We start from the raw sequence: 140745 nt of genomic DNA, 5'->3' as shown, positions 1-140745 counted from the left end.
TAAGACGTGGTCCCTTTATACGGAGTGATAATGATAGCGGCTCCCTGATGTGCGGAAATTATATTCAATATAAGAATGACTGCGTGAGCAGGCGGTAATGGCCCGAAATTCCGCAGGAGCGGGATCGATAAAACAGTCCCGCGTAGGGCTTTAATACAAAAACGCACACAATGAATGGCGACTGTAGAAAGCAAAAGCCAAATCCCAGACATTTTGGGCGATTTAGAAATCCTGGCCAGACGCATGTTTTAGGTCCAAAAAGAGGACATGTCCAGTGAAAAGAGGATGTATGTTCACCCTAACTACAGAAAAATCAAGCAAGCTAGTATGCATAGGGCATGACGTGCTGGCAAAATAACACTTTAGCGGACCGGAGTGAATAATATGGAATTCTTTCCAAAAAAGTTGTTGCACAAAATAAATTCAAGTACGTTTAAGGACCTGTATCTTATGTATGTTTATTTTCAAAAATTTTTCAGGGCCTTGAAATAGTGTTTTCAGATTAACAAACTTTCAAGGATTTTAAGGACCCGTGGGAACCCTGAGTTTATTTATAATATTTTATAATATTATTTATACGTTTTGTGAAAATCTGTAATGGAAACGCACTTAGTGACACTGGTGACAAGAATTAATCCTATGGTATCTCAAATTTTGATATCATAAAACCTTATTTAAAGGTCGAGATATATATTGTTACAATGAAATAAAATTACTCATATCGCGATATAAGAGTTTGGTCATATCGCCCACCCCTAATTTTAAGTGCCATATACATGACACATTATTCTCAAAAGCACTGGTCAGATTATAGTCTGAGAATTGACATTTTGGAGCCTTGGGTTTCTTTGGGAATTTCCTAGGTGGTTTTAGAGTAATGGTTTCAGATTTATGAGTAAATTAAGGTCTTTGGTCAACATTACATGAAGAGACATAAAATACACACATTCTTAACTCTATGTGAATTTTGAATTCACTGTATGCTTTAAAAATGTAAGCTGATAAGTTATCAGATACATACGACAGCAGTTGTCCAATGAATTATAGGTCAGTTAACAAGCACATAAACTCACATCCTGTACTTTGGTACTTCACACAAAAAGTGGGAAATAGTTGGGCTTTTTTAAAAAAAAAACCACCAGTGTTGTCATTGTTAACTAAAACTATTAAAATAGTTCAACTCAGTACTTGAAATAAAGCTGAAATTAAATGCAATATATATTTTAGAAGAATTTTTTTGAAAAAATGTAAATGTTGCCTTGCCAACTAACTAAATAGAGTATGTTTAAGTACTAAAATTATTAAATCTAAAACAAAAATAAAATAAAGCTAAATAGAAATGAAAACAACACATAACAAAATTACTAAAACTGAAATTAAGTTGAAAACTAAAAATACAAAAATAAAAGCCATTTCAAAATATAACTAATAAATACTTTGATAGTATATAAATAATGCAAAATAACACTGTTCAACATATGATATTCTTCTAAGACAGTGTATTGTGAGAAGTCATCTAAAATGACTCCCATAGATTCACTTTTTTATTTCCATTTCTTAATGTATTTCTTGCAATTCTCGAATACATGGATTGCTAATATGGATTTTATTCATAGTGCCAACTTGGTATTACTGCCAACTTATTGCCCTCTGCCAGCAAGCAGAAGAAGGAAGTGAGTTTATGCGGTTTGACGAATGATGTGTCACGTGGAATTAGGCACACAGATGTCTTGGTAGCATTTTTAAAGCAGTGGTTTCAAAATACACATTCAAGAATTGATAATGTGGAATTTATGTTGCCTAACAGCAAATCTGTTGAAGTGTTTTCAACCACATGTTATTTTACTAAAAACTAAAAGTGGCCTTTCTGAAACCCAACAGAAAACTCCATAGGGAACTCATGGTGAATTAGTCTTCCATTCTGGCCTACAGATTGACCTCACGTGAGAACAGCTCTGTAACGTGCCGTGATACTCTATAAAGTACTAAAAGCATAGAACTCTAAAATAAGATTGTTTATTACATAAAGGACAAATTATCTGTCCTTAACATCCTGACCCATATTTAACTAGGTCATATGAGTGCTGTGACAGCTCTGGCTCATGGTCGGCATTACATAATTTCCTGCTCCTCTGATGGAATGCTAAATCTGTGGCATCTGGATGAGCAAACGAGACCCGTGAGGTCCTTACCGAGGGCTCATGGATCTGCAGTAGACTGGCCTGCTGACTCGCTCGCCCTCTGTCTGGACGACAGTGTGCTTGTGCTGCAGATGGGCCACTGCCTGCAGGTAAGAGAAGTGGATTCTGGGAAGGTGCTGTACGTGGAAAAGGACTCTCTGGATGTTCCTGTGGTCACAACTGCCTGCAATGGACGGTTGCTGGTGGTTTTTTATGATGGAAGTCACCTGGTTAAGGTGAGACCTCAGACAGTCCGTTCTTCCTATTTGTACTGTACACTGTAAAAAATAATAATAATCCTGTTAAATTGAAAGTAAAAAGGCATATTCTTAAACAAACTGAATCAAAATCCAAAAAAATACCAAAATCAGCTTTTCGATTTACAGTTTACTGATAATAACCGTAATAATGAAGGTTGTATAGAAGGTAGTAAGCCACATGGTAAATCAAAGTACATAATTAGGCCCATATGATTTTGGCGTTGTGGAAAACAGAATCCAGTCATAAAAATGGAATTAACTGTATAATGCAGAATGTCACAGAATTTGTCAAATTTTGGAGGAATAAATCAAAAGTAGGTCAGTACACTTAAACCAAAATGCGATATAGACTAATGTCTATAAATATTAAGTGGCACAAAGACCAAATATTAATCATGCATGATCTGCATGTCTCTGTGTGAATGAATGGCGCAGACCCGTGATTTCGTTTACTACACATACTGAAGTGTGTGTGACGCCTGCAGTGATTTTAGCCTTTGCACCTCAGTATATACATGAGTAGATGAACACGTGAACATCATCTCTAGAACTGCTCTGAGAGTCACTTCATGAGAATTTTACCATTTCTTTAGAGAAAAACTATCCCCATATCATATACAAACAGAAACATAAACATCTTCATGGCAACCCGTTAAAATGAAAGTTAGGTTTAACTTGAAGAAATATATGACTTAATGTAATGATAGTACTTCTACTAATAATAAAATCATTAATAAAACATTATTTTATATTTTATATATTTTTTTGTATTTGTGAAATGAACGAATAAATAAATAAAATAATAATAAAATATATTTTTTTAATATAGTCAATTAATTAGTGATGCTTTTGACTATTAATTTAATAAAACAATTAAAATGGAATCCTGAATTATTGGAAAATTATTGGAAAATGCAGAATTTAGTCAAATAAAAACTAAATTTGACCAAAAATATTTTATAGTATATAATTTATTATTTTATCTTAATTAATTGCTGTTAAATTGTGTAAGTTTCATGATTTCATTTAATTAGACATGCTTTTTAATTAATAAAATGTAATTTAATTATTTAAACGGAATTTTGGTGAAAAAATAAAATGTATTTTGTCCTACTAATGTAACTAATATACATAAACCACCCAATAAACATTGACTATATATTACATAAAATGTAACAAAAACACTCTAATGTACATTGCTGATAATAAAGGTTAGAAGAAACTATATAAAATGTAATCTTATGTGATGTCATCCTTTTACTGTTTTTCACAATAAATTGCATGGTAATTTTACAGTTTTCACCTGCAAAAAAACATCGGTTTGACAGTAATATAATGTGACGTTTAACCATTTAGAGTTGTTGTATATGGTATTATACATTTAACCAATTAACAGCCATTGACATTATAAAAGAGTTTGACCAGTTATCAGTTCAGTTCTAACAGCTGTTTCTCTTTTATTCTGCTTCTAGGTGTTTGATCTTGTGGCGTCTTGTTTGCTGTTGCGTTGTGTAAACCTCACCCTTGAGTTTGAGGCCATCCACAAAGATCAGTCAATCTTACTGTCTCATCACTCTGTTAAAGACTTCGTTCTCTTCGCCTACAGGTTATTAGTACATTACAACCCACACACACGTTTTGATTAATTAATCATCTCGGTATTTTGTTCTTAAATAAAAAATGTGCTCTCACATAATACAGTACATATCCAATTTCCAGCCATGTGTGAAAACAATGACGCTGTCCTCGGACTGATTTATATTGTGTGGTCACATAATGTATTATTTAAGAGTCTGCTTCTCACCCAGCTCTATTGTATGTATTTGTGTAACGCTGTAGAAAAAATGTGTGAAGGCGTTCCCAGAAGCTGTTTATCTTTCTCGGATTTCATTACATGATTAAAAAGCATGGATTAATCAGGATAGATGACTGAAAGGAGTATTGAACCTTTGCTCCTAATGTGATTAAGCTGGAAGCATGCATACACGTAACTGGGTTAACTATATGAAACAGTCTGAGTTATTATTATTAAAATAACAGTAGTTATCAGAGCAATGGACACATGCAACATTCATCCAAATAATAACGGTCAGAATAAGGCCCTTGTTGTTTGCCAGTTCCCTTTTTTATCTCTCTCCCTAATGATTTCCTGTGTCCTCTCTATAGTCTTTGTCAAAAAACCCAAAATGATGAGTCATGTCATAAGGAATCAAATAGTTGACGTGATAAAAGAGTTCATTGTACTGTGGAAAAATACTGTCAGAACCCAAAACTTCCTTCCCAGTTAAATTCAGTAAATTACCTATTACTGAAACTAAGCTACAGCAGCAAACTAACTACTTCAGCAGCTTTCTGACCACAGATAGATTAATGCATTTAAACAAACAGCCCACATGTCAGTGACTCCTGTTGAGAGTTCAAAAACTTTACCCACAGGATAAATGCTATTATTACTGAACATTCGAGGAGGTTTAAGAGAAAGATATGGGAAATTGCACCCAACTTTGTGCTGTTTCCATTTGCATGTAGCACATGCTGCTTTGCATGTCCTCCTAAGAATCCCAGTGTTAGAAAACAGCAGCTGAAATGTATTTTTAACAATGCCCCTGATCATTTCAACCTGAAATTGTTTCTGTGGCACAATTCGGCATGGATTATTTAGTGAACGTGTCATAAAGTAATAAAGGCTTTGATCAAGAGGATGTTATTGAAGGATGTGACAGTTAAAAACTATTTTGGGATTGACAGCAAACATGCAACCTGTGAGTAACTGAAGCACAGCACTGTTACTCATGTCACATGCATAAGAGTCTTGAAAATATATACAGTACTGCTCAAAAGTTTGAGGTTGGCAAGATTTTTTTTAAAGGGGTCATCGGATGCCTATTTTCCACAAGTTGATATGATTCTTTAGGGTCTTAATGAAAAGTCTATAATATGCTTTGTTTAAAAATTCTCAATGGTTGTGTAAAACAACACCCTTTTTACCTTGTCAAAATGAGCTCTCGCAAAAATCATCCCATTCTGAGGGATTGTTCCTTTAAATGCAAATGAGCTCAGCTCGCCCCGCCCCTCTCTACACTCTGTGGAGTGACGTGCTGCTCTGAGAGAGTGTTTACTTTAGCCGCATTTAGTCGTGTTTACCCGCGAAACTTGCTAACTAGCATGTTATTAGGAAAGGTGATTGCAAAGATTCATAAAAAAAACCTTATACTTACTTCTGCTGTAGGTGAAGCTGGATTACAAATGATTTGCACAAATATAGACTCATTTATGTAGATCAGGAGTCACATTCCCTTCACAAACAAACGTAATCCACTGCATCTTCAGCGGCTCAGATGTCGGGAATAAATGACGACCACTAGTTATGTTATGTTACAGTTATGTTGCTTAATATTTTGTGGAAATTGATAAGTTTTTTTCAGGACTCTTTGATGAATAAAAAGTTAAAAAGAACAGCGTTTTTTCAAATAAAACATCTTTTAACATTATAATGTCTTTACTGTCTCTCTTGATCAGTTTAATACAGCATTGCAGGCATTAATTAAAAAAAAAAAGAGAAATCTTTCTGATCTCAGAGATTTGAACATTAGTATTTATTTATTTATTTAATATGGAAGCCCGTATCCGCCACTGAATAAAAAAAGGTTATTGCGACTTTTTATCTCACAATTCTGCTTTTTTTTTCCTCAGAATTGCATGATATAAACTCACAATTATAAACAGTTATAAAGTCAGATTTGCAAAATATAAACTCACATTTGTGAGAAATAGTCAGAATGTGAGATAAATACTCACAATTCTGATTTTTTTTCTCAGAATTGTGATATTTACCTTTGCAAATGCAAGAAACAAAGTCAGAATTGTAAGTTAAAAACTCACAATTATGACGTTTTTTTCTCAGAATTTCTTGATATAAACTTAGAATTGTGAGTCATAAGGCCAGAATTGCGAAATATAATATAAACTAACATTTGTGACAGATAATTTAAAATGTGAGATAAAAACTATTATGATTTTTTTCTCAGAATTGTGTGATATTTACCTTCGTAAATGCGAGAAGTCAGAATTGTAACAAAAAAATCACAGTTCAGACTTTTTTTCAGAATTGCATGATATAAACTTGCAATTGCAAGTTATTAAGTCAGAACTGTGCGATGTAAACTAACAATTGAGAGAAATAAAGTCAGAATTGCGAGATAAAAACTGATTTTTGAGGGGGAAAAGGCTGAGTTTATATCACAGTTCTGACTAAAAACTTGCAGTTGTGAGAAAAAAATCACAATTCTGAGAAAAAAGTCAGTATTTCACAATTCTAACTTTATTTCTCACAATTTTACTTTATTTTTCAGAATTGTGACTTCATTCAGAATTGTGAGTTTATATCTCACAATTCTAAGAAAAAAGTCAGAATTGCAAGTTTGTATCATGCAATTCTGAGAAGAAAAGTCAGAATTGCGAGATGTAAACTTGTAATTTCAAGAAAAAAAGTCAGAATAATCAAATGTTTTTTATACTTCAGCAGCTTTCTGACTACAGATAGATGAGTTTACCTTTTTTATTTTTTACTCAGTGGTGGAGACGGGCTTCCATAACTTAAGGAGCAAACATTTAAATAAAATAATTTTAAGGGCAATGACAGTTTGGAAAACGGCTATTAAAACGAATTTATGACTGGTAAAAATAGTTTAACAAACATTATAGGTGAGGCCTTACTTTCATGCTATTTCTTGTGTCTTTCTTGTTCAATTCTCATTTGCAGGGATGGAGGAGAGGCAGCAATATTCAGCGCTAAAGGTGGAGTTGTGCCGGTCACATTAAAAGCTCAACACCCTGCAGCATCTATACAAGCCGTAGAGATCAGCTCACAGTATTTACTGCTGTTCTGCAGGTAATGTTAACGAATAATTCACCCAAACATGCGACCCTGAGTCTCACCCTGAGATATAATATCCATTATATCTGTCTCTTTGGTTTTTACAGGTACCCCTATAAAAGACACAGTGAAATCATTCACATTGAACTCTTCAGCACAGCATCCTTCCAGTACCTGCGCTCTATCCTGGGTTGCAGCCAAGACTACATTTCCCAGGTCACCATTGCAGGGGGCGGGTCCCACATTGTGGCCTTTTGTCCCGCCCCTCACAGCGCCACCACAGAGATTATTATCTGGAACCTAGAGACTGAAGATCATAAACATATTGCACGGTTTCCGGGCCTGTTGGCTCATGGTTAGTCAATAAACCTGTAAAATATTATTGCCTTCAGTACTGAACAGCTTAATGACTCTTTTGTAAAAACAAACACACATTGTTTGTGTTCAGTCTCATAACTGTATTGCAACACATATATAGATATAGATATTTTATTATAAATATATACACATGGCACAGTTTTAGCCATGTCTATTATGTTATTTTTTTAACTCAGCAGTGTTTGTATGTGTCAACATGGATCTTCTTCACCATGTTGCAGGTGTGTGTTCTGATCTGCGATACTGCGTGGGTTTCTGCCTCGGAGAGCGATTCTTACGCATGTGGAATCTAGGATCCAGAATAAACGACCAAACACTCACATACAACGTGCACAAAGCACACAGTGACGGCACAGCCGAGATTGTAACCATGCACAGATATCCAAGGTACAAGGTCCACTGAACAGCTCACATACATATGGCCATGTGCAATTTATAACTGTAAAAACAATGAGTCAGCACAAGATATTTTTGAGGACCAGAATGTTTCTAGCCATTTTCTAAGCATGATCTAACTATAAGATCCTCAGTTAATGCTGTCGGCACCACATAGTAAAGCTTTACTGTAGCAGTAAAATTTCTGTAACAGTACTAATGAACTGAATGTGTGTTAAATGCACAATAATAAATACACATTAACAATAACAGGTATGTAGTGTGTCAAAGCACCCGTCCCGGTACTGTGAGGATCTGGAATGTGGCGCGGACGCGATTCAAGGGTCATCCTGTGCAGGTGGAGCATGGCCTGTTCTCGAGTTCAGACATCGCTCTTGTACGAGACCTCAAACTCTACATACTGTCTGACCGCGGTACCGCCAACTTCACTGATACACCTACATCTGTCTACCAGGTACTTCTGCGCACACATGAAGATATTATACAGGACCTATATTTATGCTGGTCTGAAACCCCTGAGATCTGTCACCTCAAATTGAAGCTGATTGTATGGTTTTTGACATTTGAATGCAGTTGTTTATGTTTATCAACCATGATAAACATAAACTCTCTAATGAATTAAAACACATTGCTTTCGGTGACTCATGAGATGCCTCTTCACAAGGATGAAGGACCATTGTTGTGTTCGAATACAGTTTACAATAAAATGGATCATTAGCTATTTATGATCAGTGTAATTTATCAGTAAATCAGTCAGATTAGTAAAATGTGAAAAAAAAGAATAAAGGGGAAAAATAAACAAAAATGTAAAAAAAAATGTGGAAAGCAGTGTTATTTTAGTAATATTTATATAACATTATAGTATTAATTAATATTGTGAATTAGCTTTTTTATATTTTTAGTTGTATATGTTTTCATTTTTATTGTACTTTTTTTTCAATATTTTAGTTTGGCTTTATTTTTATTTTAGTTTTAATGATTTTGTTACTTAAACGTAAAAAAATATCTTTCTATCTGTCTATCTATCTATCTATTATTTATTTAATTTTATTTAACAAAAGTTTTATGAAAAGTTATGATAACATGCAAAAATGTTGAGTTGTACATGACATTTTAAAAACACTTGTGAGTTTATTACACAGTTCTGAGAAAAAAGTCAGTCAAATTTTTACTTTATACTGTCATTGAGTTAGTGTACAAATATTTAGGTCCAGCTGGATTCAGTAGGCTACTTGTAAAGTACAAATTCAACAAATTTTTAGAGGCATAGTTCACCCCTAAATTGAAATTCTGTCATAATTTACTCATGTTGTTTCAAACCTGTATGATTCTCTTTTTTTGTGGAAAAAAATAATAATGTTTTGGTTACCACTGACTTCCTTAATTTGGACAAAAACACACTGAAACATTTCCCAAAATAAGCTTTTATGTTCCACAAAAGAAAGCCGGTCAAACAGGTTTTGAACAACATGCCGGTAAGTAAGTTATGAAATTTGAAGGGGTCAACGGATGCAAAATTTACTTTTACATGTTGTTTTAAACATAAATGTGTGTTGGCAGTGTGTGCACACGTCTACCCTATAATGATGAAAATCCACCCAGTGTTTATAATAACCCCTTAATAATAAATAATATAATAAATAATAACCCCTTTTTCAAATCAAGCCATTCTCAGATTCGCAGCCGTGTGACATCACACAGACCAAGGTCGCTCCCACGATTGTTGATGGACACTGCTGTCTTACCTTAGACCCGCCCCGAGTGAACTGTAAACTGTCCGCCATTGTTTTGACCAATTGAGGTGTTTTGTTGTTGGATGTAATAATGAACATAGCAGTCATCATTTACTTCCAACATCTGAGCCGCTGAAGACACAGAGGATTACTTTTGTTTTTGAAGGGAATGTACCCCATGATCTGCCTAAATGCATCTACATGTATGTCCGCGTGAATCATTCGTAATCCAGCTTCACCTACAGAAGATGTGAGCATAAGGGTTTTATATAAATCTTTGCAAATCTCAGAAAAGTCTCAGAGAGAACCGCTTGTCACCAGAAGACAGGGGAGGGGTGAGCAGAGCTCATTAGTATTTAAAGGGACATGCACTGAAACGGCTCGCTGTGAACAGAGCTGTTTTTGACGAGATAAAAAGGATGTTGTCTTACCCTTTGAAAAATTTGAAAGCATGTTATTAACTTTTTTATGAAGACCCTAAAGAATCATATCAACTTGTGGAAAATGTGCATCTGATGACCCCTTCAAATCTTTGAGTAATGAAGTACAATTACTTATTGCACTGTTTTCTGTAGACATTGCTGGTGTATGACCTTCTTAAAAAGAGCTACATTAAGAAACAGACTGGACTGTTCATCGTGCCCTGTCCTCGACAAGACTATCGGCTCTTGGAAGGTGAAATACTGCTGGGCCTTTCAGAAACGCGGTAAGAACTCACTTCCTCATTCAGCAGAAACAAAAAATTACTATATTGCTTAGTCTACTTGAGTAATATTCATGAGGTTGCATGGGTATTGCACATAGGGATCATCTGATCTTGTGGGATCTGGACTCTGGCTATATCAAAGGACGTATCAAGACGTCCTACAAAGAAACCGTGCTCTCCAGCATGGACAGAGATTCCCAGATTATGTCCTCAAAAGAGAAGACGGGTATTAAAATGAACATAAACATCATGTACTTGAGTTTACCGTTGCATATACAGTGTCTCAGTCCAACATAGATTTTCATACCATATTCAACATAAAAGAAACAATCCTAAGTCTAAACTTGTTACATAGGCCTAGTAATGCCATGGGACAGGCGCAGTGAAACCCAGACTGCAAAAAGAAGGCGACAGGAGCGTGAGGTGAAGAGAGAGAAAGATGAACAGCAGCGCCTTGAAAAAGAGAAGTTCAACTCTATAGACCAATATCTTCTCAGCGGAGATGAGCAGGTAGAAAGACAATTAAGCAATAAACAAAACCACTAAAGTTCTCTGAGCTATAAAATAAAAAAACATATGTGATCTACATGCAACTGAACTGAAATGCATCGATTCTATCTCTTGTTCTCTCTCCCTCAGGTGGTCATATGCTCATACTTTGCTCATCATCTCAACGTCTTCAGTGTAGTTTCTGAGGAGCATCTGCACACCCTGGAGGACCGCTGGTCCCTTTTGAGTCTCCGTACTGCCGCGATCACTCACACTGGAGGGTACTTGGTGGTCTCCAACTATAGTGAGGCCCAGCATGCTCCATACCTCACTCTTTGGGACACACAGCAGGGCAGAGTATGCTCATCTGTTTAAAAATGTCTAACATTTTTTTCAATCATATTACTTTTATTAAAAAGAAGTGAGCACATTGCTCATGTAATTCATCTTCCCTATAAATTCAGTAAGATAAATGTGCTATGTATATGTAAAGGTGCGGAAGAGATTAAAAAATGAACCTGGAGTCTGTTGCATTGCTATAAGCGATGATGCCTACAGAGTGGTTTTTGGCATTGCTGGATTCAACAAGTATGTGCCACCCAAGTACCCAAGTTCACTTGTATAATAGTTTATAAATTATAAAGGCAACACTTTTGTTTTTGCCCCCATTTTTCATGAGCTGAACTCAAAGATCTAAGACTTTTTCTATGTACACAAAAGGCCTATTTAATATTGTTCGCAAATCTGTCTAAATCTGTGTTAGTGAGCACTTCTCCTTTGCCGAGATAATCCATCCACCTCACAGGTGTGGCATATCAAGATGCTGATTAGACAGCATGATTATTGCACAGGTGTGCCTTAGGCTGGCCACAATTAAAGGCCACTCTAAAATGTGCAGTTTTACTGTATTGAGGGGGGTCCTGGGGGTTCCGAAAACCAGTCAGTATCTGGTGTGACCACTATTTGAACACATCTCCTTCGCATAGAGTTGATGAGGTTGTTGATTGTGGCCTGTGGAATGTAGGTCCACTGCTCTTCAATGGCTGTGCGAAGTTGCTGGATAGTGGCAGGAACTAGAACACGCTGTCGTATACGCCGATCCAGAGCATCCCAAACATGCTCAATGGGTGACATGTCCGCTGAGTATGCTGACCATGCAAGAACTGGGATGTTTTCAGCTTCCAGGAATTGTGTACAGATCCTTGCAACATGGGGCCGTGCATTATCATGCTGCAACATGAGGTGATGGTTGTGGATGAATGGCACAACAACGTCACGGTATCTCACGGTATTTCAAAATGCCGTCAATAAAATGCACCTGTTTTCATTGTCCGTAACATACACCTGCCCATACCATAACCCCACCACCACCATGGGCCACTCGATCCACAACGTTGACATCCGCAAACCGCTCACCCACACAACGCCATACACGCTGTCTGCCATCTGCCCTGTACAGTGAAAACCGGGATTCATCCGTGAAGAGAACACCTCTCCAAAGTGCCAGATGCCATCGAATGTGAGCATTTACCCACTCAAGTCGGTTATGACGACAAACTGCAGTCAGGTCGAGACCCCAATGAGGACGACGAGCATGCAGATGAGCTTCCCTGAGATGGTTTCTGACAGTTTGTGCAGAAATTCTTTGGTTATGCAAACTGATTGTTGCAGCAACTGTCTGGGTGGCTGGTCTCAGACGATCTTGGAGGTGAAGATACTGGATGTGGAGGTCCTGGGCTGGTGTGGTTACACATGGTCTGCAGTTGCGAGGCCGGTTGGATGTACTGCCAAATTCTCCGAAACGCCTTTGGAGATGGCTTATGGTAGAGAAATGAACATTCAATTCACGGGCAACAGCTCTGGTGGACATTCCTGCAGTCAGCATGCCAACTGCATGCTCCCTCAAAACTTGCAACATCTGTGGCATTGTGCTGTGTGATAAAACTGCACATTTTAGAGTGGCCTTTTATTGTGGCCAGCCTAGGGCACACCTGTGCAATAATCCTGCTGTCTAATCAGCATCTTGATATGCCACACCTATGAGGTGGATGGATTATCTTGGCAAAGGAGAAGTGCTCACTAACACAGATTTAGACAGATTTATTTAAGAGAAATAGGCCTTTTATGTACACAGAAAAAGTCTTAGATCTTTGAGTTCAGCTCATGAAAAACGGGGGCAAAAACAAAAGTCAAAAGTGTGTATATATATATATATACACACACACTACAAGCCTGCATTTATTTGGTTCAAAGTACAACAAGAAACAGTAAAAATATTTTTACTGTTTAAACTGTTTTCTATTTGAATAAAAATAACTGTTTTCTATTTGAATATATTTAAAAATGTAATTTATTCCTATGATTTCAAAGCTGAATATTTAGCATCATTACTAACACTAAATGTGACACTAAAGACTGGAGTAAAGATGCTGAAAATTTTGACATTTACATTTTAAATGAAATATATTACATTTTAAAATATAACCAATTAAAAAAAAGATATTTTAAATAGTAAAATTTATTCAAATTTTTACTGTTTTTGCTGTGCTCTGGATCAAATAAATGCAGGCTTTGTGAGCAAAAGAGACTTCTTTAAAAAAAAAAGCATTAAAAAGAACCTTTTGACTGGTAGTGTATTTCTATTTAAATTTTTATATACATGTAGCTCATGAGAACATGAGTTATTGTTGCATTTATCTTAAACATTCTTTAAAAAAGAACCTTTTTTCCCCCCCTAAAACTTAGGTTAAAAGTATGGGAGCCGTTCCGAAGAAAACATAAAACAATCTCTGGCTACGGAAGTTTAAATCTTAACTGGTCCAGCTTGCTTTTTATCGCTGACGGACAATCCAAGGCTATTTTATTATCAGGTACTGTAGACCTTTGCTCATACCTGTGTTGACTTGTTCTAGATGATATCAGTTTTATCTAGGTCAAGAATAAGTTACAAACTTTGGTAATCTTTAAAGTTTAGTATGGGATGTGGTGTCTTAGAAAAGGGTTTTTGCAACTTCACAGTAAAATAAAACATTGTTTTTGAGTTTGAGATACTAGAACGAGATAGAAAATTGCCAACATCTGCGAGAATGCCTTATTTATATGGGATGCATCTTTCAATCCTTCATATTATTTGTTTAACAGAAGCAGTGAGCATGTGGGACCTAGACAATGGAACGCTGTTGTCTGTCTTCACACCTGACTCCAAGATACAGACCATTGCTCAGCATGGACCCAACAACAGCACGCTGCTTTTGGGCTTTAGTGACATGTCTACTCTAATCAGCATGACAGTCAGCAAACAAGATGCACATACAAAATCCAACACTGCTCGTGGAAAAGACCTGTTTGGGGAATCAAGTAGCAGTGAAGACGAGGAAGATGAAGTAACAAACAAGAACTGATAGGAAAACTGGATATGTAGTGTACAATATAGGTTTTTTATCAAGAACTAATTCAGCCTGAATGAAAATAAAGGACTTTATGATCTCTTCCATAAACTTTGTCTTGACCTTGAGGATTCAAGGGATAATTTTAGCTGCACACTGAGAATGCGAAAGTATGTGACTTCAGTCGTTATGTCTAAGATGAAAAATGCAACGCATTACGATCAGCACTTCCAGTGCTTGTTTTTCCACATACTTACCAGAACTTCCACGCCTTACCCTACAAGTCATGAGATCCAGAGGTTACGGTAAAACAAATCTCAGGATGTCTGTGCTATCACGTTTCATTATTTCAATGTATTTTCCTAGACTTTACATATATGTATATTAAAAGAACAAGATGTAATAGCATGTGGGAGTACTTTGACAGTTTGGTGTGTTTTGGGACATGCTTAAACAGACTCACCTTCTGTAACTGTCATGCATGGTGAGCATGAGTCAAATTTTCACTTCCTGCATTTGTCACATGTCACATGATAGATAGCAAAATAACAACTTCCTGCTTTTACTTAATCTGTATGGAGTTTTTAACAACTGTATTTATATTATCAAGGCAAATAAAAATTAACTGATGCCACTGTTGTTTTATTTTCTATTTATTTAAGGGCTTTCTGTCTTTATTTATTGGAAAGTATGACTAAGAGAGGGGTGTGAAATCAGCACATGACCCATTTTTTTTTGTTAAGGTTACACTGGCTCGCATAGACTTAAATGACACCTAAAAACATAACATTGACACTGTAGAAGATGTGCTATTTGCAGTCAGACATAATTTATTTAAAATGTAATTTATGTAAAATGATTGGGGGTATGAATGTCTATGATTTCAATCATATTTTCTTCAGTACACTATATGTGAACATTTTAAAGAGGGGGGACATGTCTAAACAACTCATCTATGTATGACATCTAGTAAACAAGACTATCAGTGCATCTGATTCAAAGACGAAAATCTCATAAAAGCAGCTCTAAATGTTCCAACAAGAAAGACAGATGTAACAGTGTCAAAATCCTGTCATCTGTTAATTTTCGTTTTCTACAAAGCTAACTCGGTCACTGTATTGAATTTCTGGGACGCTGAATGCCTCACTAGAATTGTGATTGGACAAACGCTCGAAGCTAGTGTGGAAAGGTTGAACTTCCTTCACTTTATCAGTGGTTTCGTTTCAGGCGAATAAGTGCAGGGTGCGACAGGCTTTCAACAGCAGATACTTGCGCCGCTTTTACAGCTCACAATCCAGCGAGTTTTTGTGTCAGGTACCTCGGAATAAGGACTAAAATGAAGCACGGATTATTATTCATCGCGCTTTTCATTGCTGCAACAGGTAAAGTTGATAATTTCACTGCATTACTCGATTTAAAATATGCATTTGCCATGTGTTCACCATTAAGTGAATACTGTGGTATTTATGTACTTTGACATAGCATAGTGCTGAAAGATTCCTGAATTGCACTGAACTGTAAATAACTTCAAAGATTACTAAAGGAAGGTGCAGTGGCCAAGAAAAGGTGTAAACCAATATCAAACAGACTCTATACAGCAATAAGGAAGTGGTTGTGTTCAAACACATAATGTTAGCTGGAACCCAAAAACGAATTAATGTTTAAAATTTGAACTCAGGTTTTACTCATGAGAACGTTTTTAATAAATAAAAACACATGAAAGAGATTTGCATTTTGGCATACTTTTCGGGGAAATACCATATTGTTTTTCTTGAATAGGTATTAAAACAAAAACCTATGGTCATTTCTTTTAAATATTATTTCGATTTTACGTTAAAGTTATGTATATAACCACAAACACTTCCTTATTGCTGAAATCAGTCAGTTTTATTGCACCTTTTTTGGACATAGAACAATACGTATTAAGTAATCTTTCAAGTTTGCTCCCAGGTTAGTGCAGTTCAGTAATTTTTCAGTACTATTGTATTTTTATATTGTATATTTTCTCTTCCTTCTCTTAATATTTAAAATGGACAAGTGCAGTTCACAAGTGTCTATTAAAAAATAATAGATCTAAAATGCATTTATTTCATACTAAGTATAGTTCAAGTTTAACTTTCACTAAACCGAAGAGAAAGTCAGTCACTTTGTCAGCACTTAGATTTCTTTTATGCTGCTAATCTAATGATCACACATCACGTGAAATCGGCTGTATTATCACATTTCCCTGTTGGGAAATTTTGAAGTGTGTGCACTTGTGACAGCGTGCAATAGGGAGGAAGTGAATGTATGTAAATAGCACTCCATCTGTGTCCAACAGATGAACACTCTGTGCATAGTGTCTATTTTTATTTTTTCATGATTGATTTTTATAAAGGTAATTATTGTTTTGCTTTGGTTTAGCTTTTTTTTATTAAAAGCAGAATAATTGTTCTAATTGAGGATGTCACTGAAGGTTTTGTCAGATTTAGCTCCCATTTGGGCAAAAAATCCTCACATTCTCTATCTGCATCTTTTTCCTCAGCTCTCACTTCAGGTGAATATAGTTCATCTTACATGAGTGGCACCTCAAACTCAACAACTCAGGCCACGAACACAACAACTCAGGCCACGAACACAACAACTCAGGCCCTGAACACAACAACTCATGCCCCGAAAACAACAACTCATGCCCCGAACACAACAACTCATGCCCCGAACACAACAACTCAGGCCACGAACACAACAACTCATGCCCCGAAAACAACAACTCATGCCCCGAACACAACAACTCATGCCCCGAACACAACAACTCATGCCCCAAACACAACAACTCACAACCCGAATACAACAACCCACAGCCCACCCACAACAACAGCAATGCCAGTACCAACACCACCTACCAACGTGACAACCGGGAAATATAATTTTACTGATGGAAAAGGCATACCATGTATTATGATGGACATGGCAATCGGAATCCGTGTGAACACCAGTGGGGTAAGATGTTTTTTGCTGGAGTGAGAGCTCAACTCTACATCCAAATGTGATTCTTATATCTAAATCTACCTTGTCTTTATTCAATATAAACATTATCTGTTGTTCTGAAACATTTCTGTCTCTCTAGGTAAATGGCACATTCATTGTTCAGCCAAGCAAAACTAATGTCAGCGGAGAATGCCAGGAAAAAGTAGCTACTCTCACTCTTACATTTGATGAAGGTTCAATTTCCGTACAGTTCCAGAAAGTAAGTCTGTTTATTGATTTTCAACAATAGTCTGTTCTAAACGATGTCATGCATGCATTTTATCAAAATGGTCATCATTTTGTTGTGCTTCGTCAAGAAGTGTCAAGAAATCATTTCATAAACCATGTCGACCTTTTTTAATCTAGAAGATTCATTTAGCATTGCAGTTAGTCAGCGTGAGGCCAGTGGCCTTTACTGGCGAAAAGAGTTTATGTCTCTTTCAGTGCAATCTAAGCTTGTGTGGTCTGAAAAATGGGAACTTTGAGGCCGTTTAGGAGGAAGTATAAAAGACTGCATTATTTATTTTCTGTCTGATAGCAACCTGTATCAGACAGAAAAAAGGTAACCAGAAGGCTCACAGGGAGGCACCAGGTGTTCTTATATTGTGTTTGTATTTTTTATTTATTTTTTTTGTTAACATTTTAATTATCTATTTTTTTTTTTTGACTTTCCAGAATGAGACAACAAAAAAGGCCTATCTCAGATTTGTGCAGTACGACTTGACCTATGCTTTCAAAACAGGAGGTAAATATATGACTAGTACCATTCACCCACAACAATACAGTTTTCTGCAGTTTATTCCCAGGACTTTGGACTTTTATCTGTGTAGTTAAATAAAGAACGTATCTAAAATCTTATTTGTTGCTCAAAAATCTACTGAAGATAGAATTCTTGCTTCAAAATATTTTTTAAATCATATAAATAGCCAAGCCTCAATAACACTACGCCATGGAGGTCAACCAGTTTGGCAACAGTAAATGTCACATTCTGACAAGAAAGAATAAGGAAGTATTAGTGTCTGGTTTTTGGTTACGGTAAATATTATCTTTCCCTCACCTTGGAAAATCTATGTATGTACATGCATTTCATTTAAAATTCAAAAACAATAGCTTTATGACCTTGCAAAAGAACCTGCAAATGATATTTAGTTGTTCTATCTGTGTGAATGAACTAGTAATGGAGATGTTTTGACTATCACAATTAGTTTTGTACACATCCATGCCAACACTGATCAACCTATTTTTATTTTTGTAAAGTTTTAAGCAATTACTCAAGTGAAAACAGGTCTCTTGAGCTGTTTTCCGTGGATCTGGGTCACTCTTACTCCTGCCATGCTGAGACGCTGTACATGGGGAATGGTGTGAGTCTGGATCTGACGCATAACAGGTTTCAGGCCTTCGATATCAAAGACAAACAATTTGGACCACGTAAGTATAGAGTGATGATACTTCAATATCTTCATTATAGATCTTTGTTACAAGCTACATCAAGTTATGCTGCTATTGGACTATACTCTTTAGCTTTTTATGCACAGTGTATCGCATGTCCTAAATACTTCATAAAGCTTGTTTACAAAAATAGCAAAAGCGTTATGGCAATGCAAAGGAGCTGGTTAGACCAGCTAGATGACTTTATACAACTGGCACTAAGTCCAAAGGCCACCTAACATATTATTAACTAATATGGATCTTATTTCCTGCATGTTTTATTATGAAAGTCTGCTGCTTTTATTAGTTTTTTTTTTATATTATTTGACATGATTTGTTAGCTTTAAAAGTCATGCAAATTCAAATATTATCTTCAGCACAGCTGAAAATGAGCATGTTACTGGCCACTTGTGAATAAGTGTCATGTATACACTGCCCTCCAAAAGTTTGGAAACGCCCTAGAAAAGTGAGGTTTTGGACAATGTTGGCATGATTCCTTTTTAATTTGTGATACTTTTGCACTGATAAGGGACAACAGAAACATTACATAAACAGTTTATACATAGAAAAAACTTAAATTGTTTGATTCATTAAAATATCCACCATTAGCAGCTATTACAGCTCTGCATAATCTGGGCCTAAATTCATTGTATTCTAAACTTAATTTGCAAACAATTGTTGAAGGTATTATGGTGTGCTGACCCAAAAATGTTTTAAAAACCTGGGTCAAGTTTAAACCAGTAACCAGGCATCACAGCTGGCAAAGAGCATGTCTGACTTTGACATGTATATATTGCCATTATTATGTAATCAAAATGAAAATTATTATTGCTGGTCTTCAATGATAATGTCAAGTTATTTTAATGTATTTGCAGCAAAAAAATGATAAGGATTTATGCTGATATCGTCCAAAACCACACTTTGCCAGGAGTGTTTCCAAACTTTTGGAGGGCAGTGTATCTGTCCTACTCAATTATTGCAATTTAAGTTGCATAACATTGCAAAAGTGTATTCCTAAGAACTTTTTGCATAAAGTGTTATGAATACTGTGAATTTGAAAATAATACTCGGCTCATGAACTGGTTTCCACATACTATATTGTGTAGAAGTAGGCATATTTGGACGCTGGGATATTGTTTTCATTTGTCATGCATCTCCAAGCAATGAATGATGCACATGTTTCTGCGTGAATTTGTTGTGTTCAGAACGACTTGTAAGTCCTCAGTCGTTTTAGTGTATATTAGTAAAGACCATTTTTTCCTCTGTAACTGTTTACAAAGTTAGTAAGCGTATGATGCCTAGTGTTTTAAAGGGATAGTTCACCGAAAAATGAAAATTATGTCATTAATTACTCACCCTTATGTCATTCCAAACCTGTAAGACCTGTAAGACGTTCATCTTCGGAACACAAATTAAGATATTTTGGATGATAGTACTATCCCTTTAAAATCTGTTCAGATTTGAAAAGTTGTGTAGTCTATAGCAGCTTTTAATTTTTAGAACCAAAGTTTTCATTTTCTTTTCTTACAATGAGATGCTATGTTTTTGTTTGTACAACAGCTGAACTATGCAAGGCTGATCAACCTGACTACCGCGTTCCCATCGCCGTGGGCATAATCCTCATCATACTCATCGTCATTGTAGTCATTGCTTACCTTATCAGCAGGAAACGGCGGACTGATGGGTACCAGTCCCTATAGAGGCCTACAACGTGTGATTTATGAGAATACCAGCAGTTCCATTTTACAGGAATTTAAATGCTGTTATGTATGCCTTAAGTGAATGTTACTTATGTATACGGATGAACACGGATGGCCTGGGATCTGTCCAAACAATGTTTACTATGCAGGGACAGTCTGCCACATCCTAACACAAGCTGAAGTTGTCATCATACTTTCTACATCACCATAAGATCAGAGAAAGAAATGGCTTAGTACATGCCTTATTTAGCCCTCCATTGTAAACTAATTACCTTTTTTCAAAGAACCTTACCTAACACTGACATTAGAGAAGGATGCGCATAATCTGCAGTTGCTCCATCTTAAGTGTGTGCTTTTTTCTATCTCAGTCGCTATCACACATATGTTCAGTTTTCTGTGATAGGCTGCTAAACCATTGTTAATCTGATAAATATGTACAGTGCTTTATCCTTTCCAAAGGGGCCTTAAAAGCAAAAGGGATGCACAAAAGGGAATTCATTTGCTTACATTGTGCAATTAATAATAGAAAATTTTTTTTAAAGCAGTTGCATCCTGGCATTCATTCTGTTGTGCATTTTTTTCTGTTTTTAACCTGAAGAGCTTTACTATGCTGTGTTGATCTGAGGCTGCATTTATGCACTGAATATTGGGAGTAATGTGTAATTTTGGTGACAAATAAAAATAATTTGTTAAAATAAATCAGTGATTACGATTGTTTTTTATTTAATATGCAGCGATAAATGCATGGTCATGGTAACACATTTAAATTTGTTCTTGTTTAGTGTGTCTTTCTCACACAGCGTTGTTTTGTGTTACAGTATGTGAAAAGCAGTTCACTCACATTAAATAATTTCGTGTGGATTACCTTGTGTATCAGTGGAACCAACGCAAACTGGAGACCGAGTTCATGTGAATTCTGTGGTGTTATCCTGGAATAAGCGCTTCTGAAAAGGGAAAAACACAAGTAAAAAGAAATAAATGAATAAATAAATCTGGAAATAAATACATGTTGGAAAAATACATAAATGCATAAATAAATAAATATAAAATAATTTAAAAAAATATATATAATGAAAGAATAAGTAAATAAAAGTTAAAAAGAATAAAAATGAATACAGAAAATAATAAATAAAGACAAAGGATAATAAAAAATTATTTCATGTGGATTACCCTGGAGATTTTGGTTCACATAACCAAGTTCATTTGAATTCTGTGGGGTTATCCTGGGATGAGCACTCCTGAAAAGGAAAAACAGAAATAAAAAGAAATAAATTAATAAATAAAGCCGTCAATAAATACATGTGGGGAAAATAAATAAATAAATATATATATATACACTACCGTTCAAAAGTTTGGGGTCAGTAAGACTTGTAATAGTCTTTAAAGAAGTCTCTTATGCTCATCAAGGCTGCATTTATTTGATTAAAAATATAGAAAAAAAACAGTAATATCGCAAAATGTTTTTACAATATAAAATAATGTTTTTTATTTTAACATACTTTAAAATAGAATTTATTCCTGTGATGAAAAGCTGAATTTTTATCAGCTGTTACTCCAGTCTTAAGTGTCACATGATCCTTCAGAAATCATTCTAATATGCGGATTTATTATTAGAATGATCAATGTTGGATAATATCAACAGTTGTGCTGCCAAATATTTTTTGGAACCTTTTTTTCAGGATTCTTTCATGAATAACAAGTTTAAAAAGTATAGTGTTTATTCAAAATATAAATATTTTATAACAATGTAAATTATTTATTATGAACTTTTAATAAACTTTTAATTATTAACTTAATACATCCTTGGTGAATAAAAGTATTAATTTCTTAAAAAAAAGAAAAAAAGAAAGAAACAATAAAAATGTACTGACCCCAAACTTTTGAACGGTAGTGTATATATATATATACATATATATATATATATATAAAATGATAATAAATAAATATAAGAAAACTTAAAAAAAATAAATGAATAAGTAAATAAAAGTTTAAAAGAATGAAAATAAACATAAAAATAAATACAGAAAATAATAAAGACAAAAGGTAATAAAAAAAATAATTTAATGTGGATTACCTTGTGTATCAGTGGAACCAACGAAAAACTGGAGATTTTCGTTCACATGACCAAGTTCACATAAATTCTGTGGTGTTATCCTGGAATGAGCGCTCCTGAAAAGGTAAAAAAACATATGTAAAAATCAATCAATCAGTCCAGAAATAAATACATGTTGGAATAAATAAATATAAAACATAAATAAATGCATAAATAATTAATTAATAAAATTAAAAAGTCATTTAAAAAAAATACGAAATAATATGTAAATAAAAGTTATAAAAAATAATTCAGGATTAACTCAGGATTAACTTTTATTACAAATGATTTTTATTTGTTTTATCAAATTATTTATTCCACTATTTATTTTCCATTGTTTATTCCACATTTCTTTCTTTTTGCAGGCTTGGTCCTCCATACACAAGCACTATTTTTTTTTTTTTTTGGGAACCACGCAAGAGCAGAAAAGCAATTTTTCTTGATTACACCTATCAAGAATTGCTTAAATGTTCAAATGTGCTTGTTGCTAGAGCCACATTATGTGACAGTGGGATTGATAAAGGTCATCTGAACAGTGAGGTCACACATGCAGCCACTATCAACCTTATTTTGCAAGCCTGGTTATATCTTAAAAATGAAGTGGAGTTGTCATATCATGCCATGATATTGATTTAGATTTTTTATCTCAATACCATGTGCTAGCATTTATTTACGTATCAGTTTAGTGTAGAATAAAAGTTAGCAAAGTTTTTATTTTAGTACTTTCTCAAAAAAACAAAAACAAAAAACAAGCAACATAAATAAAAAAGAAAAATACCCCCTAAAACATGTTTTTGATTTTAATAAAGATGTATGTCTTGAGAGAATCAAATATACATGCAATAGAGGGGTGGTGCTCATGAGCTCATTCGTGCGTGGGTGCATCCTTACTTTGGGAATTACTAGGAAATTTGAAACCAGCGTAGGTCACGACATCCACAGTAGTGGACGTAGGGAAAAACACTTTACACTTGTCAAAAAAATAAGAGAGGAACTGAATACAGCTGCGGCGGCTTTTTTGTCTCATCTCATTTAGGCTATCACCTAAATGAATAAATAGTCTTTCTCTTTCAATAACACTATTTTCATTTGCATTTCTCCTGTATGTTTTCTAATGCTTGTCTATCGCCTAAATGCAGCTCAAGTCGTATTCGTTGATGTCGTTTTATAAAAAATATCCTAAAGCACTGAGGGAAAAACGTACTGTAAAAGACGTCTGTGTTTTCAACTTCAGCCTTTGCATCTGTAATGTCGAAATACTGTAGGAACTCTTCACACTCCGGATGGGTGAGGGGCGGAAACATTCCTAAAAACCCCACAACGGACCCCTTATAAAGCGTTTTGGACGCAATATAACAGCTATTGTTTTGCACGTATACACTGAAGACCAGCATCAGAAAATGACCAGTAAGAGATCTTACATATAATGTGTATTTTAGAAGTCGTTATTTGTACCAACCGAGCCAGGACTGATTTAAAACTTCTGACCATGTTGTAAATAAACAGGCAAACCAGAGGAGGCAGAGGTTTCGGAGGTTTCTGCAGCCCAGAGTGCGAGCGATGCGGGCGAGGCGCGGACGTTAGTGGAGGTTACTTTCCAGAAGAACCCCAGTCAAAAATACAAATACCTGGAGGCAGAGCCCAAGATTTTAGGGGTACACATTAAGTTGACATCAAAGTGGAATACAACTGTAGTCTCAAACACATCTATTGAGGAGTTTTGTGTCTCATCCACAGGTGACAGAGATCGCGCTGACTGTCTTCTTCGTTCTTTGCAGACTTACGTTTTATAATGGATCATCTGAATGGATTTTAAACAGTTTAATGCTGGTGTTTTCATGTGTTGTAAGTGTTCATTTGATATGTTTTAACTGTACAATATTTTAAAAATATTTGTGTGATGATCTTAAACAAGTGTGTTTTGGTTAGGGGTTTTGGTTTTGGTTACGAAAGTAACAAAGCTATTTTCTCAGAACCCGGACTAAATTTGCTTTCCAAGCTAAGACAGCACATTCAGCATGTAACTCTTGAGGGGGGCTGAGAAATATCACGTGATTTCGTCATTGTTTCCCGCGGTTAGGTCCGGAAGGCAGTTTTCGAATGCAACAAGTAAATTATGGAACTGGTAATTTTTTTCCAAATTAGTTGTCGTGTTTCTTGTTTCACGTGTCACGGTAATGATCAATCTACATGTTATTTAGTGCTGTAATGCATCTTGGCTTTGGCTTTTCAGAGTTTTTTTTTAAAGTAAATTGGATTTAAATGTCAGGAGTTCCTGTCGGGACCAAAGTAACCCTTGTTACTTTTGTCCCCCTGCAGCAGGGGTCACCAAACTTGTTCTTGGAGGGCCGGTGTCCTGCAGAGTTCACCTCCAACCTTCCTCAACACACCTGGAAGTTTCAAGTATACCTAGTAAGACCTTGATTAACTGGTTCAGGTGTGTTTGCTTAGGGTTGGAGCTAAACTCTGCAGGGACACCAGTGTTTCTTTTGTCCCGCAGCATGCTAATTTGGTGACTTTCTGTGTCTTGCATTTATTAACACGTTTATCATAAATGTTTATGTTGTATTATACCAAAAGAATATGCCCAGAGTGAGGGTCAGAAAGACAGACAGAGGTCTGATTCAGTCACATAACCATGAGAGGGCGTTACTGTCAGGAATCAGTCTCAGGGCTGTTGCTACATCGCATTTACCTTAGTGATATATTTAGGTTTTAGCCATACCTTAGCTTTTCTACCTCCACCTATGAATTTGCAGTGTTTCCATATGTTTTTATGCACATTTTAAAATTTATGCATACAAACAACTGGATGGAAACATGGAAATAGGCCTACTGTTAAATTATGCTGAGAATTTATTTTATGCTAATTTTCATATTGTTCATTCTGTTGAATAAGTTGAATAAATAAATTATTAAAACAATTCAAGTTTGTACACTCCGGTGAACTATTTGATGAAACTTAATTTTAAACTTAAATTTAAAAGGAAAATAATAATTTTTTGCAAAGACTAAGGACAAAATATGTTAATATATTAAAAAATCTAGCTTGTATTGTTGTGTTACTTTTGTCCCAACCAACAGGGTTGAAAGTAACAATGTGCAATTTATGTTCAAATTGAAATTATACTGAAGTCTTTCTACATTTTAACAAAATACCACTTGGTATTAATAGACCACACTAGTTTAGTTATAGGCCACAGCAAAAATATATCTCTGTCAACTGCTTTATCTTTTTAAATTATGTTTTTCTGAAAAATGGTACTTTCGTCTCCGCTGTCCCCTATATTATATTTACACGGAGCTGGATTGTAACTGATTACATGTAATCTGGATTATGAAAATAGATTAAATTACATTTGAGAGTACTTGTAATCAGACTACAGGTATTTTTTATGGATTACATGATTACATATTATTTACACAACAGCAATAATATTTATTCATAATTTATTGACTTTCCATAATTCCTCTTTTTCCATCTTTTAAAATTTCCTTTCTAAAATAGAAAAAAAATTGGTTGTGGACATTCACACAGAGATCAGTTATTAGTCAGGTGGCTACAGAGCATTTGACCAGTGGATTTACAGAAATAATTTCAGGCTTAAGAAATGTTTCAACATTGCATCAACTACCTATGAACACATTGATTTTTATTTGAATTGCCACTCTGTTATTTTACCATGTATTATTTTGGAAGATTTGTTTTTCAGACACATTAAAATGCACAAATTCACCATTTGTCATCTGATCAACTTTCACCTAATATATATTTACTTGAATTATCCTTGAGATTTTAAAATAAATATTCTAAACAAATAAAACAAATAAAATAAATTTTCATTAAGTGTTTTATTTTTTTTATTATTTTTTTATTATTTGCTTTAATTTAACATTTTAATGATTTCATTAAGTATTAGGTTTTCTTTAAACTCATAAACCCCTGCAGTTCCCAGTTTGGGAAACCTTGACATAATGTAATGTTTAATGCACTTATGATGTTAATAACAAACGGAATATATTATCTTTATATTTTTACAACAATATGGTACAAGATATATATATATATATATAATGTAATTAAAGTTAATGCTTGATAATATTTAGTATTAATTTTAGATTTAAAGGTATACATTTCTGATAGTATAAATGTTACAGCATTGCAAAAATATCCTTAAATATGTTTTACCACTATGTTTCCTTTAAACAGGGCATAATTTCTGGCAGTGTGGCGATAGCAGCGCAGAAACTTCACCTGCCAACAGTAAGTTTTTATAGCCCAGACTATCTGGACACAGCAAAAATGATGAAATATTATTTAAAAAATGTATCACGCATGCAGTTGCGTTAGACTAATTTTGTCCATCATTTTGCTCTGAATCCCCTGCTCTGCTGCAAGGTTGCCAGATTTTTACAACAAAACCCGCCCTAACCCGCCCATTAAAAATCAAATTCCGGGGGGGTAAAGTACACATTTTTTGTGTAACCATTCCCCTGGTAAAATTAGCATTTCAGGGGCTAAATATTATGCTATTGGGGTCGCTTCAACCTGTAGACATGAAACACAACCCACAGCAACAGTGTTAAAATAGCCCAATTGTGTGGTAAAACTGCAGACTTGGCATCAAAGCTTTGCTGCCACACTGGAGCGCACTCGCCACCAAAAGGACATAAGTGGGAATTACAGTCACAATTTACAATAGATCAAGCTCAGTGTAATCTGTCAAAATGACGGACGCCCTCCAGATTTTTCGTCACTGATAAAAAAAATTCTGTAAATGATGGACAATTTTCGTTTAACACGACCTCTGCGTGCATGTTAGTTATTATGCACTATATGCAGAATGTACCAGTTGAATTTCTGAGTTCCCACTCAGAATGCATCACTGAAGAGGCACTTAGAAATAAGCATTTCTGAGTGTTTGTCTGTCGTTTTGTTTCTCAACAGCTCAAGGCTTGTTTGGGAATGCAGATGGTCACATGTATGGCATATTCTTTCTGTTTTTTGGGAACAATTGTTCTGCCATATTCAGATGTCACTGGCTGCTGGCGCTTCTATAATCACAGCGAGGTGGCATATGAAAATGACGCTTGTGCACCATTAGAGGTAAGCAAAACTGTTGCAGACCATGTTCACCCCTTCAATAGTGTTCCCTGAAGTGGCACCTTGCACTGGTGAAATTTGTTCCGGAATGGTTTGAGAAACACAAACAGTTCAAGGTGTTGCCCTGGCCTCCAAACTCCCCAGATCTCAATCCGACTGAGCATCTATGAAATGTGCTGGACCAACAAGTCTAACACATGATGGTCCCAGGTCTTGGCACCACGTTGAGAGGTGTTGTGGAGTCCATGCCTTGATGTATCAGAGCTGGCGTGACAGCACAAGGGGAAATTAGACAGTTGGTTTTAATGTTGTGGCTGATCAGGATATATTTTTATATATTGCTTACCCTCTTTACTTACAGAAGGGATTAAGCCAACTGTATTCATTAGATCAACTCATGGAGGCAACTCAGATTGTCCTCTCTATCACATTAGCCGCATACTGCTGCAAAGTGATTCCTTGCTGCTTTCCCAGATCTCATGTGGTAAGCAATGCTCATTTCATAAACCTGTCGATGTTGGCAAACAGCATGAATGATGCACAGTATTATGCAAGTTAACCGTTTCTGTCTTTTTCAGCCTGTCATTATGATGCCACCCACAGCGCCCCAATGAAAGTGAGAGTGCGTGCATCTAAAAAGATTGATAATACTAATAAAACTCAATCTTAGAACACATTATTAGATACACTAATACACCACTGTCAAATATATTACTAATATATCTCTATATAAATGTTTTGAGAGCTAAAAACATCTTGTCTTTTAACAGTTTATGTATAGTATGAATTAATATCTTAATCAGTTTTATAATACAACATATAAAACTTGTAAAAATAGCCTTTTACAGAACATGTAAGTGTATGTATGTTCCGAATCATCGGCTGGTGTATGGACATTGTCGATACTCAAATGAAAGGTTATTACAATTTAATAAACAAATGTAATAAACAATTATTAAAATCACATTGCAGTCTTCATACTGTTGTATGAGTTTTATGAGTTGTATGAGTTTTACAATTTTCACTGTATTATTTACAGGTGAAGTCAAAAGTTTACATACACCTTGCAGAATCTGCAAAATGCTCATTATTTTACCACAATGAGAGGGATCATACAAAATGCATGTTATTTTTAATTAGTACTGACCTGAATAAGATTTTACATAAAATACATATAGTCCACAAGAGAAAATAATAGTTGAATTTATAAAAATTACCCCATTCAAAAGTTTACATGCACTTACTGATGCTTCAGAAGAAAACATGATGCATTAAGAGCCCAGGGTGTAAACTTTTGAACAGAATGAAGATGTGTACATCAAAAACACAGCTGTGGATCATTCAGGTAACAACACAGTTTTAAGAATCAAGTGTACGTAAACATTTGAATGGGGTCATTTTTATAAATTCAACTATTATTTTCTCTTGTGGACTAAACGTCTTTTACATGAAATATCTTATTGAGGTAAATTGGAGCCCATTCTATTGTACAATGTAATATAAATACCAGCTTTGAACATGTTTCAAATTGTATAACACTGAACAGCATATAGATGTGTACATTACAGTTCTCATTTTGATGTGGAATATTGCTTCAAGCCAATGTGAAAACATAATTCTTGTGGCAGACACATATGACAGCAATGCTATTAATGTATCAGTGGTGATATAAAAGATTTTGCATTAAACATGCAACTAAACTAATAGGGGTGGTTTCCCGGACCAAGATTAAATTAAGACAGGAGTAGGCCTTAATCTAGAATAGTTAATCATGTTTTAAAAAATGGCTTTCTGAAACACAGATTAAGTACAGATTACTAACACCTGGACTATGGAGTCCTCAACTAAAATACACTCGATTAATTTAATACCACCTGTGCAAATCAGGATTAGCTGGATTGAGGTTGCCTATAAAACATGGAATGAACCAAGAAAAGGTTAAAATTGTATGTAACTGAGAAGCAAATCCAAGAAAAACAATAGCAGCAGAAAAAGCACTGCAATCAAAAAACAAACAAATTAATTAATTAACACACAAACAAGTGTTTGAACAAGAGAAAGCTTTTCAAAAGCAAGCAATGTAAACTGCACACAACAGGTGTCAAAATGTAAAATTAGGAATGTCTAAGAATCGCTTTGTAATGAATTCTTGCATAAATTATTGCAATCAGCTGTTGTTGTTAGTTTTGCAACATTAGTATTGTTATTATTTGTTGTTAGAATTACATATTTTAACAATATCCCCATGAAAACAGTAAAGAGAAAAGAATAGCTGTCTGAGAGAGAGAGACATTGTCAGAATTATACTGGCCCCCTTAAAAAAATAGTACCAAAGAGCATTGGGAACATAAATCTGTATTTATTGTTTGTCTTTCTGATCTTTCAGAAAAAAAAAAAAAAAAAAAAAGTAAAAAGTAAAAGTAAATTTTATATATATATATATATATATAAATAAATATATATATATATATTATGAAAATATTTTTTTCTCTAATACACATTGGCCTAGAAATTATTATGAGTAAAATCTTTGAAGATCTACTGTACATTCCCATTTACATTTACATTTTAGGACACCAGGGTGACTACATATATACAGGAATATAAATATGAGGGAACACAAAGGTCAATTCCCTTTATCATCCATCATAATGACACAAAAAAATAGAGTTCTGCAGATAGTTCCAATCAACAGGAAATGTTAACAATCTGCCTACAGTGATTTGTCTGTGTCTAAACTGTCTTAATGCAATGTGAGGAAGAAAGTTTGAGTGGCACACGACTTTACAAAGATCACAGCTGGAGAATTGCAGAAAATAGTCTTGGAGTCATAATGAGCTATGGTTGGATCTTCCAGCAAATAATGAATCAAAAGGACCATCAAAATTAACAAAAAAAAAAAAAAAAAAAAAGGGACACTGAGCACAAAATGAAGGTTCTGCCATGGATGTCCCAGTTCCCTGACCTAAACCCTATAGAAAACTGAAGACAAGAGAGTTTATCATGGAGTTGGGAATCTGAAGGGTCTGGAGTGAATCTGGATGAAGGAATGGTATATGATCTCTTGTCAAGTGTTTTTCAGAGTCATCAGGCATTATAGGATAGACCATAGCTGTTAAATTGGCCAAAGGAGGTTGCAAAAAGTATTGAATAAAAGGGTGCTATTAATTGTGGCCAATGTGTGAGAGAAAAAAAACCTTTCATAGTGACATTTCCATTCCTTTTCATTATACTTAAAGAAAAAGGCTTTTTTTTTATTTTTTTTTTTTTTAAATAAAACATCAAAATAATTACCAGTGCAGATTTATTTTCACAGGCTTCTTTGTATACATCCACCAAGGATACCAATAATTTTGATATATGAAGACTGGAAACACAATGTTAATCTGAAGTTAAACCTGCCTCCTGGTAGGTTTAATTTAAGCTTCAATTTAGTCCTGAAGTAGCTCTAGTCTTCCTTCAGGAAATCAGCCTATTAAATTCCTGACTAGACTAAGTCTAAGACTATTTAAAACCATGACAAAGAAAGCAGATTACTGTTAATCTGGTTTAAAGGGCCACTTTAGTCTAGGACTAGGTTTAATCTCTGTCCGGGAAACCGCCCCATAAAGTTACATTCACCCATTGACCTAATGTTGAGATTGTACCTGTTCTTTCTAAACAAGCAAAGAACACAAGCGAGTCCAAAAACGTCATGATTAACACTTTAATCTTTAATAATTCATAAGAAAAAAAATGCAAATTTCAAAAAGGTTCATTGATTTAAATCTTAAAATCATTACAATTTAAGAATGATCTTAATAAAGAATCTTCACAGAAGACAAAAATCAGATTCTGTGGATCGGTCTATTTAAAGTAAATGAAAAAGGTTCTGATCTCCTTCGGATGAATGGTAACATTGAAGTCCTGGGTTGTGCTGGTGAAAAAATCAGTTTGCTCTGTAAAAGGAGAAAAAAAAATCCAGCATTTCTCATCACATCTATTCAATCTGATTTAATTACTTGTCATGATAGTTCCCAGTCAAAACGGAGATCTCACCTTTTTTTCGTACACTTTCATCAGTTTTCCAGCTCCACCTCTGGAGGTCTGATATATTCCATGTTCCAGTGAGGGAACGTTCCTGAACTTTGGTTACTTCTCCTATGCCCCTCATAACATCCTGTTAAAGAAAAGAATTTATTGTTAAATGCCAATGCTTAATTAATATACCAATAAAAGCATAAAAAATGAAGAGATTTAATATACAGTACCTTCAGGTTAATAGTGGTGGGCTGTGATAGGACTGGGTCTTCTCCTTCTTCATACAGGTGTGTGATCCTCAAAAGAATACGATCAAAGTCTATCCCAGATTTTCTTTGTCCACCTTGGAAGATAATATATACAAATTCTGAATACAGTTTCTGGTTTTAAGCAGAATTTATACCACACCCTGAATCACTCCATTGACCATAACTGTTATGATACATTGTCATTTTGCCAGTTTTATTGTGTACGATGTACTGTGCCCTACCTGAATTGAGACTGTGGAGGTGCTGGGTGTGATCAGGACTGTAGTTCCAGCCAGGGATGCTGAGGGCCTGCATGTGGAGGTTCTGGGGCAGCACAACCGGCTGAACAAACGGCCTGCTAAATTTTTGTTTCTGGTTCCATGGCTTTTCTGTGGAAGGGAATTTTTTATTTTTTTTTTACTTTTGCTTACAAAAATGTACAATATATGATATGGAAAACAAATATTTTGTTCAGTACACTATAGGAAAGCACGCTTTCTTCTAGGGCTGCCCACTAACTGCCGACGAGAAGAGGCTATCTGTTTGCTCTGTAAATTTTGGTGAACAAAATTTTTTTTTCTTCAGTCGTAAAGAAATTGTGTTTTTTGAGGAAAACATTTCAGGATTATAGATTATGGCTCCATATTATGGACCGATATGGTGCTATATGGAGACTGACTGATATGGAGTTTGAATTTACAAAATGCAATTTAAATGCAGTTAAGAAAACAACCGATCGTTTCAGTAGATAAGACCCTTCTTCCTCAGCTGGGATCGTTTACAACCACATTTGGGATCGTTTGAAGCCACATTTAAGCTAAATTGTGGAAGTTCAAAATCGGGGCACCATACCAGTCCATTATATGGAGAAAAATCCTGAAATGTTTTCCTCAAAAACCATAATTTCTTTATGACTGAAGAAAGAAAGACATGAACATCTTGGATGACAAGGGGGTGAGTACATTATCTGTAAACTGTTGTTCAGGAAGTGGAGTTCTCCTTTAAAATACTAATTTTTGGCCATACAGATAAGAGTAAAACACCTGTAAAGACTCTACCTTTATTTGCGTGCACTCAAAATAACAACAAAACATTGTGCTTTTGTAAAATAATGAAAGCAAATGATGTCTCGGTCTCTGGAAACTTGAGCATGTCAAAAACATTTATTTTATGCCTTACAGACATGAAAAATATATCTATAGGGAACGAAATATTTACTTTCAAATGAACTAATTAAAATGGAAAAAAAATTTCATTAGATTTTATTAGATTAGATTATATAATCCATATGAAACATGCATACAGGGGAAATCCACCACTACTGCAGAAATAACGAGTGTCTTTTTTTTTTTTTTTTACAGAAAATTTACTAAACTCCTTGTCATCCAAGATGTTAATGTCTTTCTTTCTTCAGTTGTAAAGAAACAGTTTTTTGAATGTTCTCCATATAGTGGACTATGGTGCCCGTGCGTTTAAACTTCCAAAATGCAATTTCAATGCAGCCTCAGGGCTCTAAACAATCCCAGTCAAGGAAGAAGGGTCTTATCTAGCAAAACAATCAGTTATTTTCCAAAAAAATCCTCAGCTGGGATTGTTTAGAGCCCTTTGAAGCTGCACCAAACTCAAGGGCACCACTGAAGTCCCCTACATGGAGAAAAATCCTGAATTGTTTATCTTCATGACTGAAGAAAGAAAGACATGAACATCTTAGATGACAAGGGGATGAATAAACTTCCTGTATTTTTTGTTCTGGAAGTGAACTTCTCCTTTAGCCAAAAACAAAGAAAGCACTAGTTTATTCATAAATTATTGAAATGTTAATGCACTGTTTTTCCCTGACACATTCATAATCATTACTTCTGACGATGTGCTGTGGCAAGCTTTATGCATGTGTTTAAGCGTTTATTAAGCTATGTAGGCGGTAAAAGTCTCATTATGATTTAAATGGTTTAGTAATAAATGTGCGATTAGTCAAGGGCAGCCCTACTTTCTTCACATTTTAGTATTCTTCACTTTCTTAGGTATTTGTAATGAAGAGGAACTGAGAAAACAGCCCAGCAATGCCAGTGTCTGCAAACTCACGGGGTTGGTCAATAGGCATAACCACAGGTCTGTGCTGCAGCTCTAGTGCTTCCTGTTGGTAGACAGATGACAATGCAGAAGGGGAGCCCAGCATCATCCAAAGAACGGGCCGCACCACAGAGGAGTCATTAAGAGTCAGGTTATAACCCAAATTCCACTCCTGGTTGTTCCAAAGCCGCCTATGAAGCATCACCTGATGCACACACACAATGCACAGAATACAAATGGTTCGTAAAACCGAAATCAACTGGGTAACAGCGAGTGCAAATGACAATTGCGAGCCCTTACTTCTAGTTGCCCCTGACTTAGACTGGCCACTCCATGAGCTCTTTCACTAAGGAACACAACTCTGCTGGAATCATCTTCTATGTAGGCCGCTCGTACCATTGGGTAGTAATTCTGTGCATGTAAACACAACAGATGTAAGTTAAAAACAAGCGCATCTCTGCAACCCTGGATTTATGAATTTTAGGTGTAAAGGAATCTTACCCGTGCGATTGTGTTGTTGACGAAGGTCTTATATGTCCTTTTCATCATCTGATAGCCGTTGTTATCAGTAAACAGTGTTCTGTTGTTCTTCAGACTCGTGCGGGTTCTGAACATGGTCTCTCTGTTCATCTCTAAGGGGCCCACTTTATAACTCTGCTCCAGTCTGAAACACGCCAGTTGGCCTTCAAATCCTACCGGCACTCTGGTAACCACAGAGTAAGTGTGGTTCGTGTCTTTTTCCTCTCTGCACAGAGAACATTCACACTTTTAGGAGTGAGAACTACTAGATTTTTACGTTTTTTGGAGAAAATGTAAGTGATGTTTAAAATTGCAATGAAACACTTTTTCTTTTACCTGTAGAAATACTGCCGTATTTCTGAGACAACCTTCCCTGGCACAATCTCCATGGCCACAGATTTGTATGCAGGAATGGCTGAGCCGTTGGCAGTAAAAATGTAATTGTCTGAGATTGGCCCAGTGTGGACGTCTCCATTAGCCTTGTACTCCCAGAAATCCTGCTGTACTCTAACTCTCATCTTTTCAGACCTGTAATGGATAGACTAGGTCAGAAATTTAATTAAAATCTTCCACTGGACATAACTGTGGCAATCTGTCACGTGAAAGAGAACTTGCCTGTCTGTGATGCTGTGCAGAAGGTTTGTCTCTTGGTCAAACATCAGTTTGTAGCACTCGTTCAGCACTGGTAACAACTTCCTACCCTTCCTCTTCCACTGGTTCACATTCTTTTTCTCAAATTTCACTACTCTGGCCACATGAGTCGCCCCACAGGCAGACCAAGTGTCACAGTGGGATTGTGGGAACTGCACAATGTATTTTCTGTACTGTAGTCCACCCAGTTCAACAACGAAGAACAGATCGTAGACAGTGGTAGACTCCATTGATTGCTGGATCTGCAGTTTAATTACTTTTTAGTTCGTTTTTTATTAATGTCACGACAGTCGCAAGAAATTGGAAAAAAAAATAGTAATATGACAATAAAAAATATGTTTTGCTACCTGAGCAGGTACTGCCTTTCCTTCATCATCAAGCACAACTGCCATTGCATATGCCACAGAAATATTAATATATGTTGAAATGTTCCAGGCAAGTGGGTTGTACACGATAATATGCTGTTCAACAACATCATTTCCGGAGTCTGAAACAACAGTATAGCCAATATAGACTTTGAACAACCAAACTTTACTTCACATTTTTAATACTGATGTCCACTAATGCCAGCAAATAGAAAACTGCAAAGCTATATATATATATATATATATATATATATATATATATATATATATTTATTTATTTATTTTTTTATTATATTATATTCAATTATTTAATTACATTTATTTAAATTATGGAAACCCATTTCTGCCACTGGAAAAAAAAAAAAAAAAAAAAAAAAAAAAAAAATCACAACTGCAGGTTTACATCTCACTATTCTGACATTTCTCATAATTCTTACAATTCAATTTATATCTCACAATCGTGACTTTTTTGTCAGAACTGCGAGTTCTTGCAATTCTGACTTTATAACACGCAACTCTGAGTTATTAACAGAATTGTGAGATATGAGCTCACATTTGCAAGAAAATTTGCATTCGCAATTTCACATATCACTGGTCAATTAACAGGAAAAGATAAGTAATGAATGGAGAATATAGATCTATGTGGTGAGAGAAAAGATTTAGAGATTCTAAATAAAAGAAAAAATGTACCGGTCTTTACTGTGGTGGGTCTGTATTCAGGTGGGTGATGGATGTCATTGGAAAGTTCAAGGCTTTGTGGAAGCAAGAATATGGCTGCCAAGAGTTCTTCAGCTCCCATCATGCCTTGCATGAGATGCTCCATGTACATATCAGCCACTTTGGGGGATTCAGTCCCTGTGATGCCATCATGGTGCTGAACCTGGTACAAATCAAACCAGATAATGACCAGTCAATTTCTAGTCATACACAAATTATTAATGTCTTAGCAGGATAATGTTTGACTTGAGTCTATGGGCCTGCAAATGCCATGTAGCCCACAGTAGCTCAAAAGGAAATGGTTGTGGCATAAATAGATATGTTTAAAACCAGGCACCTCTGAGACAGCCCATCGGAGGGTCTTGAGTTTATCTAGAGCCCATTCTTTCTGAACTGGACCATCTGGGTAGCTGATACAGTATCTAGTGAAGAGAGACTCTGCTGCATACAGGAGGGAACTTGCTCGTCGTGCTACTCCTTTTAGAATATTTCTGGAACCATAGAACCCTGTCCATGCCTGAAACGGTTCTGGAAAATGAGTATAAAACACCATTCAGGACCATTTTGTTAACCTTTTCAAATTTACAGGGTTTTCAGAAGCAGTGGTGAATGGATATAAAAAATGTAAAATATCCTGTCACTCTCTTAGCTGTTATATTAAAAGCACTCACACATCAGTATAACTAGTTTTAGTTTTGACTAGTTTTAGTTACTGCATTTAGTTATATTATTGGGTGTTTTTGTCATTTTATTAGTTTTGTTTGTTTGTTTACTGTAATAACCATGGGAAAGGGTCTGTAAAAAGGGTCTCTCGCAATTACATAAACATCTATATCTATATCATCCAAATTATAAACCTGTTGAGTAAGGAAGGAAGTCTTGATCTCCTCTCACATCCCAGGACAGATTTGTTTGGTGCAATGTCTGGAAATAGTCCTGTAGCGTGGCATACTGAACTGCAACTCCATACTTGTCACTGTGTGCATTGATGTAGTTCATTAAAACATCCATGTTCATAAATTGCACTGAAGCATTGAAGAACTGCTTGTCACAACCCTGTAAATACAATATAGCCTTGTAATATGAGTAAGTGAATATATAAAAGAAATACTGTATGTTAGTCTGTCATATGATGGAGCTGAACTGACCCAAGGCCAGAGAACATGACTAGTTCTGAACCACTGGGCTCTTTGTTTGATGTTGTCCACCATGGTCTGTGCATAAAGCTCCACAGTTTCCTTGGTCACTGGCAGACTCATGTTGGGGTATATGCCATCTTTAGGAGGGTCTGGAAACAGGGCAACACCATTCCAGTAAAACCCAGACCTGGACAGAGTCAATATTAACAGCATGTTTAAACTTTTTTTTTTTTTAATAACAGTTTACATTTTTATATGCTACCATGCAAAACCTTGGGATTGGTAAGAATATTTAATGTTTTAAAAGTATGCTCACCAAACCTGCATTTATTACATCAAAATTACAGTAAAAACTGTAATATTTTGATATATTATTACAATTTAAAATAACTGTTTTCTGTTTTAATATTTTTTAAATTGTATGTATTCCTATGATGGCAAAGCTGAATTTTCAGCATTATTACTCCAGTATTTAGCTTCACTTGACCTTTCAGAAATCATTCTAATATCCTGACTGAGAATATTTTTGTGGAAAACAAAAATAGAATTCGTCTGGAACATTATACATGTCTTTACAACCACTTTTGATCAATTTAATGCTTGCCGAATTTCTTTCATATAAAAATCTTACTGACTCAAAATGTTGAATAATGCTGTATAAATTAATACAACTTTTATTTGCATGCTAAACAAAAAATATGAGGTGTTTCAAAAAAAAAAAAAATGTTACCGGGCATCACCTGTTAGAGAAAGAGATGTGTGACGGTGTGCAGTAACTGAACTGGTCCATTGTGTGCGTGAATATCTCTTGCTTTTCCTTTAAGGATGGAGAACCTCTCCACACAAACTGCAATTTCTACAAATACAGATGCAATATTATTACATGCACCAATTTACTATAATGTAAGCAGCATTTATACCAAAAACTAAACATGCACAGCTGTATTAAAAATATGTCTTTCCAACATAAACACAAACCAATCCAAAAGCACAACCTTGTTTTTCTGCATGTCATCTTTAAGGTCGTAGTCGATGCGAGAGATGAGGTGAGCATCAAACCCTGCAAGGGCAAAGAGGACCGGGGTCGTGGCAGACGCACCAAACGGATCAACATGCCATCCGAAGCGTGGGCGAACACCAAAAGTCTCATACAAGAAGCCATGACCCTCTACAAGCCAGACGTAGAAAGAGAAAAAAAGAGGGAGATAAGAAGATCTTTAACTACACTACCAGTCAAAAGTTTTTGATGTTTTTTTAAAGAAGTCTCTTCTGCTCAATAAACCTGCATTTATGTGATCCAAAGTACAGCAAAAACAGCATAATTTCAAAATATTTTTACTATTTAAAATACCTGCTTTCTATTTGAATATATATTAAAATAAAACTTATTCCTGTGATTTCAAAGCTGAATTTTTAGCATCATTACTCCAGTCGCATGATCCTTCAGAAATCATTCTAATATTCTGATTTTCTGCTCAAAAACATGTAATATTATTATTATTATGTTGAAAACATCTGAGTATATATTTTTAAGGTTTCTCTGATAAATATAAAATTCAGGAGAAAAGCACTTATCTGAAATAGAAATCTTTTGTAACATTATAAATGTCTTTATCATCACTCTTGAATAATTTGAAGCATCCGTGCTAAATAAAAGTATTCATTTCTGTAATTTCTTTCCCAAAAATAAAAAAAAATTATACTAACTCCAAGCTTTTGAATGGTATAGTGTATAATGTTACAAAAGCTTTTTATTTCAGATACATGCTGCTCTTTTGGATCTTTCTATTCATCAAAGAATCCTGAAAAAATGTACTCAACTATTGTAAATATTGATAATAATAATAAAAATAATAAATATTTCTTGAACAGCAAATCAGCATATTAGAATAATTTCTGAAGGATCATGTGACACTGAAGACTGGAGTAATGATGCTGAAAATTTAGCTTTGATCATAGAAATAAATTACATTTTAAAAACATGTTCAAACAGAAAACAGTTATTTTAAATAGTAAAAATATTTCAAAATTTTACTGCTTTGGCTGTACTTTGGATTAAATAAATGCAGGCTTGGTGAGCAGAAGAGACTTCTTTAAAAAACATTAAAACTGTTACAGTTCAAAAACTTTTGACTGGTAGTGTACATGCAACATTTTTAACATTATCAATATAGTATTCTTTAAGTAAGATGTTACATAAATATAGTAATCATTCAGCACTATGGTATTTGTAAAGACAGTGTCAGGCTCACATACCTGTGAGTTGCAGAATGGCATCATCTACATCTGTCACTGCTTCATCATGCATCACCTGGCCCCCGATTATGAACTCCAGACGACCCTCATGCAGCAGCTGTTTCACCTGACATATAAAAACAAATCACCAAATATGATCATCCTCGTACCAGGGACCCCCATACCACCATGTAAAAAGCAGCTATATATTATATGACTGCATGTGATATATATGTGACCCTGGACCACAAAACCAGTCTTAAGTCGCTGGGGGTTTATTTGTAGCAATAGCCAAAAATATATTGTATGGGTCAAAATTATTGATTTTTGTTTTATGGCAAAAATCATTAGGATATTAAGTAAAGATCATGTTCCATAAGATATTTTGTAAAATTCATACTGTAAATATATCAAAACGTAATTTTTTATTAGTAATATACATTGCTAAGAGCTTCATTTGACAACTTTAAAGGTGATTTTCTCAATATTTAGATTTTTTTGCACCCTCAAATTCCAGATTTTCAAATAGCTGTATCTCGGCCAAATATTGGTCTATTATAACAAACTTATTTATTCAGCTTTCAGATTATGTATAAATCTCAATTTGGAAAAACTGACCCTTATAACTGGTTTTGTGGTCCAGGGTCACATATTTTCTTGTGTAAAGACTCAATTTATACAATGAAAAATGTATTCATGCTATTATAACTGTGTAAAATATTTTTTGGAAAATACTTAGTTTCTATTACTTATACATTTTTCTATTCAGTATAGTACTGTACTGTTATTTGAATTCTTTTAAATCTGTCTATCTGTCTATTATTTATTTTTACAGCTTCTTTTTAAGGACCCCCAGTACTTGTGAGACCCTGGGGTCCCAGGACTCCAGATTAAAAATCCTTAAACAATAATTTAATTTAATTTTTCTTTCATTATAGAATGCATAAAACCCCTAAACCACCTAATGAGACATCTCTGAGTGCTTACCTGTTTCTTGTGCCAGTCTGTTGCCACATTCACCCACCAGAGTCGAAAAAACTCCTGTTCAACTGCGATGAATTTGCGGTTTTTGACTCGTGACAACTCTTCAACTACACTGCTGTAGACATTGCTGGCGTATGCATGCATGCTCTCCTACGACAGAGAAGTTTGGCAACAGATTATAGCTCCACTTACGGAAACATACAAGTCACTGAATATCTGCGTTTTACCTGGACGGTGTACACCCAGCCGACATCCATATGACTGTGAGGAATGACGAAAGCTTGAACCCGCTCGGCTGCATCGTTTTTGGAGACTGTCATGAAAAGTAAAACGAGAAAGAAAGATAAAAACATCATTGCCACTACAATATTATCGAAACATCATAACCGGTGTTTAAGAGAGTCTCATGACTGCATGTGATCATGTGCGCATGCGCGCTTTTACTTCCGATTTCATTCGTGTTTGCATCTTTTTGAAAAACTTTTATCAACGTTGCATTTTCACAAAGAAGTGGGTGCATTTATTTTTTATATTTATATTTATTTAGTATTATATTATGTATTATTGTTGCTGTTGTTGTTATTTATAATATTAGTTTGTTTGTTTGTAGTTATGCAAATATATTTATATTTATTTTTTGCTCGTTTTTGTGTTTATTTGTTGGTTTGAGATGGTTGCATACAAAATGTATAAAAAATTATTCCTACAATTAAAAATCATTTTCTTACTGACGCTTTTCAAACAGGTGCTTTGCTGTGATTTACTAAAGTAAGAGTAAAAATATTTAGGCGTATAAATAATACTACAAAATGCATAACAGATTTGCCAATATGTCCACATTTTTGTCACGAATAATAAAGTAAACATTTGGTCCAAATAAAAATAAACTGTTCGTCTCCTGACCAGTAGGAGGCGCACAAACACACTCGTCTGTGTTTATCACGCTTGCTCGTGTCTTTCTTTACATGGTAAAGATGGCCGAGGTTGATAATGATGGGGAGCAGAAAGCAACAGACAAAGATGACTTGCAAGTGTTAAAGGTTTGAGTTTACTCTTTTGTTTCCCTCTGTCTTGTAGTGAGGTAAAAAATAAATAGGCATCTCCGCACTTAGAAGATGATGTCGATTATGTATCGTGTACAAATGGCTGTTGTATCGCCTGTCACTATAACAACTGACACACTGCATTGTAACATCGGAGAACAAGCAGGTTTTTAAGACAAAAAGCATCTAAATATCTTTGATTAAACTCTCTGCTGTGTACCCTGTTCGTGTTATCCTACCGTGCTTTCCATCATGTCGTGTAATTCTTGTTTTACCCATCATTCACCTCTCTGCAAGAGATACTTATTGTACTGTAAAACCATAATAAATTAGTTTTTCTTTAAACAATGTAAGAAGCATTCAGAGTCATCATTTGTAATCTTTTTGATGGCAAATACTGGTATGTCCCAGCTATATAAATTCCTATGACTGCAGTTGTTTAATGAAGTTCAGTTACTGATTTAGGTACAATTTTTATAAACGAAAGCAGCAGTTTTTTTCACAAATGCAAAAGGAGACCTCAGTCACCATTTGCTTTTATTTTATTTAAAAAGGATGCTGTGCAAGTGAGTGTTGGCTGAGGCTGTCATTCTGTCTAAGATCTATTTTTGTGTTTCACAGGTTGACAGTTTATTTTTGGCTGAACTACTACTTTAATGGATTCTCTTTCTCTTTCTCTCTTTGAGGAACGTCAAATATGCAGTTGTTTAATAATAGCATGTTTCTCTCACAGGAGCTGGTAGATGATCTTTACTCCTTTAGGGACCGTTACTTTGAGACGCACAGTGTTGAAGATGCTGGGAGGAAACAGAATGATGTTGCTCAAGAGATGGCAAAGACACTTCAGAGGCTGGATGAAAAAGAAGGTGGGCATTACTTCATTTTCTAAGGCCTTCATGTTTGAAATTGAATTTGAAAAATATGTTGCTAAAACCATTTAAAGTGTCAGAAGGATTAGAAAAAAATACTCATTTTCTTATTATGTACTTACTAGTATTTTACTCTGCTCTGTCTTTCTACAGACTTGTACAAAAATAGTGCCCAGTTCCTGCTGCTGCGGGGTCGGTGTCTGAACGTCGCTCCGGAGTTCAGTCAGGCTGCGGAGGAGTGTCTGTCCCGGGCTGTTAAACTGGAACCGGGCTTGGTTGAGGGCTGGAACACACTGGGGGAGCAGTACTGGAAAAAAGGAGACCTGACAGCGGCCAAGACCTGCTTCACAGGTGCACAACAGCAGGTGAGTCTCATTATAGCCATGAGCAATGGGTCTTATTTTTTTAAATGTGCAAACATGTGGTACAATCATTAATATAATCACCTATAATCATGTTAAGATGAACTTTAATTTTGTCATAAATATATTTCGTCATATACATAATAGCTCAAGCTGCAAAGTTTTTCTGTATAACAGACAACATCCACAGCTGTAATGATAGGTCTGTACAAAAGATATTTATTGTGTTCGAAATGTTTTTTAACGAAGGCACAGACTCTTATTGCATCTGCTTAGGTGGGAGCATGCCTTTAAAGAGCATTATATGTTCGTTGAGAGGGATGAAATTCTGAATTAGGCAAAATGTTTAGTCAGAAGTTGTGCAAACAAACAATACGCATAATATATAAGCAATAATCCATGCAATTGTTAGTGGATGCGACCCAATTATTTATTATGGCTTCTGTCTCTTTTGATTTGGTACTATTCATAAAGCTCACAGATGAATCCTGTTGTGTCTTGTCTTCATTCAGAATAAGAATAAAGTATCACTGAGAAGCCTGTCTATGGTGCTGCGACAGCTGCCACCGGTAGAAGACGCTCAGGAGCAAAGCAAACGCATTTTGGAGAGTGTGGAGCTAGCTAGGCAGGCTGTACAACTTGATGTCACTGATGGGACTTCGTGGTGTGAGTGTATTACACTGCTATTGCAGAAAAAGTCATATTAGAAGTGTTTCTTTTCAACCATAAATGAAATAAACTGTGAAATTAAGTATGGATTTCACAGGGTATGTCTGGTATCTTAAGGGATCACTCAAAAAATGTAATCAAAGGGATAGTTCTATAATTCTGTCATTAATTATTCACCCTTATGTTGTTCCAAACCTGCAAGACCTTCATTGATCTTCTGAACACAAATTAAGATATTTTTGATGAAATCCAAGAGTTTTCTGAATGCATTAAAGCGTATCGAAGACTGACACAGAAGAGCAGAAATTGTTGAATAAAGTCCTAATTTTTGTTTCTTTGTGCACAAAAAGTATATCTTGTAGCTTCATAACATTGTGGTTGAACAGCTTATGTCACATCGATTATTTTATCTGTGTCGATACTACCTTTCTGGGCATTGAACGTGGTAGTTACGTTGCTGTCTATGCAGGGTCATTCTTCAAAATGTCTTATTTAAAAAAAGTCATACAGGTTTGAAACAATATGAGGATGTGTAAATAACAGAATTTTCCTTTTTTAGGTGAACTATCTTTTTAAATGAAAATCTAATCCATATTATTTTGGTTTGACCCAACAGATATTTTAGGGAACGCATACATCTCCATGTTTTTCACTAGTGGGCAAAACCCACAGCTCTCTCAACAGGCCCTCAGTGCGTATGCACAGGCTGTGAGTATTTCCTCTTCCTCTCTCTCATGTATCATCCAAACATTCTTTTATATAATAATATTGTTAAACTGAAGTTGGTTGCCATTATCTTATCTTATAATTTTATCTGTGCATATTTACAGGAGAAAATTGACAAAGCATCCTCAATGAATCCTGACCTTCACTTCAACAGAGCTACGGTAACAGTTCCTTCAGTTGCTTTCTCACACACTTTCTTAAATTCAGGTGTGCACCGTCCAACGATGTCACAGTAAAGCCAGCATCTTATCCACCTTGTTACGTATCTAGACTGATAAACAGCCTGCTGTTAAACTTCAACTATGTACACCAAGCCTAAGAATCTTCTTTCTGCCACCAGTTGTTCCAGTATGAGGAGATGTACAGTTCAGCTCTGGACGGATATAGCCGCGCTGCAGCTCTGGATCCTGGCTGGGAAGATGCTCGGGAGAGAGAAAAACAGCTGCTGAATTACCTAGACCAGGTTACAATGTTAATAGAAAATAAGGTAAGAGAAATGAACAGCAACATTGTAACTTTTTTGGTTTACACTGGCACAGAACAGGCATTTTCTCGAGTTTCTGTTTAATTTAGTGCTTAAATTTGCATATTTGGACTCTTTCATTATTAGTTGACTGGCTTGTTTTACAAAAGGGTGTCAAATTGACATTTTGGGTATTTGGAAACAAAGTTTGCATCTGTCCGACTGCAACAGTGTATATGATATTATATATGTATGTATATTATATTGGGGAACAAAAATATTGGCTAAACACATTTGATACAAAAACATCCCAAATGTGAAGTGTTGTAGCATGTTTAACAGCACAAAGCTTTATTTAGTTCTGTTGATGGTGTAAACGTTCATCGAAAAGGTTGTTTGATTTTTATTTTGAGTTATTTCCAGGAGATGGCAGTAGAGTACAGTCAAAACAGTAATCTGGAGGTTCATAAGAAACTACTTGAACCCCACTCTTTCTTGTGTTTCAGGGAAAAGTAAAAGCACGGCGTCTTCGTAACATGCTTTCCTCACTCAGTACCTCCGCTTTGGGCCCGTGCTCCTCCCCTCAGTTCCGGTCTCCCTCAGGCCGCGTGGGGAGCCTTGAACCCCGCAGCTTATCCGCTCTGACTCACGGACACAACGGTGGAGTGGCAGCGCTAGGAAAAGTGGTCTTCAGTCTGGCCTCAGAGGGCCGTATGGCCTTGTGAGTTTAAATGTCTTTGCTGGATTATCAACCTCTACAAATATTTACAGTTGAGGTCTAAAGTTTGCTTCCCTCTTGCAGAATCATTAAAAATGTCAATTATTTGACCAAAATAAGAGGGATCATATAAAATGCATGTTATTGTTTATTTAGTACTGACCTGAATAAGATATTTCACATAAAAGATGTTTACATACAGTCCACAAGAGAAAATAATAGATGAATTTATAAAAATGATTCCATTCAAAAGTCCCTCAGTTGTCCTCTGTGTGAACAGATGGTGTGATCTCATAATCATACAGTCATTGTTGGAAAGGTTTCAAATACACAAAAATGTGGGAAAACCAAACATTTTTTGGGACCTAAAGGATTTTTCTGAAGAGCAGTGGGCGGTTTAACTGTTCAGGACAAACAAGGGACTCACTAAACAAAAAAAAGCAGCTGTGGATCGTTCAGGTAAGAACACAGTATTAAGAATCAATTTTGAACTGGGTCATTTTTATAAATTCAACTATTATTTTTTTTTCTTGTGGACTGTATGTAAACATCTTCCATGTAAAATATCTGGTTCAGGTCAGTACTAAATAAACAATAACATGCATTTTGTATGATCTCCTTTCTGACTTTTTTTTTTTTTTTTTTTTTTTTTTTAAATAACATTTTTAATGATTTTGATAGACCTCAACTGTACTAAACATTTACTAACAAAACTTATTGGATATAGCTAAATGTTTGGTGATAGTATTGTGTTGTATTTTTAAAATGTTTTTTGTTTGTTTGTTTTTTTGTCTTTCAGCACATTTGGCATGGTGGATAGTGATGAGACCTGTTCTGTAGTAATGGTGTACAATACAGCAGACAGCTGGGGTGTTTTAATAGGGGATACTGTAGTCATTCCTGAACCACAGGTCAAACGGCATAGCGTAACACATAAAGATAAGGTTTGTGAACAAAATTGTTCATTATACTTCAAAGTTTTATATATGTACCATTTGAAATTTGGGGGTTTGCTAAGATTTTAAAAATGTCTTCCAAAGAGGTCATTTATACTCACCAAGGCTTCACTGCTGTTTTTTTTTTTTTGAAAAAAAAAATACAGTTAATAAAAGTAATTAAGTAATATTATGAAAAACTATTATAATTTAAAATACTGTTTTCTTTTTTCTAATGTTTTAATATTATTTATTAATGAATTTTCAGCATCATTACATAAGTCGTTCAGTATCACATGATTTTTCAGAAATCATTCTAATGTTGTTTCTGTGCTCAAGAAACATTTTTTATTATTATCAATGTTGAAAACCATTGTGCTGCTTAATATTTTGTGGTAACATGATAATTTTCCCCCCTAATATTCTTTTATTATTCATCTATTATATATCTATTATTCAGTTCTTTAAAAATATATTTTATATTTTGAATAGTTGTGTACATATTTACACATGCAAGCAAATTTGAATCAAGTTTGCAGCTGTTATTTGTGGCCACAGGTGAAATAACCCAATTGTAAATATAATGCGCTTATTTTATTATTTTTTTTTTTTGCACTACGATGAGTGTAATAAATACTGATGTTTTTATGTTTTTTCTTTGCTTCTCTCTACAGTCATATGACTTCAGGAGTATACGTGTGGACTCCCCCTTGCTCCTTATAGTCAATGGGAAAAGACAGGTGATGAAAAGCCAAAGTGCAGCCTTTGTTACTTACAAACCACAAAGTGAATGAAAACCCAGAGAGAGGACGTACAGTGAGAACATTTGATAGCATGAGGGTAGTGTTTTTCCATTTTGTATATATTTTGTTCTGTTCCTGTTTGTGAGGACAAGACTTTGTACATATTTTTTTCAATTCATTTCGCTTTTTTAATTTCCCTCTTGTTTCAAACTTCAAACACATTGTGAAGTTTGTGCTGAGGTCTGTCTCATATTTGGGTTGTGAAAATAAAAAAAACAAAATCCCAGTCTTACTGTGATCAGTTCGGCAGCTCCTACAAGTAATAAACATAATTTACATATGGCTTTTCACATATTTTAATTACTCATTTTGCAAAAAAAAAGTAATTTACATTAGTGAAAACAAGTTGGGAGTATTTACAGCATTAACACCTTCTTTAAACTCTGTGTAACAGTGTTATCAATAAATATCAAATTTGAAAGAACATATGGAACTAAACAGAAACAACCATATTTGGCAGTCAGAACTGCAATCAGAAAAAAAGCATCCTAGTGAAACTTAAACTTAGTTTTTCTTAATAAAAGATTGGGTTCTGTCTCGGGTGGGTGTGCTGAACTGGAAGAATGTTTTAGCGTTTTCTGGTCCCAGTGAGAAGAACCTGTCACCTTCTGGTGCCAGGAAGGAAGGACTGCTATGTGGAGAGCGCTGTTTGATCAAACCTGATGACAATAATTGCAAAGATTTTTCATACACTGTGCACATCTGAACAAGAACAGAACTCTTGACCTGATTTTACTTATGCAGGGTAAAAGTAGACAACTACAATAAGTTGTTAAAATAAGAAACCATTGTACTTGTTTCTACCCACTGCGTTTTCCCCCTGACCTGTACTGAAAGGGTGGGAAATGGGATCCTTCTCTCCTGTACCCAGTGTGTGCATCCGTAGTGAGTCTAGAAGTCCCTGCAGCTTCTGATACTGCCTATTTCGTTCATTCAGTCGCTCCAAAACCTCACTGTACTTCCGCTTATATTCTTCCAGCACCTGCAGAATGGAAAAGTTGAAAATGAGAACATTGATGGCTGTTAAAGAAATACAATAAAAGCATCCTTCTAAACTGGACCCACTTGATTAAATGTTTCTTGTGATCTTAACCTTTACATTGTGAGCTAAAGGCACTTCAACTAACCACAAGTTTTATATCGATACAGTGAAATTGTGACCCTGGACCACAAAACCAGTCGTAAGTAGCATGGGTATATTTGTAGCAATGGACAACAATACATTGTATGGGTAAAAACGATTGATTTTTCTTTTATGCCAAAAATCATTAGGATATTAAGTAAAGATCATGTTCCGTGAAGATATTTTGTAAAATTCCTACCGTAAATATATTAAAACTTAATTTTTGATTAGTAATATGCATTGCTAAGAACCTTAAAGGCGATTTTTCTCAGGTTTTATTTAATTTTTTATTTTTTGCATGCTCAGATTCCAGATTTTCAGATAGTTCTCGGTCAAATATTGTCCTATCCTAACAAAACCTTTTTTCCAGCTTTCAGATGATGTATAAATCTCACTTTCAAAAAACTGACCCTTACGAGTGGTATTATGGTCCAAGATCACATTTAAATTTTAAATTTAGTTTTTCTCTTTTTTTTTTAGTTAAAATATTTATTCCTGTGATGGCAAAGTTTGTAATGTCATTACATTACAAATTATAAAATTTCTTGTCAACGCCTAAAAGCAGTTGTGTTGGTTAATATTTTTGTGCAAATCATAATACATATTTTTCAGTTATCAGTTGTTGTTTGTTTTTTTTTACATTTTTATAACAGTATAAAAGTCTGCTGTCAATTTTGATCAATTTAATGCATCCACTTTTTGAAATAGATGAGTGGTGCTTTTTAAAATAAGTTTTTACATGGTTAAAATAGTTATTTTGACTGTTCCTGTACGATATATAAACAGTAAGAGTGCATTGGTTTGATGTCATGATCACATTTGAGACCTTTTTCAGTGATGCGATCTCTCCTCTTAATGCATTTAACTCGAGCTCTTTGCTCTGGTTCTGCTGGACCATAAACTTCTCCATCTGAAGCACTTGTCCTCCAGTCCTTGACAGATTGTATTCCATCAGCAGCCTCTCCTGGTTGACCTGATAATAACCACAAACAAAAAAGAGGAAGGTGAAGAAATGTGCATTAATCCCAACCTTTCTTGGTTTCAGTATAGGCCTATACTAAGGCAACAAACCTGGTACGTCCAAAATTCTAGCGCTTTATGACTGATTTCCAAAACCGTTTCGGGCGGTAGTCCGATCAAAACCATAGCCTTGTATTGCTCTGACGGTGTCAGCTCGGTTCTAAGCACGTCAAGTTTCCCAGAGAGCATGGAGGAGCATGCGGGGCAGATGGCAGGTGTACGGCTGAACTCCTCCGAACCGTGTTGATCACAGAATACATGAGAGCAGGCCGTGACCCACGCGAACCCGCTGAGCTTTGTCCGGCATTTATGCGAGTTACACAGCAGAGTGAATTTAGATGCAGACATGGCGGTTCTTGTGGAAGGAAACAGAAATGTAAAATATATTTCGATATGTATGTTGTTTTACTGGTTAACCTGACGAAAAATGACGAAAGGTTACGTGTAAGCTAGCAAACCGCGGGAAAACTATTCCCAAGCTTATATATAAATCAAACTAATGCGGTTATAATATATACATATATATATATATATATATATATATATATATACTCTTCACAAATATGTAGCTTTATAAACTCAGGGTGGTTTACCGAGAATTTGTATGTGTGTTGTCCATTATTTACAGTCAGGCACAGGTAGAGCACCGCGCCGTTTTGACTGCCCTCATCTGATTGGCTGCTGACTGAGACGAATTCAAATAATTCCAGAGGCGCCATTGTGATAAAACGTTTATTCTTTTATTCAAACAGACTCTAAAACGTTATAAATAATGTTTACGTACTCAGAGGAAGAAGAATCAGAAAAATTGACGTTAAATGGTCAAGTAAGTTGCACTTTAATTATGTGGTCTGCAACAGGAAACACATTTGTTGATAAACGGTTGCATGTGGTTGCCATTCTAAAGAATTGGTCCAAACTACTGTCCCGCAAACAAACAAATAAAAAAGGACATTTAAAAAGCATTTAAGTATTCAAACCTTTTGTTTACTAAGATAATTTTATTATCTATTGAAATCCACAATAATATTTAAAATATCAGTAAGCTTAATACGGTAGGCCTATATGTAAAATTTCAACTTTTGAAAATGCAATTTAAAATTTTATTTCACAGTTTCAATCTTTTTGATTTTTTTTTTAATTTATTTTCTTTGTAAATTATGAAACTTTATATATATATATATATATATATATATATATATATATATATATATATATACAGTACTGTGCGAAACTCTTAGGCCACTAGTATTTTCACCAGCTAAAAATGGCTTAAAGTAAGTTATTTCTATCTTTTGCTGTAGTGTGTCAGTAGGAAACATCAGTTTACATTTCCAAACATTCTGTTTGCCATTAATTGTAATAATCTAGTGAGATTTTTGTTTGCACGGGCAGTCTGACAACAGCCAGTGCTCCACACAGACATCTGATCTCACCATCGTCCAGTCTGTCTCTGGAATGACATGAAGAAACAGAATAACTGAAACAGACTAAATCCAGAAGAACTGTTTCAACATCTCCAAGATGTTTCGAGTAACCTACCTGCAACGCTACCTGAAAAACTCTGCTCAAGTGCACCTAGGACAAAAGCTACTTTAAATGCAAAAGATGGTCATATCAAATGCTGATTTATTTTTAGTTAATAGAAGTTTGTTGATAAAGAAAATCTATTTATGACATTGTTTTTGACAGCATCCTCATTTTATGTGCCTAACTGCCTAAAAATTTTAACAGTACTGTAGCTTTGTAGGTGTAGGTCTCTTAAAGCATCTTGGAGATGTTGCAACAGTTCTTCTGGATTTAGTCTGTCTCAGTTTTTTCTGTTTCTTAAGAAAGACTGGATTGAATGATGGAGAGATTAGATCTCTGTTTGCACAAGGAGTTTGACAACAGCCTGTGCTCCACACAAAAATCTCACTGGATTATTACAATTAATGGCAAAATGAATGTTTAGAAATGTAAACTGATATTTCCTACTGACACACTACAGCAAAAGACCGACTTTAACTGACTTTAAACCATTTTTTAGCTGATGAAAATATTAGCGGCCTAAGACTTTTGCAGAGTACTGTATATATATATGTATATATATATATTTTTATGTCACTACCGAAACACTATATGTTTTAGTCCAGTGGCTGAGACTACACCCCTAAATTTATGATCAGGAAATATTTATGTGTCACTCTCTCTCATACCTACGTGGTGAGTAGTCCCACCATTGAGGTAAATGTGTTTAAAAGAATGAAAAGTCTGTGTAACTTTAAAGAATGCCACTACTGAACACCATTTTTCTTTCATTAAACACTTTTTGGGGAGTTTTCCATAACATTTAGTTTTAATATGTGTACCACTGTTCAGAACTGTGCTAGGTAACCATGTGATGATTAGCATCTTTGAGCTAGGTTCAAAAGTATCTAAAATGGTCAGAAGCAGTCATGACTGAAACAACTGGTGAAGTTTCAATAGTGACATCTTTGTTATCCCATAAAATTGTCACTACCGTAATTTGTCACGACCGAAACATGTCATCATTGTTTTGGTAGTGACACGGGAACACAGAATCGTTTATTTGAGGGAAATAAACCAAATTTTAGTACAGTTATGCAAATTTGTAGTATTTTAGTATGTTTTAGTAGTGTTTTAGTATGCAAGTTAAAATTCTGTAATGTGATGTGGTCGCTACCAAAACATTACTGTTACTACCGAAAATGTGCTGTCGCGATCTAAACGTTTTGTCAAAAATAAAGTGTACTGAATTATCAGCTAAGATGTTATGATAATTTTTGGTTCAATGTATATTCAAACTAATGAATCCTTAGGTTTAAAATCAGTATGATCAACTTTTTGCTTTTTACAAAGAAAAACTGAATTTAAAATACAACAAATTATTGTTAAAATACTGAATTATTGAAAGATATATATATATTTACAAGGAAAATGTAAGCAAAATCTTGATAGGTCAGTTAACCCTTCCTATTAAATTTTAATTATTATTATAATTATATTTTACTGTGTTTCGGTAGTGACAAATTAGGGGAAAGGACAAATATTCCAAAACTTCCTGAAAATACAATATGAGAATTAACTGCACAGCTACTAGAAATGTGTTGGATATTATACAAGTTGCATACATACAAAATTTGTGGAAAAAGACATGTTTCCAACTCTGACTTCTGTAGAATGGCCCATATATGTCATGAACTATTAAAAATAATGTTTCTGAAATAAGTCTCTTATGGTCACTAAGACTGAATTTATCTGAAAAGTGCTGAACAGTAATACTGTTAAATATTATTATAATTTATAATGAAATTCAAACGTGATGGCAAGGCTGAATTTTCAAAAGCCAACACATTACCAATGCTCAATTAATCAGTTTTGAAAATAATAGAAAGTTCAAATGAACAGCATTTATTTTAGACAGAATCTTCTGTAACAATGTAAAAGTCTTTACAGTAACTTGTGATCAGTGTAATGCATCAGTAAAGTATTACTGATCTTACTGACGCAAACCTTTTGAACTATAGGCTAGTGGGTTTTATTTTTTTCTTAGTAGCCCAATGACTGTTCTAAAAACTTTAAATATGTGGTAGGTGATTACACTGAGTGTTTCCTGGAAACACTGGTCTACTCCTGCATATATGTGACCCTGGACCACAAAACCAGTCTTAAGTCGCTGGGGTATATTTGTTGCAATGAGCCAAAAATAAATTGTATGGGTCAAAATTATTGATTTTTCTTTTATGGCAAAAATCATTAGGAAATTAAGTAAAGATCATGTTCCATAAAGATATTTTGTAAAATTCCTACTGTAAATATATGAAAACTTAATTTTTGATTAGTAATATACATTGTTAAGAACTTTATTTGGACAACTTTAAAGGCAGTTTTTTTGCACCCTCAGATTCCAGATTTTTGAATAGTTGTATCTCAACCAAATATTGTCCTACCATAACAAACCATACATCAATGTAAAGCTTATTTATTTAACTTTCAGAAGATGTATAAATCTCAGTTTTGAAAAATTTACCCTTATGACTGGTTTTGTGATCCAGGGTCACATATAGCCAAAATACATCAATGGCCTTCTTAGAGGAGAAACTCACAGATACAGCATTTCTCCATAGTGTCAAGTCCATCAACTGGGCATAGGTAGGTCTTGACATTTTTCTGCTTTTCTTTTCTTCTTTGTTTTTCCTACATATCCCAGTTTAGCCGTTGTTTAGATCGTCTAGTCAAACCATGGAATTTGGTACCTCCTCTGAACAGCATTAAATAATGCATTAAATGTTTAGAAATGTTCTAAATGTTTAGAAAATCAGTCCCAAATTCTGTCCAACCAAGCACATTTTCACATTTTAATTAAAACCAGCCAAATGTAGAGTAAACCATTAAGTCTGGCAACACTGATGATATGTGTATAACAAATTAACAAGTAGAAAACAGAATCAATGCAAAAGATGCATATGAGCCGTGATCATATGGTTCTACACTGTGTCTCTCTTTTTGAATTATTGGTTTGTATTAAATCTACAGTATAATATTATTTTGAGTTTTAATATGTTTGTCTTAAATTATAGGCTACTTTGTTATTATAAATAAATAAGCATGTACATGAACAAACACGCTTATATATAAGAAAAAAAAACTGCTTTATGGTTAGTGGACCGCTTGGCCTTATATGAGATACGGTGCAGGTCGGCTGCTTGTTTTTGATACATCTAATTAAAAATGGCTTTTCACTTCATCCCTCCTCCACGTGGTGTATGGGAACAGAGGCGGGGGTGAAAGGGGGGGCATTGTGCGGAGCGGCAATGGATCCTGGGGGTGAGGAGAGAGAAAGAGATGCCCACTCAACTGTGTCCAGGTCGCCATTGTTGGAAATTCCCTTCCTATTCAATGCATTTTAAATAGAGCTCCGAATATTCGGACGCACCGACAAAGTGAGCGAGCCGCAGGGGGTCTTTACTCCAGTAGCCCGTGCAGTTATAGTCTATAAGCTGCTTGACGTTTTATCTCATCCCATCACCTTCCTCGCCATCTCCTTTTGCTGTTTTTTGCTTTTAGAACATTTTTGAAATATGTTTAACATAATGTTCACACCTAGTGTATTTTTATATCTTCGACTATTCCTTTTAACACGCCACTTGAGCTAGTATTTTCTTACTAGGTAACTTGATAACACTTTTCTGTGAATCATATGATTTGCAGTGTCGCCTATTTTAGTCACATAAATCTTAGTAGACCTGCCAATTCAAACGGTGTCTCATTCTCAAATACTCCCAATGGGCGCACTAAATGAAGTGTAGTCATTAAGTTGTTTAAAACAGACAGATGTCATAATCCTGAGTGGTATAAACTCCCCTTTTGCATGCATTACAAGTCTTTTTTAAAATACAAAAAGGCAGGAAATTTCGTGTTGACTCATATTGATATATAACTCAGTTGTCTAAATTACTAGAGAGCTGCTATTAGCATTAAGAGAAACGCAAAAGAGGGAGAAAGAAAGAAAAAGAGACGGTGTTCCGCGCCATTGAAATGCAAATGTCAGAACAAGGAGAGATTGTATTTTTGTGTGAGTGTGTGTGTGTCTTTGGAGAGGAGGGGAGGGGGGTCCGCAGAGTGGACAAGTTTGAGAAAGAGGGGACTTGTTGAGGAAAAACAGCCACACACGCACTCGCCAGTTCACACAGCAACAGCGGACGACGTCATGGTTCGCTTCAGCAGCCCACACCAATTTTAAGTTTTTTTTTTCATCATTATTTTTTTAAACTAACTCTTTCAACAGATGCTGATGTTGTCTTAACGCGTCCTGCAAGGTGGATTATTTACGAACAAGGGAGTTCGGTATTTATTTATTCAATACCGGTCTTATAATTTGCGTTGCAAAGTTGGTTGATGCCCGTAACTCTCACCGTCTGCTCGTGAATCATGTCACGCCGGAAACAGAAACGGCCCCAGCAGCTCGTTAACGCGGACCCCGGGGGCACACGCTTGATGCCGCAAGGTGAGGAAATCATTCCTTTGTTAATTATTTGTTACCCTGGACTAATTGGTAGCAATGTTTTATAATTAAAAAACGACTAGCTAATTAAAAAAGTTTTTTTTGCATAACTAGTTACAGTTTACTAAGAGCACCTGTTACCCAAACAGTATTTTTATATACTTTAAAATAGTCTTTATCACCTTAAGCATTATGATACAGGTTAAAATGTACTAGTGCGTTTGGCCCTCTACTCAGTGAGCCATTGTTTAAGAGCTACAGCACACAGCTCACATTTCTGCCATGACCTGACTTTAAAAAATAAGTAGTTTGCTGACATTTCCCGCTCAAAATGTCTGCTAAGTGTGTTATATTGAAAGAAGGCTCTTGAAGACATGGCCAGAGGGTTGGTCTAAAGGTGTTCGGCCGTATGGCCGGTCATTATGTTGACATGAATCACTCAGGGGCCATAACTGCGTTAGCTTTTCACTAATGTCAGTCCTCCAAGAGACTTGCAGCATAGTCAGTTTGATTGCTGGGGGTCTTTTATGCATTTAGAGAAGTCTCCTATTCAGTGTGAATAAGGTGCAGGCAAGGGGGAGGGGACGAAGGGGGTGTTTGGGTAAAGATTAATCTCTTCTCACTCTATTCTCTCCTCTTCTCCCTTATTCTCTCTCTCATGTTTCCATGTGCTCCTCTTTTCTGCTCCCACCGTGTTCCCCCCTTCCCACTCCCTTGCCTCTATTCACTTTGTACCTCTGCTCAGTTGGGGGTTCCACTGTTAGAATACAGAGAGGAGAAAGAATGCACCGTTGCGTGCATGCATGGAAGAAAAGTTAGCTAAGGAATCTTAAGGATGCAGCACCTTTGTGATTCGATTTCTATAGCTATTGGCAAGAACAGGTACTAAGTTCTGAGGGTGTTTTCTTTTAGGGTTGAGCATTTCAGATGCATTTCAGCAGATTTGTCAGTGTACAGTCACTGTGTGTCAGTATGCTAGAGAATGAAAATAGTTTGTCTGTCAGTCAACTCACTATTTTCCCAACCCCCTTCTTCTAGTTCTTTTTCTGCGCTCAAGATTCTAAAAGAATTTGACCTTAGAGCTCATGAGGTGAGGTCATCTAGCCAATCACAGCGCATGGACAGTGCCCAAAACCCTTTCTATGCCCTGACCTCTGACCCTGTGTGGGGTCAGGGGGGAAGGGTGAATAGAGAGATGAAAGATGTAGTTGATGGACAGAGGGTTGGGTTAAGAGGGGTTATGGGTTGTTGTGGTGATATCTATTGTCCTCTAAAAAGCGTTGCAATAGCTGCAAGGTGGTTAGGGAGTTGTGGCAAGAGTGAGGACGGAAGATGTGAGTGTGGTGTATGAAGGTTGTGATTTAAGGGTGAAAGATCATTAAGAATGCAGAATGACAAGTGGTATTCAGCATTTTGGTGAAAGAAAACTGTTGACAAAGGAACTGGCCTAAATAGAAAGGCTTTCTCATAACTCGTTCTTACAGAACTCAGTTACAATAATGAATATATACATCAAATTATACAACAATGAAACAATGCAGTAACAATATTATGTTTACAAATTGTCATTGTCTGATCATTCTTAATTCTTATTGTTTATTTTCTTTATTTTCCAGATGACCAGCTTCCAGTGAAATCTCCATCCACCTCTCTTGCCTCTGAAGCTACCTCGTCATCGTCCTCTTCCTCTCCAACATCCCTTCAGGACTGTCAGCCTCCTTTGGCCCCAAGACCGTCTCCTGGCGGCCTTCATGCCCCCTCGCTCCCCAATGAGAGCTCATCACCTCCGCACTGGCCAAATCACATTGCCTCATATTCTACATCTCTGCCTAATGCACACTCATCCCTCTCTCCAGACTTTCCACACCCTTCTCTGTCCTCCCAGACCCACTCTCCTCCCCCTAGCCAGCAGAAATCCACTCATATTTCATCTCATCAGCCCCACTCCACTGTGACATCCCCACCGATGGGTATTTCTGCAACCACCACTACCTCCTCTTCCTCATCTTTATCCTCCTCATCATCGCTGGGTGCCCCACCACATCAAGGAAGTCCTAGTCCCATCCACCAAACACCTTCATCGCCTTCAGAGCAACTCCAGGTGCCTCCAACCCTCGCTGTACTGTTAGAGGAGCTTAGGGTCCTGCAGCAAAGACAGATTCACCAAATGCAGATTACAGAAGAGATCTGCAGGCAGGTGCTGCGCCTAGGTGGTATGGTCAGTGCCCAAGATGCACCTCAGGGATCTGTGGACAGTCAACAGAGTGATGCAGGCTCTAGCTCCCCACCTAATGCTGTCTCCGGTGCCTCTTTAATTGCCCAAGCTCCTACATCCAAGCCCAACCAATCATCACACAATGGAACCAGAGCTCTTTATTCCACAACTTCATCTTCAACATCCTCCTCATCTTCCTCATCCTTAGTCACCTCTTCAGCTTCTGTGCACCCTCTCTCTCTAACACTAGGACTTCCACCTCGTTACCTCAATGAAAAGTCTCCCAACACCTCCGTCAGTCATGGCAATGGTGTGAATTTCCCAACTCCTCCCTTGCCCACGGTCAGCCTCTCTCAAGAACAGCTATCTCTAAATTCCACTGTTAGTACATCAAACGGATCTTCAAGCTCCTCTTCAGGCCGCCAGCAGCACATATGCCGATTCTGTGGGAAGGTTCTAAGCAGTGACTCCTCGCTACAGATTCATCTGAGATCCCACACCGGTGAGCGCCCATACCAGTGTCCGGTGTGCCTCAGTCGTTTCACTACCCGCGGCAACCTCAAAGCCCACTTCCTTCGTCACCGTGAGCAAAATCCTGAGCTGTCACTCTCTCTCTTGCCACCCGCACTGTCTGAGCAGAGCCAATCAGGATCTGGCTCAGGGCCATCACAGAGGCGCAGGAAACGTCGAGCAGAGGATGAGGAGCCTTTTGGGGTTAAAGGTAGTGTAGGTGTGCCAGATAGTTTAGCTCTCGGTTTCCTGTCTGGGTCATCTCATCCATCTCCCTCCTCCCTTCCGTTGCCACCCAGTGTTGATCTGGCCCTGCTTTCCACCGCCCACTCTTTGCTACAGCTTAACCGGGCCTCAGCTGCAGCCGCAGCCTCTGTTTCCACTAGTGTGCAGTCATCATCTTCATCCATCACCTCCTCTGCCATGGCTGGTCAATTCAAAGGTGCAAAACAGCAGAGGTTTGATGAGAATACACCACCACACTCTACCTTACATCCCGGTTCCCCCTATTCCCAGCTGGCACACCTTCCGAAGATTCTCTTCCCATCAGGTCCCTCTGCACACCATCCTAGCCTTGCCCTTCTTCGCCCTCCTCACCTCGCTTCCCCTCACCTCCCACTTACCTTCCCTTTCTCCTCATACCCCAAACCTCAAAACTCCTCTCCTCCGTCCTCCTCTCCGTCCTCATCCTCTGCCACCTCTGACACCTCAAAGCTGCAAAGATTGGCTCAGAAATTAGAGAAGCAGCCCCTCCCTAAAAGCACCAATGAAGGCCAGGCTCAGGCGAATGACATATCCACAACCTCCAATGCTAATGCAATCTCAGCTTACAGGAGGGAGATGATGGCAGCATTAGGGCTGAACCCGAATCCCGGCAGTGAGCCGGCAAGCCAAGAGCTCCAAGGATCAACTGCCTCCTCTTTGGTCCCTAATCAGTGCGGGGTGTGCCTCCGTGTCCTTAGCTGCCCAAGGGCGTTACGTCTCCACCAGGCTACTCACTTGGGTGAACGTCCATTCCCCTGCAAACTCTGTGGCCGCTCCTTCTCCACAAAGGGAAGTCTAAGGGCTCATCTAGCCACACACAGAGCACGTCCAGCCAATGCACGTGGCCAGAATTCATGCCCGCTCTGTCAGCGCAAGTTTACCAATGCTGTGGTACTGCAGCATCACATTCGGATGCATTTGGGGGGCCAGTTGCCTCCAGAAGGTAATGGGGACCTACAGTCAGAGGAAGACCTTGGTCAAATGGATGGGGTGTCTTTACCCAAAAACCTTCAGTCTCTTCCTCTAAATATGAGCATGTCTTCCTCTCCCAGCTTACTGGAGTCTGGTGCTAGCCTAAGAGATGCTACATCAGGTGTTGCAGATCAGTTAATGGAGTCAGATCAAGATCCCTATGACAACACACCTGAGACAAGTCCAACCCTGGAGAAGGAGGAACCCTCAGGAGAAAACAGCCCACCTGACAATTCAGTTCCCTCAGATGAGAATCATTATGGCACAGTCCATCATAGCAAATCTCAAGTCAACGGCTCTGCAGAAGAGGATGAAGACACGCCCTTATCTCTCTGTACCCGGACCAACTCCCAGGACACCTTATCTGATAAAAAATGGCACAATGGTGCTTCACATCAATCGGTGATCAGTGGCCCCAAACCTAGTTTAAGCTCTGAGGCTCTTGATCTGTCACCTGCCCTCACTCCACCCTCCAGCCCAGGGCTGTCCACTGAGTCAAAATCAGACCAAAGCAGCGAGCAGACAACATTTCATGTGAACGGAATAGACCATGATGGTGATTCTCATCCAGTCACAGAAAATGCTTCTTTGCACATTCCAGACAGAGCCGTAGAGCAGAAGGTAAAAGCTGAGGATGCACAAGAGTCTGCAGAGGAGGATAAAAGAAAAGATAAAGAAAAGACAGAAGTGACTTCATCAGAGACTCCCGTAGCCCCTCCACAACCACAGCGCTCAGAGAAACCTTACAGCTGCTCAGAGTGTGGAAAAGAGTACGCTAGCCGCAGTGGATTGAAGGTACGTAGATTAATGTGCTATTTTGAAGACAGAATGTTAAGATCAGATTTTTATCTAATACATGTGATGTCATGTAGGAACAAGACTTCTAATTTTTGTGTTTCAACAGGGGCATATGAAAGTCCACAGCGCAAGTATGAACCAGTTGGCCAGTACTGCATCCTCACAGTCCTCTGAGGGAAAAGTTGTGGAGGAGTCGACCCATCGAAAACTGAGAGGAGAGGATGCTAAAAACATGTCGGAGGAAAGTACAAATAAACTGTCCTTGATGGAGCATCCGGCGTCTACTACTGAAAGAGACGTCAGGCCTGAAAACACTGCTTAAAAGAATGTGATTAGTTAGGTTTTAGCACTATTCTTGTTTACTGATTTCTATGACAACTTTTTTCAACTTTGTGTTTAGGAGTAGTTTTTAATTGTTTGATATTGTAGAATATTAGTCAATCAATCCATATGTAATAGTAGTGCCTTTTCATGAAGACAATTAAATCATATTGATAAAGACTTAGTAAGTCTTTCGACTTCAAATATCAGGATGCACAGAAATTGGATCTTGAAAATAGTATTTGTGTTTAACAAATGACAAGCAAATTAATTATGTGTCTAAGTGCAATTTCAGAAATCAATTTGGAACACTAGGATATACATTAAAATTGCATATCAAATATTTCAAGGAAAACTCTAGGAAAAAAGGGACTGACCTGATATGTGAGATGGGTTTATAGGGATCATACCAAAACTGATCAACTGATGTGCAGCTGAATGTAAATATCAATTTTGTTTTATGTACCCTGTTTTTATCTTCTTTCATGCTGCTGTACTTTGTAGGTGTTTCTCTAAATAGCTGCACTATATCTGTGACTGCTGAAACTCTCATTGACAAGGGACGTGTAAGATGACAATGTTGGGATTGAATTGCCGCAATGCCTGTTCTTCAACCTTCTTGCTTTAAAAGCCCTGATTGATTTGGGTTTGTTATTTGATTATGAAAAACCACAAAATCATATTAGTTTTCACAATGCTGCAGATGAGCAAAAGCAGCTCAAAACTGCTATAGATTTAAGCTCTCAATATTTTTGTAAACTTGAAGGTTGAAACAACTTTGTTGGTCCTTTTGAACTCTATGAAGCGTTGTGTTATAATTTTCTTGGATGTAATATGGTCCTAACTTGTCAAAAAGAGAAATAAAGTCAGAATGAATGTCTCAAGTTTTGTGTTTTTTTTTTAATGTATGTGCATTATTTTAATTGCGCCGAACACAAAACTGCCACCTGTTAAGCTATTTTCAGCATCCGATGAGGCTTTTTGTTGTTGTTGTTCCATAAGGCGCTTTGTTCTTCAGCAATTGTCTTCATTCACCCCCCCGTTTTAAAAAGTCTGCTTCCTTTAATGTTTTAGTTTCCCAGATTGGTGGTGTGCATGTTGATGGCTGTATGTGTGTATGTTGTGTGCGTGTTTGTTCACACACACATATACTTGTGTAATGTGATTGAGTGTGCAGCTGTACAGACTTTACTCCCTCCCCTCAAACACCCTCTCGCTTTCTGTGTCATGCTCTCTTTCATATGCTCGCTCTTTCATTTTCTCTTTCATTCTTTGCCTCTTTCACTCTCTTTCCATCCCACCCCCCCTCCCTGTGTAATGCGGCTGACACACAGGAAGCTCTAATCCTCGCACAATGTCCCCCCTCATCCCCCCTGAGCGTCTCTGCCCGGGATGAAGGGGAGGTGGAGACCGACCCGGCCAGCTGTCCCTAAAATGGCTCCTAATCCTGCCTCTGCCAGGCCCTCGAAACCATGACAACCTGTAACCAAGGAGAGAAATTTTGAGGTTGAGAGGGAGACGAACAATGAGCCAGAAACAAGGCATGTGGTAAAAGTTTGTCCACACGCATTCAGGAAGGGATAAAGACATGTCTCAATCAAAAATAAGGAAATCTTCCAGAGACTATGCCAAAATGTAGCATCTTGAGAGGCAAAAAAGCAGCAAGAAGTGAGGAATGGTTCTAGAATGAGCAGATGTCAAACATCTTTAAAAGATGAATTTATGAAATCAATATATGTAAAGCTTCTTTCCATTTACATTTAGCACTGGAGGAGGTTCATAAACCAATAACACCACAATATACTTGTAAATGATTGTACAGCTGCATGTTTCTATATGATATGCAAATATATTTTTACCTTTAATAATGTTGATTTACACATTTTTTTTTTTATTATTTACGTCAGTTTAGTACAGTTATTTGCCAAGTTCAAAAAATAAACACTAGGGGGAGAAATGGTTGCAATAATAAAGTACTAAAGTAGTAGTAAAACAGCAACAATGGGAAAGTATCCACTTTGCAAGTCAGGAAAAACAGATGTGGTATAACATCCTATTTTGACCACACGATGGCGACATATACACAGGTGTGTACTGTAAATAATCCAAAGGCACAATCATTTTGACAATTACAGAATACTTTAAATAGGTATATGGTATATGGGGAAATACATCGTTCAGCAAACACGATTCTTGAAATGCAACCCAATCCTAAAATGTTTTTCTTTTATTCTTTTTCTTTTCTTTATTTACATTCATGTAACGTTGGGGCTTGTTGTCACATATTACGCCAGTGATTATGTCTCAGATGTTTTCCCAGATTATCCATAGATGACCATATTCAATTTTGTATGTCAGTTTTGCTTATTAATATTTAAATTATTTAGATACTATTATAGTATATATCGTAGCCTATCCACCTAATTTTTCGCGGCCATTTGTAAGGTTTATGTGCGAGGCTTCCGGTGTCATCCGCTTCAAGCTATTTTTAACTGTACAAAACAACTCGTTTTGCTGCTTTATACCACAAACTGGTGTGCCTCGCTATATTATTTTAATGTATTATCTTAATTATGAACACAGTGGTTTGTAGTGCAAACAATCTGAAATGAAATTATTTTTTGAAGTCTCACCTAAATGGTGTGGTTTTACATTTCCGGTCTCTGGTGTTTCTAGTCAAATTAACATTTTCCTAGCCGAAAATCTAAAATGGGCGCACATTTTTATATTTAATTGTGTTTAGAAAAAGTTTCAATTCAGCTGATCTTTTTACCCCGTTTATGGATTTCTGTAGAGACTGGAACACGAAAGCACCCAAATAGAAGTCGGTTATTCTGGAAAAACGTGGATAGGGAAATAATGAGAAGAGTAACTAAGCGCAGAAAACGGTAAAACGGTTTGCACTACAAACAAGTGTGCTCATAATTAAGATAATACAATAAAATAATATGCTTAAAGACAAACCAATCTGCAATATCAAGCAGCAAAATCAAAAATACCTGGACGCTGATATGACCAGAAGCTACACCCATACAATTTACAAATGGCCGTGCCCATTTTTATGCGAAGGGTGGATACATTTTGAATTGGTTTTTAATCTTTGTTTTTTTTTAGTCATTTTGTTATGCACTTTTGCCATTTTTATCATTGTTATTTTGTATTAATTTATCTAAAATTAATTTTATTCAGTGCTTGCATATTTAAGTCATTTCTAATTTGTATTTAAGATTTATGTTAACGTTTTATTCAGCTATATTTCAATTACAACACCGCTTTACATTCAGACAGCCCCCCTTAATGTCTCGACTACAAAATGACCTTTTTCGATTGTAAGTTCATCCATACGCTCATTATAATGGTTCAATAGTTTAGAGCGCTGCGCTCTGCCTCTTTTCTCCTCCCCTCACTCAATGTGTGTGTTTGCGGTCTGTATTTGACTGAGAGCAGAAGTTCATCAATCTCCTTCAAACGTCTCGTGCTCACGAACTGAAAGGAAGGGAACTGGAGCGCTAGCCGTGACAGAGACCATATGACTGAGATCTCACACGGCGAAATAACATGAAATACACATCGACTTCCATCGTGTATACGAAAATGAACAGCAGATAAAGCATCAGTACGAGTTGCATCCTGATGCCAGTTCAGCACCTGGAGTAAAAGGTAATACAAAACCATTCCACTCAGCTCTAATGTACTTGCCGTCATTTAAACCCAGAATTATTATTTCACAAAGCTTTAAATGACATAGATTGAAGATTGAAGCTTTCTAATACAGTTTTCTTTTCATAGACATTGCAGGTAGTTTACAGTTAGTTTCTATAGTGCACTGATAAAAATCATTTTCACTAAATATTCTGCTTCCCAGCAAGGATATGATGGCTTAGGCTGTAGCCTTGAGTGATTTTGTTTTATAGTTGTTTTTGCAGAGTGCTTATCAGCATGTCCTGAACCTTGCTCTCCAGTCCCTAAAGATCTTGCACTGGTGTGGCTGTTTAATTATCACGTGCAGTAATTACCTACTGTCCACCCACTCATCTAACTTCTTTAATCATCCTCACTATCTCCATTTGTCTTTCCTGAATGCAACTTTCGTCTTCTAATGATAAGACCTTCCCAACCATTGCACAGCAAATCGGATCTATACGACTGCTGGAGTTAGTGTGTGAAAGGTGGGAATGATTCCAAAGTTCTAAAATGGCATGCAACACATTTGAATTCTAAATTCTAAAGTAGCTTTTTGAAATTTTGAATTTAAAAATCAAATGACCCAGAATTCTACAGCCCTTATGTTTAATGTTAGCTGCATCCAGTGAATTCCCATTCCCTTTCCATTCAGATTTCAGGATGCCATTAATTCTTATTAGATAACCAATCCCCAGATTATGCCTCCTCATCGTATAGTTTGGCATAGTCAGCATTAATGGCTTTCAACTTTGAGCTTAATTACACAAGCTGTCAATTAACTAGTCATACCCCTGTATGAGCATATTTTCCATATCGTCATGTGAAGATGTTTTGCAGCCTGTGCTCTTGAGCGTAGCTCCTTTAAGTCCATTGAACCTTGAGGAGCATGTGACAGATCAGCATGCTGACGCATTGAGAAGTCTCTATACTAAAAGTGACAGAGAGCAAGAGATAAAATGCAAGAGAGTTGAATTAGACTTGACATTTCAAAAATCCCTCCACTTGGTCTTTGTTGACTGGAGATCAGGTGGATCAAACTCCACGTCAGGGATGGTAATTGATTAAGCCATTGGCTAAGACACATAATCCAGCCTCACACAGTAAGGAATATGAGCAAGCTGGATGTTTTTCTTACATGTAGACCTTTTCTCCGTGCAGCTTTGTTTACACACCTTTAAAAAGCCATTTGCCATGGGGTCTAATGGAGCCGTAATAGCCATATGTACTTTTGAAAAGCAAGAGTGAAAGCTCTTTATGATTGCCCTGTTTCTTTGGAGATTTATATATGTGCGTGCATATATGTGTGTGTCTGCTATAATACCAAACACTTTTTCTATTTTCCCCAGATGTCACCTGAAGATCTCAAGAACTAGCTGGGAATTTTTCTGACCTTCTTGAGACTCTTTGTAGAACTGCTTTAGGCAATCTTTTTCCTTTCATCCAACCAATTGGCCCTTTAAAACAATGGCGTCCTACAGCCCCCAACCCACGGAGGAGCATTCCTCACAGGTGTCGTCGAATGGAAACCTGAAGGCGAGTGGCTCGCAGGAGTCCATGAAACTGAAAAAAGAAATATCTTTGATCAATGGCGTGTGCCTCATCGTGGGAAACATGATTGGGTCTGGCATCTTCGTCTCACCTAAAGGCGTACTGATGTACAGTGGCTCCTACGGGTTGTCTTTGGTAGTGTGGACAATTGGTGGGATCTTCTCGGTGTTTGGGGCGCTCTGCTATGCCGAGCTCGGGACCACCATCACTAAGTCGGGTGCCAGTTATGCTTACATCCTGGAGGCCTTTGGAGGCTTTCTGGCTTTCATCCGTCTGTGGACTTCTCTTCTGATCATCGAGCCCACCAGTCAGGCTGTGATAGCCATCACCTTCTCCAACTACATGGTGCAGCCCATCTTCCCCTCGTGTATAGCGCCCTACGCGGCCAATCGTCTGCTCGCCGCAGCCTGCATATGTGAGTGGATGCATGTGGATGTGTGTGTACACTACCAGTCAAAAGTTTATGTTTTTTAAACAAGTCTCTTCTGCTCTCCAAGCCTACATTTATTTGATCCAAAGTACAGCAAAAACAGAAATATTTTGTAATGTTTTACTGTTTAAAATAACTGCTTTCTATTTTAATATAATTTAAAATGCTAGATTTTCAGCATCATTGCTCCAGTCTTCAGTGTCACATGATCCTTCAGATCTAATATGCTGATTTGCTGGTCAAGAAACATTTTTATTATTATTTTTATCAATATTTAAAACAGTTGAGTACATTTTTGGGATTATTTGATTAATAGAACGATCCAAAGATCGGGGGTACAGAAATACAGAAATTAATACTTTTATTTAGTAGGAATGCATTACACTGATCAAAAGTGATGATAAAGACATTTATAATTTTACAAAAGATTTCTATTTCAGATAAATGCTGTTCTTCTGAACTTTTTATTCATCAAAGAAAGCTGAAAAAAGTCTACTAAGCTGTTTTCAATATAATAATAGTATTTTTTGAGCAGTAAATCAGAATATTAGCATGATTTCTGCAGGGTCATGTGACTGGAGCAATGATGATAAAAATTCAGCTTTAAAAATCACAGGAATAAACTGCATTTTATATATATTTAAATAGAAAAGAGTTATTTTAAATAGTTAAAAAAAATTTGTTTTACTGTTTTTACTGTAAATTCGATTAAATAAATGCAGGCTTGGTGAGCAGAAGAGACTTCTTTAAAAAACATTTAAAAATCTTACTGTTCAAAAACTGGTAGTGTATATGTTTGGGGGTTGCTTTTGTAGGTTAACTGTAAGGGTTTGTGTTCCTCAAGTCTTCAAAAACAAAATTTGAGCTAAGAGGGTTAAAAAGAATAGTTCACCCTGAATAATTTACCTACGATTCCAAAACCGTATGATTTATTTATTTATTTTTTTGCTTCTGTGGAACACACACGTAGGAATTTTGAACAATGTACGCTACTGTTCCAATGTTTGGGGTCAGTAAGATTTTTTTTTTAAAGAGAGACACATTAAATTGATCATAGGTGCTGTTTCTTTCATAAAAGGATCTGTGAAAAATGAGTCACAGTTTCCAAAAAGAGTATTAAGCAGCACAACTGTTTTCCACATTGATAGAAATTAGAAATATTCTTAAGCACTTAATCAGCATATTAAAATGATTTCTGAAGGATCATTTTTTTAAATGTGGCCTTGGTGTCACTTGGTGAGAAAAAGACTGTCTGACCCCAAACCTTTGAATATTAATATGCTTTTCCACTGTGTTGCAACTTAAATTTCAGTCTGTTCCTCAAAAGTTTAAAAAAGCTGCAATATAGTCATGTTTTCTGTATTCTACAGAAAAAAAAGTGTTTGAAATGACACAAGGGTATGCAAATGATGGCAGAATTAAAATTTTGGCTTTAATTAGCTGTTGAATTTAAAGTTCACTGAATGTTTGTTAGTAAAGTTGGTAGCACTTTGAAACAGTGCATGAACAGTAAAAGAACTGGCACCAGGAAGTGGGTAGCAGGTAGCACAGACACATAAACACAGAGCAGAGCACACTTACCACAGACAGCAAGAATGCATGTGGCAAGTGGCATAAAACATCATGAGAAATAGTTGACTCACAAACCAAGTAAAAAAAAGATCTATGGTATTATCATCTGATACCATCACAATACTTTTTTGTAAGGGGAGAAGAAAGAAATGATGACGTTATGAGAAATAATGAAAGCTTGTCAGTATTTGATGTTGAGTGAAAAAGGGAAGAAGAAGAGAATGCGTCAGACGAACACTGCTGATGTTGAGGGTTACATTCACGTGATTCATCTCGCTCAGCACAGACATGCACAGCACCACAAAAGTGCTGATACAAAAAATACTGATCTGGCAGTTCTTGAAATGCTCCACATTTTTTAAATCTAGGATTTTTTTTCACACACCACATAATCTAGATCAGTGGTTCTCAACCTTTATCCTGCATTCAGGGTTCCCAATCAGCTCATTAGGTCATCAGCTAATTAACAGCAACTCCATGACCTGAAATAGGTCTGTCACAAAAGAGACATTTATAATGTGCAATATTTAAGAAACTCAGCTATGGATGAAGATATTTTGTGCTAACAAAAGACAAAAAATGTTTGGCATCCATAAAATCCAAAAAAACCCTTTGACTGTCACTCCCATTTTTTAAAATAGACATAAAAATGCACTATCCAAACTTCAATTTTTATAATTCATGAATGAAAACATTTTGTGATATGATTTTGATGTACATTTTCCATGGTAATACAATGTCTGATTTTAAAATGCCTTTCAAAGGATGAATTTTGAGATTTTAAGTTTTGAACTGATATATAATTTCTTATGATTTCTATTGCGTGACAGGGAAAAATGCAACGAAGAAAGTCTTTTGTGACAAAGGTCAGAACTCATGTTATCATGTAGATTTTTTAAGTTGCACTTTTGACATATATTAATCTATTACTTTTCCGACATAATTTCTATCACAAACATATGGTACAATATTTATTTAGGAATCTTAGACCTTTCCAATGATGTATAGTTTGTCATGATTAGATTAGGATTTATTTGTTTTATGGTGAAGTAAACTTGGGCGCCTCATCTGGGGGACGGTGACAAAGGGTTAAAGGATTAAACATGTTATACCCACAAATCTAAATAGAATCTAAAGATAATCTAATTTCAACACACTTCATTGAAAGATAAGAAGCAATCCCAAGAACATGCTGATTTCTGGAAGGTAAAGTCCTTCCGATTAACAATGTTGCCCTCATGAGTAATAGCTAATGACAGCTCAGTATGGAACAGAGCCAAAAGTGCATAGAGAGGGAAAACGATAGCCGTCTCATGCCAAAGATACACTTTCAATCTCTTCTTCACAAATACAATGTTTTCTTTCTTCTATTTGAAGAAATGGTAATATTTACAATGTTAATATTATTTGTCCTATTCAAAAGGAGTTCATCCAAAAATTACAATTCTGTCATCATTTAATTGCTCTCATGTTGTTCCAAATCTGTATACAATGTAAAAAACAATAAAACATTTGTTGAGTCAACTTAAAATAATTAGTTTCCCTGTTGCCTTAAAATTCTAAGTTCAGTCAACTCAAATAAGTTTAGTCAACTTGAAATGTTAAGTTGTACCAAGTGACAACATATTTGAGCTAACTAAACTAAATATTTGGTTGTTAAACTTAAAAGCTGGGCTTGTTACCCAGCTACCTTAAAATTGTAAGTTGAATCAACTCAAATATCTAAGTTGTCACTTAGATTAACATTCATAACTTAACATTTCAAGTTGACTAAACTTTTTTGAGTTGACTGAAAAAAATTTTAAGGCAGCAGTGTAACAAATTATTTTAAGTTGACTTATTGTTTTTTACAGTGTAACTTACTTTATTCTGTGGAACACAAAAGATGATATTTTGAAAAGTGTTGATAGCTAGACAGTTTTGGTGACCACTGACTTAAAAAAATTAGACATTTCTCAAAATATTTTCTTTTATCTGCCACAGAATATCAAACAGGTTTGGATTTGAAATGATATGAGAGTGACTAAATGATAAAGGAATGTTCATTTTAGGTTAACTGTCTGTTTAAGTATGCTTAATATTTACATTTTATTAACAAGCCCATCTGAAATAAAACATAGTCACATTATAACACGTACATATTCTGCAAAAAAGGAATAGTTCGCCTCAAAAATTAGCATTTTGTTATCAATTACTCATGTTCCCTGCTGCCTTAAAATTCTAAGTTCAGTCAACTCAAATAAGTTTAGTCAACTTGAAATGCTAAGTTGTACCAAGTGACAACTTAGATATTTGAGCTAACTAAACTAAATATTTGGTTGTTAAACTTAAAAGCTGGGCTTGTTACTAAGCTGCCTTAAAATTTTAAGTTGAATCAACTCAAATATCTAAGTTGTCACTTAGTACAACTTAACATTTCAAGTTGACTAAACTTTTTTGAGTTGACTGAACTTAGAATTTTAAAACTTAAAATTTTAAGGCAGCGGGGTAACAAATTATTATAAGTTGACTTAAATTGTTTTTAAATTGTTTTAATCAATTACTCATGTTCTAACCACATGAAATGCAAACTGAGATATCGTTTCTACACAGTGAAAGTCAATTATGACTTTATGGCATTAATTTTACATTATCATTGTTTATCATTTTAAAAGATGACATAAGCATACAGGAATGAAACCCATATCTGCCTGTGTACTATCTACCCTCCTTAAGCTGAAAGAGTGTAGATTAAAAACGGGTGTGTGAGCAGTTTATGAACTTGAGGCAACATTGATAGCAGCCATAACAGATAAGATTAAGTGAGAGGAAGACTAGAAAACATTTTTTTGGAAGTGTGACAGGGAAATGTAACAATGTAGTTTTTTCCAATTGTTAATGGGTCAGACAGTAACTATGTCTTGTAAGAGTTAGTAAGTCATGTGATACATTGTAACTTCCTCATTTGGTGTCAAGACTACTTAACACAAACTTCCCACTCTGACTCTCAATTTCAGTTCACTTTTTAAGTGGTTTTTCCCTTTGCAATACAAAACAATGCATATTTGAATGCACCCTCCTGGAATGTAGTAGCAAAGCACAGGTGCTTACAGCTGGATTTTGTGTACGACAGAAAAAATGCCCCGCTCACGCACGCAAACTTTAGTGCTGCCCTAAGCTATTTCGTTCCTTGCAAAACAACCAGCAGGAGTGCAAGAGTCAGCAGCCCTGCTTCCTCAAGCCAGGAAGACTACCTTACAAAAGTCACACACATGATCACACACACACTCGCTCACACGCTCCCTTTGTCTGATCCTCTCACACAAATCAAGACATTCCAGGGTCAGAACAAACTGACCCCTGAAGATCATTGATCCTCTTGGAAAACAGGGGAAGACCGTATCGATTTCATGTTATTGCTGTGATGTTGTGACTAGGCTCATAAGAACACCCATGTGGGTTCTTAAAGGGATAGTCCACCCAAAAATTAACATCCTGTCATCAATTACTCACCCTCATGTCGTTCCAAACCCATTTGATGTTTGCTTTCTCTCTGTGGAACACAAAGAAGATACTTTGAAGAATGTTGGTAACTAAACCATTTTGGTTCCCATTGACTTTCATGGACAAAAAAAGGCAATGGAAGTCAATGGGAATCAAAACTGGTAATCAACATTTCATCAAATATGTTCTTTGGAACGACATGAGAGTGAGTCAGTTATATTATTTCTGGGTGGATTATATTTTTAAACCTATCAGATATCCACCTTGAGTACAAAAACACTAGGATTGGACACAAAATATTTACAAAGTGTTTCATCTTCACCTGTGTTTGTTCTGTAGGCTTGCTGACCTTTGTGAACTGTGCCTATGTGAAGTATGGGACACGCGTACAGGACTTCTTCACCTACGCGAAGGTCATCGCCCTCATCGCTGTCATCATTACTGGCCTAGTCAAGATATTCCAGGGTAAAGACACTACAGGAGCCTTTTTACACCTGTAAAGTTTTTAACTTTATGTCTGTATATATAATGCGATCTGATTATGCTGGTCTATGTGTGTTTGTGTTCTAGGTTACACACAGAATTTTGAAGGGTTGTTCACAGGTTCATCTCAGGATCCAGGTGCTGTGGCACTGGCGTTATATTCTGCTCTCTTCTCCTATTCTGGATGGGACACGCTCAACTTTGTCACAGAGGAGATCAAAAATCCTGAGAGGTAATTTTTCTATAAATTAAATCCATCTATCTATCAATCAATCAAATCAATCAATCTATCTAGAGTTGAGGTCAAAAGTTTACATCCCCCTTTCAGAATCATTAAAAATGTTATTTATTTTACCAAAATAAGAGGGATCATACAAAATGCATGTTATTGTTTATTTAGTACTGACCTGAATAAGATATTTCACATAAAAGATGTTTACATATAGTCCAGAATTTATAAAAATGACCTGGTTCAAAAGTTTACATACCCTTGATTCTTAATACTGTGTTGTTATCTGAATGATCCACAGCTGTGTGTGTGTGTTTTTTGTTTTGTTTAGTAATAGTTGTTCTTGAGTCCCTTGTTTGTCCCAGTTAAACTACCTGCAGTTTCAGGTCCAACAAATTTTTTTTTTTTTTTTTCAGCATTTTTGCATATTTGAGCCCTTTCCAACAATGTCTGTAGGAAAAACGATGCTTTAAGAGCCGGGGGTGAAAACTTTTGAACAGAATGGAAATGTGTACATTTTTCTTATTTTGCCTAAATATCACATTTTTTTATTTAGTACTTCCCTTCAGAGGCTACAGAAGGTCGTTACATGTTTCCCAGAAGACAAAATAAGTTAAATTTACCCTGATCTTCAAATTCTCTTCATTAAAATGTCTTCAAAGGCTCTTAATACACTGTGTTTCTTTTTGGAGCATCAGTGAGCGTTTGAAACGTCTGTAATAGTTGCATATGAGTCCCTCAGTTGTCCTCAGTGTGAAAAGATGGATCTCAAAATCACAGGGGGATGAAAACTTTTGACCTCAACCGTTCGTATATATATATATCTATCAATATGTCTATCTTTCTCTCTATTTAAAGGCCTTAATTTTACATGATTCCCTGTCTAGTCGAACACAGCAAACACGTGATTGTATCACATGTGGTTTTGTGGGCTGCTCAGGTCCGTCATGTGACAAGAGCTCCCCTTCAACCTTCCTACCCACAAACTATGAAAGCACTTCTCCATTTGGGCCTCTGGGTAGAAATCAGTGGATATGTGAAACACATTTGTCAGCATTAGGCAAAGTCTTGCTCTAAGAGCAGGCCAGGCCAGGTATTGTATGCATGATAATGGATTCTGCTGCCCTCTGGTGGTCATCTTTTTTTGCAGAAATCTCCCACTGTCCATTGCAATTTCCATGCCCATTGTCACAGTCATCTACATTCTTACTAATTTGGCTTACTATACAATCCTGCCCATTCCTGCCATTCTGGACAGTGACGCCGTGGCTGTGGTGAGTATTTATCTTTGGTGGTTGTTTGAATTAGTTTTTGTCAATTTTTAAAAGAGCAATGCAATAACACACTACTGTTCAACTGATTTTTAAAGGTTTTTGAAAGTCTTTTATACTCACCAGGGCTGCTCAAATACAGTAAAACACAAATATTGTGAAATATTATTACAAGTTAAAATGTTCTTTTTTAATAATTTTGTAAAAATATAATGTATTCATGTGTTTTCCAAAGACGAATGATCAGCAGCCCTTACTCCAGTCTTCTGAGGAAATCATTGCAATATTTTGCTTAATATTTTTGTGGAAACCATAATATTTTTCAGTCTTCTTTTTTAATAGAAAGTTTAAAAGAATAGCATTTACTAAAAATAGAATTGTAATATTATAAATGTCTTTACTGATCAATTAAATGCATCCTTGCTAAATAAATATATTAATTTATTTCATTCTTTCCAAAAAACAACAACAAAAACCCATTTTGAACAGTAGTGTACATTTAAAAAAAGACAAGAGAGTTGGTACAAGCTTTAATAGTTGAGCTATTCTACTGAGTTTCTTGGCTAATCAAAGTTTTAATTCACAGACATTTGCAGACCAGGTATTTGGGTATTTTAATTGGACAATACCAGTCGCTGTTGCCTTCTCTTGCTTTGGAGGACTAAATGCATCAATAGTTGCTGCATCACGGTGAGTAGCATCTAACACATGTTGCATAACCGGTGTCGCTGCTGCCATCTGATTCACCACATTATTTCATCTCAGGCACCATTTCATCCTAAATTTCATTCTCAACTCGTTTCTTATTTGCGTATCTCCACTCAGGCTGTTCTTCGTGGGCTCCAGAGAGGGCCATCTGCCAGACTACCTGTGCATGATTCATGTCACCCGCTTCACCCCCATCCCTGCCCTACTCTTCAATGTCAGTTCGCATCTCATCATCTCCATTTATGTCATAATATGCTGTAATACATGTGCTTGTGTTCTGTTTCAATCCTGTGTTTTCCCCTGAAAATCATAAACCATGTCTTTGAAGTCATCATTCATGTTTATAAATCTAAGTGTAGCTATTCTAAGATGTCTTGTTGTGCGACAGGGTGCCATGGCTCTTGTATACCTGTGTGTGGAGGATGTCTTTAGATTGATCAACTACTACAGCTTCAGCTACTGGTTCTTTGTGGGTCTGTCTATCCTGGGACAGCTATACCTGCGATGGAAACAACCAGACAGAGTACGACCACTAAAGGTAATCACACAAACCAGCATCTGTCATGTATTGTTTCTTATTTTTGAAATACACTACCAGTCAAAAGGTTTTTTTTATATGTTTTTTTTTAAAGAATTGTCTTCTGATCGCCAAGCCTGCATTTATTTGATCCAAAGTACAGCAAAAACTGTAAATTTTTTTACGATTTTTATTTACTATTTAAAATAACTGTTTGCTATCTGCATATATTTTAAAATTCAATTTATTCCTGTGATTTCTAATATTCTAATATTCTGATTTGCTGCTTAAAAAAACATTTATTATTATTATTAAGTTGAAAATAGCCGAGTATAATTTTTCAGGTTTCTTTCATGAATAGAAAGTTCAGAAGAACAGCATCTGAAATAGAAATCATTTGTAACATTGTATCTGGCTTTATCATCACTTCTGATCAATTCAAAGCATCCTTGTTAAATAAAATGATTAATTTCTGATTTTGAAAAAAATCGGAAAAAACAAATTATGCTGGTGAATGGTCTGTTGTATAATGTTACAAAAGCTTTTTATTTCAGATAAATGCTGGTCTTTGGATCTTTGTATTCATCAAAGAACTCTAAAAAATGTACTCAAATGTTTTAAATATTGATAATAATAATAAAAATGTTTCTTGAACAGCAAATCAACATATTAGAATGATTTCTGAAGGATCATGTGACACTAAAGACTGGAGTAATGATGCTGAAAATTTAGCTTTGCTCACAGGAATAAATTACCTTTTGAAATATATTCAAATAGAAAACAGTTATTTTAAATTGTAAAAATTCAAAATGTTACTGCTGTTGCTGTATTTTGGATCAAGTGAGATAAAATATAAAAAAAAAAAATAATGTCATATAAAGTCACATTGTGTCAAAGTCACACTGTGCTATATGTCACATTGTGAGATATAAAGTTACAATTGTGATAAAGTCTAGAAAGTTGCAATAATGAGTAATAATGTCACAGTTGTGAAATGTAAACATCTGGCATCCTGCTGTTGTAGTCATCATATATTATATGCATTAATATATTCTGTATCATAATATTAATATATTATATACCGTTAATATATGAATATACTGCCCTCCAAAAGTTTGGAAACACCCCTGGCAAAGTGTGGTTTTGGACGATATCAGCATAAATCCTTATCATTTTTTGGTGCAAATAGTAACTCGACATTATCATTGAAGACCACAATAATAGTTTTCATTTTGATTACATAATAATGGCAATATATACATGTCAAAGTCAGACATGCCCCTTTGCCAGCTGTGATGCCTAATTACTGGTTTAAACTTGGCTCAGGTTTTTAAAAGATTTTTGGGTCAGCACACCTTAATAGCTTCAACAATTGATTGCCAGTTACATTTAGAATACAATAAATTTAGGCCCAGATTATGCAGAGCTGTAATAGCTGCTAATGGTGGATATTTTGATGAACTGAAAATGTAAACTGTTTATGTAATAAAATATGTTTTTGTAGTTTGTGTTGTCCCTTATCAGTGCAAAATCACAAATTGAAAAGGATTCATGCCAATACTGTCCAAAACCCCACTTTTCTAGGGCGTTTCCAAACTTTTGGAGGGCAGTGTACATCATAAAATATATGCATTTTCACATGAGTAGTTTTGGTCAGAAGGTGTTTGCTAAGAAATAAAAATAAATATAAATATAAATATAAATATTTAAAAAGTAAATGGTATTTCATACCGTTTGCCTTTCGTACTGTGATCTTAAAGGTATGTAATATTTATTAATAACTATATATTAATTCGTCAGAGGTTAGCAATTATCATGTAGCGTAAAGTCAGAAATGTAAACATACAATTGCGAACGGAAGTCGTGTTCGCCTGAGGAAACGCGTTCCGTTCCATTTCGTACAGTACACAGACAAACCATAGGTATTGTCATTACTTATATTTTCATATTAAGCTCATATATCACAAAGTAGCGCCAAAATACGAATACTGTGTTGTGTGTGACAAACTATTAATAAAAGTTCACTCAACCAGACCTACTGAATAGGCTTTGCACACTCTAAACTCTCTAATTTAACATACTTTTTCCTCTTTTTTTCAGCTCAGCCTGTTCTTCCCAATTATATTCTGCCTCTGCACAGTTTTTCTTGTGGTGGTGCCTTTATATAGCGACACTATCAACTCATTAATCGGCATTGCCATCGCTTTATCGGGAGTGCCTGTGTATTTCCTGTGCTGCCATCTACCTGCCACACGCAGGCCTATGTGGCTTAGGAAGTTTATTGGTAAGTCTCCGAAGGGTGATTTAGGTTTACAGAGTTCACATTGCTTCTAAAACTCATATGCGTATGTTTATTTTCATTTTCTCTTCTCCAGCATCTTCAGGTGTAATCATTCAGAAGGTGTGCTACTGTGTTCTTACCGAGATGGACAGAGGGGATGAAAAGGCAGAGTAGAAGAGGATGATGCACTGACAAGGAAACTGGAATAAATCTCTGGACTCACAACTGGACATGCAATACACAAGCTGCTGATGTGATTAAACTCGTTTTACACTGGTATCATTTTAGATTGATTAGATTTCCTGTGAAAACTCCAAGTCAAAGCAAATCCTTTATATTTATTAGAGATATTTATACTGCGTTTAGATCAGTTGAATGCAGGTTTGATGGGGAACAGTAAACGTTGTGTACGAAGAAACTACCTTTGGACTTTGAGGTTGTTGCGGGGATCGGTAAGATAATGAAAATATTAAGGCACTGATAACAGGAATCATTTAAGAGACATTTGCTATGAGATGGCTATAAACCTAAATCTTGCACATTAATTGAATATAAATTTTAGATGTGAACTGAACGTCTAATAAAACACCTTGTTGTGTGTTGAAGAAAGGAATTGCCACTACAACGTCTTTACAGATTTGTATCTAAGTATTGAAAGCAGTATTTTCCATGTTTTCTTTTTTAAAGACTGAAATGACAAAGGCAGTGTTACTATGGGTTTGTAAAAAATAACTGGTTGAATAAAACAAAAAATAAACTAAATAAAGGACAAATGACAAAAAATGCATATGCTGATCATGAAGGGATCATTCAGTAAATAATAATGTTAACATTTAGCCAGCTATTGTTTTTAAGTGCTTTGCATGAAAACTACTAAAGAGAGATTCATTTGTGTGTGTGTTTGCATGTAAATGAATGGAGAGAGTGGTGAAGCAATAAGATTGCTCTTTAATGGCAAGAAGACACAGCACAACACCTTTTGTCCATTAAACACACATTTAGTCTTAATTTTAACACCCATCCCTTAGTCCTTCTCAATACATATGTACAAAGCCATAATAATTCTCCATCAAGGTCCTAGCCAATCGTCTCTTCCCATGGCCTCTTCTTGTCTTGTTTCGACTGACTTGGTTTTCCGGTTGACATTGGTTCTGCAGACTGCTGAAGGGGGTTATGGGTAAAAGTCTGCCTCAGAGGACCTTTAAAAAAAAGGGCAGGGATAAATGAAAATTATGAACAGTACAAAATCAACATGATGTTGAAAATGTTGAAAAAAGGTGGATAGACAGCATATCCTCACCTTTGGCTGCCATATCCAGGTGTCCTTTAATTCTCCTTTCTCTTTCCTCCAGCTGCTGTGCCAACTGGGCATTCTTCCATCCTGAGGTGAACAGATATAGAAACATTATATAGAGAGTATAAGACAGGCAAAATAGTAAAACAAAGAGAAATGATTCAGATACAAAACAGTGTTGTTATTGTTAATCACAACTGTTAAACATCATTTTCGGTTACTGCAATGAAGCTGAAAAAAGAGAATAGTACGTGAAAATTAGTAGGGATGGGTAAACAAAAAAATATTGATTTCTCGATTTTAATCGCTTCTCATTTTTTATGAAATGATATTGATTCTTAAATCCCAAGAATTGAGTAGTCTAGCCTGTTTTCAGTTAATGAATGGAACATTGTAGCACACTTCTCATCCAATAAATAGCAATAAGCTTTGTGCTTTGTTATGGTTAATATGAAAATGTCTCAGATTTTAAATTCTGTCCATTTTCTATTACACTATTCAAACAATAAATGCCATATTGGTGCTGTTTAATGTGGAGCGACAGATTGCTGTAGCGCCTAAGTTCAGGAGAAGCAGCAGCGCATCCTGTTTTGATACAGTTACAGCACAAAATAAACATGAATGAACATCCGAAGGCATGTTAAAGGAAAGTACAACTTACAGAATTCGTAGTATAACAGCTTGTTAAAAACGTCATGTAACGCCAAATTTACCTTAGAAAAAACATATCCACAACAACTATAGAGAGGAGCATTTTGTTTAATTTATGCACCATGTTTACTTTTCGCTCTAGTCATTGAACCCTTAGCAGAACTCATCAGACAGAACAGAAATTTTCATGGCATTATAGTGGGAGGAGAAGATCATCGAATATCACTTTACGCTGATGATGTACTTATATTTATGTCTAAACCAGAGCAATCTATTCCAGTATTATTAGAATGCATTTCTTATTACAGTAGTCTTTCTGGTTATAAAATAAATTTTTCCAAATCCATTTCATTACCTTTAAATGTATCTTCATTAGAACATCTAAAATTAATTTCCCCTTTCCAGTTATCAGAAAATGGCTTCAGATATCTAGGCATTTTTGTCACAGCTTCACTAAATGATCTTACAAGCAACAATTATATTCCTCTTATAGAGAAAATCAAGCTTAACTTGAAAACATGGTGCTTACTCCCAATTTCATTTCTAGGGAGAATAAATGTAATAAAAATTAATGTGCTTCCTAAGCTTTTATATTTATTCCAGTCCATACCTAGTTATTTAGCAAATTCATTTTTCAAAGATCTAAATAAACACCTCTCAAAGTTCATCCGGAATAATAAAAGGCCACGTATTAAATTTTCCAAAATTAATGAAGCCAAAAGATAAGGGTGGGATCGGTCTCCTAAATCTTCAGTTTTATTATTGGGCAGCCCAGATAAAAAACATGATCAGTTGGTGTAGTGAAAGGACCAATTCTGTTTGGTATAAGATGGAAGAAACAGCTTGCGCCCCATTACCAATTAGATTTTTGCCATTTGTTAAGAACTATGAAAAGCTAAAAAAGGTTTCAGTGCATTTTACAATATCAAACACTCTTCGAGCCTGGAGGGATGTTAAGACATACTTAGGAATTTCTGCCTCTCTTTCCTTGTCTTCCCCACTCTCTTTTAATCCTGATTTGCCTTTAACGTTGCAGAAGATTGGTCTTTCAGCATGGCTGAAACTGGGAATCTCTCAAATATCTTGTTTGTTTTCTGAGGGCACCCTAAAGTCTTTCCAGCAGATTGTAGAGCAATATAAAGTTCCAAATTCCAATTTCCATAAATATCTTCAACTGCGGCATTTTTTAAAGATAGACAAAGAAGAGTTGAGAACCAAAACAACAGAGATTGAAGACCTTTTACTGAATCCAACTTGTTTAAAGGGATCAATATCAAGGGCATATAATATTTTGTCTAGTAATTGCACTTTTGCCTTGCTGGGACTGAAAGGTGTTTGGGAGAAAGATACTGGTCAAGCCATTGAAGAGAATGACTGGGCTATTGCATGTGATAATATGTACCCGAATTGCAGTTCTCTTGGGATCCATGAGCTCAACTTTACATTTTTAATAGGATATATCTTACACCGATGCGTATTAAGAAGATGTTTATCAATGCTACAGGCCTGTGTTTCAAGTGTAAAAAAGATAAAGGTACATTCATTCATTGTTTTTGGTACTGTGACAAAATTTTGCCATATTGGAAAAAAATACATAGGGTAATGAAAGAGCTTTTTGAACTAAACTTTGATATGACCCCAGCTTTGTATTTACTGAATCTTAATGTGAACAGTTTGTTTCAAAAAGATGCAATACAGTTATTTATTGTCCTGGTATATTTAGCAAAAAAAATGCATATTGTTTCTTTGGTCTGCATCACAGGCTCCATCTTTCAAAATGTGGATATCACAGATTGCCACGTGGTTGCCACTTGAAAAGCTCACTTATGATAAACATAAAAAATCTGACGAATTCTGGCTGATATGGTCTCCCCTTTGGGAATACATAAAAAAGCTCTCTTGATGTACATATAACATTTTTTTATTTTCCTTTAATTTTTCTTTAATTCTTTATTTAAGGACTGCTTTGAAATGGTGTGACCCTTTTTTTTTTTTATCATTTGTTTTCTCTTTGCTTTTCCATTATTTTTTACTTCTTACTTTTAGGGTTTTGAACATTCTGTAACATGAATATATGATGTGATATTGTTAATGTTATTTGTTTCTGTGGGCAAACAATAAAAAAAAAAAAAAAAAAAAAAAAAAAAAAAAAAATGCACCATGTAACACATTTTTGCTGATTTGCAATGTTTAGTTTATGTTTAAAAAAAACTGTCAAGTTTTCATGACAGCCACCATTTAAATGTTTTATATTTTAAAAAATGAACTGGAGTAGAAACATAATTATGTATTTGAAACTTAATTATTATTATAAAAACTTAATTGTGTGTAATTTAAGCTTTTGTATACAAATCATAATTTAAGTTTTTGTATATAAATCAGTTCATTTTAACCTTCAATATTATAGTAATGTAGTAGCAACTGACTCTCGTGTATATTTACAGCATTAGTTGATTTTTTTTTCAATTTGAAAAAAATTGGCATGTAGTGTACCTGTATATATCCAAAATAATTGATACTGATTCAAATCAAATTAAATCGGAAATTAAATGGACTTGCAAGCTTGTGAATCAGAATCGAATTAGGAAAATTCTGTCAGAAAATCTAAAAGATTTCAAAAATGAATTTAAATTGAAGTACTAAAATGACTCAAACTGAAAAATATATATATACAGAAATATTTTAAAGTGGTCATCGGATGCCCATTTTCCACAATGATTCTTTAGGGTCTTAATGAAAAGTCTATAATATACTTTGGTTAAAAATTCTCAGTGGTTGTGTAAAACAACACCCTTTTTACCTTGCCAAAATCAGCTCTGCAAAAAATCATCTTGTTCTGGTCGGGGCTGCTTTAAATGTTAATGAGCTCTGCTCGGCCCGTCCCTCTCTTCTGTCTGTGGAGTGATGAGCCTGTTTACTTTAGCCACATTTAGCCGCGTTTAGCTGCTAAACTTGCTAACTGGCATGTTATTAGAAAAGGCGATCGCAAAGATTCATAAAGAAACCCTTATACTCACTTCTGCTGTAAATGAAGTTGGATCACGCATGATTTGCGCAAATATAGACGGATATATGTAGATTGGGAGGCGCATTCCCTTCACAAACAAACGTAATCTACTGCATCTTCAGCGGCTCAGATGTCTGGAGTAATAACGATTATTACGTCCAGCAACACAACACCTCAATCGCTCAAACGGAGATATTCTTGTCTAACTTACATCCCTTGCTCCAGCATAGAAACAAAGAGGGCAGACTGTTACAGCTGATCTGAGGTAAAACGCTCATGTTGATCAACTATCGTGGGAGCGGCTTCTGTCGGTATGACGCCACACCGACAGGCATCTGAGAATGGCTCGATTTGAAAAAGGGGATATTATTTTTACAGATTAATTAAAAACCACTGCATGGATTTGTATCATTATAGGGTAGATTTGTACATACACTGCCAACACACATTAATGTTCAAACAACATGAAAAAGTGAACTTAGCATCCGATGACCCCTTTAAAATGCACAAAGTGCACATAAAATCCATAAAAAACAAAGTAACAAAATTTCTAAAACTTGAACTAAAATTACAAAGAAATCTGAGTATAAAAATAAAAGTTAAATTCAAAACTACAATACTACGTTAGTACAGTACATAAATACTACTAAAATACAGATACTGATACAGAAGATAAGGCAGAAAAATCTTTCACCTTTCTTGATGCTTTTTATGAAACCTTCATTGGGAGGTAGTGCTGACGGTGGGTGTGTGATGCGTTCCGGGATGCGTAACTTCTGTCTCACGAATGGGTGCCTCAGCAGGGCCACCTGACCCAGTGAGAAGAGGTTAGAGGTCATCCAGTAGGTGAACACCGCCTGTAAAACACACAGATCAAATGACCCTAAGGAAATCATTACAGGATGACATGAGAAGATGAATCCCATAACAAATACAGTTAAAATACTTAAGGAGAAAGTGAGAGAAACTAACCGTGGGAAAGCTAATTGTCATAGGGAGGATCACAAAGGGCATGATCCTGAAGACAGTCTTCATGGCTCTCAGATTGGGGTTGTCTACACCAGACTCAGCTCCCAACTGTAAAAATCAATTTTAAACATTTAAAATCGTTGCAATACCTTAAAAAAAAAAGCCTGTCAAGGTTAAGAAAAATATACTATTAATGGTCCACACAACTTATGATTACATTTTAAGTCTTCTAAAGTCATTACAATAGCCTTGTTTGAGATACAGAACAAAATTTAAATACATTTATAAAGCAGATATATGGTGATTTGTTTAAAAAAAATCGTTCACAATATGTATTCACTGTATGAAAATTTCTTTGACATATTTAAAATATATGCTCCATTACAGAAAAGACTAAATGTTTTAGAATTACATGACAGTCAGTAAATGCTCAATTTTTCACAATTTTTATTAACTACTACTTAAATAACAACCTCTAAGATGGCAAACATAGTGCCAGTCACAGCAAGGGGGAGAATGTAAAATGGATCAGCTGCAGTAAGGTCTGTGAACCACCAGAGGCCGCCAGTCTGCAGACTTGGTACGGGGAGATATGCCATCTTACGCAAGGCGATGAAGAAAGAGATGAAGACTGGAGCCTAAAAAGCAAGGTGTTGAAAAGTTATGTATTACTAAACAGCAACCAACTAGCCAGGTTATTTTAACCTGACACCTAAACAGATGTTCACAATAATAAAAGCACTGATGGTCACTGACCTGTACCATGGGCACTAGAAACCCACGCAAAGGGTTCACATCATGTTTCTTCTGAAACATCATCAAGTCAGTGTATGCTTTAGAAACTGCGGAAAGAAAATGAATAATTTTAAATTAAAAATAATTATAAACAACAAGAAAAAGACTAGATGGGGACTACACTTTTAAAAACACCAGAGAGGATAGGAAAAAATGGCTTTAATTTAAAATAAAAAATAATTTATATAGCGCTTTTAATAATACAGATTGTGTCAAAGCAGCTTTACAGTATTAAATAAGAAAATAGTGTGTCAATAATGCAAAAGGACAATAGTAAACACTCAATTTTCAGTTAAATTCATCATTGAATTCAGTGATGTCATCATTCAGCTCAGTTCAGTTTAAATAGTGTACGATATCGTTGGAAATTAAGTGCTATATAAATAAAGGTGACCTGACTAATTTATACACTCGACAATATAAAGGCAGAAAAAGATAAGAAAAATGGTATACAATGAAAATGAGACACTTACATTCGAATTTGTTACCGCTCTGCTTGGCCTCGTTCATGCGGCTGGTGAGCTTGGTCATTTCTGGCATGACATTGTTCAGTTTGGCTGCTTCCCTCTGTCCCTTTACAATGACTGGGAACACAGCACACCGAGCAATAATGGTGCCTGAGAAAAATAGACAGTTATGGTAAATTAAAAATAAATGACTTAACAAATCAATAAATTACACAAAAAAGGACAGAATATGAATTGCACACAAATGTTTTATAAATAACACATGCAAGTGGATATTCAATTAGTACAATTATTCTACAGAGATTTAATAATGTACTGATTTATCTTTTTTGTCATCTCAAGACTAAGAGGTTTGTATTGCTTTAAAACTGCTAAATTCAATCAACAAAGAAGCTTAAGACTAAATGCTGTTTTAATTCAAAAGACATCTGTTCAATAAATTATACTCATGTAATGCTGTTTTCAACATAAGAATAGCATTAATGCGTTTTTTTGAGCAGCAAATCAGAATATTCATAGATCATGTGACTGGAGTAATGATGCTAAAAATTCAGCTTTAAAACCACAGAATAAATTGCATTTTAAAACAGAGTCAAGTAGAAAACAGACGTTTTAAATAGTAAAATTATTTTAAAATTTTACTGTTTTTGATGTACTTTGGATCAAATAAATGCAGGCTTGGTGAGCAGAAGTGACTTTTTTTAAAAACATTAAAAATCTTACTGTTCAAAAACTTTTGACTGGTAATGTATATTATTAATAAAATTGAGTGTTAGTATAGGTAAATTAGTGGTTATTTTGCTTTAAAACGGCCAAGTTCATCAATGAACAAAGATGCTCAAGACTAAATGCTGCTTTGATTAAAAAGACATCTTTTCAATAAATACCACTCATTACAAACACATTTTTACCTGCAACAATGGCTCCCCACCATGGCAGCCCAACACTAACATGCATAAACTCCAACAGATTCTGGATCAGGCCCACAGGTGTGTGGCTGCCCAGGCCAAGCTCTGATAGGCTGGCTTCAGCTCCAACCTCCTGCAGAACATCCAATGCAGTGATAGGAGCCTCGGCCACCTGCTCTGTGATTGGTGGTGTGACTGCGGGGGCGGGGTCAGCAGAAGGACTTGGAATGGAGAATGGGACAGATACAGCAGCATCTACAGTTTCAGCTGGAGTTGAAATGCTCTGCACAGTTTCTGTAGTCTGTAAAATAAACAAAATACTTCTTAATCTATCACAGACTCAAAGATTTTCAAAGACCTGTTAATCTATATTAGATTAATGGAAAAGAATACATGAAGTAGAAATGCTCTGCCACTGTAATAAAACACTTTTTGAGCAACACACCTGTGAGCTGTTGTGTCTGACCGCCACAGCGCTGACCAGCAGGAACTTGCCATGATTGGGACACCCAAGAAGTGCCCTAACTAGAGGACCCCTACTTCCTCTGCCAGTGTGAAGATGTGATCTTGGTGCAAACCACTGCAATGAGATGGAATTAAAAAAAAAAAAAAAAGTCAGATTGCTCTATCTAAAACAGGCCTTTTTAAAATACAATAAACTACAAACAATGGAGTGTTTGGGATATTTTAAGTGTATTAATTTAGTAGACAGTATTATCAAAGCTACATTCAAATGAACAACATCACAAGCAATTTGTAGATGAATTAAAAAATATTTATAGTACACAATTCCAAGTTTAAAGTATAAACTAGATTAGTAATCAGGTGGAGATATGCAAAAAAATATAAATAAAATAAAAATGTGTATAAAATAAAGATTGATTTAAAAAAGACCTTTTGCTGAAATATCTAAGCCAGTGGTTCCCAACCTTTTTGACTTAAAGGCCCCATACTGTCCAATACAATATTCAAAAGCCCACCACATAAAATAATATTATCAGAAATATAAATATAATTAAATAATACAAAACCAGTCAAAAGTTTCTGAACAGTGATATAAGATTTTTAATGTTTTTTTAAAGGTGTCTCTTCTGCTAATCAAGCCTGACTTTATTTAATCCAAAGTACAGCAAAAGCAGCACAATTCTGAAATATTTTTACTATTTAAAATAACTGTTTTCTATTTGAATGCATTTTGAAATGTAGTTTATTTCTGTGATTCAAGAGCTACATTTTCAGCATCATTACTTCAGTCTTCAGTGTCACATGATTCTTCAGAAATAACTTTAATATGCTAAATTGCTGTTCAAGAAACATTTATTATTATTATTATTATTACTACTATTTTTATCATCAATATTTAAAACAGTTGAGTACTTTTTTTCAGGATTCTTTGACAAACACAAAGATCAGCATTTATTTGAGGGGAATTATAGAAATTAATACTTTTATTTAAGGATGTTATAAATTGATCAAAGGTGATGAAGACATTTATAAAGTTACAAACGATTTCCATTTCAAATAAATGCTTTTCTTCTGAACTTTATATTCATCAAACTAACCTGAAAAAAATCTATTCTGCTGTTTTCAACATAATAATAATAATAATAATAATACATTTTTTTTGAGCAAATCAGAATATTAAAGTGATTTCTGAAGGATCGTATGACTGAAGTAAAGATGCTAAAAATTCAGCTTTGAAATCACAGGAATAAATTACATTTTAAAATATATTAAAATAGAAAACAGATATTTTAAATAGTAAAATCACTTCAGAAATGAACTGTTTTTGGTTTTCTTCGGATCAAATAAATTCATGCTTGGTAAGCCAAAGAGACTTCTTTAAAAAAATAATTAAAAATCGTTCCGTTCAAACATTTTTGTGTAGTGCATATTATTAACAGATTACAGAAGCACAATGTTTAAAATGTATTTACTGATCCCACCAAGCAACCCAAATCATAACAACTTGCCACGAGGCAACATTACCATTCAACAACAAATCAACAATTAGATAAATAGCTTTTGTTAAAATTAAACCTAACGTTACTTAAATTTAAAGTGTTTTAAAGGTTAAGTTAAGAAACACGAATACCGGCTGCACAACCTCAGCTATGCTATTTAGCTTCTGTCAAAGTCATGTCACATGAACTACTACGCTTTCGCGTGTTTTGTGGAGCAAACTGATAAAGATAAACACGCCACTCACCTTATTCCTTGTCATAACAATAGGAAGAGTGGAAATGCTCGCTGTGCTTGTTTGTCGAAACATACATGTTGTAAGACATTCTGTGACCACTCTGCCCCTGAGCGCAGCCATCTTGAACTGAACATACACATTGTACGGTAAGCGCAAAGGGACACTGCGATTTCGCGCCGCCCCCTTTCAAATAAAACCGTATATTTCCTTGATGTCTGTATATGCTGGCTTGATGAGGACATCATTAGGGTGCTTCGGGGATCTTACCTGTAGTTTAGTGTAGAAAAAAAGATATTAAGTTTAAACGCCAAAATGACGGAAGAGGATAGCTGGGATGAAGATTTGGAAGAAGACGCCGCGATAGCAGGGGTTTTCCAACACTTGAGTATTGAGTTTTATTCATTTTTTTTCCGTTTAGACTTTTCCTAATGTATTATACATAACGATAAAAACAAGATTACTTGATTAAATAAAATACTGGAATATAACAACAACAACAATAGCAAAAACCGAAAGTGAAACTGACCATCACTAACTTTAAAAATAAGTTTTAGATAAAAATATGTATCATTGCTTTAAAAACTCAGGTATCCACAAACAACCTATTGGAAAATCAGAGCGTAATTCTGAAGTACGGCCATCAAATGAAAGAGTGGACTTTGGTGAGTTGACCACCTATTCCTGTCGACTGAATAGGAAAATGAAATTGAAAAACGTGATTTCAGCTTTTGGGTTATGTTTGTACTTCATAAAGTTTGTAAGTAATTTCTTTGTCATCAGTTACATTGCCCTGTGGTCATCGAATGCCTACAGACTATGTTGTTGCTTGGTTCAAGTATTATATTAAACAGGTTGGTCCCTATTACATTGTTTATAAGCCTACTGTATATTCACTCACATTGATGTCTATGCTACAATTTCATGTTCAACTGGCTTTTGCCTTTTAGAAAAAGACTGAATTTTCCTGCCCTCATTTTAAAGAGGTTCAGGGGAAATCCTGTGGTGTAAAGCTGTCTTATCAGGATATCAGTCAGCTGATACCACTGACAGACAAACAGCGGGAATTCTTAGAGGAGAATCTCGCTACTCTTGTTGCTAGAAGGCTGTTTGACTTTAAAGCCGTAAGATCATTTATTTTGTCTGCTGTTTGCATGCATATGGCAATTTACACAATAATCCACATGCATCTGCATTACTCCAGTGTCCAGGTTGTCAGTCTAATGTGGAAAGACGGGATCGAAGTAACCTGTGTGTACAATGCACTATCTGCACGGCCAACCTGAAACGGACCTACTACTTCTGCTGGAGGTGCCGCAGGGAATGGAAGGGGCCAGCCAATAATTCAGTGCGGTGTGACAATAATGGCTGTGGACAGAGAGTGGTAAATAAAATCTTACTTAAAGTCTACTTCCAGAACAACAATTCACAAATAATTTACTTTAATAATTTAATTTAAGATGTTCATGTTTTTTTGTCTGATTTTGAACTTCCAAAGTGCAGTTTAAATGCTTCTAGCAAAACGATCGGTAATTTTTTTCAGAAAATGAAAATGTGTAATGTGTTCAAAATGAACGAATCTTTCAACAACGACCCATCACTAATTCATAGCATCGTGAACGTTCTTCCCAGAGCCTGTGCTACACAAGCTTTTGTGCTTGAAAAGTATACAATTTTTTTTTTGTTGTTGAAAAAAATGACGTTTCGCTAGATAAGACCCTTCTTCCTCGGCTGGGATTGTTTAGAGCCCTTTAAAGCTGCATTTACACTACATTTCGGAAGTTCGAATTTGGGGGCACAATTTAACTCCATTATATGGAGAAAAAACCTGAAATACTTTCTTTAAAACACATAATTTCTTTACGACTGAAGATAGAAAGACATGAACATCTTGGATGACAAGGGGGTGAGTACATTATTTGTAAAGTGTTGTTCTGGAAGTGGACTTCTCCTTTAATTGACCAGATAAATGTGACCTTGGACCACAAAACCAGTCATAAGGGTTGATTTTTTTTTTTTAATTAATTAAATTTTTTTAAGCATTCTATTGATGTCAGGTTTTTTAAGAAGTGACAATATTTGGCTGAGATACAACTGTTTGAAAATCTGGAATCTGAGGGTGCAAAAAAATCTTAATATTGAGAAAATCGCCTTTAAAGTTGTCCTAATGAAGTTCTTAGCAATGCATATTACTAATCAAAAATTTAGTTTGGATATGTTAACGGTACGAAATTTACAAAATATCTTAACGGAACATGATCTTTATTTAATATCCTAATAATTTTTGGCATAAAAGAAAAATTTATCATTTTGACCCATATTGTTGGCTAGTGCTACAAATATACCCGTGTTACTTATGACTGGCTTTGTGGTCCGGGGTCACAAATGTTCTATAAACGCATCTGAGAACATATTATGATTTTGTTGCATCCAAACAGAAAACCTCCGATCCTCTTATACCATGCAAACCTGAGTTTAAAAGGAGAATGCTTGAAGAAAACCATGACGATGTAAGTTATGTTGTACAAGGCTACTATAAAACAGCACCCGGAAAATGTTTTTGCATTAAAACACATATTATTGTGGTAATTGTCCTAAGGTTGAGAGAAAATACTATGTGTTTATTGTATTTTTTTTATTGTGTCTTGCTTTATGTTTGAATATTATGTGCAAAGATGTATGTTTGTTAATCCTTTTTTTTCCTCTGTCAAGATATACCCAATAAAAGACAAATCCCGTGACAGAAAACGTTTGGCACTGCTTATCAACAATGTGGAATTTAAAAGCATACATTTAGATGACAGGACTGGGGCGGAAAAGGATGAACAGAGTATGGAAGTGCTGCTTAAAGGTCTGGGTTACACTGTGATCACACTCAGAGACCTCAGTGCACAGGTGCATTCAAGTGTATTTAAGCCAACTTTTTTTAGTCTACCTGAAACAAGGAACAATGTCTCTTTTTCTTGATACCTAATACTGATGGTCTGATGTTCAGGGTATGCTTGCTGCCATGCGAGACTTCGCCCAGCGAGAGGAACACGCTGAATCGGACAGCTGCTTTGTGGTGTTGATGTCCCATGGAGATGCCAGTGGAATCTGTGGAGTTTTTGACTGTTTTGACAATGAAGAAGAAGAGGACATTTTTTCAATAGATGAAATTTTTAATTGCTTGAACACTCCAAATTGTGCTGGATTGCGGGACAAGCCAAAAATCATCCTTATCCAGGCGTGTAGGGGTGGTGAGTTATGAAATACTGTTTTAGAGAATAAAAAAATATATATGGTTTTTAAACTCTACTATTCAAAATATTGCCATATTTGATTGGTCAGAGCCTCATCCATTTCAAGAAACATCCTTTGGCAAATGTGGCCCTCATGTTATAGATAAAGAAGGTGGTGTGGATGTCGAGGACGCTGTGCCAAGACGCAGGAGAAAAACAGAGCACCGTGAAAAAGACTTCTCTTGCCTGAGATCATGTACTCCAGGTAAATATTTCCTTACATTATTCTGCTTCATTTACTATATTATTAAATGAAACACACACAAAAACATTCTTGGAGTGACATACATGGTATAGTTCACACAAAAATTAAAATTCTGTCATTTACTCTCCATCAAGTTCCAAACCTGTTTGAGTTTCTTTCTTCTACTGAATACAAAATAGTATCTGAAGAATGTGGGTACCAAACAGTTGCTGTTTCCCATTAAATTCCATAGTATGGGGAAATTATTTTGAAGTCAGTGGTAACCAGAAATATTTTGGTTACCTACATTTTTCAACAAACTAGACAAAATGAACGAATCGTTTAACAATGACCCATCACTAATTTGTAGCATCGTGAATGTGCATCCCAGAGCCTGTGCTACATGAGCTTTTGTGCTTAAAAAGTATACAAATTTTTTATTTTTAAAAATGTATTTGAATTATGTGTTATTTGATTTGAAATATAATCCAGCGCGACGGCAAAGTTATGGCAAGACAACGTCTGTATTGCAAACTGTATTGCTGTGATTGTTGTTTTTAGCATTGGCATAACAATGCAATGGATTCTATCCACAAGTTTCCGGGGGGCGCTACTGTAAAAAAGAACGTGGGTACAACTTCCGGTGAGCTGCGGACGTAGTATACCAATGGTATTTTGTGTGCTAATTAGCAAAGAGGCTAAGTGTTTTTAGACCATTGTTTAGTTTGTAAAGATGCACAACTTTATGAGAGATGCCAATACGTTCTTATGGACAACATGCTTTTCCAATTTGTGTTCCCACATTATTAGCAAGTTTGGATCTCTAAATCTTGAATGATGCTCCCACTTTTGACGCAAGGCCTCATGGGGCGTAGGAAACTTGTGGATAGTCTTTGATTGAATAAAACAAAAGAGCGCTTATGGACACACAAACTGGATATGAACAGATGTGATACACCCTGTGTGGACAGTCAGTTTCCATCCGGATATGCACAAAATCGGAGACTGAAGCAATGATGTTTAGTAAACAATTTGTATTCTCTGTACAGATACTGTGTCCTACAGAAACAAAAAGATTGGCTCACATTTCATCCAAGACACTGTGGAAATATTTAATCAGCATGCCCACGAGGATGACATCGAGGAGCTCTTCAGAAAGGCAAAGTCTCATTCTTTAGCAAGATAGATCAGTCTGTAGACTGTAGAATGCCAATATGATGTTTTTTTTTGATGGTTGATTGAATAGTTGGTATTTATTTCCTTGTTGTTTAGTATTATTGCATATAATTAACAATAACTAATAAACAGAGTCAATTCCAATAGAGTTCTTGCACCGTGGTGCTTGGGCCCTAACCAGTCAAATAACAACAGTTCTAGAATAGACCTTGTTTTCTTTTTTTTTTTTTTTGGTTAAACATTTTAGGTTATGTGTGGTTGGTTATGTTGTAATATTTATTTATATTTTCAAAACAGGTCCTTAAGAAGTTCAAGATGACACATCCTGATCAAATGCCATGCAAAGAAAGAACAACGTTATCTAAAAAATTCTACCTCTTCCCTGGGTTGTAGGACACATGAACTACAACAACTGACCTCTATGTTTTATGCATCTTTTTATTGTCATCTCAGGAGTTCATGTTTAAAGAAAAACAAGGATTTATTGACATTTTAATGAGCTTGCATGTTCATAAAATCCTTGATTATGAAAGTAAACAAATTTAGCTTGTTGTCCAGCTTGAAACTTGAAATGAACTAGATCTATGAATGTATACTTAAGTAAATTTCTCCATGTTAAACTATACAGTTTTCCTACAATTTATTTGAAAAATGAGGACATGCTATGGATATTGAAATGTTATGTATAAAATATCAGGGAAATCAAGAAAGTAAACAACTGGATGTGAACATACAGTATTCAACATTCTGCATTAAACTTTTATTCATAATATTTACTGCTTTGTTCAGTTTGTTTAAATTCTATATAAATTCTAAAAAGTTTACATGACAAATGACCTAGAATGCAAATATAATTTCTAACAGCTCAGCTGTAAAGTTGAATTTCCTGTAATACGAAACAGAAACTAGTAACTCTGATTCCTGAAAGATACTTATGTTGCAATAAAGCTGGGAGGCTCTGTGTTATCTGTCTTTGAATTTACAAAGATAGAATATGCTATGCCTTAGTTAAAAGATAATCTCGGTTTTTCTTAAATATACCATAAGATGCACCTGAATAAGCATTTGTCTCAGCTCACTAAACATTTGGATTTATAGTATTTTGTAATACAGCCCTTATGAAAATTAACCATGATTTTACTACAAAAAAACAACAATACATGGTTATTATAGGTAAACCATGGTAACCACAAATTAGCCATGGTTTTGGTACGCTAATCATAGTTTAACCATGCTATTTGTAGTAAACCTCTGGTTATACAAATGGCCATTAATATGTCAAAAATGGTTATGGTTATAGCATGCACCAGGTTATTAGCGAGACAGCCATATGATTTATTGTGAATTATTGCAATGAAAAAATACAATATTCACAGTAGACATGTGGTATGACTTGTCCACAGCCGAAGCATATGATAATGTCTTTTGGACGTGTAGGGCTTTAATGCAAATACATGCAAATTACGTCATTGGCTGCGCTTGTCAATAATTCGTTCCTAATTTCTAATCTCGATTGTCCAGGTTTTCCAAGTAAGTTTACAGTCGTGTTGTGATAGACTGAATGTGATTTCAGGTCTTTCTTTGAATAACGATTGATGATTAAGCGACTGAATCAATCACTGAAGGGTAAGTATAACAATATAGCAATTTGATTAGAATTGATTTGATTATAATAGAAAAGTTTTATATGAATGTAAATTAATGCACTGAATTGTGAAGACAATTGTCACTCTGGACCACAAAACCAGTCTTAAGTAGCACGGGTATATTTGTAGCAATAGCAAAAATACATTGTAAAATACAGTGTATGATCGATTTTTCTTGCCAAAAATCAGTAGGATCTTAAGTAAAGATCATGTTTCATGAAGATATTTTGTAAATTTCCTATCGTAAATATATCAAGACTTAATTTTTGATTAGTAATATGCACTGCTAAGAACTTACAACAAATATTGTCCGATCCTAACAAACCATACACAAATGGAAAGCTTATTTCTCCAGCTGTCGGATGACACATCTCAGTTTATAAAAACTGACCCTTATGACTGGTTTTGTGGTCTAGGGTCACAATTTAGTAATGGTTTTATTAACAATATACACAAAGTTCTTGAATGTGGACCTTTATATATTTTAATTGTGGTGAATAGGAAAGTATAAATAGATTTAGATTCTTGATTTGTATATGCTACAAACTTGAAAATCAGGTTTGACTATAAGGTTTGGCTATAGACCCTAAGGCGAAACTGATAGCCTACACACCCAAAGCCATCTTTGCCATAGCAAGAAGAGATAGCTTTATGATGATTTCAGATTCATCAGACACATCTTTAACGCTATTAATTACAATAAATAAATAATTGTTTGTCTAAAACAATCCAAAACATTTACCAGTGTGATGTCGTTTTGGTCAGTTTAGGGGAAAAATAAAAACTGGCAAATTTGCTTGTTAGATTTTTATGATGAAAACAACAGCATTATAGGATGATTGACCTTTTGGTGACTATATATTTTACAGTTGCTATAAATGTTTTTATAAATGATTTTAGCTGTAAAGTCATGGCTTCCTCCAGCGGTTTGTCTAAAAAAAGCCTCACATGTTCCATATGTCTGGATGTGTTCACTGACCCTGTAACCACCTCCTGTGGACACAACTTCTGTATGGTCTGCATCAAAAGCCACAGAGACCGCAGCCCATGCCCAAGGTGCCCACTGTGTGGGAGTGCACTGGACCCAAAACAAGATTTTAATATAAACAGAACCATTAAAGAAATTGCAGAGAGCATTACAAGGAAACGGACCCAAGAGAAGTCCGAAGTGTCCTGTGATAGTTGCCCAGAGAAGAAAATGCGTACTGCTATTAAGTCATGCTTACACTGTGGAACCTCCTTCTGCGAGTCTCACTTGGAGCCCCATAAAACTGCAGAAAAACTCAAGAAACACAAACTAATTAACCCTGTGAAGAATCTCGAGGAATACATTTGCAAGAATCATGAAAGACCTCTGGATCTTTACTGTAGATTTGATCAGACAGCCATCTGTCAGTTCTGCACCGAATGTGATCACAAGAATCATAATACTGTTCCTCTGGAGAAGGAGAGTTTGGTAATTACATTTCGAATATGTATAGTCATTAATACCAACTATGAAAATATACTAAATACTTTCCAACATTATAAACATAACCAACATTTGTATGCTGATGATATACACTACCTGTCCAAAGTTTTTGAACAGTAATATTTTTAATGTTTTGTAAAGAATTTTCAGCATCACTCCAGTCTTCAGTGTCACATGATCATTATAGTTATTAATGATAGAAATTAATACTTTTATTTAGCAAGGATGCTATAAATTAATCAAAAATGATGGTAAAGACATTTATAATATTACAAAAGATTTTTCAGAAAAATGCTGTTCTTATGAACTTTATATTCATAAAAAAAGCTGTTTTCAACATAATAATAATAAAAATATGTTTTTGAGCAGCAAAACAGAATATTTCAATGATTTTTGAAGGATTATATGACTGGAGTAATGATGCTAAAAATCACAGGAATAAATTACATTTTAAAACATTCAAATATAAAACAGTTATTTTAAACTGTAAAAATATGTCAAAATTTTACTGTTTTTTTCTGTACTTTGAATCAACTAAATACAGTCTTGGTGAGCAGAAGAGACTTCTTTAAAAAACATGAAAAATCTTACTGTTTAAAAACTTTTGACTGGTAGTGCAACCTACATTTCTTTATTTCCACAGAAATTGCTGATGAATAAAAAGATTGCTGTGCAGCAGAAAATTCAGGACAATTTGCGGAAGATTAAAGAAATTAAACATACTGTGAGGTTTAACAAAGTAAGTTGCATTGATTTGATTAACTGAATTTTATTATGCATTGCTTTTATAGTGTTTAGTCATTTTTATAGTGTTTAACTTCAAGATCCTCAAGATCATTTAGTTATATTTTGTATCGTGCTTTGACACAGTTGTGTTGATTTTCCATTTAACTACATTTTCTTCATAAAACTCACAACAGCAAGCCAAAGAGAAGGAGATTGAAGAGAACATCAAGTTTTTTCAAGACACCTTTGACAGAAGCAATGCAGAGCTACTTGATCTCATGGAGGAGAAGCATAAAGAAACAGAGAGACGAGGTGAAGAGCTCATCAGAGAGCTAGATGAAGAGATTGTGGAGCTGAAGAAAAGACAAAGTGAACTGGAGCAGCTCTCACATCCTATGGATTTAACACAAGTCAGTCTTTCTCACCAAACCATGGTATGAAACAAAGCCACATGTACACTTGGCTTAAGGGCCTTTTCCCTTCTGTTGTAGATTATTAGCCTCCTGTGCAACCCCATATACACCAACCGCTCAAAAAACATCAGCATCAGCGCTCTTGAACATGGAGGTATTCTGAGGAAGACCATATCGCAGCTTCAGAGCGTCCTGGATGAGAAAATGAAAGAAGCTGGTAAGTATTCAGCATGTGACCAGTCATATTTACTCTACCATACACTCTTTAATCAAAGAGAAATACATTTTTTCATTCTTGTTGTAGTTGGCAGAGAGCTAAGGAGTGTACAACATTATGCAGGTATGGAAAATCTGACTACTAAAAGTCACAATTAATATACAAAAATACTCTAAATGCACATTCATACTAAGAAATTGATTGTGATTTAAGAATCGATATTGGTTCATAAAAATGAAAATATATTAAAATTGCTCTCACTGTGTACGCAGTCTCATCTGTTCTCTTCTAAATAAATGCATAAGTCTATATCGTCCTGTAGGTTCATAATTAAAAATGAAAATGTGAACAAAAATAAGAGTAATTAAATGTGTTATTATAATTAAAACATGAAAATTGAAAAAATGTTAAAGTCTAAAGCAACCTCTGATGGGGCCTTAAACTTTACTCCTTAATCCTTTATACTGATTTGTTGTAATATGGCACCAAATAAAGTTTTACATGAATTAAAGTGAAATACTGACTTGGCCAAAACTTTTCATCAACCTTCATATAATTTTTCAGTGGATGTGACATTTGACCCTGATACAGCTCATCCTGAGCTCATGCTGTCTGACAATGGGAAAAATGTCTGGAATACAGGCAAGTCACAGAAGATTCCCGACACCCCAAAAAGGTTTGATTATTGCTCATGCATCTTAGGAAAGGAAGGATTCTCCTCACAGAAATTTTACTATGAGGTTCAAGTCAGTGGGACTGAGTGGGATTTAGGTGTGGCAAAAGAATCCATAGACAGAAAAGGGGATATTTGCCTCAACCCTGAGAATGGATATTGGACTATATGGCTGAGGAACAGGAATGAGTATGCAGCGAATGATCGCTCCCCTATCCCTCTCAGCTTAAAAGAGAAGCCAGTGAAAGTGGGAGTGTTTGTGGATTTTGAGGAGGGTTTGGTCTCGTTTTATGATGTTGAAGCCAGGTATCATATCTATTCTTTCACTGGACAGTCTTTCTCTGAAAAGCTCTATCCATATTTTAGTCCTGGAGAATGTGAGAAAGGGCAGAACTCGCACCCTCTGATCATTACACCTGTCGACTCAGTCGAATAAATCAACATTTACAGGAACTTTTAAACTGAATTTTTGTATAATCTTAAAACTTTCAGATATAAATGGTGTTAATTGCAGATATGACCATTTCTTCTCTAAATTCAACAATGAAGGATCATTAATCATTTACATTTTAAAAGTATTTATTTCTAATGCCTGTTGCAGTTTGAATGTAAGTGTAAAAAGATTAGGTTAAAAATGATTATAAATTTTATACAAACAGTACAGATGGTTACAAATGAAATAAAAAGAAACAAATAAATATGTGGTTAAAGCATCAGATTCTGTTTCATTTATGGTTGTTTATTTTCAATTTTCAGATTCTTCAATTATCAGCATTCTTCAAGAACTTAATTTGTCAATGTCAATTTTTTAAAAATAATAATGTACAAAAAACATTCAAAGGAAATCAAAAGAAAATTCAAAACATTCAGTGATTCACCACATTCCAAAAGATTTTATCTTCTCTCATTTCTCACAGTTTCATGCACTCAAATTCTTTTTAGTTATTTTGTGTGCAATACTCAAGACGTTTGAGCTCTTTTCAGTGCTTAATGGATTTTTGCCTTCTTCTTAACCTTTCCCTTCTAGTGCAACGCTTTAATTGTCCTTTTGAAATTGCAGTATACTCTGATGTCACCATGTTGCAGAGTTTTTTAAGCAGTTCTGGGGCATAATTGTGTCCATCAGTGATGTCAATGACATGATACCTTTCCTGACAGCTACGGACCACTTTACAAAGCTTGCTGCGATCAGAAATAAATCTTTCAATGTTTTGCTCTTTAAGATTTCTGCCATGTGTAAAGATAATCATCATATGTAGTGTGGTTCCTGAATCTAGTCGTTTTCGGAAGGCATGAAATAGACCTTGCTGCTGATCACTAAATTCAGATATTGGTGTTACCCAGAGAATCACATTGGGGCCAGGATCACATAGCTCAGTGCATCTTTCCATTTCTGTTCTCCAACTCAATTGATCAAGGGAAAAGAGATTTGGAGTGTCCACTACAGTTACATTTTCCACTGTCTTTGCCATGGATTCTTTGGTCACAGTCCTTGATCCACTTTCACAAGGAAAGTAGTTTTCGCCAAGGATAATGTTGCCTACTGTACTTTTCCCAGCTCTCGATGGCCCTATTAGAAGGATCCTTACAGGATATGGTAGGATCTCTACAGGATGTGGTAGGCTCCTTACGGGATTTTGAAGGTTCTTTTCAGGATGTGGATCGCTGCTGGGGCTCAACACAGCTGTTTTGTACAACACATATAGATAAACTAAACATAAGCATTTAAAAGAGTATTTTTTGAGCCTTTTTTGGCTCTGAAATAGCAACATGTTAAAAGTTGTACATGTTAGTGTATTTCACCCGTACCTTTTCTGTACATCAGCATGTATGGTAGGTTTGAGCTGTCAAAGCAAAAAGAAAATACTTTTTACTACTAAACTACTTCCAAGAAATACTTCTTACACTCTTTACATGAGACAGAACAACACTCACTTTTTCAGTAATGCTTCTGAAGTCTGTATAAAATTGAGATGCATATTAAAGAATGAAATGTACAGTTTGAGTCAGTTTGCTATAATGCTAATCAAACAAATAAACAGTTGTACCCTTGTCACGGTGTAGTCATCAAAACGGTACCAAAAATCATTTTCATAAGATCTGATAATTGCATCGTAGTGTCCACCAGTGTATCCACCCTTATGGTTGATAACGGCATAAAGATCGTATTTAGGCCTATTATCCTGCAGAGATAGATGAGGGTTTTAAATGTTTAGATTATTTTGTATTGATTTTAAATTGCAGTTTACCTTTAGCATGATTATTTATTAATGATACCCCATTATGTAGACTTGGAGGTACATCCAGATAACATTCATTCTTCTTGAATCTCATCTGTATGTAATCAAAGTCAAACCTCTTCAGATGCAGAGTGAGGACAGAGGGATATTCATCTATTTCACTCCACTGCAAGTTGGAAAAATAGAAAAGCACATGTTAAGCACATGTTGCAAACGCATATATACAGTATTTCTCTTTTTTGATAGGTTCATAGGTTGATTATCTGTATGGATGTTTAAAATCTCACATTTTCATTTACTCACAGTTTCTGTTTCTGTTTTTTGGTCACATATATCACAGTACATCCAGTCATCCTCTTCTAGTTTTGAATGTTTAAAGAAGTTTTTCAGACCATTTTCCTATAGAGTCACCATAAAAAAATACAGTTACTGTAAGCAATGTCCAGTCTCTAAAAACAATAGACTTTGTTAACATATACTTTGTTTTGCAAATCATGGGCCTGATTAGTCTTCCTACCACATCATATGTCTCATCATTTCCAACATCAATAGACAGAAGTATTGAAATAAAGGTACTGGTTTCTTTGGTTTTATTGCCACATTTACAGCAGTTTGCTATGTTGCTCATTTTCCCTTCAAAGACCTGAAACAGATGGAATGTGATGTTAGTGTGTGAGTTTGATACATACACTGTAAAAAAATAAAAAACACAATTTGTTGAGTCAGGTTAAAATAATTTGTTACCCTTCTGCCTTAAAATTTTAAGTTCAGTCAACTAAAATAAGTTTAGTCAAACTGAAATGTTAAGTTGTCATAATTAACAACTTAAATATTTGTGTTTGCTAAACTTAACAGATGGGTAAGTAACCCAGCTGCCTTAAAATTTTAATTTGATTCAACTCAAATATCTAAGTTGTCACTTAGTATAATTTAACATTTCAAGTTGAATAAACTTTTTTTTTGAGTTGACTGAACTTAGAATTTTAAGGCAGCCAGGTTACAAATTATTTTAAATTGACTCAACAAATTGTTTTTTACAGTGTAGGCTATTTGTTGGTGCATTTCTGTAAGTCATTAATGATAATAAGAGACTATTTACAGTCAGTTTAATCTCACACTGATTTAATATGTAAAATACCTCAGTGACAGGTGTCCCCGCTGCTTTCAAAATCTTTCGATAATATTCCACTGCATCTTGTTGCTCAAAAACTTGAAGATTAAAAAAAAATATATATATATATATATATATATATATATATATATATATATATATATTTTTTTTTTTTTTTTTTTGAAAACTGTTAAATTAAATTTCTATTCAAATTTCAGTTACAATATTTGTTTTTTAACACAGGTCAGCATTGTGAAAATTAAATAAACCCACCATTTCTTACTCCAAGACTCTTGGTTATTCCTTCAGTTGTGGCTGCTGCTTCTGACAGCTGTTTAAACAACTTCTTAAGTTGTTGCAGGAGATTTTCCTCACCACAATCTTGAGAAGCTCCATAACTAAATTAATCAGCGAAAATTAAAAATAAAAAAAAAAAAAAAGAAAGAAAGAAAGAAAGAAAGAACTGAATGTACAGTAAAGAACTGTAGCATTAGTCTAGCAATAACCACAATAGTCATAAAAAACGTTTTAAGGTAATGCATTCAATAATTTTACCTCACCACTGCCTCTCTGAAATTTGGGGTCATGAATAGACATTGCAATACTGCATTTAAGTAGCAGGTGGCACCTTGATTTTTCAAGCCATTATACTGGACCTTTGTTCCTGAATACAGAAGTAACACACGACAGAGTCCATTAGTCCATTGTATGCGTTCAATACACTCCTCAAAGTTTCCTCTGTGCCATAATTATGTAGTATAAGGTATTTCACATAAATCAACAGATAGCCCACAACAAGCATAAAGTTTAGCCTTGGTCTTTCGACAATTACTTGAAACACTGATTATCTGGGCTACGTGGTGATGTTTTTAATTCAACCCACCTTTCGGTTGTGAGAGTTCCTGGGGTCTTCATGCTGTATGCGGAGCGGGCATTTGATCTCTATATGAGGCTTTTGTAAACGTCTCTGTAACGCAAACTGCTTTTGTACCTTGTCTGTTGGTTGATTAGCCAATGTATATGAATAAACACATTCTGAGACTAATATTAAATGCATAATTCATGCTATATTCCATACAATAGCGAAGTTATCACAACTAAAAAGCTAATGGTGATTCATTAATAATTAAACCAGACTCGATATGCATCGAATCTTTTGCATCCGAATTTACCTCAGCTGTCGTCTCTTCTTCTGGTACAATTCAGGCAGTTCATAAAGGACAAACCACAGCGTCTTACTGCGATTAATTACCACATTTCAAACTAATGTATTAACACGTTCAACTTCGTCAGCCAACTGATAAAGTATACTTTTACTTTCGAATTCACGTGTTGAAGTCATGACGGAAACTGTCAAGTGGACAGAACTTACTTGCAAACAACATCATTCAAACCTGATCATTTTATTTGCAGGCTATTTACATTTTATTAGGATATCATTCATTTGAAGGAACAATGTAAACTGTAAAGATTTATCATTTGTACTACTTCAAAAATAAAATAGGATACATTTGTTAATGAAGTAACAATCATCATAATTCTTAAAATCAAAGACTCTTTTCTTCATCGATAAATTTCCAAAGATGGGAAACTTATTTAAACATGCTCACTGATTTATCCCAGAAGTGAGGTGACAGACACGGACCCCGTTTACTCATAATAGGCGATCCAATAGCTAACAACACTTGGATTCACTGGTCAATAAATGCAAAAGTGTCTTTATGTTTAAAATGTTGTCCTGTCGACGAGATCCTTGAGATGGACGTCATTTCGGCAAGGATAAGTTCTTCTTAGCATGTTTGGAATCCTCCAGGTAGACGCAAGACCATGAACAGAGTGGAGCGATCCTTTATTTGGTGGTCTAAAAATGTATCACCGTCTTCTAGTTGTTTATCTGTGTACAGCAGCCTCAGAGACGATGGATCGTCTCCTATGGTAAGATATAAGGAAGGTTAAAACATGATCATGTCAGTCCATGTAAACAAGTCAGTGGTCACATCTGTCCTATTTCGTAGCTAAAACATAAGATTGTATGTCCTTTTCGTATATTTTAAAGTAGTAGAACAAAGAAAAGTAAAAGAAACATTCACCGACACAAATGCTTAAAATTAGGTGGAATTCACCGCCGATTACAAATATGACCGGAAATAAAACAGCAAAGCTTTTAACATATGCATACACCGTATATTATATTTAACTATGGTTAATGGGCTATAGTTTTGTATTTTAGCATTTGATCTTACCTGCTTGACCGGGCAATTTTTCAGCAATTTTCTTCTTGAATTGCAAAATAGTCGTTTTGTTGAATTCTTCCTCTGATGTCCCAACATCAACAGTTTTCTTCTCCCCCTTTATTCCAACCACTATGATTTGGTAAATCTTTCCCATTTTAGGCGAACACCTAAACAAGTTTACTGCGAACTCTCTTACGAACCTTAAAGTTTCACTTTCTGTTTTATATGCTTGCGAGCTGTTGACGCCCCATTTGATAAACAAATAGCCGATATCTGGCGATATTTCGACTATATCTTTGTTCTTTACAATAAAATAATAATAATAATAAATCACACTTCTTTAATCACATCTACTTTCGTCGTTCAGATTTCTCATTAATTTATGCTATATATAGCTACTGGATAATCCAACAATTGTAGCGGTAAGGAATAAGGAAATTTACACTGTTAAATTACTCATTTTTTTATTATAGGCTATAACTTCACGTGACAGGTAGTCTGTCTAACCTAAGCCGAGAAACCATGTGACAAACTGGAATAGAACAAAACACTCTCAACATACAACCTTGGTTTCATTTTTAAACCGACTGCTGGAGCAGCAATGACGGAACAACAGAGGGAAGAAAAACGCTACGATCCCAATGACAAAACACTGAAGTTCGTAACGCGCCAGGATGATATAAGTATGTACTTTACACTTATATAAACGTTAAACGTTACACTTAAATGAAGATCTGGTTAACTCAAGTTTAGGGTTGTCACTAATCCAGTAATCTGTTGATTATTCTGATGACTGTGGAGTAATCGGATAATTATAATTCATTTTTGTAGTAATGAAAAAAGACCTAAGTTAAACAATAACCTTTAAAATTACTTAAAATACATATGTAATAGCAATTAGGCAAAAATAATTAGCTCAAATAAAGTATCAAAAGCAAGTAGTCATATGGTTTTATTGAACAAAACTGTTAAAAATATACAGGGGTTGGACAATGAAACTGAAACACTGGCCAATATAGTGTTGGAGGTTTCATGGCTATATTTATGCAGCCTGGTGGCCAGTCTTTACTGATCGCACATTCCACCAATAAGAGCAGAGTGTGAAGGTTGACTATGTGCACCCAATAGCTCAAACATTGTACCCTGAAGGTGGTGCCGTGTATTAGGATGATAATGCACCAATACACACAGCAAGACTGGTGACAAGAGTGATTTGATGAACGTGAAAGTAAAGTTAAACATCTCCCATGGCCTGCACAGTCACCAGATCTGAATATTATTGAGCCACTTTGGGGTGTTTTGGGGGAGCGAGTCAGGAAATGTTTTCATACACCAACATCACATAGTGACCTGGCCACTGTTCTGCGAAAGGAATGGCTCAAAATCCTTCTGGCTACTGTGCAGGACTTGTATTTGTCATTCCCAAGATGAAATAATGCTGTATTGGCTGCAAAAGGAGGCCAAACGGCATACTAATTGTGGTCTAAACCCAGGTGTTTCACTGTCCAGTTTCACTGTCCAACCCCTGTATAATGTATTAGAAACAAAAAAGCTAATGTGCATTATGCATTATTACAAATGCCTGCAGAGGGCGCCAAAGGCCTGACGATTGTTTTTACACTTTACTACTTGATCTAATCTGTTTAATATTGTCTCAACAACATTTAAATCAAATGTCCACTTAATCTTTAATATTTGCCCATTTCTTTATGATTGAAAACCTACAGCCACTGTAATTTCTTGAAGATGTGGACAGCAAAACGTGTAAACTCAGAGTGAGGGTTTAAACTTTTTTTTTTTTTTTGTTAGCATATTGAGAATGATAATAGTGTATTCTCCTATGTTTGCGTAGGTTTATAAATAATTGACCTTACATATCTGATGAATAACTCATGTTTCGTCCCAGATGAACGTTATAATAAATCCAAACTCACAACAACATGCAGAGATGGAGTTTGAGACGCTCCACACATGTAAATAATAACAGTTTGTGTAAGGTTAGCACCATTTACTGTGATAGGAGCAGCTCTGAGATGCTCGGATGTAACCTATTATGTAAATATTTAACGTGCATATATTAAATCTCCATGCATATATTTATGTTACTGAATTGTAGCGTTTGTGAATTCTTAATAGCATTATGCTTTTATGATTTTTAAATGGGTTTAAGATGTGGAATGCGCCACTTCCAGTATTTTACCAATTACTCCACACGGGCAAAATGCAGTCGAGGATTTTTAAAAATCGAATACTCGAATAGAATCGAGGAATCGTTGCAGCCCTTCTCACGTTAAATGAAGATTACAGTCATTTCGGTAGGGTTCCTTTTATTCTATATATAAGAGAAACAGAAGTGTGCTTTGGCTAGGTAATCGCATACTGATGGACCTGGTTATCCATGTAGCCTAATGTATATAGAAACTTAATTTTTTGAATGCTAGTGATTGTAGGCTATTTTTTTTTTTATCTTAATTAACTAATATACTTTCAGCTGGGGATGATGACCCTGATACTCGTCGTGCTGAGATGTCATGTGGCCATGCAGTGACTCCACAGTCATTGACTGCATGGTGTCGTAGTCTGCTCGACCAGGTAATACATCTGTTCAGACTAAACAATCAGTATTTGTTAAAATGCACATACAGTAATCTAAAAGCATGTCTGCATGTTATTCTCAGGGTCAGCACAAGTTCATGTGCCCTGCACTTAAAGAAGGCACAGTACAAAGATGCAATGCGGAATGGCCCTACGTGGAGGTTCGGCGGTTGGCTGTACTGACACAAGAGGAGCAGAGCCATTTTGAAGAGACGATGGCGGTCCTTGCTGCAGCTGAATACTGCGAACACAAAACAGTGAGTTAAAAGCATAAATCACAACCTATAGCAAACCAAAAAATAATTGCATCCTTGAATAGATTCATAAAAGTTACTTTTTAGATTGCTTAGAAGTTTATTTGTAATTCCATCTTTAACTTTATCCTTAGTGTCCTGGCTGTCAGACATTCGTTGAGAGAGCTGACATTACCAACCTCTGTGCCATGTGCACAATCTGCACAGCTGAAAAAGGTCGGACATTTCATTTCTGCTGGCAGTGTATGAGGGAGTGGAAGGGCCCAGGCCCTCGATCTGACCGCTGTGACAACTCTGGCTGCACCAATCCTGACATTGAAAAGTTGGCAAAATGTCGTTATGTAAGTCTACCTGAAGTCAATAATGTGAGCTGTCCCTCCATGCGAGCTTGCCCCACTTGTGGCAACCTTGTGGAGCATGACACAACAGGGTGTAAGAATGTCTTATGTAATCGCTGCAGGGTAGAATTCTGCTTTGTTTGCCTGAAAGTCACTCAGGTATGCTTGCAAACAAGCAGTTACTTCATTGCCTGTTCTGATGGGGTCGCTCCACGGCAGACATCCATTCCTTCCTGGAAAAGAAATTAAAACCATTAAGGAAGCCAAACAAAATGATGCTTATACATGTGACAAGATAAAATGTAAAAAAAAAAAAAAAAATGTGATTGCAATGCAAGATTTTATTATTGCCAAATGCATAAATTACATTTACTAGGATAAACTCTTAAAAAATAAAGGTCCTTTATTGGCATCAGTGGTTCTATGAAGAACACTGAACATCCATGGAACCTTTCAAATGCAGAAAAGGTTCTTTATAGTTGAAAAAGGTTTTTTAGATTTTTAAAATGTTCTTCTAGGAACTGTTCACATAAAGGTTCTTTGGGGAACCAAAAATGGTTCTTTTATGGCATCACTGCAAAAACATTATTTTTAAGAGTCTATATTAAAATGTTTGTTTATTCCTCTTGTGTGTGATTCTATAATTAATCTATATAAGGTGAAGGTTTTCTGTCCATTGTTCTTGCATTGATTGTTTTGTTCTTTAAACAGAATGGCTTGAAAATTCTTGACAATTTTAGTATTTGTTTACTTATCCAGAGGCATAAATGTAAGTGAATTTGAAGATGTTTTCATATTGTAGAATGGTCACATGGCCACTTATATTTTCGTCTGCCTTTCCAGGTATGGCATAAATTGCTCTAATAACAACAATAAAATCAGTTAGCTGGGAAATATTGTTGCTATTGTATACTTAATCAGTACTAAAAACAAAAGCAGGAAATAATGCTAGAAAATTAATGAAACTCTTATTCTTAGATCTAGTGTAGTCATGTGACAAAAGCCAAATCAGAAATGGAATTTCCCTTAAAGTTTCTGCAAATGTAAAATGAAAGTTAGCACAAATGATGCCAAATTGAACATTGTGACAGATATGATATGTAGGCTTAATAAACAAAGGGGACAGAGCTGTCAAAGTTTTGGTTTCTGTTACATTGAAACCAAAAGTGTTTGCTGTTTATCTGAGAACTGTGCCTATGGATTTCAACGAGGAAGACATTCCTTTATTATTCTCTGGAATTTTCTTGGTACTAAGCCACTGGCTCAGATGTTAGTTAATGGATGTCAGGTAAACAATTATTTGTCAAAGGAGTTTCCCTTAAAGCCCAAACCATTTATGCAAGTAAGAGCAGATAGTTTCAACAAAACTTATGAAAAATATGAAGCAGCTAAACTAAACGCAATAATTAATCATGCAAAAGTTTAAATATAAATCTTGATAAAAATGGGTCATTCTGGGTTGCATGGTGATCTAATAACAAACATAATATGTATGGTTCATCTCACACTGAAGTCTTCAATTACAGGACAATGGGAGCAGACCTTCTTAACCCCAGGTTGGAGAAGGGTCTGGCTGCAGACATGCACTTGCATTTTCAGACTTACACTCTCAGACAACTGCACCTCTACAAGTGACGTCACTTGCAGTCAATTTTATTTTAATTTAATTTAATTTAATTTAATTTAATTTAATTTTATTTATTTATTAAATTTTTAATTGAATCTTTCAACATTTTACAACAGTAGTCAGGTGGTGAAGACAAGAAAAAAGAAACTAAACAAGTCATCTGTAGGAGATAAAGACAAGAAACGCAAATCCATGACCACAGAACAGCAGAATATGAACGCAATGCACAAAGTCTCTGGTAGAAAACCATTAACACTTGCTGTGGCTTAATGTATTAAGATACATTATGTGCCATTAAAAGATTTGTTATATAGTTTATTAATTTTAAAATAGTTCACTTTGCCCAGCAAACGCTTAATGTGGCTTAACGCACTTAGATGACAAAGACCAAATTCAGTATAAACCTTATTGTTGACAAACTATATACCAGCAGATACGAATGCGCAATAAGAAATGCATTAAATGATATTAAAAGGACCAACTTTGTATAGGCAAGCAGACGTGACCAGAATGCAACGCGTAAAATAGACGTTTTCCTCTTGTAGAAAATCAATATAAATAAAACACAATGATATTAATGGGCTGTAGAGATTATTCTATATGGGAAAATGTGAATATATGCAGCATTGCTTTTATTCTGGGTTCACCTGCTTGTCTGTAGTTGTTTTAATAATAAATAGGAGCATATTGTGTTAAGTCTTTATCATGTTAATCCGTTATGCCACATTATGCCAAGTTTTGCGGAGGAAAAACTATATAGCCCACATATACATTATATTAATAAACTGTATATCGAATTTGATCTTTTAATATAGGACTGTCTTAATACATGAAGTCATATTAGGGAAAACGTTTAACCAGAGACTTTGCACATTGCGTTCATATTCTGCTGTTCTTTGGCCACGGATTTGCGGGTCTTGTTTTTATCTGCTACAGATAACATGCACGACCCTGTACGTTTAACCACCACAGCGTCTTGTCTCCATTGGCAACATGCACGATTTGTGTGGATTACAAGTGATGTACAGGTAGCAGAGACCACCTGACTACTGTTGTAAAATGTTGAGAGATTCAATTAAAAATAAATAAATAAAAAAAATAAATAAATAAATAAACACAAAAGGCAAGTGACCTCACTTGCAGAGGTGCAGGCCCGAAAATGCAAGTGCATGTCTGCAGCCAGACCCTATTGTGCCAGGTTCTGCCTCGGTTCTTGGACTCTCCTATAAATGTAAGAATTAAAAAAAAAAAAAAAAAAAAATTAAATTCGTGTGTGTATATATATATATACACACACATATATTTTATAGATTATCTATTCATCATCTATTATGTTAAATTTAACTTAAAATTAAGTTTTAACACTCAGTAAGCATTACAGTATTTCTGCAACTCTAATGGAATAATATTCTACCAAAACTCTTCTAATTCGTCATCAATCGGCTTTATTGCCGGCACTGAACGTAAACAATGCCACTGCACTAATCGGTAAGATCGGGAAAAACATTTGGAGTACTATAGACTGCCAAAAGTTATAACAAGTCAATGAGAAGACTGCAAAAAACTGTCTGAGGAACAAAAGGCGTTTGTGGCTGGCCAAACTGAACCAGGATTTCCAGGGCAAGAATCTTGACAACATTCGTGTTGGTTCTTATCATCCCCAGTCAGGTAGGTGAAATATTAGGCTAATATCTTACTTAATACTGCTCGTACGTATCTTTACCACATAATAATTTTAGTTTGTCAAAATATTGCACCCTTTCCTGCTTACCAAGTACTTTTCTATATGATTTAGCAGCTTCCACACGTTTTTCCATGGTTTAGACAGCAAAAATTAGCAGACAAAGTATTCACTAGTAACTGAATCAATGTTGTTTACATCCGAGTATCGCCAATATGGGCGCACATCGCGGTAACTGACCAAATCCTTAAGTAGCTAAGTGCAAACCCCTCTGTGCTAGGACTACGACAAACTAATAAAGAAAGACTAACAATGCCCTCTAGTGTTTAAGTAGGCAAGTAAACCTTAAAATGTTGTTGTAAGCCACATGAGGTAACTAAGCTGCAGCGGTAAAACAAATGACTCGTATTAAAGGTTTGCAAACATTCATAAATCTTTATATTCCTGCCATGACTGTGGGCAGAGAAGAAATTGCATGAAAGCAATTGTTGACCAAACTCACTCACTTACCCTCACGTGGTTGGTACGAGCAGAGGCTGTCAAAAGCTTTAAAAAAAAAAAAAAAGCACAGAAACACATCAAATGACCGCCTATAACACATGAACTCTTTCGAATGACTCTCTTCAGAAGCACGTCTCATTTATGCTTCTGCAAATTCAAACTGATGAGCACGCACAAACAGGACCACTGACAATCCATATATTTGTGTAAGAAATGACTTCTGTATGCATTTTAAATTATTGGTGCATACTTTAGCACTCCTAAATTGGTTAAGTTTAATGATGTAGTCTTAATTTGTGAACCCATGTATCCCCAAATACAATGCAAAGCATGAGATATTAGCTCATCTGTACTTTCCTAATGACTTCTGTTCCCTTCTGCTTTGCAACGACCTCTTCTGAAACCACAGCTTTCTTTAAGACTTAAAAGACTCTTAAAACTTTAAGACATCATCATAAGATGTAACCAGTAGTAGATATCACAATGTTACAGACATTTTAAAACTTAAAGATACACAAAGAGACATGTCTGATTATGTGTTATCTTTATTTAGCATGAGCCACTGTATTTCATTCTAAACAAGAAAAATTAATAAAACTTTACAACAAAACAATTGGACCCATCCATTCACAATACAAAAAAAAAGAAAAGAAAAGAAAAACTCTTAATAAGGGTTATTCAGAAGAAGCAGAACTATGACTGGGTGTTGTCGGTGTTGAGCAGCCACCCAGCTTCTGAGACTTGAGCTTCTTGTAGTATTTCTGGAGGGGGAGAAGGAGAAAAGGAGAAAAGTTAACTATATAAATAAATATGTTCAGTCTTGAATAAGAACAGTACTTTAAATAAGTAACAGTATTTTAAAACAGTAAAAAAAATTAACTGCAGTTTACATTCAGAATTAAATCATAACTTGTACCTCCATGTTCTGGTAATGCTTTAGGCTACTACAGTGACTTTTCTTAGCAGTTTCCTCATTGCCATAGAATAGAGAGCAAAGTCTGCAGAAGAAACCCGTCTTGGGCACCACAAAGTCAATGCCTATGAAACAGAGAAAGAAAAATTTAAGTTAACTTTGCTTGGAGGTAATGTTGCGATAATGCATTTGAATCACTCATTGTTCACAGCACTATCAAACAGACTTAGCGTTATTTCTAGTGGATCCCTAACTCTTACCAATGGGACTGTCTGGGTTAAACGGGGGCAAGGTGAAGTCTTCAATCGCAGGGGACTGAGAGCGGGCTTTCTTAGCCTCTGGTTCCTCTGTCAGCTCCGTTTCCCGCCGTTGCTTGGACTCTTCTGCAAATGAAAACGGAAGAAGGCAAAGGTAAGAACACTGGAACTAACAAACCCCAAATAATAATCAATGAGATTGAAAACCTTTGATTGTAGATGTTTTGTCAGAGACTGGTGTGTCAACAGTATCACATTCTAGCTTTGAGGAGTTGTCATCATCTGTAGCTCTAGTCCTGTCCTCTTCTGACACTGAGTAGACCTCTGCAGTCACCGAATCTGGAACTTGCACGGTTTCAGCCTTTTGTGGTTCCGGCTTAACATCAAGATCCATGGATTCGACAGCTGCGGGAAGACTCTCGCTTACGGATGTAACTGGCTCTGGTTCACACTCCGCATTCGTCTCAGGCTCCTCTGGGTCTTCAGCACTCTTTGTAGATCCTCTTTTCCCTCTTGTGGATCTCCTCACTATAGAGAGCAAAAGGAGACAACAGTGCTTACTAGGGATGTAACGTTATCAAAATCTCACGATACGATAATATCGCAATATGAAGTCCACGATGCAATATTAATTGTAAAAAAGAAAAAAAAGAAAAAAAACTAGAAGAAAAACTAAAAAAGACTAAAGTTAAATTATTCTTATGCACTCTGAAAGTTCAAAATTAAGCACTCCAACCCATGTTTTTAACTAAGAAAACTTAAGTCAGAAAAAGGTCAGTGGATTGAATCGTACCTTAATTTTAAAGGGGAGTCGACCCTCTTTTTTATTGTCTCAGTCTAAATTTGATTCAAACTGTGTTTTAGGAAGCGAAACAAATTAGAATATAACAATAACAACAAAAACAACGACAGTAATAGCCATATCCTGTCAGAAAACAGCACTGCAAAATAAATGAAAATTAATATTTCATAGTTATATTATAAACCGTCAGCAATTCATACTGCACTTTTAAGCTTCTACTTTGACAAAAACAGCAGTAGAGCTTTTGCTTTGAAGAAAAACTCCAGCTTCAGTGAAAACAGGCTTACAAAAAGATTTGTCTCACTACAAATCTAGTGAAATGCTGTAATCAACTGGCATGAAAATAAAAGCACATATGGTAGCTGTTATGTTCCCAAATGTGCACTAAACTCGCAATATATATGCCATAAATGAGTTCAATGCATTCATTCCCTGTGAATGGAGCGCGAAAAACATTGGATCTCAAGTTGATGGCCTCAACAATGTGTCTACTTTGCTTTGAAATACACAGCCATATTCTGCTTTTGGTTTTAGTTTGTTTGTCAGATACTGTGTCAAAGCATAATGGCCCAAAACACAACTTTTAAGACCTTTTATGTTAGAATAAGAAGTTTAAATATATTTTAAAAACTACAGTTTTTGCCCAGAAGATCTATCGTTTAATATTGTCATGACAATTTTGTTATCACAATATGACACTGATCAACGATACTGAATATCACTACATCTCTAGTGCTTACAAAACCAGTTTGCCACTTTGCACTTAGAAATACATCTCATCTGAGGGTTTAATGAATACAAAACTCTGCTTTCTCACCTGGAGTCTGACGTGTTCTCTTTTTGGGCCTTGCAGCTCTCTTTTTAACTTGCTTATCCTCTTTGACATCTTTGCTGGGTGGTTGTTCCTCTTCCTCCTCCCCTACTTCATCCACAGTTACAAAGTTCATCTTGCGGAGCTCTTCGAGGTCACAGGCATCATCTTCTTGGCTTGGTGATTTTACAGGCTCCTCTGGTATGATTGGTGTTGTGGCGCTTGGGGTGGCTGGCTTGTCTTCACTATGCTCCGCTTCCTCATTTTCCTCATCATCACCCTTAGCCTCATCCAGGGTTACAAGAGTCTGGGAAGACGAAGAATAGGTCACGTCAACTTACAAGACATAAATCCAAACCATGGTAGCCTTAATAATCGTTTTAACCAAAAACTGACCTCAGGATTGAATGAATCAAACTCCTCCTCTTCATCAACAATCTCATCCAATGTGACTAAGCCTTGAAGTTCTTTGTCCAACTGGTATTCGTCACCCCCCGTTTCATCATCTCCAACCTCATCAACCGTCACAAGTGTCTCAGGCACTTCATCAGCCTTCGAAAGCTGTTCCTCAGTTGTTTCATCGAGAAAATCTTCCTCACCCTCACTGACCTCATCAAGAGTGACCAATGCATCATGGGATGGAATTTCAGAGATCAGAGTTGCCTCATCTTTATTGTCCATCACCAGGGAAGACGTTTCTGGCTCCTCGGGATGGACATCTTCTGATTTCTCTAAAGTTTCTGCAGAAGTTGGTGGGCAGCCTTCCTTCTGTGAAGGAGAGGAAGAAACCGACTGACTTGGCTCAAGTTTATCCAAGCCCTCAGTGTCTTCTTTCATGGTCTCAACATTGTTGTCCAACTCTGCTGAAGCAGCTTCTGCCGTACAAGGCTCTGTTGTCTCGTTGCTAACAACGGCAGTTTCCATCCCATCTGTTCCCAGCGGTTTATCAACACTCGGTTCTTGAGGCTCTTGCTCTTCTGGCTTTGGAGATGCAACAACATCTGCAGCTGGTGTGGTTTCTTCAGTCTTGGTTTCCATTATATCCACACATTCAGTAACTTCAGGTTCAGAAGCAATAATCTTGTCAGTTTTTTTTGGTTTATCATCTGAACCTGACTCTGCAACAGGAGAGACTCTGGAGTCTGAATCGGGTTTATCCTGGATCTTCTCGTCCTTGGCTGGAGACTCAGTATTTGAGACAACAGTGTCCTCTGCATCATCCCCTACTTCGTCAACGGTCACAAACTCATCAATGTTAAATGGAAACAGTTCCTCATCTTTTTCCTGGAAAGCACAAATTCTCAATCACCAATGCCTTAAGTTATTAGACTTCAGATATGTTAAACGTTCAAACTTACCTTTTCAACTGTCCTTGTTTTTGAGTGACTCCTTGAAGGTTGTGAGTTTTTGCTATGACTCTACAAAAAGCAAATAAATCAAGTGAATAGATTACAATTTCAGAGCGATTAAGAAAAACAGAAATATCAATGTATCATTTCAAGTATTTTAAAACAATAGCTACAGTGCCTTGCAAAAGTATTCACATCCCTGCATTTTTTTCAGGTTTGGTTATGTTGCAGCCTTATGTGAAACTGCTTTGCTTTATTTTTTTCCACATCAATCTGTACTCCATACACCATAATCACAAAGCACAAAACAGGTTTCTAACAACTTTTAGAAATTAAAAAAAACTGAATTGACTCCATTGCAAGTATTCATATATTTTATGGCACACTTGAAATATAGCTCAGGAGCACTCATATCACTTGTAGATGTTACTGATTTGGAAAGGCACACATCTCACAAAAGATCTAACAGCTGAAAATGCATATCAGAGTGAAAACCACAGATCTGGGGAAGAGTTCAGAAAAAAATTCAGCTGGATTTAAGGTTCACAGAAGGACGTAGCCTCCATTATCCATAATGGAAGATACTTGGAACAACTAGAGCTGGCCTCCTGGCCAAACTGAGCAATTGATAGAGAAGGGGCCTGGTTATACTGGTGGCCAAGAAACTGATGGTCACTCTAGTTGAGCTCCATGAATATATATGCAGATGAAAGAAACTTACAGAAGGACAAACATCACTGCAACACTCCACCAATCCAGTCTTTATGGCGGTGTGGCCAAACTCAATCCTCTCCACATTGGAGACACATGAACATGAATTCTAAGCATCATGTTTGAAGGAAACCAAGCACTGCTCATCACCTGCAGAGTACCATCCCAGAAGTAAAGTGTGCTGGTAGACTCGTCAGAGTAGAAGGAAAGCTCAATGCACCGAAATATTGAGATAGCCTTAATGAAAACTCAGTCCACAGCATTCAGAACCTCAGACTTGGCAGAAGGTTCACCATCCTACAGGGCAATGACCCTAAGCACACAGCAAGAGTGGCTTATAGACAACTCTGTAAATGCCCTTGAGTGGCCCAGCCAAAGCTTTGGCATGAACGCAATCAAATATTTCTGGAGAAACCTGAAAATGTCTACCAGCCTCCATCCAAGCTGACAGAGCTTGAGTTGAGAGGTGAAGATGTGAGGCGAAGAATGGCAGATAATTGCCAAATGCACATGTGCAAAGCATGTTGCATCATACCCAAAAAGATTTGAGGCTGTGAAGGTACTTCAACTAAGTACTGAGTTAGGGGTATAAATACTTATGCAATGTTTTTTTTTTTTTTTTTTTGCTTTGTCCTTATGGTGTATGGAGTGTACATTGATGTGGGGAAAGAAAAAAAAAAAAAAAAAAAAAAAAGTAATTTAAAGCAGTTTAACATAAGGCTGAGACATAAAACGTGAAAAAAATAAAGGGGTATGAATACAAGGCACTTTCACAAGGCACTGTATATACTATACACTTGGTAAACCTCACCCTGCGATCAACATCATGCCCCCTTGTACGCTTTGAGGGAGGGCTTGAGCGCTTTGATGTAGGGCTGGACTCCCGCCTACTCCTCCGGGAAGAGGAGGACCCAGAAGATCCCCCCACGCCTGGTGGTAGGGCCATCTTCTTCAGAATTACCCCTGCTCCTGTGCTTAGTTGTTGGCTCCTTCTCTGGGGATGAGGTGTCCGCAGGCTTAGTCTTGGACCCAGAGTTCTGAGACTTTTTCTCGGCCTGAATCTTTTTGCTCTCAGCTTGCGTGGTCTTTTTTGTCGATTGAGCAGGCTTCTTTGAGCTTGACGGAGCTTTTGTGGTTTTCTTCTCTGCAGCCTTTTTCTCCATTTCTGCCTTCTGCTTCGCTTCTTCTTCAGCACGTCTTAGTGAAGACTGTAAGCGACACTGATGGACAGCTAATTCAAGGGCTTTCAAAATCTCCTGTGTAACTGGAGGAAAGTCCAGGGACTTGTCATCAATCTGGAAGGGCTCAAGAATTGTTTGGGGACTGTTTGAGGCACATGTAACTGTGACAGATGAATTACTGACAGTTTGATCAGAAGTGGAGGGTAGGTCAGAGGCAGGATCAAAGTTTGGAATGGAGTCAGATGCAACAGCTGCAGGAACATGCTCTTCAGCAGGTTCGGTTTGATTGCTAGACTCAGTGTTTATGTCCGTCTCTAAAGGTTCAGTTGGTTTCACGTCATTCGACTGGCTCTCATTTTCAATCTTGAGCTCTTCAGTTGGCGTTTCCAAAACTTCCTCTTTAACATCAGTGCCTTTGGTAGGTTCTTCTGAACTTTGGGTCTCCATGGCCTCTACTGCAGGTTCCTCACTGCTAACAGCTGAAGCAACAATCTCCATTTCTGATTTGGACTCAACATTATTGTCGTCTTCTAACTTTACACTGTCATTTTTGCTTTCTTCCACAGATGCAGAAACCAATTCTTTGGGAACATCTTCAGCCTGCAGGACATTCTGATCATTTTTCTTGACCAATGTTCCAGTCTGATCAGTGGTGTCCATTAAAATTGAAGATTCTGAGGAAGCCAATTCATGCTCTGATTTTGAAGACTCCACTGAAACAGCAGTTTCTCCTGGGGGAACTGAGGATGCATCTTCAAGTTTTGTTTTTGCAGATTCAACTGAATCTGCAGATTCTGAAGTGGAAACAGCGGATGCAACTACAAGCTCTGTTTTTGCAGATTCTGAGGATCCAACTTCATGCTCTGTGTTCTCAGATTTATTTAAAACGGCAGATTCTGAAGCAGGGGCAGATGATTCAGTTTTAAGCTCTGCTTTCCAAGACTCAACAGAAACGGCAGTTTCTGAAGAGGGAACAGAGGATCCAGTCTCAAGCTCCTTGTCCTCAGATTTAACTGTAACAACAGATTCCGAAGTGGTAGCAGAGGATTCAACTTCAAGCTCCTTGTTCTCACTCTTAGATTCAGCCATGGGAACTGAGGATCCAGCTTCATGCTCTTTTTTCACAGATTCAGTCTCCATGACAGTTTCATTAACAGCTTCAGTTTTCTCCTCTGCTTTATTCACAGGAGTAGTTTCTGCATTAGCAGTTGCATCAGCTGTAATGTCTTTGAGAGCAGCAGTAACTTTAGTTGCAGCTGTATCAGCATTCACCTTTTCTTCACCAACACTTTCTTTCAAAATTACATCACTATTGCTTTTAACACCACTATCCTCTCCTTTAGGCACAGTAACAGCATCAGTTTTAGGATCTTTATCTTTTGTGACAGGTGGGTTTGCAGTAGATGCAGCAGAAGCTGCTGCTGCAGCCACTGGCTTTTGGGCTTTGACAGTATTAGGTTTTTTTATTGCCGCTGCTGTTTTACCAGGAGGGTTTGCTCTAAGAGAAGAGTTAAACATGAGAGAGAAAATTATTTTGCCAATTCCAGAACCCTTGGTAAAAAATAAAAGCAAAATATTTAATTTCTCTCCTCTTACCCTTTAGCGTCCGTCTTCTTTTTTAGCTGTTGAATAAATAACAACATAGTTGATTTTTTACTTAACTGCCTTTGTAAAAGCACCATGTGATACCACATACGTAAATTGCAAACAATACCAGCTGAACTACCTTGACTGGTTTGGCTAGTTGGAAGCTAAGGGTACTGTTCTGGACCACACAACGAAACTTGAGGAAGCGAGCGAAGATTGTCCTAGCAATAGTAGCATTCTCCATTTCAAAAATAATCTGAGATTGAAAGAAAATAAAACAACAATAATGCAACAGTCATCTAAAATCTCATGGAAGATTAAGACAAAATGTTATAGACATAACATAATAGTAGATACAGAAGCTGAACTTGAGTTGCTTACCCTGCCATTAAGAGGCAAAACTTTCTTGAAGGCACCATAGCGTTTAATTACGGTCTCTACTTCCTTGATTGCCCCAATTGTTTTTGGCACATTGCTAACAATGAGAAGGCGTTCTGGCAATGTGACGATTTCCTGTGGTCAGAAGACAAAAAAAGAGAGTCTGAGAAATGATACAGGTAATTTAATTATATTTTAATTAATCTTTTTGGCATTTACTCACAGGTGATTTCTCCATGCCCATAAGCACTCTGAATAATGACTCCTTTGGGGCAGATAAAGATAAAACATCCAGTCAACACTAACCAGTATTAATCAAGCGAGTATAAATGTACCTGAGACATAATGAACTCTCTCATACATCATAAAATGTTTAATGGATGTTTATGCTTTTTTTTTCCTATGCATAACTTTGGACAGAGATGGAGCGCACACTCACAGTGTAATTCAGGTCGATAGGTTGCATCATCATCTTGACAGTTATCTCTTTGTCATGCACTTTAGCTGGTGTCTCAGAGTAGGCCTTCACCATTGCTTCAACCGCCTCTGTGTTGGGCATCTGCAGATAGGCCTAAAAATCATAAAAAATACAGTTAAACTATATAATATAATACACCATATAAACCCATTGACAGGTCAAGGATATTTTTATATGTCATTTCCTAATATTACTACCTTTTGTTGAGTGATTGCTATGACAGGAGTTGCAGTGAAGCCGTGTGGTTTAGCAAGGTTGGTAAGGTCATCCTCAGTAACCCCTTCCTCTGGAAGATTTGTAATCTCAACTATATTTTTTCTCCAGGGTATTTCCTTTAGTCAAAGAAACAGAATAGAAGTAGTTGCTTTAACAAACTGAATTGTGTTTATATATGCAGGGGAAAAAAACTGTTTATACAAACAAGACAAAATAACATACCTTCTTTACCAACTTCTTGACAGCTGCTGTTTCTGCTAAATTACACAAACAAATGTTATACAAATTGTCCTGAATGACTATGGGAATAATTACAGTTGAAGATGCAGTCACTTACCTGAACCCTTGGCAGGGGGTTTAGCTTTAGCTGTCTGTACAGTCTTCTTGGGATCACTAGGTTTTCCCTTGGTTACTTGAGAAGTCTTGGAACCTGTCGCCTCTTTAGGTTTAGTTGACTGAGGTGCCTTCACTGGGTTTGCACTCTTTACTTTTGCTGTTTGGGCTGGTTTTGCTGTTGGGGATGGTTTTGTTGTTTGGGCTGGTTTTGTTGATTGAGTTGGTTTTGTTGTTTGGGCTGGTTTTGTTGACTGGGTTGGTTTTGTTGACTGGGTTGGTTTTGTTGTAGTCACCTCTTTTCTGTGACAGGACACAAATGCATTTACAGAACAGTTTGTCATCGCACTTTTCTAAAACTTTTATGTATAATTCTGAAAAATTAAAGTCAACAGTTGTATCTACATGTACTGCAAAACCACTGCATGCATGAGAGCTTACTTCTTAAGAGGCTTTTCTGTCTTGACAGATTTTCTTCCATCATCATCTCTTGCATCCTAGAAAAATGCACAAATTGGATTTCATGTCAGGGCTTGGTATGGCTCATCTGTAAGGGACATTAACAAAGAGTCAAACATACCTTCTCCATGCAGACTTTAATAATCTGGCCACGAATTATCAGGTTCTTGCAGTTGAGCAAAGCTTTGGCATCCTCCTCTCTCTCCATACACACTGAGGCCTGGAAGAGAGTATGAACCGCTTTATTTTGCAATAGCTACAACAACCACATTTCAAATGCACATTTTCAGGGCTAGTTTTACTTGTGAAACTACCTGAACTGCTCTGCACATTCAAAAAACAATGCAAAATAATATAATTTATTTATACCTCTCTAATCGCCTTGAGGAGGATGGCAGTATAAATCTTGCCAAAAGGCTCAATGGCATCAGTCAATTCTTTGCTGGTAGTCCCATGAGGAACTCCTATGAGCCTCAACAAACAGGATGTGCCAGGGGCATCCTTGGGTCTTGGCTTCACATCGTGCAGAAACAAAGATGGCAATTAGATTTCATGCATAATTATTAATACAGATACACCATCGCTGCCGTTCAAAGTTTGAGTTTTTTTAATGAAGTCTCTTATGCTTATCAAAGTTCTATTTATTTGATCAAAAACACAGAAAAACGGAATAGTATGAAATATTATTGCAATTTAAAATTTAAACTGAATTTATTTCTGTGATGCAAAGCTTCATCAGCCATTACTCCAGTCTTCACTGTCACAAGATCCTTCAAAATCATTCTAATATGCTAATTTATTATCAATGTTGGAAACAGTTGTGCTGCTTAATTTTTTAGGGAAAAAACGTGACTTTTTTAGGATTCTTTGATGAATAAAAAGTAAACAGAACAGCATTTATTTAAAATGGAAATCTTTACTATCACTTTTCATCAATTTAACACATCCTTGCTGAATAGAAATATTAATTTCTTTCAAACAAAGAAGAAAAAAAAAAAAAAATTACTGACCGCAAACTTTTAACAGCAGTCTATATTTTTACAAAACATTTTTATTTTAAATAAATACTGTTCTTTTTAATGTTTTATTCATTAAAGAATTCTGAAAAAGTACCACAGGTACCAAAAAAATATTTATTAAGCAGCACAACTGTTTCTAAATAAAAATAAATAAGCATATTCGAATGATTTTAGAAGCATCATGTGACACTGAAGACTATAGTAATGATGCTGAAAATTCAGCTTTGCACCACAGGAATAAATTATATTTTAAAGTACATTCAAACAGAAAAGCACTACTTTAAATTGCAATAATATTGCACAATATTACTGTTTTTTTCTGTATGTTTAACCAAATAAACACAGCCTTGATGAACAGAAAAGACTTCTTTAAAAACATTAAAAATCTTACTAATCCCAAACTTTTGAATGGCAATGTACAATCATCTCTACTTTTTTCAAAAAGGTCTTCTACTGACCCTGATAGAAATACGACAATAAAATGCCCTTAAAACCAAAGTAATGAAGAAACAAACATTGTGTGACTGCAATAAAAGGACGTACCTTTGGAGTGCTGGAGGACTTTGAGGTGGAGGTTCTGCTTGACTTGGAGTACTCAGTTCTCTTAGGAGAAGACGACCGTTTCCAACTACTGCTGCTACTGCTTGCCTTTGATGAGGAAGTAGTGGTACTGCTTTTCTTCTTCGCTAGCTCAGCCAGCAGGGCTGGTGCCAAGGATTTCACCACAGCCTTCAAAGTATTACTGTCTGTGATTGAGGACAGCTCAGCTGTGGGTAAGAAAAGAACGTCATGCATTAGTACACCAACTGATTTGAAAGCAAACTGTTTATTACACTGCAATGAAAGGTCTTACTTGAAGACATGAGTTTCATGGCCAGTCGTTCACTACTGCTAGATCTCTGCTGCCAGGAGGGGCTGCTCCGTCGTGGGCTCGAACGGCGTACAGGAGAGCGCCTACTGTAAACTGGAGACCTTGACCGTTGAGATGGTGGACTGCGGGACCTCCGTCTGTAAGGACTGCCTCGAGACTTCCTATGGGGAGACCGGCTGCGACTCCTGGAACGCCGGTACCTTCTAGGGCTTCGAGATCGAGAGCGGGATCGGGAGCGAGAGCGTGAACGGGATCGCTTACGACGGCTTGAGGAGGAGTCATGGTGCCGCTTCGGACTGGGGGATCTGGAGTACGAGTGCGAACGGGTGTGCCGCTTTGAGCTGCTGTGTTCTGATTTGGGCTCAGGTCTGTGGACGATTGACACATTTTCAAGTGAAATATTGAGAATTACTGTGAACTGTAAGATGAATTTCTAGACCTAAATGTCCAAGATTGGAAATGGTAGGGATTTACCTTGAAACAGAGACAGCCTCAACATTCCAGTCAGGATATCTATAATAACAAAACCCGAGTTTTCCGAGAGCGAGAAGATAAGTAAACGAGAAATACTCCAATGGAATTCTTGAGCAATAGAAGCCAATCATAAAAAAAAACACTCACTGCTTCCTAAGACGTCTACAACTCTCAATGTGAAGATTTGTGTTCTGATGTTCAAGCCAGTCCTGTGAACAAACATAAACGCTTTAATTACCAATGTTTTTGCTTTAATTACCAATGGTGCTTTAAACAGTGCAACTGATTATAAAAAAGATTCACAAAATTCTGAATATAGAGCTAAAAACCTTCAAAAAAGAAAAAAAGAAATACCAGAAGTCCAAATTTGTGACATGATAAAGTCTTATTAGAATAAAAAGTCCATGATTTTCATGACAAAACTTTTTTCCCAACACGAAAAAGTCCAAAGCGTTGCTTCAGGTATTATGAAGATGGAGACTCCCATCTGCCATTTGTCTTCAGCATTGTGGAAAGTCATCAGGTCTGCCTTCACAAAAGGTACAGTATGTTTTCAGCCAGTCCAAGTTTTAAAACTAGGTTTCAACAAACTGGTTTTTCATCAGGCTTCCCCCAGGTTTCCAGAAAACTGACTGATAAAACTCCTTCTGAAACTGCAACTGGCTTAGTAGTCATGACACAATTCTTTTCCCCAGCCAGTTATTATCTTCTCTGTTTACATCAGCTAATTTTTTTTTAACCCACAATGAGGCAACTGCACAATTAATGAGCAACTTAAGTTAACAAACATTAAAAATTCATTACAAGTTTCTGACATTTTATTTCAGTTAAATTTAGTACAGTTTTAGCTCAAACATTTAAATGAATAAAATACTTCCACCAACACATTTAAATGAATGAAATAGCAAGTGAGCCCCCTTACATACAACAAAGCAACAAAAAAAATGTATGCTTTCAAATGAGGCACTACTGGGTAAGAAGATACTCACCTTAATCTGGATACATTCAATGTTACATAGAGAGCATGTATGAGGAAAGATTCTTGGCGTAGCTGCAGAGTAATCGTTCATCATGGTCGGCGTCGGAAGCCTCTTTGCGGCGGGCGCGCTGATTGGAGGTGAAAGGAACGGGATCCAGTTGGCACCCGGACCTCCGGAGATGTCATCAACGGTCATCATAGGAAGAAGCGGAGGCGGTATCTGCGAAGGAGGTCGACTGGATGGCGGCAGAAGAGGCTGGGAAGCAGATGGTCTTGCTGGAATCGTCTTAGTGGGTCTCGGATCTGGAGGTTTCTGAAGCTTTGGAACTTGTACAGGGCCTGGAGCTGGCTGGGGATGCTTTGTGATGTCCATGCCACTGAAGGACGGTCCAGAGACCTCCCTCACAAACTTCGGTGACTCTTTAGGCAGGTGTTCGCTTGCATAGCCATCCGGGCTCTCGTCAGGATAGCCAAATTTACTAGAATGTCCATAGTCAATAACTTTGCTGTATTCAGATCTCGCATCAACGTCCCTTTTCACTTTACGCATTCGGATGTCTCGTAAAATAAACGGCAGGTTGTCAGGAGTCAGCTGATCATCTGGATAGTGGCTTAGAAGTTCTAGGTCCTCACTGGAGAGTCCAAAACTTGCTAGGATGCTGCTGGCACTTTCAGAGGTGTAGCGTGAAGGCCGCTGTTCTGGCGGATGCTGGCTGTCCAAACCACTTGATCCTCCAGCAAAACTCGCAGACGGGAACAGCTGCGAAGAACCGGAAGGACGATCTAAACTTGAAGATCCAAAAAGCTTGCTTGGGGCTTGGTACATGGACCAGTCCATTTCATCAGATCGCGAGGTCCCTGAAAAGCCGCTCCCGGAGGAAAGCATGTCATCCCTTGTATCCTCTCTCATGCGGGGATCTGCTTTTTTGGGTTGCTGGAGTATTTGTGTGAGAAGGCGAACTTCCTCACGGGCTCCCCGGAGGTTCCGGTCAATGGCGGCTTCGAGATCTGGGGAAATCTGCGACTGGCGTCCCAGTGAGAAGGGTTGGTTGACCATCAATCCCCCGCGAGAACCGGACATGGAACCTGGGCCAAGGCGGGCTGCCCCCAGCTCCATTCGAGGCTGTGAACCAAGACCATACTGGCCAGGCACGACGGGTCTCTGACCACCAGGGAACGGCCCTCCCCGGGGATTATATAATGGGTGCGACATGGTGACCTTGAGCAAGTTGAGCAAGGTCAAAGCAGGTGAGGCAATTGCAGGCGGAGGGACGCTTGTGCCAGCAATTGCATTCAGCTGGTGCAGTGCCAACTGAGTCTTTATCTGTGCCAACTGGAGGGAGACAGGGCCTAAAAGCGGCAGACTCCCAAAATGCCTCAATGCAACAGGGGGCACACAACTTTCCAAGAACAATGAAAAGCTGGAAAAATTAGGGGGAAAAAACACACAGATAGGGTTATTGGCTTGTCGTCTTCATGTCCTCACACAGAAATGGCAAAACGGATGCGACCATTTTCCCCTTCTGTCACACACTCTTAAATCTCCAGCTTCATGGGATTTAAACAGGTTTCCATGTCTTCACTGAAGAAGAAGAAAAACAGCAAGCAAAAAGGACAAGACAGACAAAGGAAAATAATATCACAGTTTAGGAGTATCTTTGCACAACTTTCATGCATGAGTTTTAGTAGGGTTCTTTTTTTTGTCTAAATGTGAACAGGGAGGGACAAACATGCCTTAACACAGGACAACATGATAGGCCAGACTGTACATTTGTGGATGTGAGGCAACTGTAATTTATTAATAAGCTGTGAGCAGTACTTTGACATTTTACATTAATGCTGGTTTGATACAATTAGAGTCTGGACCATCAATATTGTCCATCCCTGTCAACAAAGATCACTAGGGTGATTTGTCTTCGTGAACAGTTTAATGAAAAAGGAAAGTGAGAGACTAAGAATCTACTTTTGTTAAATAATAAAAAAACAAACTACAGAGCTGTTGCACTAACCATAAAAAAAATAAATTTCTAAGCAACAAGGGCTGTTTTCCAAGAGCAATGTTCTCATTAGGCATATAATGCTTTTCTGAACAAATACGCAGTCCAGATCAAATAAATATGTGAGTGGTGTAGCACTACAGTTAATCTCTCTCTATATTAAGTTTTTATATAAAAGTGTCAGAAAGGTCAACAGGAAACAGCATTCACCACCCATTCTACTTCTATAATGTCACATATTTCCAAGTTAAAAAATAAAAACTGTAGCAGGACATAATTGTACCAATGGGAACAATTTCTTTTCAAAACTTTTTTTGATTTGCAATCACTGCCAAAACCTTAGTTAACTGGCATTTGAAATTTTACCATTTTTTTTTCTAAATACAAGTTATTGATCTTATTGTGAACAATCTGTCCAGACGTGTTACCCTGGACCACAAAACCAGTCATAAGGGTCCATTTTTTTAAAACAGATTTATACATCACCTGAAAGATGAATAAATAAGCTTTCCATTGATGTATGCTTGTTAGGATAGGACAATATTTGGCTGAGATACAACTACTTGAAAATCTGGAATCTGAGGTTGCAAAAAAACTTTAACATTGTCCAAATTAAGTTCTTAGCAATGCATATTACTAATAAAAAAAATTAAGTTTTGATATATTAATGGTACAAAACTTTTAAAAAATTATCTTAATGGAACATGATTGTCACTTAACATCCTAATGTGTTTTGGCATAAAAGAGAAATCGATCATTTTGATTCATACAATGTTTTGTTGGCTATTGCTACAAATATACCCGTGCTACTTACGACTAGTTTTGTGGTCCAGGGTCACATAAGTGTGTGAGTGATGGACCGATTACATTTGAATTAAATATTATAAAGCATTTTTTTCCTCATGAACAATGTGCACTAATGAATTGTGCACATCAAGACCAATATTACGCATTAAGTAAATGAAATCAATTTTGATTTTAGAATTCTCTTGATAAATCTGAATAGGCTGATTCAAAACATTCATATACAAAATTTAAATGCAGTAGTCTACATATCAAAATTTAACAGAACATATGCACAATTGCATAATCAAAAATCCATCTGAAACCCTAAACGACTGGGTTTTCGTTTGCACTTATTGTCATTACTCTGCAGGAAGTGTTTCTAAGGGATAATTTACTGCAAAACGAAACTGAGACGTGAGCCCGCCATCCAGCGACTGAACACAAAATGTCCACTGAACAGTAGCCATTTCTGATAGTAGGCCTAAACCTGTATTAAATGTCAACCACTGGACACTAAACAGACGTACTCTTCTGATAATTAAGAACGACAAAGACACACAAGGTGATGTTACAACCCAACCTCTGCTTCAGTTCCACCCTTGACAAAATTAGAGGGCATTAACTCATGCAATATCGTGTAAACCAATATGTGCAATATGTGCTAAACCCCATATTTGTCATGAGACTGAACATCTGACCGATGGATTGTGAATCATTAAACCCAAACAACAACCTATAACGCTCCCATTACGAAACATCTCGCGCTTACATCGCGAATTCGAGTGTCGATCATTTTAATGGAAGCGTTATAGTCTGTATGGGGTGTTAACTCGATTTTTTTTGTGGCCAGTGTACCTCATACAAAATGCAAACAATGTATAATTGCATGAAACACGCAGTACGAGTGATCTGATGGACAGATCGTCCATGAAATCAACCCCGACACATGCAGGCCTCCGGCTCTGCTGCTTCGCCCTGTATATCGTTTACCCCGATCTCAGTCGATGTCGTTATTTTACAATTGCTTTATTCACATAGCATTCACCATATGTGCACTAGAAGTGCTCTCAGTACAATTGAGATCCGCTACAATAACATACCTCGTATTTTAATATGTAAAATCTTACTGTTGAAATCCGATGAAGAAAACGCTCTGCTTTCGGGGGACGTTCGGCTCGCGTCTCAGACGTGATCAAACGATTGAAGAGTTGAGCCAAGAGCCAGGAAAACCAATCAAACTCGAACTCTCGTGACGCGGAACACTTCCAGTCTTTGAATTGTTACCTAAAGACTAATCATTTCGCAAGGCTGTTGCACTTTTTGCACAGTAGTTAAAGAGAGACAGGTTTTACGCCGTTTCTTTGGTATTGTTTTTTTTTTTACTGCAAATAAAATAACAACAATAATTCGCCCTCTTGCATTCAGAAAAGAGATCGTTGTCTTTTAAGGAAGTCCAGGAGATGGCAGTGTTGTTATTTTTGAGACTTGTCTGTCTTACAGGCAAAGCCTGGTGCTTAAAACATCACGTTTAAACAATGTAGGCATTTCAGTTCCCATAAACTTTAATGAAGCCATGTATCTTTAAGTAATGGTGCGTGACTGATGATGGTTCATCTGGAGCAGGGGCGTTTCTAGGATTTTAAAACATCTGGGGCTAGTGGTAGTGGGTGGGAGCTCACATCATGCTCACGTAAGATTTTGTTAGACACAAGTGGTTGAACCTGGATCCTTCTAGGTGGGGGCATTAAACCGAGGGTTAAAGACCTTGTCACACTATTAACAATAGTAAATAGTAATCACTGCAAACAGCAAATATATCAAAGTATTATAACAAAATGAAAACATTACAAAAACATGTTAGACAAATAAAATAATACATTTGAAAATGTATTTATAACTGTAACAAATATATAGTTGCATGCAAAAATAGGGCCCTATTTTTTACCCCAAATTCCGTTTTATTTTATTTTTTTTCAAATTCTGTTTTCTGTTTTCATTTTTCTGGTCTTCTTTTTAATGGTTAAATGTAATTTTATTAATCAAAATGTAATTAATCATGTGTAATCAATTAAAGCCATGAATCTTATACAATTTACCGTCAATTTATCAAAAGTTAAGAAAATGTACATGTTTGGGACCCTATGATATGTGAAATATTTACGTTTTATTGTTACTAAATATGTTTTAGCATGTCTGTTTATTTGAATGCATAAAAACAGCTTTTATTTATTTTTACAGTAGCCTTATGGAATTCTGTGTTGTGGGTATAAAATAGGTATAAAATATTTATTTAATTGATATTTTAATGAAAATTATATTTTATTTTTGTGCAGATAAAGGGAATTTACTACAAAATGTAAAACATGGAAGAAATATTGTGTGAAAAAAAAATGTATACATTTTTTATTAATTAATAGTAGTAGGCACGTACATTATACTGAATGATGAATAAAGTTAAACCGAACTTTTATTTTGACAGGTTGCCGACTTGCTGTGAATACTTTTACATTTCTGTGGATATATTTGACGCTTGTTTTACTCAAATGAAACAGTGAAATGCTCATGAGGTGACTAATGTATTTATGTCCTCATTTAGTGAAACGGCAGACGCTGAAATCACTGCACGCGTCAGTATTACATGTGTAGAAAACGAAACGCGCATCTGCGCCGTTGATTCATAAAAAGACACGCAGAACATGCAGGATTCATATTTAAATATTCTTTTGCGGCATAGTATTTACAGATACTAGTCCACATTGCGACTTGATTTAAGTTTAATGACCAACTTTTGATTAATAAATTCAAACTTTGACAAGTTCCGTGGAAATCATAGGGCCATACAAAAAAAAAAAAAAAAAAAAAAAAAAAAAAAAAAAAAACATTAGGGGCTGGAGTAAAAACTTTCTTTTGATTAGCCCTAGCAACGCCCCTGAGTATGTAGAAACAGCTGTAAGTACCTTAATAATTGTACTTGATTGCTATATTCACCTTATTTTTCAACGCAAAAGTTAGTGTTTTCTGTGAATGTGCGATACTTCCGGTTCATTTGCCGCTGTGGGGAAATAACGAGAAGAAACCAGTGGACTCATAATTAAGATAATATATTAAAATAATATGGTAAGACACACCAGTTTGCAAAATCAAGCAGCAAAACGAGGTGTTTTGCACAGCTAAAATAGTTGGATTGGACACATTCGATTTACTAATGTCCACTGCGCCGCTCTTAATAGGAAAAATAAACTGGATAAGTAGGCTTAGTTTTGGGGAATTTGTACTTGAGTACTAATTACATTTTCATTGTAAAATCATACTTTTGGCTGGTTATAAATACTTTTATTAACTTGAATGAAACAAGATATTTGAATGAATGAAACAAACCCATTGTCTCTTAATTCTATCAAGTTTGTGCATCTCACGTTTTAAACACTAGGTGTTTTGGCTTCTGACTGAGTTATATTTTGGAAAACCCAAACTAATTAAGTACAAGTTTCCTTTAAGAAAAGCCACTCATAATCAGATATGCTGAAGTTCAGAATTGCTTCATGTTGATGTTCTTGATATCTAATCCTCGTCACAAGGTCAGAGATGTTGGCACACTAATGTCTCTCTCAAATTTCTGCCTCTGAACCTCTTTATTTCATGCGTCAACAGTCTCACCACAGTTTTTAAAAGAAAAGTAAACAAGTTTTAGATCTTTCTAGTCTAATAGTCTATATTTATATTTATTTGCTTGTTAATTAGATTACTTTAATGATATTTTGTGTGATATCACTTATGTATTACCATAATGATTTACAAGAAATATTGCATTGACTACGTTGCTGATTAGGTTCAGGTTTCAACTAACTAATGTCGTCACTGAACAGAGTAACAAGAGAGCTGTTATTCAGCTAAGGTGAAATTTATGCCAAGTGTTCTGGCTCAATGTCATGACTGGCAAGCAACTTTATTTAACCCTGATGACCTCATGCAACATTATTTTTGACCATTGCCAAACATTTAGATATTAATAACCAATGTTTCCTTTTTTAAGTATTTCCAGCTAAGCTTATTTTAGGTGTTTTTTTATGTAAAAGATAAACAAGTTTATAATGTCTTATCTGAGCAATAAACTAAATCTTATTTTAATCACTCTAATAGAAAGCCAAAAGCTTTAATGGAACATGACTGCTTATCCAGTCAGATGCATTTTGTTTTGTATTTTTAAGCGATGTAAGGTTATGAGAAAACACACTGATCCCTCTCTTGGCATCATTTCAGATCAGACTCCATTAAGCACTCCAGAGAAGGTGTGATACGTGGCTGACGACGTCAAACATCATGCACAAGTAATACATATGCTGTACAGACACATGCTGTCCTTCCCATAAATTATGCGTGATAGTGTGTACCTGTCACATTTTCCTTGCTAGTATACTGTATACACTGCTATTCAAAAGTTTAGTGTCAGTAGGATTTTTTTGCTATTATTCTACAAACCAAGGACACAATAAATGAATTATGACTTTCACATTGTTAAAAAAAAAACAAAAAAAATTTAAATGAATTCTGTAAATCAAAAAAATGGATAGTTTTCACAAAAAAGAATAAATAAATAAAAATATTAAGCAGAACAAATGTTTAAACATTGAACATTGAAATGTTACTTGAGCACAAAATCATCTTATTAGAATGGTTTCTGCATCTTTACTGCCAACATAGGAATAAACTACATTTTAAAATACATTAAAAGGTATAAAACAGTTTAAATTATTAATGATTATAATTTAAATTATGATAATATTTCACAATATTACTGTTTTATTGTATTTTTGATCAAATAAGTGCTGCCATGGTGAGCATTAGAGACTTCTTTCAGACTTCTTACCATCCTAAAACTTGTGATTTCAACTGTATTGTAGGTTAGTAAGCACAACACACTTATGGCTTGTTTAATAAGCCATTTTTTCCTTTTTATTTATTTATTTTTTTTTTTTTTTTTACCATATGTGATCCTGTACCACAAAACCAGTCATAAGGGTTATTTTTTAAAATTGTGATTTATACATCATATTTGCAACTCCGGAACCTGAGGGTGCAAAAAAAATCAAAATATTGAGAAAATCGCCTTTAAAGCTGCCCAGATGAAGTTTTTAGCAATGCATATTACTACTCAAAAATTATGTTTTGATATATTTACGTAGGAAATTTACAAAATATCTTCATGGAACATGATCTTTACTTAATATCCTAATGATAATCGATCATTTTGACCCATACAATGTATTGTTGGCTATTGCTACAAATATACCCGTGCTACCTATGACTGGTTTTGTGGTCCAGGGTCACCTATGGCCATAAACTAATCAAATACTCTGTCTGTTCCATTAGTCTGGCAATCCGAAACTCACACCTTGAGTATTTACAGTGCTTGACCACATGCTAATCTACCAGGCAGAACTTGAGATCAGTTAACCAGGAGAGCGAGTCTGGGCTCTGCTTCCCAGAAACATTATAAGTGGATTGTAAAAGTGATTCGCGCCAGTGTTTTCTATGATCTATTTAGATTTCCAGTGCTTGGGAGACTCAGCACTTAGCAGTTAATTGCAACGGAAGACACAGAAGAGAATATTGCTTTCACACATACTTCTAATCATTCCGTTCTCCTCTGTCCCTCTTTTGCTCTCCATATCTTTCTCACTGGCCCTGGATTATGTCCAGGTCCAGCATAGTGACAGACCAAAATCATTCAAGCACCAGGGGCAAATTTCAATCAATAACAGTTTGGGCACAAAGAGAGAGAGAGAGCTGGCCGTATTACAAATGCTCAGACATGAGCGGCAGAAAGAAAAAGAGACATGATGAAAGGTGTCATTTGCACTTCAAGCAAGAGCACAGGGCTTAGACAAACTGGTCGCCCTTTTCATCCCTTGCCCTTCAAGCATTATTGTGGCAGAGAACTTTGCACATACTTTAGATACATTATCGACAACTGGCATGACACCATTTGTCCTTGTCTGGCAGGACAAATGATGTGGACTGTGAGGGGTCCCGTTAACAGATAACTAATTAAATATAACAAGAATAAATGCCCTCCAGGGGTTGAGGGAATACCTACTACTCAGCACTACTGGACAGGCTCTCCCAGGAGTCCTTCAGTTCTTAAAAGGTCACGATAACATGATGTCCTCATGGCAGATGCAGCTCAGGCTACAAATATTTTCAGTTTGCATGTAACCCACTGGGTCTTATTTTAGACGTCTAGGTTTACTGTGACAGATCAAAGGATAATTTACATTATATATACATGACTACTGGTCATGTTTTATGGACAGGCCAGTTGCAATGAATTCTGTAGTGGTTATCGTTATACATTTTAATATGAAAAGCATATTTTGGTTGTTCAAGAAGATTGGTGAATAACATTATGTCACTTAAAAGAATAGTACACCCAAAGATGGACATTTGCTGAAAATGTGCTCACCTTCAGGCCATCTAAGATGTAGATGAGTTTGTTTCTTCATCTGGCAAGATTTGGAGAATTTTAGCATTGCATCACAGTGAATGGGTGCCGTCAGAATGAGAGTCCAAACAGCTGATAAAAACATCACAATAATCAAATTCAAACGACTTTAGCGCATCAATTAATGTCTTGTGAGAAATAGCGTGTTTGTAAAAAAAACAAATCAAACACAAGGCATTTTATTTATGTCTGGCCATAATACAAGTTCAAAAATCCATTATAATGCTTCCTCCAGTGACAAATATATTGTGTATATACACATGTATATATTTTTAAAAATATACTTGAAAAAATACTTGTATAATTTATATTATATATAAATATTTTCTATATAGATATATATTTTTCCTTAATATATACATGTGTGTGTATTTATATATACACAATATGCACAGCGCACACACATATAGTATGTAAAAATAACTTTTATTTTAAATGTGATTAATGGTGATTAATTCGTTTTGCAACCAACATTTGTTTAGAACCGTTTTTGCTTGTAAATGGGCTTGATCTTAAGACTTTTTACTGGAGAAGGGATTATTGGATAGAGAACTTGTATTACCTGAGGATTATTGTGTTTTTATCAGCTGTTTGGACTTTTATTCTGACGGCACCCATTAACTGCAGAGGATCCATTGTTGAGCAAGTGATGTGATGCTAAATTTCTCTAAATCGGATGAAGAAACAAACTCATCTACATCATGGATGACTTAAGGATGAGTACGTTTTCAGCCAATTTTTATTTTGGGGGATATATTCCTTTAAAGAAATTATGTTAAATGTAAAATTAACGTTAATGTTTTGGTTTGGTTGTCAGTATGAAAGCATGATCCTCTCACAGCATGATTCCTTATGGATGTCTACTGGTAAGCTCACAAGTTATAGTTAATGTTTCCGTAATGAAAGCTTCATTCAAGTGGGACATGGTCTCGTCACCCCATCCAAGATCTTTCAGCACCTCGGCACCTTCTATTTCAGAGTACAGACTCACACGGATAAACACTTACACACCCTCATGCAACCATAACCCCATAACCTTCTCCCACACCCATGATCTCAGAACTGTGCTGGCGAGGCATTTTGTGGTAACAGTGTCCACAGATATGTTCACCATCTTTTCTGATGTAACTCAAAACAGCTTGTTCCTCATTTCAGTTGTCCTCATCTAACTCGGTTTCTTCCTAAGTCTGGTCAGGTTAAAGTGTTTGGTAATACTAACATTTTTTGAGCTATGGTGGGTTGTATAATATATATATATATATACAAATAGATACATAAAATATTTTAAGAAAAAAGACAACTTTTGGCAATTGATTTTGAATAAATATATGTAGTATTTTATAGGCGGATTGTTTTAACAATAGTCAGAGTGATATAAAGTTACTGTAAGTAAGTGAGGCAATAGTCCAATAGGCAAGCTGTGAACACCTTGTATTTGCACTTGAGGTTTGGGTCTGGCTGTGTTGACATGACACCTTTTAAATCAGCATAGCTTCTCTGAATTACCTTACACAGGGTTTAGGGGTTTCTGTTCAGCACTTTTGGTGCCAGTGCTGCATTGCTACCAAAAATGTTACATTCACTGGTCTTCTTGAATATCCATTTTTATGCTCTGCAAACATTTTTATGTATTTCATGTGTGTATTATTGTTGCAAATACTCCCAAACTATCATCAGAAAGCCAAAAAGAGGCCAAAAACATGACAATACAAAACATGAAGAATAGCAGGCAGTGTAACTGTTCAGGACAAATGAGGGACTCATGAACAAAAAACTGAAAACTAAAAAATAAAAAACAGAGCTGTGGATCATTCACGTAACAACACAGTATTAAGAATCAAGGTTATGTAAACTTTTGAACAGGGTCTTTTTTAAAAAAAATCAGCAATTATTTTCTCTTGTGGACTATATGTAAATGTCTATTATGTATAATATCTTATTCAGGTCAGTACTAAATAAAAAAAATAACATGCATTTTGTATGATCCCTCTTATTTTGGTAAAATAACTTACATTTTGCTGATTCTGCAAGATATATAAACTTTTGACTTCAACTGTAGCATGTTTTCCTAAGATATTAAGCTGTTTCAACACTGATATTAATAAGTAATGCATCTTAAGAACCAAATCAGCATATGAGATTTCTGAAAGATTTCTGATTGCTGAAAATTCAGCTTTGCCATCACATTATTTTTGGATCAAATTATTGCAATTAATGCATTAACCCAAACTTTTTCCATGCTAGTGTACTTATGCGGACACTTACTATACTATAAGACAATGTGTACTTCTACTTGGGCAACTGTTAGGGCCACAAGCTCTTAACATTGCCCACACACAATCACTGTAAACCATGCATACCCATAAAGCATATCCAAATACATATGTAACCTTTCTGAAAGAGGAACCCATAAATCTTGTTAAGGGGCCCAGAAATAAATATCCACTACTGACCATCTACGGTCCTTATGCCGTTAAAACTGAACCAAGGTCTAGAGCCAAGGTCATGCCAGCATGTGCTAAGCACATATTTGCAGATCCTACAGGATATGTATATACTGTATGTGAATACACATTTTTAGTAGTTTCCAAGCTTGTTGTTACTTGTGACAAGGTAATATCACTCTGTTTGCGTGAAAGGTGAAAAGGAACCACATGAAAGTTTGTAGTATTCAGTTTCTGATAACAGCTAGAGCCATGAGACTACAATTAACACATCTAATTCTGCCAATAAATCTAGCCAAGATGTTCAGAATAGTCTGGTCAGACTTTCCTTCCCGTATTTATCTTCAGGTTGACTTCATACCATCAGATTTTTATTTATTTTTTTGTATATTGAAAAAGTGAATTATCGTTACCTTTCAGAATTCTAAGCAATAGTTAGCATAAACACACAATACCAGTCAACAGTTTGGTATAATTAAGAATGATTATAACTGGAGTAATTGTAGCACCCTCACCGCCTGATGAGGGGAAATAAACAGTTATAGGAAAAAAAAAAAGAGACAGATTGCTGGAAATTCAGCTTTGCCATCACATGCAAAAAAAAACAAAACTGTTATTTTAAATTGTAAAATATTTCACAAAATTAATTTTACTCTATTTGCGATCATAAATGCAGCCTTCCTAACCATTAAAGACTTTTTCAGCAACATTAAATATCTTAATGATTCCAAACTTTAGTAGTGTACAGTTGTTTTTTTTTAACTGCTATTTTATTGGTTCGAAAATAGGTTTTTGTCAAGAATAGGTTTTGTCAAGACCTAATTTGGAAGACACAATGACACATTAGTTGCCTCATAAACTTCCAGTTTTAAAGGATACCACAAAAGTGTCCAAAAATTTTACTGTATGTGTGAGGTCTACAAATTTGGCCTTTTAGTTTACAGTAGTGTTGTTTCGAGGTTTTATGCCATTACAAAGAAGAAAAGCAATCGTAAGAGGGAGAGGAGGGGGGAAAGAAACCCTAATCTCCTGGTATTTATTTTGTCAACGTTCAATCAAAGGCATAAGCCTGTGGCTGTGACTACTTCCAGAACAAACAAACCAGTGTCATAAATCTTTTTCAGACTGTGTTCATCAAGCCATGGGATCATCACCATAGCTTTATGCTCCAGGCCATATCACTGGATGTCAGGGAAGCAACAGCAGATTGTCACCTTCTATAACACAACAGTCCACATAATTGTTTTTCGAAGATTCCTTCACTTACATTTCATCAGAACTAAATTGATTGTCAGCTAGCAAGTGACTAATGCAGTGAAGGTCATCATTCAGCATGGTTTAGCTCACTATCTTTTAAGTCATGAACTTTTGTTGTTTGATGAATTTACGAGTGTAATCATGTGTTGTGTGTAGCTGCGTTATTGAGTTTGCATTCAGCTGCTTGACATGACTGGCCCGTCAGCTCAAGGGTCTATTTGGAGCAAGCAGCACGATGTGGTAGTGTAATCCAGACAGACAGCAGGAAGACATTGTGTTTTTTGCCTCATGTGAAATGTGAAAGTGTCATGATTATCTTTAAATGCAGAATTTGTTTGCTAGCAAGGTAGATATGATGAATATGCAGTTTTGATGAGCATAATGAAAAGTTGAGGTAATAATGATACTTGAGCAGCGATGATGATGATGAAAGTGACAAATAAAACAAATGATTTACAAGTAAAAGATGAGCTGTGGTAATGTGTTGGGATGGCAATGGAATATCAGTCTGAGCATAATGGAGATGCTGGAATTTACAAGAATACCACAGCGGACACATTGTGGGCTTCTCCAGACAGTCTCGCCATAGTCCCACACAACCATTATGAGCAAATGTCAATGTCAAAAGCTCAAGTCAAAAATGAGGAACAATGAGCAGTTACATGTTACAGTAATGCACTTGCAATGAAAGTACACAAGCCAAATCCCTTAAAGAGTTTAAAAGTGGAAATATGAAGCTTGTATTTTTGTTAAAACACTTACACGACTTAAGTATAAAATCGTTATTATTTATTTTGTAATGCAGGCTCCAGCCCTCCCCCGTGGTCCTAAAGCAAGTATAGAAGATGGATGATGGATGAAATGAAGGAAGGACAGAGGGAAGAAAGTTATCTAAGTCATATTTTTTGAGGTAAGAACATCTGGTTATGCATTAAAGGGGACATCGGATGCAAAATTCACTTTTACATGGTGTTTGCACATAAGTGTGTCTTAGCAGTGTGTGTACACAACCATCCTACAATGATAAGGTTCATGGTTCAAACTAGGGCTGTCAGTGATTAATCGCGATTAATTGCATACAAAATAAAAGTTTAAGATTGCCTAATATATGTGTGTGTACTGTGTGTTATTATCATGCATATATAAATACACACAAATTAATGTGTATATATGAGAAATATGTTATTAATATACAAAATGATTTTATTTATATATAATATAAATTATATAAAAATTATAATAAATACATATGCTTGTAAATATTTCTTAAATTATACATGAATGTGTTTGTATTTATATATACATAATAATTACACACACATATATTAGGCAAACTCAAACTTTTATTTTGTATGCGATTAATCGCGATTAATCGTTGACAGCCCTTAGTTCAAATGCTCACTGATGCTTCAAAAGGAAACACGATGCATTAAGAGCCAGGGGGTGAAAACTTTTGAACAGAATTATTTTGATAAAATATCTTTTTTTTTTTTTTCATTTTGTACTGCCTTCCTTCTGGAGCATCAGTGAGCGTTTGAACCTTCTGTAATAGTTGTATATGAGTCCCTCAGTTGTCCGCTGTGTGAGAAAATGGATCTCAAAATCATACAGTCATTGCTGGAAAGGGTTTAATTACACAAAAATGCTGAAAAACGAAAAAAGAATTTGTGGAACCTGTTCTGAAGAACAGCAGGCAGTTTAACTGTTCAGGACAAACAAGGGACTCATGAACAAACCAAAACTAAACAAAAAAACAGTTGTGAGATCATTCAGGTAACAACACAATATTAAGAATCAAGCGTATGTAATCTTTTGAACGGGTTCATTTTTATTATTTTCTCTTGTGGAGTATATGTAAACGTCTTTTATGTGGAATATCTTATACAGGTCGGTACTAAATAAAAAATAACATGCATTTTGTATGATCCCTCTTTTTGCAGATTCTGCAAGGTATGCAAGGTATGTACTTTTGACCTCAACTGTATTTATTATCTATTGCCTTGTCCCTCCATTATATGTGTAAATGTTATTTTTATAGTTAGTTATGTAATAATTTTATATAAATGTATGATATATTTCTATGATATATTTATACATTCAATATTTTAATATTAATTCTTTTTGTAGTAATCAACTTTATGCCACAAATGCTGTCAATAGAGTGAACTGTCAAAACTGAAAATTGTGTTAGAGCAATGCACTTATGGTCACTGCCCCAGACAGCAGAGGAAGATCCATTGTTAGCATGAAGAATAAGGGAGGAGAAAAGGATGTGAATTGGAGAGAGAACAACAAAATCCTTTCATCCACAGAATTAGTGGGTTACATCAACCAGTTCAGCTGGGGATGGAGGGGAACATACCAAAGCGACAATCAGTCCATAATCATTGATCTTTTTTTTTTTTTGAATAGTCAAATACTGCAAACATAAAAATCAAACATACAGTTCCTAGATTTATTCAAACACTGATGTTGTTTCTTGTTCTATTTTGATTGTCTCCTTCATAATATGCCAGATCCTGTATGTGTAATGATATCTGAACCAGTGTTAATCTGAGTTGAGTGACAAGAGGAATGCGGTATGGAGTAAGCAACAGTATCCTCTAGTCATGTGATCCAGACAAGAAATCTAGGCTGCAAATGTGAAACTATGAAGCGCACGAGAACAGAGTGTGGTTTCTTAAATATGTCTCTAGTTTTATGGCAAAATAATAATTTATTAAAAAAAACATCTTTCTCATCATCATTAATGTAACAGTTTCTACAGATATATTAAAACAACTTTGTCTAAATCTTACGTTGGGTCAAAAGGTTCAAAAGTGCATTTTGTACATGATAATGACATTTGCGTAATAAACTGCAGACACAACAGGTGCTGGTCAGGCAGTGGGAAACCAACCCAAAGCTAGAGACCATTATAAATGAATACAACATGGATTATATAATTAGACTATTGCTATCAGGGGATACTGACTCACACCAAAGGAATGAAACCAGACATGACAAGTCTATGATTATAGATGTCTTCACTAGCAAATTAGATTTGATGTGACATTGCCAAAAATCTTTTTAAAGGCATTGCAAATTATATTAGAGTTAATGCTAATTCAGACTACACCGCAGAAAATCATATTCTTTAATGAGTATTTTAGTCTAGTTTTTCAGTTAAAATATCTAAAAATCATGACTGAGCAACACTGTGTAAGACATTAAGACTTGGTTTCATAGCTTGTACCTTGAACTTGTAACTGAACTTTTTATAGTCAAAAAGCAAATGGAATTTGCAAACTTGTATTAAAGATTTTCTAATATATAGTGTTGCTCTTTAAATACATTTTTCTTGTTTTAAGAATTTTTAGTCCTTCTCTGCAGTGTAGATAAATAATCACTGAAAGTTGTTCTTTTAACTTGTACATTTGGAAAGTCAGTTGATTCACCGTTAACATAAAGTTTAGGACAAGACAACCAAAAACAAGCACATGAGAAGGACACAAAACACAACACATCTCACATCCAGACAGGTTAGCGAATTAAACAGCATAAGAGGGGAGACAAACACAAATGACATTTCTTAACTGTCTTTTTTCTCTCTTTTTCATGTCCAGCATTTCAAGCCACACATTTTCAAACACACTTATGCGCTGAGTCTGGATCCGCTCCTACCATGAAGTAAATCACAACTGATCTGGAATCAGAATAAAAGGTTGGTGGTCTCCACTTACCTATTTGGGGCATTTGGTTGGGAGAAGAGAGCCAGGCTATTGGCCTGTTTGTTGACATTGTTATTTGTGATAGCATTTGTTGAGCCATCTTGGGAATTGAGTTTCTTATTGCTCTTTATCATGCTTCCGCCCCAGAAAAGCTGAATGGAGGACAAATGTGCTCCTGTAGCACTCACACCTGCTCTGGGCCCCAAAGAGACCTTAAAATCCACAAATAAATCAACCCACGGGAATATAGAGTCTGAGATTCACAAAACGCTTTCAAAGGATGAAAAAGTTCAACACATGATGAATGCTGGTTGTTGTGGATAGTCCTAGGATGATTGATTGGTTGCTGATCCTTACCTGGAGGTGCAAACAGGGTATTGTTTATGGGTTGCTACATTAAATGGCCTGGTGAAAGGGTAATAAATAAGTGCTGAGAGTAACGGGTCACAAAAAGGCAAAAAAGTCCCAAAATAATGATCCAGAGAAAATCTTCATTTGACGTGCATTGTAGAAATTTTTCTTTCTTCAACAAATGATTTGATAAAATCAAACTGGCATTACCTTGTTGACAAAACTGACACTTTCATATGCTGCAAATACTCCTTTAAAAAATGGAAAGTCTCAAAACAAAGAGTTTATCCATCCTATGTGTCTTCGCTGACATCTTTTAAAGATCAGGGGGAGATTGCAAAGGGTGTCCTGGGATTTCAAGCCACACGGCTTCTGCCACCCAGATCAGTCAGCTGGTGTAGCTGGGCCAAAGTGTCACATGCCGGACGACTGTAGGGAGGGGAGAGAAGGGCGATCTTGTGGGAGAGAGAGAGAGAGAGAGAGAGAGAGAGAGAGAGAGAGAGAGAGAGAGAGAGGTATGGTATTTGCCTCTCTCCCTGCTTGGTAGCAAAGGGTAATTTAAAGAGACATTCCTTCCTTCTATATCCTATGCCCCCATTCCTCTCTTGCTTTTTTATGCCTGTCTTGTTCTCATAGCTAACTGCTGACCCCATGTGTTGGCTCAGTCTCTTGCAAATTTTTATTTAAATAGATATGATCACAAGATCTCTCATTGGAGTCATTTGAACTATTTAATTAAAATATCCCACTAGTAAGATTAGCAGCACTCCATTTTGTCCAACATTTACGGTCTGGAATTATAGTCAAAGATTGTTCACCATTCAAAATTAAATTTAGAATGCCTTCTAATTCCCACTTTAATCAGTTGTGAATTGAGATTAGAAAACAGAATGTAGAATTCCAATTTGAATTTAAATGAAAAGGAGTTAAAATGAAAATTTGAATTACAAGACATTTAAAAAACTTTGAAGTTTGATAGGCCTCATGGAAGGATAAATGAAGAAGCTCATTGTAAAGCATTACAAATCATAGTATAGGTTTTGTAATTGTACAGTCCAGTTCATGTATTTGAATGTATGCCCTGTCAACTGTGCCTCTATGAAGCCGCTATGAATTATCTTAATCAGATCCGGAATGCAAACTTATCCTCCGCTCAAAGTCAGCTGTCACTAGAGGCTCCAGAGATGGAATATCCTAATAAGTGTGTCCTGTGTGAGTAGACAGGTTCAACCGTATCTCTGCCCCCTCCAAGCACTGGCGGTAAATCCCTCCCTGTTGACCAGATATCAATTACCATACTCTTACTGTGCTAAGATGAAAACTGCATAGCTGAAAATGTAGTTGACAGAACAACAGAAAGGGCTGTTAAACATATAAAGTCCCATTCTTTCCTGTATTAATTTCCTGTTAAAACAAGATGGGGTGGGACATAATAAAAGGGCATGTTCTTTTAGGGCGCAAGCACCTTCGGGACACAAATTAAGATATTTTTGATGAAATCCGAGAGCTTTCTGACCC

General features: G+C 36.0%; 15 protein-coding genes across 21 annotated transcripts in view; 9 read left to right on the top strand and 6 right to left on the bottom strand.

Annotated features, from left to right (window-relative positions):
• LOC127168239 (NACHT domain- and WD repeat-containing protein 1) overlaps positions 1-15031 on the top strand; it is a 31458-nt gene extending 16427 nt beyond the window's left edge. For 2 of the 4 annotated variants that reach the window (XM_051114891.1, XM_051114890.1), the window contains 13 exons: positions 2073-2416; positions 3913-4046; positions 7203-7331; positions 7424-7671; positions 7916-8081; positions 8343-8544; positions 10399-10529; positions 10628-10755; positions 10885-11039; positions 11169-11375; positions 11512-11606; positions 13764-13888; positions 14160-15031. In XM_051114891.1, coding sequence (XP_050970848.1) covers positions 2073-2416; positions 3913-4046; positions 7203-7331; positions 7424-7671; positions 7916-8081; positions 8343-8544; positions 10399-10529; positions 10628-10755; positions 10885-11039; positions 11169-11375; positions 11512-11606; positions 13764-13888; positions 14160-14419 — 2324 coding nt within the window. In that variant the 3' untranslated portion in view covers positions 14420-15031. Of the gene's footprint in view, positions 1-2072; positions 2417-3912; positions 4047-7202; positions 7332-7423; positions 7672-7915; positions 8082-8342; positions 8545-10398; positions 10530-10627; positions 10781-10884; positions 11040-11168; positions 11376-11511; positions 11607-13763; positions 13889-14159 lie in introns of those variants that run through there. The other 2 variants (XR_007828087.1, XM_051114892.1) reach the window with 2 other exon arrangements.
• A 575-nt stretch (positions 15032-15606) lies between these two features.
• Positions 15607-21237, top strand: cd68 (CD68 molecule). Its single transcript, XM_051114893.1, has 6 exons — positions 15607-15786; positions 16929-17383; positions 17511-17630; positions 18086-18155; positions 18668-18838; positions 20399-21237. The coding sequence occupies exons 1-6, from the start codon at positions 15741-15743 to the stop codon at positions 20536-20538; spliced, it is 1002 nt and encodes a 333-aa protein (XP_050970850.1). The 5' UTR covers positions 15607-15740; the 3' UTR covers positions 20539-21237.
• A 2652-nt stretch (positions 21238-23889) lies between these two features.
• Positions 23890-28712, top strand: LOC127167735 (uncharacterized). The gene is made up of 7 exons (XM_051113933.1): positions 23890-24037; positions 24137-24285; positions 24368-24475; positions 26841-26894; positions 27579-27737; positions 28096-28218; positions 28313-28712. The coding sequence occupies exons 1-7, from the start codon at positions 24031-24033 to the stop codon at positions 28346-28348; spliced, it is 636 nt and encodes a 211-aa protein (XP_050969890.1). The 5' UTR covers positions 23890-24030; the 3' UTR covers positions 28349-28712.
• Positions 28713-31409: 2697 nt separating this feature from the next.
• Positions 31410-41105, bottom strand: man2b2 (mannosidase, alpha, class 2B, member 2). Its single transcript, XM_051115997.1, has 19 exons — positions 40910-41105; positions 40686-40832; positions 39720-39825; positions 38459-38631; positions 38204-38319; positions 37473-37650; positions 37182-37380; positions 36662-36852; positions 36298-36487; positions 35590-35729; positions 35207-35484; positions 34928-35119; positions 34574-34817; positions 34373-34483; positions 34085-34277; positions 32245-32391; positions 31985-32097; positions 31773-31893; positions 31410-31672 (listed from the first exon to the last, which is right to left on the bottom strand). Exons 1-19 carry the CDS (start codon positions 41036-41038, stop codon positions 31581-31583), a joined length of 3060 nt encoding a protein of 1019 aa, XP_050971954.1. The 5' UTR covers positions 41039-41105; the 3' UTR covers positions 31410-31580.
• Positions 41106-41588: 483 nt separating this feature from the next.
• ttc5 (tetratricopeptide repeat domain 5) lies at positions 41589-47496 on the top strand. Its single transcript, XM_051116077.1, has 10 exons — positions 41589-41722; positions 42459-42591; positions 42748-42959; positions 43469-43622; positions 44242-44333; positions 44456-44512; positions 44692-44838; positions 45321-45535; positions 46332-46476; positions 47142-47496. Exons 1-10 carry the CDS (start codon positions 41648-41650, stop codon positions 47259-47261), a joined length of 1350 nt encoding a protein of 449 aa, XP_050972034.1. The 5' UTR covers positions 41589-41647; the 3' UTR covers positions 47262-47496.
• Positions 47497-47774: 278 nt separating this feature from the next.
• LOC127168926 (E3 ubiquitin-protein ligase CCNB1IP1) lies at positions 47775-50116 on the bottom strand. Its single transcript, XM_051116078.1, has 5 exons — positions 50007-50116; positions 49465-49768; positions 49220-49366; positions 48096-48252; positions 47775-47929 (listed from the first exon to the last, which is right to left on the bottom strand). The coding sequence occupies exons 1-5, from the start codon at positions 50030-50032 to the stop codon at positions 47775-47777; spliced, it is 789 nt and encodes a 262-aa protein (XP_050972035.1). The 5' UTR covers positions 50033-50116.
• Positions 50117-55050: 4934 nt separating this feature from the next.
• si:ch211-212k18.5 (sal-like protein 1) lies at positions 55051-61380 on the top strand. Its single transcript, XM_051114719.1, has 3 exons — positions 55051-55423; positions 57037-60176; positions 60286-61380. The coding sequence occupies exons 1-3, from the start codon at positions 55348-55350 to the stop codon at positions 60499-60501; spliced, it is 3432 nt and encodes a 1143-aa protein (XP_050970676.1). The 5' UTR covers positions 55051-55347; the 3' UTR covers positions 60502-61380.
• A 2526-nt stretch (positions 61381-63906) lies between these two features.
• Positions 63907-77006, top strand: slc7a7 (solute carrier family 7 member 7). Of its 3 annotated transcripts, none has more exons than XM_051114720.1 (10): positions 63907-64160; positions 65531-66147; positions 71557-71682; positions 71788-71932; positions 73080-73203; positions 73787-73890; positions 74026-74122; positions 74297-74446; positions 76526-76709; positions 76801-77006. In XM_051114720.1, exons 2-10 carry the CDS (start codon positions 65649-65651, stop codon positions 76878-76880), a joined length of 1509 nt encoding a protein of 502 aa, XP_050970677.1. In that variant the 5' UTR covers positions 63907-64160; positions 65531-65648; the 3' UTR covers positions 76881-77006. The 3 variants fall into 3 exon arrangements, with proteins under 3 accessions (XP_050970677.1, XP_050970679.1, XP_050970678.1); XM_051114722.1 differs by lacking the exon at positions 63907-64160 and adding an exon at positions 64538-64669; XM_051114721.1 differs by lacking the exon at positions 63907-64160 and adding an exon at positions 65138-65284.
• Positions 77007-77634: 628 nt separating this feature from the next.
• Positions 77635-87143, bottom strand: oxa1l (OXA1L mitochondrial inner membrane protein). Its single transcript, XM_051114723.1, has 10 exons — positions 87007-87143; positions 85243-85377; positions 84801-85098; positions 83896-84039; positions 83384-83469; positions 83101-83265; positions 82631-82735; positions 82353-82515; positions 78007-78087; positions 77635-77905 (listed from the first exon to the last, which is right to left on the bottom strand). The coding sequence occupies exons 1-10, from the start codon at positions 87115-87117 to the stop codon at positions 77784-77786; spliced, it is 1410 nt and encodes a 469-aa protein (XP_050970680.1). The 5' UTR covers positions 87118-87143; the 3' UTR covers positions 77635-77783.
• A 34-nt stretch (positions 87144-87177) lies between these two features.
• casp23 (caspase 23, apoptosis-related cysteine peptidase) lies at positions 87178-92784 on the top strand. 2 transcript variants are annotated; one of them, XM_051116019.1, is made up of 11 exons: positions 87178-87382; positions 87585-87659; positions 87778-87848; positions 87945-88118; positions 88199-88378; positions 89433-89504; positions 89707-89889; positions 89990-90233; positions 90325-90480; positions 91509-91618; positions 91933-92784. In XM_051116019.1, exons 1-11 carry the CDS (start codon positions 87310-87312, stop codon positions 92026-92028), a joined length of 1434 nt encoding a protein of 477 aa, XP_050971976.1. In that variant the 5' UTR covers positions 87178-87309; the 3' UTR covers positions 92029-92784. The 2 variants fall into 2 exon arrangements, with proteins under 2 accessions (XP_050971976.1, XP_050971977.1); XM_051116020.1 differs by having other exon boundaries at positions 90379-90480; positions 91933-92781.
• A 1407-nt stretch (positions 92785-94191) lies between these two features.
• Positions 94192-97383, top strand: LOC127167563 (E3 ubiquitin-protein ligase TRIM39-like). Its single transcript, XM_051113693.1, has 6 exons — positions 94192-94737; positions 95396-95491; positions 95673-95888; positions 95970-96108; positions 96196-96231; positions 96673-97383. Exons 1-6 carry the CDS (start codon positions 94192-94194, stop codon positions 97215-97217), a joined length of 1578 nt encoding a protein of 525 aa, XP_050969650.1. The 3' UTR covers positions 97218-97383.
• Positions 97384-97511: 128 nt separating this feature from the next.
• On the bottom strand, positions 97512-100785 carry si:ch211-212k18.13 (ubiquitin carboxyl-terminal hydrolase 47). Its single transcript, XM_051116018.1, has 10 exons — positions 100688-100785; positions 100406-100530; positions 100160-100230; positions 99539-99664; positions 99325-99420; positions 99059-99187; positions 98830-98964; positions 98717-98739; positions 98591-98625; positions 97512-98465 (listed from the first exon to the last, which is right to left on the bottom strand). The coding sequence occupies exons 1-10, from the start codon at positions 100717-100719 to the stop codon at positions 97762-97764; spliced, it is 1476 nt and encodes a 491-aa protein (XP_050971975.1). The 5' UTR covers positions 100720-100785; the 3' UTR covers positions 97512-97761.
• Positions 100786-101426: 641 nt separating this feature from the next.
• Positions 101427-102659, bottom strand: zgc:194655 (uncharacterized protein LOC794380 homolog). Its single transcript, XM_051113675.1, has 2 exons — positions 102376-102659; positions 101427-102062 (listed from the first exon to the last, which is right to left on the bottom strand). Exons 1-2 carry the CDS (start codon positions 102518-102520, stop codon positions 101923-101925), a joined length of 285 nt encoding a protein of 94 aa, XP_050969632.1. The 5' UTR covers positions 102521-102659; the 3' UTR covers positions 101427-101922.
• Positions 102660-102699: 40 nt separating this feature from the next.
• si:ch211-212k18.15 (uncharacterized) lies at positions 102700-106176 on the top strand. The gene is made up of 4 exons (XM_051113672.1): positions 102700-103049; positions 104858-104958; positions 105045-105218; positions 105350-106176. Exons 1-4 carry the CDS (start codon positions 102968-102970, stop codon positions 105800-105802), a joined length of 810 nt encoding a protein of 269 aa, XP_050969629.1. The 5' UTR covers positions 102700-102967; the 3' UTR covers positions 105803-106176.
• Positions 106177-109889: 3713 nt separating this feature from the next.
• znf638 (zinc finger protein 638) lies at positions 109890-139421 on the bottom strand. The gene is given in 26 exon segments (XM_051114149.1): positions 109890-110123; positions 110279-110400; positions 110536-110658; positions 110740-111060; positions 112152-112452; positions 112542-113429; positions 113504-113563; positions 115017-115130; positions 115132-116884; positions 116983-117008; positions 117113-117229; positions 117355-117486; positions 117575-117616; positions 117791-117922; positions 118027-118161; positions 118268-118302; positions 118383-118681; positions 118820-118875; positions 118959-119057; positions 119207-119350; positions 120400-120623; positions 120710-121095; positions 121202-121240; positions 121349-121410; positions 122191-123601; positions 138889-139421. Coding segments are annotated over 26 exon segments (7230 nt in total). The 5' UTR covers positions 139011-139421; the 3' UTR covers positions 109890-110036.
• Positions 139422-140745: the final 1324 nt, after the last annotated feature.

The sequence above is a fragment of the Labeo rohita genome, chromosome 7, assembly GCF_022985175.1.
Source record: "Labeo rohita strain BAU-BD-2019 chromosome 7, IGBB_LRoh.1.0, whole genome shotgun sequence".
NCBI classification, from domain to species: Eukaryota; Metazoa; Chordata; class Actinopteri; order Cypriniformes; family Cyprinidae; genus Labeo; species Labeo rohita.
The sequence above is the reverse complement of the archived record's forward strand: the minus strand, read 5'-3'. Positions and strand labels throughout refer to the sequence as shown.

Coding starts and splice junctions, on each gene's coding strand:
- LOC127168926 (XM_051116078.1), bottom strand. CDS start 50,032: ATGGACAACACACATACAAATTCTCG. Junction 49,367..49,464: donor TAGAATTTTGGACGTACCAG/GTTTGTTGCCTT, acceptor GGTTATTATCAG/GTCAACCAGGAGAGGCTGCT. Junction 48,253..49,219: donor AGATCGCATCACTGAAAAAG/GTCTCAAATGTG, acceptor TCCATTCTGCAG/GTGCTGGAAGAATATAAGCG.
- man2b2 (XM_051115997.1), bottom strand. CDS start 41,038: ATGATGTTTTTATCTTTCTTTCTCGTTTTACTTTTCATGACAGTCTCC. Junction 35,730..36,297: donor ACCCACCACAGTAAAGACCG/GTACATTTTTTC, acceptor CTGTTGTTTCAG/ACTCCGGAAATGATGTTGTT. Junction 35,485..35,589: donor GAAAGGCAGTACCTGCTCAG/GTAGCAAAACAT, acceptor ATTAAACTGCAG/ATCCAGCAATCAATGGAGTC.
- LOC127167563 (XM_051113693.1), top strand. CDS start 94,192: ATGGCTTCCTCCAGCGGTTTGTCTAAAAAAAGCCTCACATGTTCCATA. Junction 95,889..95,969: donor ATCCTATGGATTTAACACAA/GTCAGTCTTTCT, acceptor CTTCTGTTGTAG/ATTATTAGCCTCCTGTGCAA. Junction 96,232..96,672: donor GAGTGTACAACATTATGCAG/GTATGGAAAATC, acceptor ATAATTTTTCAG/TGGATGTGACATTTGACCCT.
- si:ch211-212k18.13 (XM_051116018.1), bottom strand. CDS start 100,719: ATGACCCCAAATTTCAGAGAGGCAGTGGTGAG. Junction 98,626..98,716: donor TCAGAAGCATTACTGAAAAA/GTGAGTGTTGTT, acceptor TTGCTTTGACAG/CTCAAACCTACCATACATGC. Junction 98,466..98,590: donor CATGCTGATGTACAGAAAAG/GTACGGGTGAAA, acceptor TGTACAAAACAG/CTGTGTTGAGCCCCAGCAGC.
- ttc5 (XM_051116077.1), top strand. CDS start 41,648: ATGGTAAAGATGGCCGAGGTTGATAATGATGGGGAGCAGAAAGCAACA. Junction 42,592..42,747: donor GAGGCTGGATGAAAAAGAAG/GTGGGCATTACT, acceptor GTCTTTCTACAG/ACTTGTACAAAAATAGTGCC. Junction 44,513..44,691: donor TTCACTTCAACAGAGCTACG/GTAACAGTTCCT, acceptor TTCTGCCACCAG/TTGTTCCAGTATGAGGAGAT.
- si:ch211-212k18.15 (XM_051113672.1), top strand. CDS start 102,968: ATGACGGAACAACAGAGGGAAGAAAAACGCTACGATCCCAATGACAAA. Junction 103,050..104,857: donor AACGCGCCAGGATGATATAA/GTATGTACTTTA, acceptor ATATACTTTCAG/CTGGGGATGATGACCCTGAT. Junction 104,959..105,044: donor GTCGTAGTCTGCTCGACCAG/GTAATACATCTG, acceptor TGTTATTCTCAG/GGTCAGCACAAGTTCATGTG.
- slc7a7 (XM_051114720.1), top strand. CDS start 65,649: ATGGCGTCCTACAGCCCCCAACCCACGGAGGAGCATTCCTCACAGGTG. Junction 73,891..74,025: donor TCAATAGTTGCTGCATCACG/GTGAGTAGCATC, acceptor ATCTCCACTCAG/GCTGTTCTTCGTGGGCTCCA. Junction 76,710..76,800: donor GTGGCTTAGGAAGTTTATTG/GTAAGTCTCCGA, acceptor TCTCTTCTCCAG/CATCTTCAGGTGTAATCATT.
- oxa1l (XM_051114723.1), bottom strand. CDS start 87,117: ATGGCTGCGCTCAGGGGCAGAGTGGTCACAGAATGTCTTACAACATGT. Junction 83,470..83,895: donor GAGCGGTAACAAATTCGAAT/GTAAGTGTCTCA, acceptor TTCTTTCCGCAG/TTTCTAAAGCATACACTGAC. Junction 77,906..78,006: donor CCTGGATATGGCAGCCAAAG/GTGAGGATATGC, acceptor TTTTTTTTAAAG/GTCCTCTGAGGCAGACTTTT.
- LOC127167735 (XM_051113933.1), top strand. Junction 27,738..28,095: donor ACGCTTGTGCACCATTAGAG/GTAAGCAAAACT, acceptor CTTTACTTACAG/AAGGGATTAAGCCAACTGTA. Junction 28,219..28,312: donor GCTTTCCCAGATCTCATGTG/GTAAGCAATGCT, acceptor TGTCTTTTTCAG/CCTGTCATTATGATGCCACC.
- si:ch211-212k18.5 (XM_051114719.1), top strand. CDS start 55,348: ATGTCACGCCGGAAACAGAAACGGCCCCAGCAGCTCGTTAACGCGGAC. Junction 55,424..57,036: donor CACACGCTTGATGCCGCAAG/GTGAGGAAATCA, acceptor TTTATTTTCCAG/ATGACCAGCTTCCAGTGAAA. Junction 60,177..60,285: donor CTAGCCGCAGTGGATTGAAG/GTACGTAGATTA, acceptor GTGTTTCAACAG/GGGCATATGAAAGTCCACAG.
- zgc:194655 (XM_051113675.1), bottom strand. CDS start 102,520: ATGGGAAAGATTTACCAAATCATAGTGGTTGGAATAAAGGGGGAGAAG. Junction 102,063..102,375: donor AAAATTGCCCGGTCAAGCAG/GTAAGATCAAAT, acceptor ATCTTACCATAG/GAGACGATCCATCGTCTCTG.
- casp23 (XM_051116019.1), top strand. CDS start 87,310: ATGACGGAAGAGGATAGCTGGGATGAAGATTTGGAAGAAGACGCCGCG. Junction 87,383..87,584: donor AGGGGTTTTCCAACACTTGA/GTATTGAGTTTT, acceptor TTAAAAACTCAG/GTATCCACAAACAACCTATT. Junction 90,481..91,508: donor CCTGAGATCATGTACTCCAG/GTAAATATTTCC, acceptor TTCTCTGTACAG/ATACTGTGTCCTACAGAAAC.
- cd68 (XM_051114893.1), top strand. CDS start 15,741: ATGAAGCACGGATTATTATTCATCGCGCTTTTCATTGCTGCAACAG. Junction 15,787..16,928: donor GCTTTTCATTGCTGCAACAG/GTAAAGTTGATA, acceptor CTTTTTCCTCAG/CTCTCACTTCAGGTGAATAT. Junction 17,631..18,085: donor TTTCCGTACAGTTCCAGAAA/GTAAGTCTGTTT, acceptor TTGACTTTCCAG/AATGAGACAACAAAAAAGGC.